This window comes from Panthera uncia, assembly GCF_023721935.1.
Source record: "Panthera uncia isolate 11264 chromosome E2 unlocalized genomic scaffold, Puncia_PCG_1.0 HiC_scaffold_20, whole genome shotgun sequence".
Lineage (NCBI taxonomy): Eukaryota > Metazoa > Chordata > Mammalia > Carnivora > Felidae > Panthera > Panthera uncia.
The window spans coordinates 16027459-16171637 of NW_026057589.1; the positions used below are offsets into that span (position 1 = coordinate 16027459).

The following is a 144179-nucleotide window of genomic DNA, read 5'->3' on the forward strand; positions in this document are numbered from 1 at the left end:
CTCGTGCGGACATGTAAAGAGAGCCCGATCAGCCACTAAGCGGTTCTGAAATCAAGCGGCGAAACCCAGGAGACCGGAGGATGACCGCGTTGGCTTTTCAGAGAGTGTGCAATATTGCTAGGCCGCGGTCGGGAATAGCAATGCGATTTCTCCCTACTTTTGTAGTGTTCTGCTCATCTGTTTGATCTGTTTGAGTTCTGTTATGCAAAAGTTGGCTGCGAACACAGAAATACCTAGAACTGCCAGTGCTGAAGTGGAGGGAGGTGGTCCCACCATGCCACAATTCAGAGGATTTCCATCCTACCGGCTGTCGTCCACGGGACGTACTTCTATTTGCCAGTGACAAGACACTAAAGGGATTGGACATGGTCAGGCTGGAAAAAAGAAGGTTCAGGATGTGAGAATGATGTTAGAGCGATCCAACAGAGTAGTAATACGGGGTGTGAGCCCCCTCAAGTGTATTGTTTTGTGCGCCATGACTCCCGGGAGCAAAGTCTACAGGGATTGAGTAATACGCTCAGAGCGCAATACCCCAGAGCGCAATATAAATGGGACCTTCAGAACCATTAGAGTTGCCCCCAAACAGAATGGGCAAACTGGAGGAGGCCATTCGTTCTCCATTTCCATCTCATCAGTCTTCATCCTGGAAGGACAGAGCGGGAGTTGGGTTGGGCTTTCTGCACTAGATTAGAGGGTGGAGGACCTAGAACATCTTTAGGTCTTGAAGACCGTGAATCTCGGCTTTCGATGCTCTTCATGTTCATACCTTCTTGCCCCCCTGTGTGTGATGGCCCAGTCGGAGAGCTTGTTGGGGAAATGCAAGAGGAGTCAGAGTCCTTAGCCATAATATTAGCAGGTGCAGGCAGGATACCCAACCCTTCATGAGATGGCATCCGTCACGCCTCACACCCGAGGGGCGGGCACCATCACCACACACGTGTGTGCAAAACGAACGTTCTGCAAGCTCACGTGAGCCGCACACTTCCCGAAGGCTAGTAAGTACAGTCAGGGGTATTTTGTAGTCAATCCGTGTCCAGAACCTGCTGTCTGCTCCTTGTATTCCTAGAAGTCTACTACGGTGCGCGGCACAAAATAAGCATGCACGGAGCATAACACGTTGATTTATGTGCTGAATGGAACAAAAGCTAAATGTAAAGCTTGTCAAACTGCAAAAATGGATACCATGAAAGGAACAGGATGTCGCCTTCCTGAAATGTATCAAAGAAGGAAGAGATGTCAAGAGATTTCCACCCATTCATTCATTCCCACACTTACGAACACCTTTCACGTGCCTGGTGCTGTGCAAAGGTGGGTGGGGGTCCCAGGAGTGTCCAGTAAGGATCTAGTGTTGGGCCTCGTGGTGTCACTGTAAGAGAGAGGACTTGATAAACAACACTGAGGGTGGAATTCATTTTATACTTGTTGCGTTTACAAAGAAAGTCAGTCAACTTTGAAAGTTTGCTGTTGATTTGAAACAGCAGGACAAAGTGCCGGGAAGTGAGCTGCTCTTTAAAAATATTTTTTTTAACATTTATTCATTCTTGAGAGTCAGAGTACAAGCAGGGGATAGGCAGAGACAGAGGGAGACACAGAATCCAAAGCAGGCTCCAGGCTCTGAGCTCTCAGCACAAAGCCCGACGTGGGGCTCGAACCCACGGACCGTGAGATCATGACCTGAGCCAAAGTTGGATGCTCAACTGACTGAGCCACCCCAGCGCCCCTAGTGAGGTGTTCTTTAGAGAGAGCAGGTTTGAGGACGGAGACGGAAAACATGTCAAGCAGATGGGACTGAACGTCCCTGTGGGAATTCCCATCGGGAGACCAGCCTCTGCCCTTCACTTCCCCACAGGCCTGAAGATTGAACGTCCTCTCATCCAGAGCCATTCACTGCCACCCTCCTGCTGGGATGGGCTCTGCAACACCCAGTTCAGACCCTCAGCCGAGGGGTTTGAAGCCACAGGAAGTCCCGAGGTCTGATCTCTGAGGGCAGGCAGAGGAGAGCAGTGCTTTGAGAATTTGGGTATTTCGTGCCCCGGGGCAAATGCTTTCCAGTGAAGTCGTTGATCGCATCAGAAGGTCAGGCTCCTATTCCTGTCAAGAGACCCGGTTAATGAGGGGCCTTCAATGAACAGGGCTATCCGGAAAAGGCACGCAAGCAGACCCCTGAGTCGTGGAAACTGTCATCTCAGGTGAGGGCACTTACTTTCTGCCAGTCTCTGATGCACCTTGGTTCCCAAATCTCTGCGGTTGGGGCACAGGCAATATAGCAGAGGCACAAAGACGGGAGGAGGGATGTAAGCTTATACTTCCTAAGCCGCCACTTGGTACTCAACCCCAGGCAGAGCCTTCTCCATATACTATTTAATACTCAGGTCAATGCTGTGAAGCGGGTAATACGATCCCAACATTAGAGCTGAGCTGTCTGTTCAGAGTACTCGGGCCACCGTCCCTCCAGTAATGAGTGGTAGGTCCAAGGATCAAACTCCGGGTCTCACGGAGGCCTACACCTTCGCTCTCCTCTCCTGTCCACCTGGACTTACCTTGACTTAACATTAAGGTGGCTACCCTCATAGGGTAGGGTGACCCAATCTGCCTAGGGCACCTCTGGCTTATGTTTGTTGGATGGAAAAAAATGAATAATAGCATCCCCCTTCACTCTCAGAAAGTATCCCAATTTAGACGATAAATTCTACGATCACTCCACCTAATCAGGTTTGGGTTGAAATAGATGCATTTATCAAAACCACAGCTCCAAACTGTGGGTACAAATTATAATTTGGCTGGAAATGTGCATCCGGCATCCTACTATGCAAATGTAATCATCCAGGAAATCTATTCAGATGCCCTACATGGAAGGCAGCCAGCCTGGAAGTGGTTCCGCCCCGCCATGATTTGGAGTCCCGCGAAGGAGACTTTGCCATCTGGTGGGCTGGACTGGCTCCCCGGCTACGATTCCGGTCGCATGGTTGCTGGAGGCCAAGTCTCAGGCAACGTGGGAGTCTGTGAACGAGGGGATGGCCTGTGGCTACCCGTGATTTACATCGGTTGGGAAGTGGTACTGACAGGAGACACAAGACTTGATATGATCCTCACGAGGGCTGGTTAGTAGGGTCACCATGTGCAGCTGGGCAAGTTGTACACTGCACGGAAACACTCAACCCCTGGGACAAAAGAGGGATGCTGTTCTGTATTTTTTTATTAGATGTGGCCGCAAGAGGAGGCAGAGGAGAGGCTCAGAAAAACAAAAAGTGTACTATACTCATAGGTCCTAAAAACGGGGCGCAAAGCATGCCGCAGAGGACCACATGGGAAAGACACCAGGGTGGTTAGGAGGAAGAAGACAGCAGCAGTGGATTCACTCAAGCCATGCCCTTTATTGGGGTCTCTGTGGAAATGCAAGGTGGGGCAGGGCGGGCAGCCTAGGATTGGCTAGTTAGAATAATTTCCGTGGGGTCTGGGCCGTAGGGATGGTCTCTATTTGCCTGGTATCTAGCCCTGGGGTGATCTACACAGAGGAATATTGCCTCCTGGGATATATGGACCAGACAGAGGGGGTCTGGCTCTGGATTGGTTAGTTTGCATATGGATGGCATGCTCCCAGCTGAGCCCTTTTTTATTTCCAAGATTGGCTAGCCCAGAGAAGGACCGGCTCCCCAGCCAGAAAGATTTTTTGAGATGCCAAGAACAACATGTAATTTACATCAGACTTGAAACATTTACAACGTGGATGCCCACACACCCCCCCCCCCTTGCCAGGGCTCCCGCAGTGCCTGCAGGAGGTAGGGGAGTGGGGACTGATGGCCATAAATCGAACCCTTCCAACCTAGCTACCTGCCCTGCAGCTGATAATCATAAATCCCAGGGGGCCTGAGAGGACGATGTATAGCCTAGAACTAGCAGGCTGAGGATCCTAACATAGGATGTCCAATCTTTAGTGTGGGAAGAGCAGAAAGGCCCTCCAATGGACTCTCTGCCTGGCACTATACTAACTAAATAGTCTGTGCTCACCAACACTTAGCACGGTAAGCCCATTCTCCATTTTATTGTTCATTTTTTGGTACTAACTTGTTTTTTAAGTTTTTATTCATTTATTTAGAGATAGCATGAGCCGGGGTGGGGCAGAGGGAGAGAGAATCCCAAGCAGGTTCTGCAGAGTCAGCACGGAGTCTGATGTGGGGCTCAAACTTGCAAAACCGTAAGATCGTGACCTGAGCCGAGATCAAGAGTCAGACGCTTAACCGACTGAGCCACCCCAGTGCCCCTCACTCGCCACTTCATAGATGAGACCACCGAGGCTCAGAGCTGAAGTCTCTGTCCAAACTCACACAGCCCATCGGTGCTACATCAGGGTTTCAAATTCAGGTTTGCCCGACTCAGAGGTGCTCAGGCCACTTGTCATCGGGGGAAATGCAAACCACGGCCACAGCGAGATAACACGTCCCACCTGCTAGGATGGCTGGTCTCAAAAAAAACCAAAAAATAAGCGTTGGCAAGAATGTGGTTGAAAAAGGAGCACTGGTGCACTGTTGGTAGACGTGCAAATTGGTACAACCATTATGGAAAAGACTATGGAGGCTCCTCAGAAAATTAAAAACAGAACTATCATATGACCCGGCAATTCCGTTTCTGGGTATCCACCTAAAGGAACCAAAATCACAATCTTAGGGAGATATATGCCGTCCTATGCTCATAGCAGTCTTAGTCAACACAGCTAAGACATGGAAACAACCTAAATGTCCGTCAGCAGATGGACGGATCAACAAAATGTGGTGTAGACATACAATAGACATCATTCAGCCTTAAGAAGCAGGGATTCCTGCCCTTTGTGACACCATGGCGGAACCTGGAAGGGATGATGCTACATGGAAATGAGCCAGACCCGGAAGAACAGATGCTACGTGATCCCACGTCTACCAGGGATCTAAAACATCCAAACTCACAGGAGCAGAGTGTGACACGGTGGTGGCCGGGGGCTGGAGGAGAGGAGATGTAGCAAAGGGGTCACGGTTTCCGTTACTCAAGACGACTGAGTCATAGAGATCTCGTGCACAGCCCAGCGCCTCTAGTTAACGATACCACGTTGAATACTTAAAGATTTGTGAAGAGGGTAGGCCTTAGGCTAAATGTGATCTCAGAAAAAGAGAAAAGAGGGAAGGAGGGCATTTTAGAGGTGAAGGTGAAGTTGGTGGCATTGGTTATTATGAGAGTTTCATGGGATGTATGCATTAAATTCATGAAGACGTATGTATTAAATACATACAGCTTTTTTCTTGTAATCACACCCCAAGGTTTTCTTTTAAGTCCCTATTCTCTTCTCCCTGGATGCTGAGCTGCCTCATGTAGGGCGCTCGGAGATGCTGTGCTCCAGCCCTTCCTGCCCATATGAGAAATTCGAGGTGGGAAGGGCCGAAATGGCAGGAGGGAGCTCAGGGGTCAGCAGTTCTGCTCCTGTGTGTCCAGGGCTCCCTTTGGAGCCAGCCTGTTTCGGGTCTTGTCCTGAATCTCCTACCATCTATGTCCCCCTAAGGCCCCACTTCTGTGTCTCCCTCAACCCCCGTCTTGGGGCTGTCCCTCCCTACTGCTCAAACGAAAGTACGCCCTGTCATTGGGCCCGTGAACACAGCATGAAGTGATACCAGACCGGCCTCCCTCTCGATCAGAGCAGAAGGCTGAGCTGCCACCAGCACATCATCCCAGTCATCATCCCAGTGGGACCACCTCCTAGGAGGAACTTTGGAAAAGCGAAAGTCCCCTGCCTGCCACCCTCAGTCCCTAAGCTGCCTGCTGTGCTTGGGGACGGACAGTCTGTAGGAGGCCCAGCTGTGCCGACCAAGGGTTTCAGGCCCAAGTGGGGAGCGGGGCTCATGCCTGGCAGCAAGAGTCATCCCTGCCAAATCCCTTCACGAACACATCCCTCTGTGCGCAGAGGTGGCCAGATTCTCAGAAGCTGGGAGGTGTGCATGGGTGGGCGGGGCAAGAACAGGGCAATGTCTGCAAGCCTCTGAGCTGCAAGGAACCAAATGGATCCAACTGTTATCAGGCTCTGGGGGCTCTTTGAGAAATACAGTGCAACTATGGCTTGCGAGCGTAATTCGTTTCAGAAACATACTTGTAATCCAAAACACTTGTATATCGAAGCGCATTTCAAGAACCATTGGCTCAGTTGTGATCACGTGATGTTTGGCATCATGTACTACTCGTATCGCGAGACATCGCTCGTTTATCGAGTTCAAATTTATTAGAAACGTTTGCTCATTTTGCGGCAACACTCGCAGAACAGGTTACTTGCAATCCAAGGTTTTTCTGTGTCTTTCCTCTGCCCGCATCTTGTGCCCTAACATTCTTTCTACTCCATGTATATGGTTGAAAAGAAAAACAAGAAAATATTTACTCTTGGCAGGCATGGAAATTTCCCCCCTTCACCGATGTAAAGTTGTAACTGCCAAATGGATGTGGGGTTGACCTTGTCCACATCCAACCAAGAAGATAAAGCAAAGAAGGGCTTGTATTCCTAGTCCCAGCCCTGGATTGCCCTCTGACCTCGTGGGTCTTCTCTGACCTATGCTCTTTGTTCTCTAAACTTCTGTTCACTGCTATTTCCTGCATTCAACACACGGTCACTGAGATCTAAACAGTGGGCTCAATGCTTTGGATACAGAGGGGAATAAGATGTGGTCTTCTCCTTAAGGAGTTGACATGTGGTGGGAGATATGATAAGAGATTCTTTTCTTTTTAATTTTTTTTAATGTTTTATGTATTTCTTAGTGACGGAGAGACAGAGTGTGAGTGGGGGAGGGACTGAGAGAGAGAGGGAGACACAGAAGCCGAAGCAGGCTCCAGGCTCCAAGCTGTCAGCACAGAGCCTGATGCGGGGCTCGACCCCACAAACCGTGAGATCACGACCTGAGCCAAAGCTGGACGCCTAACCGACTGAGCCACCCACGTGCCCCTAAGAAAGAGATGTTTTAAAAGGAGGAGAGACAGAGGTGAAGGAGGAAGAGAAAGGAGGAGGAGACAAGGGAGAGGAGGGGAGGGGAGAATCATAGCACAGTAAAAGATGGTTGGGTAGTGATGTGTATGAGTTTGGGGACAAAGCAGGAGACATTTACCCTTCTCAGGATCTCCGGGAGGGCTCCCCAGAAGAGGAGGACTATGGAGGGGGCGGAGCTTGTTTATTGAGCACCTGCTCTGGGTCATCCCTGGGGAATCACATCACTTATGTTGCTTCCTTTGCCCCACACTTGACCCCTTGAGGTGGACGTTATCATCCCCGACTTAAATAAGGGGAATCTGAAGCTCAGCCAGGTCAGGCGGCGGCTCCAGGACTGAACTGGGTGTGGGGTCCAGGAGTTGTAGCTTGCTCTGCAACCTCTGATGTGTCTCATTTCTATGAGATTGTCCCGATGGTCCAGAACAAAGAACTCCGGCTTAGTGACAAGAAGGCAGTCACTTCGGCAGCTAGTACTTAGCCTTTCTGAGCCTCAGTTTCCAATTCCCAGCAGGATAACCTTCTGTAAATTCGTGGCTCTCTCGGAGCCTCCATTTCTGAGCCCGGCTTCATGATGGGAATACGATGTTGGGAGGGTAGAACGAGGTATGTGAAGGGCCTGCAGTGCTAGACAAAGAGTGGCCGGTAAGAGATGTTCCCCTACCTTCTCTCCTTGTAGCCCTTCAGACTCACCCCCAGGTAATGAGGGTTCAACTCTTGTCGCTGGTATTGCTGTGTGACTTTGGACATTTCTAGGACTGCTCTGTGCCTCCGTTTTTTCATCTAGAGAGTGAGGAGGCCATGATGCAGACCAAATGAACTGTGTTTGTGAGCGGTTAGACTGCCTGGGCACACAGCAAACTCAGTGCAGGTGAGGCCGAATAAAGAAACCTACATTCTTCATCACTCCGCTCTACTGCGTCTCCACTGAATGCCTCTGACATGAGCTCAGTGCCAGGAGGAGCAGAGGAAAGGGTTTAAATATTCGCTCTTGTACTTGCCTGATGGGCAGAGCTGTGAAAGGCTTGGAAAACCTGGATGTTCAGCAGCAAAGCTGAGGCCTGGGGAGCAGGGAGGCTGGAGTTTTCCAAGCATCCAGAACTTCAGGCCCTGCTAATGGGGATGAGCGATTATTTTTTCTCTTCTGACACCTCTGACTCACAGAAGACTGTGTTAGTCATGCCTTGATCTATAGGATCCCACATACTAAACCCACGGGCTGTGATGTCAACCCCAACTCGGAACAGAGGGTTGTTATGATGCCATCCATCAATGACCCAGTTCGTAGAAGGGAAACTTTACAGAGCGCTAGACCTCAGCAAGGGCTGCGTATTAGAATTATGTATACTGTAAGTAATAGACTTTATACTATAAATATGTGTTAATACTAAGGCTCCACCTTGGTTTTAAATAAAATACCTCATATAAAGGAGGCGCCTGGGTGGCTCAGTCGGTTGAGCATCTGACTTCGGCTCAGGTCGTGATCTCATGGTTTCTGAGTTTGAGCCCCGCATTGGGCTCTCTGCTCTCAGGAAAGAGCCTGCTTTGAAGCTTCTGTCCCTTTCTCTCTCTGCCCCTCTGTCCCCCCACCGCCTGTCAAAAATAAATGAACTTAAAAAAAAAATCCCATATTAAGATATTCTGAGCATTATGGGGGCCTTAGCAGTAAATTATGTGCTTTTAAAGGATGATACATATTGGTGGTTCTCAATGTGAGCTGATTCAGAATCTTCTGGAAGGCTTGTTAAAACTCAGATGACCAGGCCCCACCCCCAGAGTTTCTGATTCTGTAGATCCCGGGTGGAACCTTCTAGCAAGACTCCAGGTGGTGTGGGTGCCGCTGGTTACGGCACCACGTGTCGAGAAGCACTGATCTATAAAATAAATAAAAGTGGGAAATAAAGGTATTATCTACCAAGTCTTCCCTGGAATGTGCCTACTGCTTTTTGGGAGTAAAGAGAAGTTTCTCCACTTCCAACCTGAGCAGTCAATTCCTCCCTTTCTCTCATCCTTCAGCCGTGTGCCACTGACACTTCTTTGCTATGGAAACTGTCCGCACATGTATGTCAACGGGAGTGCCATGCGTAGTTCCACAGGTGTGCAGTGACAAACAAGAAAAACCTGATTTTTAGAGCCTACTAGGTGAGAACGTAGAATGTTCTTTGCTGCCTTTGATGGCGGGTCACGTGGATCAGCCCCCACAGTTGGATTTGAATTTTCTCTCCTTATAACAATCAAGTCAACTGGATTGTTGAACAGGCAAATGACAGCACTGATCTGTAATCAGTGTTTCTAAACCTGTGTCTAAATCCCATGTGGGAATTCGTATTATCATAAGACAAGAATAAGGCTGGCCCGGGTATCCAGTGTCCTAGATTTTGTGATAACGTTCAGTTATCTTTCTTGGACTAAGTAAGTGCATCTATGCATTGATGAAGATGGAAAATAAAATGACGGTTCTTTGGAAGAAAACAATCTTGCTTCACCATTCACCCTAGGATTCTTCTTGGTACATTCACAAGCTCATTTTGCTAATTCTTTTCCATTCTTTGAGTATATAAGTGGCTGTGGTTTCCATGAGCTGTGTAAAAGGGAAAACAACTTTTGGAAGAGATAAACGTAACCCTATTTTTTTTTAAGTTTATTTATTTTAAGAGAGAGAGAGAGAGATTGGGAGAGAGAGAGAAGGCACACACATGTGAGCGGGGCAGAGGCAGAGAGAGAGAGGGAGAGAGAGAGAATCCCAAGTAGTCTCCATGCTATCAGCACAGAGCCTGACACGGGGTCCGATCCCATGAACGAAGAGATCAGGATCCAAGCCAAAGTCAAGAGTTAGATGCCCAACCGACTTGGCCACCTGGGCGCCCCAAATGTAAGGCTATTTTTCAAATGATCTCAGAAATGGTCAAGTTAGCAATAGAAAAATTTCACCCTTTCATCAGACTTAGGGTAATGAGTGAACTTGCATTCTCTTTGGGAGGTGTCCTCAAACAGACTTTCTTTAGCAGCTGAAGAATTGGTCTGTGTGTGCTAGAAATCTTAGGACTGGAGAGGACAGAGAGACCAAGTCTGGTTTCCGTTTTATCTATTCTCTCCCACATATTTCCCCTTTAGTTCATACCTCTCGTTTTCTGTACATTTGAAAAAACACAGTGCACCAGTGTGGTCTGATCCCAGTGGTTCAGTGTTTGAAATTGGTGTTCGCAGCCTACAGGTTTCAGGCTACTGATTGTACTTTTAATTGTAAACTTATTTTATTAATACGGTTGCCTTTATAGGAATGCAAGCTCCGAGATGACAGGGACTATATATAATTTGTTCTCCTTTCTCTTTCTAGCACCTCTCATAGTGTCTGATCCATTAGAGGCACTTATTAAATAGCCCCAAATTATTCACTGAATGAATAACTCAGTGAAAAAACAGAGGGGCCAAGATTCAAAGGATGAGTAGGCATCAGCCAGGAGAAAAGACAGGGAAAAGGATTCCAGGCAGTGGAAATTGCATGTGCAAAGGTCCTGTGGGTGATAAAGGAGTGGCGCTTAGGAAAGACTAAGCATTTTTCCAAATGGCCAAAGGTAGAGTTTGGGTGTATGATGAGAAACAAGTCTGAGGAGGAAGAGGTTATTCGTGTGATAGAGAAAGTTACCCATTCTTTGTGTCTTAGTTAGTTGAGTCTCTGATGCTGATTTCTGAATCCCAGTGCACTGACAGGATCATCTATCCTAAATTCCCATCGAAGGGGTAATCGGAATTTCAGCCAAGCTCAGTCCTAATTCCAAGGCACTGATAGCTAAAAAAGTGCCACTTAGTGAGTACTTAGTATGTACCAGGCAGTGTACTAAGCCCTTTACATAGATGCATTCATTCCTCTAATCATGTGTCTGCTGTGCCTGGCTTTTCTGGAATAGGATCTTACCTTGAACCAGCAGTCTCTTGCTAAGAGTCAGATTTCAGTGGCCCAAAACAGCTCCCTTTCAACTGCCGTCCCTGGATTTCTCATGGCTGTGCTCTGCCTGAAGGAACCTCAGCAGCCCTGGAATTAGGATTGAGCTGGCTGAAATCTGTTCACCCGTATGAACCCAAGACAAAGCTATCGAAAGAGTAGATCAATGCAGCCTTCCAGACTGATGCCAAAGATCCTTGGTTTTCTCTAGGATTTCAGTTCCAGGTCAGCAACTTGAGTGCTTAGCTGGACGGATAAGAAGACTAACAGAGTGGCTTTGGAGTCAGGGAGACCTGAGTGTGACCCCCAGCCTTATCACGTACAAGCCGTATTACCTTGGACAAGTTCCTTTCCCCGTCTGAACCCCCGTTTTCGGGCATAAAAGGGAAATAAAAGTATTTACTCTAAAAGCGGTTTGAGGATTTAACGAAGCACGTAAGCACAGTGCCTGGCATATGGGGAGACAAGGGGACTGTCAGCTGCTGTACTGGCTGTATCGCCAGCCACAGGGGAGAGAAGAGGCTTGCTGTGGAATTCTTACGCTCTAGAGAGAGAAAGGAAAAGAAATTAAAAACAAGTACATGCAGATCTCTATTTGCTGCTGTTGCTGGGAGAATGGATTGCCTTGTTCATCGTATGTTCTGGGTCTGCAGGTAAATTGCAAAATCCTTTTTATTGAAAATTCATTCTGCCTTCCACAAATGTTTATTGAGTCCGTGCTATTTGCTAGGCACGTGGGAGAAACGAGGATAAATTAGAGGCACTCACCTTGGGAGTTGGAGGAGGGAGAGTACAGATTCGCTATACACGTGAGGAAAAGCACACATTGTGCTTAAATACAGAGTGCTGAGTATTATTTACTTTAGATCATTGAGGATCTTGCAAGGGCCTCTCATTGCCTTAGTGAATTAATAGCTCAAGCGGGGGGGGGGTGCTACAAACAGGTGTCCACTGAATTTGGTTTTCCACCCATTGTTATTTACATAAGAATATGTTATCATATAATATCGTGTAGAATACTTGCATGTTTTGCTATTTACATTAATTATATATTATATGACTATATACTATTATTTTATTATCATACTAATATTTTACAAATGGAGTATTATATACTAAAATTACTATTTATATACATGTACATGTTTATATAATACTGATTATACATATACATATACTAATTATATATTCTAATTATACGTATTTATATTTCTGCATTTTATATTATGTAAAATACTCATAGATGCTATATAAATATATAAGTAACCCAGTTACTTATACCATCTCAGTTTGCTACCACAGGTTTCTTTTTATTTAAAGTGGAAACGGTGGGGGGCGCCTGGGTGGCGCAGTCGGTTAAGCGTCCGACTTCAGCCAGGTCACGATCTCGCGGTCCGTGAGTTCGAGCCCCGCGTCAGGCTCTGGGCTGATGGCTCAGAGCCTGGAACCTGTTTCCGATTCTGTGTCTCCCTCTCTCTCTGCCCCTCCCCCGTTCATGCTCTGTCTCTCTCTGTCCCAAAAATAAATAAAAAACGTTGAAAAAAAAATAAAGTGGAAACGGTGGGGCACCTGGGTGGCTGTTAGTTAAGCGTCCGACTTCGGCTCGGGTCATGATCTCGCGGTTTGTGAGTTCAAGCCGCACGTCAGGCTCTGTGCTGACAGCTCAGAGCCTGGAGCCTGCTTAGGATTCTGTGACTCCCTCTCTCTGTCTGCCCCTCCCCCACTTGTGCTCTGTCTCTCTCCCTCTCTCAGAAAATGAACAAACGTTCAAAAAATTTTTTAAAAATAAAATGGAAATGGTAAAGTTCTGCTTGGGTGAGATACTAGATACGTTAATCGAATCTGTGCTCTACTCCTACTCTGCAATGCTAAAGGACGTAGCAATCTGCAAACTGATGAGGGACTTCCCTGTCACATCACATTCCGGTTTCTCATGCATTCATTCATCAGGTGTTACCAAATCCGTTTTATGTGTCAGGCTCTGCCCTGGGCACTGGGGTACAGAGCCAGATATATGGCGCGGTCCCTGGCCTCATGGGGCTCACAGACAGATCAGTTAGCAGCCACAGAAAGCCGTGGTGGCCGCTGTCCCAGAGGAAGGAACCCCAGGTCTATGGTAGCAATAAAGGAGGGAAGAAGGGAAGGTGGAGGCAAGCGCCTGGGGGAGGTTTTCTAGAAGAGGAGTTGCCTAGGTGGTGGGGGGCCGGGGCGGGGGGGAGGGGCTGTGGTCTGAAGAAGAAAGTGGAAGGACAGACATGGATAGGGAGGGGACAGCCTGTGAGAAGCTAGTGTCGATGCTAAAATAGCATTACACGTTCATGAGAATGGGATTGTGAATTTGCTGCTTCTGCTGATGTAATAATAATAGCAAGAAAACATAACAGCATTGAAAGTAGTAGTGACAGCAAATACTGAGCATTCTAAGCCCTTGGATGCGTGATATCAAATCGTCCCACAAAAACCTTATATATAGCATTACACTCTCCATTTTAAGATGAAAGACCAGAAGAACTGACATGTTACTCAACGTTGCTCAACTGGTGGGTACAGGAGATCAAAGTCTGCTATCTTACCCTACTGGCCTTGGACTGGGTGCCTAACCTCTGTGAACCTCAGTCTCCTCCTCATGAAAATTAGGTTCGAGGTTCGTTCTGAGGACACCACGGAATGAGGGTCACACAGCACCGGGCTCGGCGAATGGCAATCGGGGGTGGATCGAGGGCCGTGTCTTGTTAGGGAGCAGAGACTGGGGAAGTGGAGGGAAGCCATGTTAGTGAGATAGACTGGGCCACCTGCCAGAGGGCCGGCCCGTGGGATAAACCGAAGGGTGTGCTTTTCTTTCTGAAAGCCAGTGATAGGCATTGGGAAGCTTTGCGACCAGTCACGAGATGCTCAGGTTGAGTTTGAGAAAAACTACTCTGTCCAGAGGGTGACGTGGACACAGCCAGGCCAGCCAGAAGGGTGGTGTCATAATCCAGGTGAGGGAACGCAACAACCCAGACTACGAAGTGATGGTCACAAGGGTGTGGAGTGGATGCAGTACACTAACTGGATGTGAGGCCGAGGGACCAAGAGGAGTCCGGCGACCCCCAGACTCCTGACTTCAGCCGAGGGACAGGCGAATGGTACAGTTTTCATCCACTGAGGCAGGAGGTACAGGAAGAGGAATGTTACGGGTTGAACCATGCCCCACCCCACTGATGTGGGGAAGTCCTGAGCGCCACTATCTCAGAATGTGTCCTTATTCGGCAGTAGGGTCCTTAGAGAGGTAATCAAGTTTAAATGATAGGACTGGCGTCCTTCTGAGAACGGGGGGAATCTGAACACAGGTTGGCGTAGAGGGAAGACCATGTGAAGAGGCCTTGGGAGAAGAGAGCCATTTATAAGCCAAGCAGAGAGAGTGGGATCAAACCCTTCACTCGTAGTCACTGGAAGGACGCAACCCTCCCGACGCCTTGATTTTGGACTTTCTGACCTCCACAAGTGGGAAGCAAATTTGTTGGCTGAGCCACCCAGTTTGTGGTATTATGTTACAATAGCAACCGGCAAATCAATGCAAGGAGTAAGTCATTTGCAGATGGCCAAGAATAATGTTTTGGATGAGTTGAATTCGATGTGTTTTTGGAGAGCCAGGTAGAGACAGACAGCCCAGTGGTCATTCAGTACACAAATCTGAGGCTCGGTGGGGGGGGGGGGCCCAGAGATAGAGATTAGGGTGCCCTGTTGGTTCCCGATACTTCCACATCCATCCACAGCACAGTGTGACCAGTACATAATAGGAATTTGGAAAAGTAGCTGTGTGAATAAAAGCCATGTTGGCCTAAGGACAGTGGGCAGGAGGGATCAACTAGTTCTGATGTTTCATCCCAGCACAAAAGAGGTTAACCCTCTAAACCCTGTCGAGTTTTAGAGGACTGCTGCACTGGTTGTTGATATTTCTGCTCACCAAGAAGGAGAGTCCCGTATTTGTTCTCTAAAATCAAATGAAAAAAAAAAAAAAAAACAAATTAACCAAATACCAAAGCTATTCTTAGAACACAGAATGATAGCCTGTCTGGAGTCTTAGGTTCATGCCCATGTCCTAAAATGTTGACCTCCAAATCAGTAACAGGTCTATTTTAGGCAGCAGCTTCAAAATCTGCTTAGCTTAAAATGTCAAAATAAGTAGACAGCAAGGCATTATAGAAAATGGCAAATAACTAGAAGTTAGGAGACCTTGCTTTGAATCTCAGATCTGCCTCTGAAAACTGAGTCACCTTAACCTTTCTGAGTCACCTTTCCCTCGTCTGTAAAACAATGATGGGGTGGGGATAATTGGATGATTTTCCAGCTCTGACATTCTATGATTCTCTCAGTGTTGCCTTTCATTGCGAATGCTGGGAAGAAAAAAAAAAAAAACATTTCCAGAAATAGGCCTGCCAACCTGATTTAGTCCACCAACATGAAGGCATGTAATGAAGTGTTAGGCAGAAGTTGCATTTCACAGGTGACTTTGGTAGAATAATTTCTGCCTCCTTAAGATGGCAGGTGGAAAACTGGAAACAGTACTTGGTTTTGGAAGGCACCTTAATTACCAGCAAACTGGGTTTTACTGGAAGATTTCTGACTTCCCATGATCGCAGGATTTTGTCCAATGACTTACATTTCTGACCCTGTTGAAACAGGACATGGAAAACCACCCGTGTCTAACTACATGTGTAATTTCTCTTAGATCCCTCAATATTTAAACCTCATGTATTGGGCTCTTCCTCATATGCCTGGACATCCCAGCCCCAAAGGAGTACAGATGATTCAGATTTACGGAGTGCCTCATTTTAAGTGTCATGTGTTATGCCAGGTGCTTGACCCGTGTGACATATTGCCTCATTTGACACACCGTGTAGCCGATCCCGTCACCGTATCTTCTCCGCGGTCAACATTGCTGACGGTTGTTGACTTAGGGCTTCCGTCCGGCTGTGGGAGCATGCTTGCCTCCACAAGCCAGAGGTGCCTGGGAGATACCGCTGTAGAAGCAACCTCCGACTGATACAGAGGGGAATTCGGGGGATCAAAATACTCCAGCCTCCTCACCATGTGGTTGGGATACCTCTGAGTGTATTCTACACTTGTGCACGGGGGTCCTCAGAGGGACCGAGTTCCAGTTACCCACTGGGTGCTGCCTTGAAAGCACACCCTTTATTGGCCGCCTTCGATTTGTGTCTTGATACCCTGGTATTTCCTGTGGTCATATTCCAGATGAGGTACTTGCTCTCAAATCTTTGCGTCGGGGTCGGCTTCGGGGGGGAATCCAAACCCAAACAGCTCCCGGGACCCGTATGGAGCAGGTACCATTACTGCTAAGGTTAGATGAGGAAACTGAGGCTCAGTGTGGTTAAAATGATAGTTGTTGAGTCTTGATACCGTGGCTTTGCTGGCTTACGTGGACTTTCCTCCACCACCCCTAGTTGTCGGCCAAGGGAGGCTCTGTCCCCCCCGGGGACATCTTGACATTGCTGGTGATCAAAACCGAAGGGAGCTATTGGCAGCTAGCAGGTGGAGGCGGGACATGCTGCGTAGGCACCTTACAAAGCCCAGCGGAGCCCGACAAAGACTCATCCAGCCTCAGAGAGGTCAATAGCGGCAAGGTTGGGAAGTCCTGCCCTACACCCAGCGAGACCGGTTGTCGGGCGGTGACCCTCCCGTGTGACCGGTGCCTTGTGTTTCGCTTCCAGGGTCAAGCTGTGGCTCAGCTGTGTTCCACTGTCCGCAATGTGACTGTCTTTGGAACAGCTTCCACTTTCAAGCACGAAGCAATCAAAGGCTCCATGACCCACCTCTTTGACAGAAATGCAGACTACGTGCAAGAAGTGAAAAGGTAAGGCGTGTCCTCTAGGGAGGGCCAGGTTGGTCCTTGCTTTTCTGCCTCTTAAAAAAGCCAGCGGCACTCATTTAGATGAGGGCCGGTGATAGTAACAGTGACAGTAATACTAGGAAACATACGCCGGGGGCTTGGTAACACCAGCTCTGTGCTGAACACTTCACACGTATGAGCTCGTTGGATTCTCCCAACCCTGTTGGTACCGCCACGTGGAGAGGGCGATACTGAGGAGCAGTGCGGTCGGGTGACCGGCCGGCGCGAAATTACGATAGCTGCTCTAACGCGACCTGAACGCAGAGAGGGTTATTTCTCATTCACTCACATACCAGACCAAGGACACGCGGACTCCAACCTGGGTGTGACCGAGGGCCGCCGAAGGGCCAACATGGTGACGTGATCAGATTGGAGTTTTGAGGAGTGCAGAGAATGAAGGGGGGTGGGGGGTGGGAGGCTGCAGGCAGGGAGATCATGTTGTTGATCTCCTACAGCGGGGAACATTGGTGTCTAACCTGACTCACGATCCAGGAGCCACCGGCTATGGCCTTGTGCACGTCAACACAGGGAATCAGGTAGAAAACCCAGCTGCCTTGAGATGATTTGTGGGTCACACCTCTGCTGCTGCCCTTCTCCACCCCCAGCTCCTGAGGGGTTTCAGAGGTGTCTCAGGGCCGTTTTTCTGGTCTTTTCTTTGCCCAACAGTAAGTTGTAAGATACAGAGAAATTCAGCCGTCCATCTAGCCTCATACTAAAGAACTTACTGCAACCTGAAGGACTAGAGGAAGACAGGTCTGGTGAGGGTGACAGACTGAGACCAGATTAGGTGAAATTTGGGGAGTTTTTTGGAAAGGAGAGCCTTCTGATGGTCTGGATTTTCAGATTTGTTTAAAAAAATTTTTTTTTTCATGTTTATTTTTGAGGGAGAGAGAGAGAGAGAGAGAGAGAGAGAGAGAGAGAGACAGAGTGTGAGCAGGGGAGGGGCAGAGAGACAGGGAGACAAAGAATCCGAAGCAGGCTCCAGGCTCCGAGCTGTCAGCACAGAGCCCAATGCAGGGCTCGAACTCACGAAACGTGAGATCATGACCTGAGCTGAAGTTTGCCACTTAACCCACTGTGCCACCCAGGAGCCCCTCCGATTTGTTTTTTTTTTTTAATTTTAAAGATTTGCACAGAGTTCAAGTCTGTCCAGATATCTCCAGTAGGACATGGAAAGAGAGCTCCAAAACTTGCTATTAGAAGTTCACCACCTGTTTCTCAGATATGTAGATACTGCAGGCATATTTTAAAAACTTCCGGCATAGACTTGCGCCTATTTCCATAACCCTCAGGTAGCTCTTCCTTTTTGTAACTTGCATCTCTGGAGTTGTGATCGGGAAAATGGACTGCCAGTGTCCCTCCAGCAGTCTTTGCCTTTATCCCCTTAAGTGATATTTTGGCAAACATCCTTTCCTCCATTCGTACCCTGACCTGCTTACTACCAAGTGTCTCTGATGGGCCAGGGGCTGTGCTAGGGCAGAAGATCCGGCAAAAAACCACCTTGAGCGTCACTATCTTTGTGGAGCTTTGAGTCTAGTTGGGGAAGAGGGATAAAAACACTATTTTAAAAATGGGTTGGTTTATGCTTTTGATACGTGCTCTGATGGAGACATACAGGCTGCTGGTGAACATATGCAGACAGGGAGATTAGACATAGCATCCGTCCAAGAGTGAGACTCGGGCTGAGCATTAAAGGATGAGAAACGGGCCAAAGGAACAGCATTTCTGACCAAGTTGAATAGCACGTGCTAAGGCTCAGGGTCAGGAAAGACTTGGTTAAATTCAAGAATCTGAAAGGAGACCAGAGCAGCTGGGGGTACTACAGTGTGGGAAGCAATGGGAAAACCGGGTCAGGAGGTAGCTACTCTTCTGAAAAAGTGACAGTCTGGGGCACCTGGGTGGCTCAGTAGGTTGAGCTCAGGTCACAACTTTGGCTCAGGTCACCATCTCCTGGTTTGTGGGTTCAAGCCCTGCATTGGGCTCTGTGCTGACAGCTCGGAGCCTGGAGCTTCAGATTCTGTGTCTCCCTCTCTCTCTGCCCCTCCTCTGCTCACGTGCTCACTCTCAGAAATAAATAAATACTAAAATATCAAAAAAAAAGGGACAGTCTGCCTTCCCCATTTTCCATGGAGAATTTTCCCATCCCCTTATCCCTTTACTGTCCTCCCTACCTTCCTAGCCCCCGAGTCAATGATTCCTGCTGAGTCAGAGGAGCAGAAAGGGACAGCATCTGAGACCCACGTTCCCACCACCTTCTTTCAAATGCGACTTCCGACAATTCCTTATGTTTTTAAGCAGAGACCCTGGGATTCAATTAAAAATCACTAGGAAGCCACAGAAAGGTTCATTCTCTCTCCCACCACCCCTGCCCTCAGGAAAAAATCCAAAGGAACAGGCACCTGCTGCCTGTTGCAGAACCAAGTAAATACTTTGGCTTCATGGTAGGTGTTCAACATATGCCAACAAGGTGAATTATAGCATTGTCTGTTACAGTGAGATTTCAGAACCAGCCTCCATTATCAACAGGAGGAAAACACTTCAGTGCATTATGCGACACCCACGCGCTTGAATATTATGCAGCCCCTAAAAAAAAAAAAAAGATAATTATGAAGATTCTGTCACAAAATGAAAAAATACCCACGGTAGCATATTGAGTGGGAAAAAAAAAAGCAGAATGCCAAATTCCAGCTACACTGTGATCACAGCTTTGTATAAATTCTTGGCGCATAAAGACAAAAAAAAAATGAAAGTGGTGGGAAAAAATCTAAACACTAATATGCAGCAGGAGTAGAATGCAGAGTGATTTCTCTTTACTTTTTGGACCACGGGTATTGTTTGTTACAGCGTTTGGTGGTGATTCACCAGGAAAAAATAATATTAACATAAAATTTCTTGAGATGCAAACTCTTTGTTTTAATTTTTTTTTTTTAATGTTTATTTGTTTTTGACAGAGAGAGGGAGACAGGGCATGAGGAGGGGAGGGGCAGAGAGACAGACACAGAATCCGAAGCAGGTTCCAGGCTCTGAGCTGTCAGCGCAGAGTCGGACGCAGGGCTCGAACCCATGAGCTGTGAGATCATGACCTGAGCCGAAGTCGGACGCCCAACCGACTGAGCCACCCGTGTGCCCCAAGATGCAAGCTCTTTTATAAGCCAATCAACTGCTAAGCTGCTTTGAACCCGTTCTCAGCCTTCCAGCAGGCATTGTAAAGGGAATGGGGGCAAAGTGTTTCTAACACAGACCCACCCTTTACGTCACTCACCCCTTCTCTGTCTGACTATGGTTGGACCAAACAGAAGAGTGAGAAGCTTTGGATTCTGTGCATCCAGCAGTAAGGACTTCAAAAATAGAGGAGAGAAAGACGAGAGAGATCACCGAGGTGGGCAGCCCCCAGCGGGGAGCATGATGGACGGGAAGCATCTAAGTAGGTAGAGGGAGGTGGGGAGCGAATCCCAGCAAGGTGTGCGGGCACGAGCAAGGCGGATAATTGCACCCGGCTTTGCTGGTCTCCTCCACTCTGCTGACCCATACGATTAGACCATCGTTCATGCACCTCGGGTGGTGCTGTGAGGGCAAAGTGCCTCGTTTTATGGGTAAAGAAACTGAGGCAGCGGAAATCGATGAGGTGTAATCACTCAGAGAGAACAGAGAATGTGATCGAGAAAGGATTCCTAGAGGTGGTATTGACAAGTAATTGTCAACATTTACTAAGAAGCCTCCTATGGTCCAGGGACGGTGCCTGGCACCCTGTGAAAAGCCTCTTGTGCACGGGGTACTGTGCTCAGCCCCCTGTGAGAAGCCTACTATGTGCCAGGAACTGCACGCTGCCTTCTGTGCGCCAGACCCTTATGTGTGCCACACACTTCTCTGGGAGAAGCCTGCCCTGCACCCTGTGCCGGGCACCCTGCAATGACCTCATCCTCCCATCATGAGCTTGGAAGTGGTTAAAGTGATGGCGCAGATGAGTTCTCAGAGAAAAAGGAATTCAGAAAGAGAAGCACTGAGCGGAGAGCCAAGGATCCAGCTGGAGATGAAAGTAACAATAAAGGGGGAATTAATTTCTTGGCAAAGTCAAGGGCTTCTCTCCCAGGAACGGCCCTGGTGGCCCTACCGCCGCTCAGGAGGGATTCTTCACTGGATCCACGTGGGCGGGAAGCAAAGAGGGGCATCGTGATAAAGGGCCGAAGGGTTGGGGACCCAGGAAGGACAGGCATGGGAGCCTTCGATCAGCCATTCCCAAATATCTTTCTGCTGAATTGGGCCCAGAGCATCTCTGAGCTGGGGCTCTTTCTGTTTGGGCTTTGAGTATGTGGAGATTTATGACAACAGGAGAAAGCCCTCCCCCCCCCGTCTGCTTCTGTGTAATTATGATTACACACACACAGGCAAGGCGGACACCCCCAGAGATTTTCAGCGGGGGTGGGGGGAGGTGCTAAGAAATGAGGATGGCCCCTGACCTTCTGAGGGGCTGCCTAGCTCTGCTTGTGAATTTCATGATCGTTCCATTAAAAGGAGCTGCTAAGGTGCCCTTCACTGTGAATATGAGCAAGGGAGGCCCTGATTCCAAATAGACCCGACTGAGTCCCATTCCGTCTAATCCCCTGGTTGGGCTTGTAATGATTGAATGGGGGTGGGGCACTTTATCCATTTTGAAACTCACCTGCAGGCTGCCCGGGGAGCAGCCCCCAGCTTTGTGCAGCCCCTGCTGGGAGCCCGTGTGCCCACTAGTGGCAATGACGGTCACCAGGGCTGACCACAGCTCATCTTAGGAAAGCCGGCTCTGCCTCTGGTGCCCTCACTTGGTTTCTAGATGTAATGGATGTAATGGGTCAAACCAGAGTCCCCTCCCCGCTGCCCCGCCCAAATACCATTCCCTGCAGTGGCCCCTTCAGTATGTTGCCTGACCCCGTGGAGCCTCAGTTTTCTCATCCATTACGTGGGGATGATGATGGCCCCTGGGTTACAGGGTTGGCGTGAAGCGTCCTCAGTGAGACGGGACTCAGGAAGCGCTCAGCACTGTGGCTGGCACCTCGAAAGTGCACTTGAACGTGGGACACCTTGTGCTAGCAGGGTCAAGGGTAGCCAGCCTCTGCTCTAGTGGTTTCTGGGCTGGCGGCTCCACCCACCCTAATGGTTGTTTGGGCTAATGGTTGGGGTTGTTGACGTTTTGCAGTCTTTTGTTTATACTCTCCCCACACTGAAAGAATTCTCTTTAAGTTGGCCCACTCTGAAAAAATAAAAAAAGCTACTGTGGACCCAGAAGCTACCCTGAGCATCATGTTCCATGTGCAGAAACTCACCCAGGCTTCACAGAGGAGCCTGGGGCGGGTGTTATCAGCTGCATTCCCTTCCACAGTTGGGGACGCTGAGAGGCTAAGGAATTCACCTGAGGTCACACGGCAAGTAAGAAGCAAACGAAGTGCTAAATACTGAGATGAAATTCAGATTCCTGAGCCCAGTGCCCTAGGGCCCTAAGGCCACCCTCACCCCCGCCCACCACCCCCATGTTAGTTATCAGCTGTGGCAGACACTCTTGTGTCCTTCTGGAAGGAGACAGTGTCCAGACAGGGCCTCCCGTTACCATGGGTGGTGTCCCAGAGCCTCCTCCTTGGGTCTATTCGATGCTCACTGCCCCAGGTCAGCCTATCACAGTGTCTTCTGCGGAATGCCTTTCCTTTGGCACCTGGCCGATTCCTCTCCCCCATTAGCACTCAACAGAAGGACCATCTTCTGTCTCCCCAAGCGGCTCTGCTGGAGCTATGGTGATTAGGTCTGGGCTGTCCGTTTAGTCTGTCTTCCCTGGTATGAACTCCTGGATGGCAGGGATGAACGTGAACCCTCATCTGTGTACCCCCAGCTCAGCACACCCAGTGTCCGGTGTGACCTAAGCACTCGGCAAGTGGTTGTCCAGTGGCTGGAAATGTAGGACCAATGTGTAGGACCCTGACCTGGGGCCTCTCCTAACATTTAGCATGACAAAAAAGGAGCTTAAAAATAGAAACCTCTTGGCCTCTCTGTTTGAAGTAACATAGTCTAACTCTGGGTATGTCTATATTTTTTTAAACTTTAAAAAAAATATTTTTGAGAGAGAGAGAGAGAGAGAGAGAGTGAGTGTGCAAGCAGGGGAGGGGCAGAGAGAGAGAGGGAGACACAGAATGGGAAGCAGGCTCCAGCCTCTGAGCTGTCAGCACAGAGACCAAAGCGGGGCTTGAACTCAAGAACCGCGAGATCATGACCTGAGCCGAAGTCAGACGCTTAACCGCCTGAGCCACCCACACGCCCCTCTGTCTTTATTTTTAAAGACAGCATTTAAACCAGAATCCTTCAGAGACTGCATGAAACTGACTGCTTCCCAGAGCTGCTTGCTAAAGCAGTGCTTCCGTAATTATACTGATTTGAACATTTATTAAATCTTAAGTTCAGAACGGTGAAAAGGCCGTGGCTCTGGAATCACACTGGACCGCGGTTTGAATTCCAGGTGCACTAGTTACGTAAGCTTGGGCAAGGCGCTGCATCCCAGAACCTCCATTTCTTCCTCACAAAAGTGCAGTTAAAATGCCTGTCTCATAGACATGTCATAAAGATTAATTCTGCAATGCCCGGGATACAGTAGAGCTCAGGAAATGTGAGTTCCCGTTGAAGGAAGCACACAGATAGCAATGCAGAGTGCCGTTCTTAAAATGGTTTCTTCGTTGCCTTGCGTTCATTCACTCCTTATCCACTCATACAATCCGTCAGTATTTGCTGAGAACTAACACTGTGTCTGGCAGGATGAGAAGGGCTGAGGATACGACAACAGGCGGCACAAACACGGTCCCCGTCTCATGGGGCTTATATTTTGGCGGAAGAGACAGACAAATAGAATAATCGCAGCCCGTGATAGATACTGAAGAGTGTCTTTGGTATAGACGCGAAAGCGCAAAGGGAGCCGAAAGAGAGGCCATCTGGGGCTGCCATTTCAGATGGTGTGGTTAGTTACAGCGTCTCTGGGGAAAGTCTCATGTGGGTTAAGATGTGAAGGATGAGAAGGAGCCAGCTCTAAGGAGAGCTGGGGAAAGGCTGTTCAGGCAGCGATTCCAGCATATGCAAAGGCCCTGAGGCAGGAAGGTTTCAGGAATAGCTACAAGGTCACAATGCCCTGAGCAGTGAGTGGCAGGTGAGGAGGAGGGAGTGGGCAGTAGGCTATAGGTCGCCCCTTGCTGGGGTCTGTTCTGCATTTCCGCAGACCCAGAGGAAAGAGCAACGGGCCTAGATGGGGCAGCTGTGCCTGGCAGTTTGGGGCAGAAAATGGGCGCTCACAGGTGGAACCCAGATGTAAGGAGCGTCAGGCAAGAAGCGAGCATTTGGGCCTGGGCAGGTCCGTCAGGGGTGCCCCAGAACGTGTGCACAGCCCAGCGTGTGAGGGCTGCTCCTGAGCACAGGCGGGTGTCTTGCAGTAAAGGAAGAAGGTCCCGGGGAAACGGAGTTCACGTAGATTAGGTGGCTCAGGAGGGCTGGCAGTAGAAGCAGTGAAGGGTCCTGCCTCCTCAGCAGCGAACACACTTGGCAGAAGAAGTGAGGAAGACAGGAGCATGGTCACCCAGCCCATGAAGCAAGGTGGAGACCTGATCGCCGGGGGTGAGGCGCCAGCCTGGAGCCCACCCAACCGTGTGTGTGCGTTCCAGCCCTCGCCTGCCTCTCGGGTCTCACCTCAGCACGCTCCCTCTCATCTTCTCTACTGCAGCCAAACTGGCTGTTTCCCAGGCTTCCTGCTCACAGGCCTCCTCTCACCACAGGACCTTCGCACATGCTGTCCCCCCCTGGGAACACTATTCCTGCCACTCTTTACCTAGATAACTCCTACGCTCTGCCTTTCCCCAGGGATGCCTTCTTGGGCGTACGTAATCGGGCACACTAGATTGACACAGTCTCGTAGCACCTTTGTGGCATTAGACCCCATTCAGTTTCAGTCTGATATTCATTTGTGAAATATGGGTTAACATCTGCCCCACAGAAGTTCTAAAAGGGGAGGAATCAGATCTGTTTGGTCTCACCACTGTATCTCCACTGCTTCGTGCAGCGTCAGGGCTAAATACTTAATGAACAAATTATTAATAAAAAACAATAATGCTAGCTTGACTCCTCAGTAGCTGGCCTAGACCAGTGGTTCTCAAAGGGTGGAGCCAGCATCATCAGCATCCACATCTCCGGGGAGCCATGGCATGGCTGGATGCAAATCCGGGTATCTGGCTGTGATGTCCATGCTTTCCCGCCTAACCCGGGCTGGCCGCTGGTAGGAGCCACTGGCCAGGTTAGAAATGCAAATCTTTGGGGCCCTGTAGAAATGCAAATCTTTGGGGCCCCGCTCCAAAACCCACTGAAGCAGAAGCTAGGAGGCGAGGGCGGAAGGAGGGCAAACTGCAATCCGTTTGAATGAGCCCTCGGGGAGATCCTGGTGCCCACTTCGGTTTTAGACCCCCTGGCCTCATTCCCTATAGTGGGGAATTTATAAGTGAACTTATAAGTGGGACTTGAACGGCCCTGTCTTTACAGATAACCGTTCTATTAGGCAAAAGCTAAAACTAATCTTTTTTGTTGAGTCATTGTGATGACTGGACTTTGGACTTGACCTGAGGGCTTTGAAGGTCATGACTCAGCTGTGCTGGGGCTTGGGGCGACTGACTTAGCGTCTGAACCGTAGATATACGCGTGCAGTTTCCTACTGAGGAAAACAGGACCCAGCTGTTGACTTGAGTGGCACTGCCTCAACTTTGTTCGGAGGTGAGGGTGGCAACACTCAGCTCTGTGCTAAGACAAGATAATCCTGCAAACTCACAAACCGAAGCAGAGCAGGGCCCAGCCACAAGCGGGTGCTCCGGGGACTTGACTCTCTTCCCTACCATCGCTGGAGCCTTCCTGTTGGCAGTTCTCTCCCGCATCGTATCTTCTAACAGTGGAAGCCCACCGATGTTTGTTAAATGCATAAGTGAGTGAATCAAGGAATGTATACATAAATGAATGGAAGAAGGGATCAAGAAATGCTTCGTCTGGGGCACCTGGGTGGCGCAGTCGGTTGAGCGTCCGACTTCAGCCAGGTCATGATCTCGCGGTCCGTGAGTTCGAGCCCCGCGTCAGGCTCTGGGCTGATGGCTCGGAGCCTGGAGCCTGTTTCCGATTCTGTGTCTCCCTCTCTCTCTGCCCCTCCCCCGTTCATGCTCTGTCTCTCTCTGTCCCAAAAATAAATAAAAAACGTTGAAAAAAAATTAAAAAAAAAAATGCTTCGTCTGCTTAATAGAATACAAATGTGGATCCTCTCTGTTGTGGAACCTTCTACCGCAGAGAGGAAAGGAAGATCCTCTGTATTTAGCCCTCTTCCTCAAAGATTCCATTTTTGATTGAGCCTAGAGATGGAACGAATAGAAGTTTGTGAGTTAACTAACGGGTCTTTAGAGCTCCACTGAGGAGGCAGGGAGAAGGGAAGAAAAGCTAATCCCTGCTAGACTGGAAACCTCATGACGACAGGAACCTGTTGCTTTTGCTCCCCACTCCGTCTCCAGAATCTCAGAAAGAGCCTGGCCCATCACCCAAGCTCCACAAACATCAATTGTTGAGCGACCGACTTACGGAGCGACCGTTACGTGACTGGCGATCGGCCAGGCATTTCATGGGTCGCCACAAAGAAACAGCTCGCTGCCCCTAACAAAGGAGAAGGCCGCATGGCATGGCTGGATGCAAATCCGGGTATCTGGCTGTGATGTCCATGCTTTCCCGCCTAACCCGGGCTGGCCCCTGGTAGCAGCCACCGGCCAGACTCTTAGCGGCCTCCAGGTTGTGAAATTCTTGTAGTTGCACCCGGGAAGGTAAACCCACCTCCCGGCCTTCTGTCCTATTTATGGCCGCTCCCAGAGCCCTTGCTGTTCCTGGTTTGGTCCCTAACATGAGCGTTACGGTATCTCTCTTACTTTGTCTTCACACCTTTTAGAATCTCTGCGGAAGGAGTGGACATTGTACTGGACTGCCTCTGCGGGGACAACACTGGAAAAGGTCTCAGCCTTCTCAAACCACTGGGAACCTATATTTTATACGGTAAGTGCCGAAGAGAAGCAGAGATACGGTCTGCAACAGGGGGCACTGCACCTGTGCTTACAAAGGCACTGACAAATGCCTTATGTTGATATGTTGGGGTAGCGAGACAGGGAGCTTAATTTTTAAATGTTTTCCATAGTCTCGCTATTGCCAGTCGTTATTTTCAATTATAAAAGCAAGCGTATATGCCTATTGGCCTGTTAACCCCATGAATACTTCTCATTCCGAAAGGGGTAAAGCAAGGCCAAGCTGGTGTAGCCATTGAGATGGGACTTGACCCACAGAAGGTGGCCCAGATGGGAAATAGTACTGGCTTCAGAGGAAGTCCAAAAAAAAAATGAAGGAATCAAGGACCCACAGTAGGACGGGAGGGGGCGGTGAGGATATGGGGGTTTTAAGGGAGATTCTCCACCATCGGAGATGAATTTGCAAAGCACAGCTTCTTCCTCTTCTCAACTCCTCCTGTGTGTCCTAATTCCCAAGAAGCCCTGGATGGCTGGAGCACATTCCCTGATAACGCTCTTGAGTTTGAGCGGGAATTTATGAAAGTTCTCTGGGAGATTTTCTCCAGCAAAATGAGACCCCAGACCTTCTTCCTCTCTTCTTTCTCTCTTCTGTCACACGATTGTTAACTAATGTCAACATGAGTCTCTACAAAGTCAAAAAACCATCTCTGAAGCCAGATATCACATTCTAACGCCCAGTGATCCTGGGGCTACCCAACGTTTGAGAGTTTTAGCACTTCTGTCCCCTGTCGGTCTGATAGCAAGTTGAGCCTTCGCTCTGTGGAACTCAGAAAAAGATGCTCATTTCCCTGCCAGTCGCTGAGAAGCTTCTTAAAGAGTTATTTGAGAGGTAGAAATATTCGAGCATCTTTTTATCATCATCATTATGACGGAAAGAGAGGAGATAAGCTTCCCACTGCTGGAGCGTTGCAGTATTTTCAATAGCGGTCACACATCTGAAAGTCTTTGGAGGTGGATGCGTAATTCTTTACCCGTTCCCACTATTGATAAAAGGAGTTTTGAGCATCAGTGCACGATGCGGGGATACCAGATATGATGAACATGTGAGCTGTACTCGCTTCGGGAGCACATATACTAACGCTGACTAACATGTGAGTCAAATGTTAGACGGACAGTTTATTCGTTCTCATTTATTTGCCCGTTCTGTTTTTGCCCCAGTTCCATGATGCCATTTGGAAGAACATAATTTGACCGTCTCACATAGCATCTAGTTGATCGCATCAGTTACTAGGTAACGAGAGCCGAGTACCGTCCTGCTTGGTGATAAAAACAGAAGCAGTGATTGAATAACTGGCCACTAGACTACACAGGCCAAATAATGAGGTTCAGAATATACACTGTTTTTTCAGTCACTAGTGGAAAAGGACTAAGAAGGACTTATTCCCAATCTTTGGGGACAAGGCAACAGAGTTGTTGAAAAGACACCAATGTGGCATCTGATCTGTTAAGAGCTCTCTCATCCACTCCCCACCCCCAGGAACCACACAAAGGGAGCTTTTCTCTCTGTAAGAACATCGTAGGAAATCCTCCTAATTCCCTCCCTCATCCTCCCGTCCAATACTGCGTGTTCCCATTAGCAAATCTCCCATTTCTCGCACCATTTGTCTCAAGCGGTTTTGACCTTCCTGCTCAGATTTCTTGGGAGCTGGTATGTCGGTCACATCATTTCCTTGGCTCGTGAACCTATTTCACCCTCATTAGCTCTTCTGTACCCCAGTTTTTCCATCCATCTAACTTCTAACTCAGCCCCACCTCTCCCTGCCACTTAAGTGCCCAGCCCAGATCAGAGCCCCTTAACTAGTGAAGGAATCGAATTCGGACCATGAATTAGGCTCACCTAAGACTTCATCTCCAGTCTTGAAGAATGGAACCAATAAGACATTTCAGGAACTCATCATTTCATTAGAGTGTGGGCCTAAGTCACATTTTTGCTACGTGCCCAATTTTCCAAAGTAACGACAGGGTCACCTTGAGAAATAGTACTTTCTCTTTGATCCCATGACGCTTGGCTCAAATTAAGTCAACCTGACACCACCCATCCTCTCCATTTCCCCCCTTGTTCCGAGGCCGAATTGAAGTTATTTTCAAGCTCTTGGCACTTCTGGACCAGACAGTTGCCATTCTTCCATGTGTGGCAAGAGATGCGGATTTTCATTAGCAATAGCTTGACTTGGGAATCCTTCATTTGCAGGTTCATCCAACATGGTGACTGGAGAGACCAAGAGCTTCTTTAGCTTTGCCAAATCGGTAAGTATCCACACACGTCAAATGTACTGTGGTAGGAAGTGTGGTGATTTGCGTGTTGTGAGCTCCTCCATGTAAAGACATTGACCTAATAACCTAAATCTGGTGTGTCCGTCCTCCGTGTCATTCTTTTTCAATAGAGACTGCATTCCCATCGTGCTCGTTACACATGGGCAAGACCGTGTGCATAGTCTGGCTGCTTTGTCTAAACGAAGCAGAGAGGTGCGAGCCTCAGAGAAACTCAAAAAAGCTTTATTTTGATTTCAACAGAGGTTGCGTGAGTTTTTGTGTTTCTTACCCCTGGTCAAAATTAAACTTGGCATTTCATGCATTTTCTTTGCTCCGTGGAGAAACCAACCTTGAGTGTGGCCACTTTCTGACTGGGTCTCTGAGGGGGTTCTTAAGATTTTCTCTGTATCTCCGTTCTACTGAGCTGGAGATACAAATGGGATCCCACAATTTTAGCAAGTCCCCGGGGTGATTTAGGACACAGGCAGATTTTTGTGTTCAGTAGCTTCAATAGCTTCAATAATCATGCTCTGCATGTAACGGTTACTTTGCAACTGAGAAGCCACATCCCCGGGCATTCCAAACTATCCAGATCTATATTCTCACCTAGAGCAAACACTTACTAGAATCAACTTATTTGGGCTTGAACTTCAATTTTTACCGCTGCCCCCTCAACAGGGAATTCTGCTTCCTGTGAGAGCTTGCTTTTGTCTCCTCTCCTCTCCTCTCCTCTCCTCTCCTCTCCTCCCCTCCCTGCTCCCCTCTCCTCTCCCCTCCTCTCTTCCTCCTTCCCTGTCCTCCTCCTCCTCCTCCTCCTTCTCCTCTTCCTCCTCCTCTACAGCAGCCAGGGTAGCACACTGATGGACTCACTCACTTTGCAAGCATCTTCTAAGCACCTACCCTGTGTGCAAGATACCAGAGTATTGCAGTGAATGAGATGGGTTCATTGCAGCCCCTTGGGCCTCCTACCTTCTAATGAGGGAGACAGACTGAAACAAGTAAAACAGAATTAAGAAGAGGATTATCATTATGGTCATAAGAACTCTGAAAGGGATTGAAAACAGGGTGCAGGATGGAGTGGAGGCATTTTGAATAGGGTGGCCAGGGAAAGCCGTAGAGAGGGGTTTAGAAATGATTCTAAGTGTGGCACCCTGGGGTATTCATGTGTCCCTTAAGTGGCCAACACTGGCTGCGAAAGGCTTCACCCCCGAACATTCCCTGGTTCTGGAATGATCAGTACTCCCTGTCCTGTGCGAGTAGAAGTAAAGAGGCTGTCTTTGCGTTTGAACTTCAGCATTCAGGTCAAGGGGCGTGGCAACTACAGAATCTGCAAGGGAGCAAGCACGGGGTGTGATGAGGGATGCTGTCTGAGCAGCAAGTCCTCTGAAGACAGGCTTCATGCCGCTCAGAGCTGTTTCGTGGCTGTAATTAATGTGATGCTGACAGCCTGCTGTGGGTAACCACGTTGACCCAAATTGCAAGCAACTGGAAGAATGTTTTCCCTGTCTCCCCCAAACGCACAGTCACAGCACACGGTGTTAATGCAATGACTGCCGTGGGCCCAGGTTCAGTGAAAGCTCTCGTAAAAACACCGCCAGGAGGGAGGTTGAGACTCTCCTGCCTGAAACGGGGGTGCCGATCACAAGAAAGCTAAATATGGGGGGTGCAGAACTACCTTTCAGGGGCCTGGCCCAGTATTGGTTGGTCAGTTGGAAGCAACATGAAGATAGGGCATGCCAAGGAGGGGAACGATGACTTTGTTCTAGAAGGTTCTAGAAAGGAATTTTCTTCTATACATTGGACAAAGGCTTAGAAGGTTCTAGAAAGGAATTTTCTTCTTTACATTGGAGAAAGGCTTAGAAATTAAAGGCATACTTGGAACCATACAAGAATTTCTCACTCAGAGATCCTAAGTATGTTCTACCTTAAAACCCTTGCAGAACTCAAACTCGCTCTTGGACAAACATGCCGTTTGCTTTTAGACCATAAAGATGGTTCACGACGGTTAACACCTAGAAAGCAACCTGACTCCAAATCCAGAACTCTCCGCTAAATCAAAAAGATCCCTTCCAACTTAACATAACAGAAATATTTTATATTTATAGAAATATTTTATATTTATATTTATAGGTCTATATACAGGCCTACTCCAGGTCAGACACTGTTGTAAGGACTTTGTATATGTTGACACGTTTACTCCTCACGATGACGCCATGAGGCGCAGTAGGGAAACTTAGCATAGAGAGGTTAAGTGGCTGGCCTCAAGTCGCACAGCTATTAAGTGGCAGAACTGGGATTCAAAGCCAGGCTCTAGAGCCCACTGAACTACAACTGTGCAGAAATTGCACAGTTAGCAGGCACTCGTTTCGCAAACATTTACTGAGACGTTGCAGATGCACCGTGAAACAAGTCATTAATCATTTCTCTGCTTTGTTTTTGCCGCAAGCAGCCCATGGCCAAATGAAGGTCTCTCCTAGAGCCGGCCTCTGGGCCCTCAGGGAGTGTACCTCAGTAAAGAATTTTGTGTGTGCATCTTATCCCTGTTTCCAACTTGTCTTTCTCACACGTATGTTCCTAACAATATGATTTTCCCGCTTAAAAAACATACCAAAATCTTTTGTGAGCTTTTGGGAGCTTTTGGGATCCAGGAAAGGCAGGATGTAAATAAACACACCAGTAATGTAAACATTAGGAATGTTCCTAAGGACCCATCACATGCCTCTTGGCCTGTGCATTAAACCATTAACCAGTTTGCCTTACAGCCTTCTAGAAACTAGAACTTGGAATTTCTAAATTCTAACCAGCACCAAAGAAGATGCAGTTAAACCAGAACAAAACCGTTGGATAACCATTTCTGCAGTCTGTTCGTGGGTTTTTTTTTTTCTTATTTTCATGTCTGGACTGGGGGATGAGAGGCTGGAAAAGAGAGAGTCACACTTGTCACTTGGGTGTCCCCCACCTAGGACCTTAGCGGTACTGGCATCTTGGGCTGGACTCCTCTTTATCATGAGGGGCTGTCTTGCTCACTGTAGGATGTCCAGCACCATCCCTGACTTCCACCCACTAGATGCCAGTAGATGCCTCTCCCTTCCAGTCACCACGACAAAAACATCCCCAGACATGACCAGATTGTCCCGTGGGGAGTAACACTTCCCTCAGATGAGAACCACTGGCTTAATCCCATCCCAGTGGCTTCACGGTTCCGTCACACTATTTCTTCTGCCTGGGTTATGCTCCCTTACTGTCTCTCTGCTGGATTCCTACTCAGCTCTCCAGGCGTGCCCTTATTGCCCCTAGAACGCCACTCCTGTGGCTGGATCATCATCCCACCAAGTCCCCACCACACTCGGCGGCCTTCGCTGCCACCCTGCCCCTTCCCCAACCCCGTCACTGCCACTACCGTTCATATACCAAACTCTCCCAGAAAGCTGAGAGGCAGTACCCGGCCCCTGTCCGTGGCTGAGGGAAATGAAGCACACAGAAGAACGGGGGTTCGAGTGGTGCAGCCAGGACCCAACTCCAGCGCGGACCGTCCTAACCCGGGGCCTTCACGTTCTGACGACACGAGGCCTGATGGTTGTTTTCAGAAAGTTGGCTTCTCGCCCCTGCCTAGACCCCCGTGCTCTGCTCCTAAGCGTCACCGTGCACTCCCAACACTGGCTGGAGAGCTGCTTTAAAAATGACCCCAACAAGGGCCACCATTTGGCCGCCTGGATCCCGCCACACTGGGGCCCCGTCCTCCGCCCACAAGGCTGTGACCACGACCGGCTCCGGTTCCCTGTAACCGACACCTTCTCTCCTTCCAGTGGTGGCAGGTCGAGAAGGTGAACCCCATCAAGCTCTATGAAGAGAACAAAGTCATCGCGGGATTTTCCCTTTTAAACCTGCTCTTCAAACAGGGCCGTGCGGGCCTCATTCGAGGAGTAGTGGACAAACTCACTGAGCTCTACAACCAGAAGAAGATCAAGCCCGTGGTCGACTCCCTTTGGGCCCTGGAGGAGGTAAGAGTGGTGGTTTTTGTCCCCCCCCCCCCCCCCCGCCCCGGCAATTAATCTGTTTTTAGTCCAGGGAGATTTGGGCAGCCGGGATAAAAATAATCTTTCATGCAAAGGTTATTCTCCAGGTTTGTTCGTTTCAAATGACGGTCCTAAAAGTCATTGTCCTACCGTATCACGCTTTAGATGTAAGAAACGCTTTGAATTCCATAGTGGTTCTCAACCCATGTGCCTCAGCCTACTATTTGTACCATGAATCCCTCTCAGGCCATCAAGTTTTAATGGGTGTGGACGATCCACCTGGGTTCTAAGAAGGTACGGATATGGCTGCAGCATCATTTACATTATCACCTTGTGGGCATAGGACATCCAGGTTGGGGCAGACCATGGCTCAGAGCTGAAATGCTTTGTGTGCTAAACCCCGATGCTTGGAGACCCTGGGGGACGAGATGCTGTTGGCTATCACACTGGGCATTGTAATTATTCATGAATCGTCAGATCTGGTATTGGACTGTTTTCATTAACCGATCTGCCAAAAGTTCTAGTGTGTGAAAGCGTTCCTTAATCATGAAAAAAAAAAAACAACAACCAAGAATCCCTAATGTAACCTTCACTGCAGCACGTAGAATGTGCTAGGTGGAGGATGGGTCTAGGAAATTCTCCAGGATCGGGGAAGTTTTGGACATTTGGGAAGCCAGGTGTGGTAGCTATCTGTGGGGAGAAAATAAAGAAGTAAAGCCTAGATTTCAAGGGGCATGTCACTGAGAAATCTTCCTAGGTCAGGCTGTTGGCTGTGGGAAGCCATGGAGCCCCTGAGAAAGATCTTAAAATATGTGGGAATGTGTTTTGTGTTTGTGTGGCTTTTGCATTTTGCATGGGTGAGTGCCTTACAGTACAAGAACTTTTTTGTACTTTTGGGAATCACAGACATCCTTGAAAAAAGCTAACCAACATAATGGTCTGTGGAACAGAGAGTAGGTATTGTCCTGGAAATAAAGCTGGTGCTATTTGCCTAATGAACTAGGTTGGCCAAAATCCAATGGCTTCCCTGAGCACAGAAAGTGCCTCCCAAAAAACTTTGTGAGGCTCCATGTGTAATCAAATAGGACTGGTTCTGGATGCTGTATATGCTTCTCTGATCTTGCAGAATCATGAATGGTCTTTAAAAAAACCCAACAACCGGGGCCCTTGGGTGGCTCAGTCAGTTAAGCATCCGACTTCAGCTCAGGTCATGATCTCGTGGTTTGTGGGTTCGAGCCCTGTGTCGGGCTCTGTGCTGACAGCTCAGGGCCTGGACCCTGGTTTGGATTCTGTGTCTCCCTCTCTCTCTGCTCCTCCCCCACTCATGCTCTGTCTCTCTCTCTCTCAAAAGTAAATGAACATTAAAAAAAATTAAAAAAAAAAAAACACCAATCACCAAAACCCTTGTGTCTTATGGTGAAAGAAATATATGCTTGTTGTAGGAAACTCCTAAATTAAGAACAAAAGTGTAAGGAGAAAATGAATGCCAAGTCCACACTCCAGAGACTGGCTAACACTATCACATTTGGGTTTGCTTCCTTCCAGTCTTTTTTCTTTTGCAGATGGTCACTGTGATTCAGCTGCTTCTTAAATCAGATAATCAGGCATTCCTTCTGCTGTGTCATTTCCAAGATGGTTAGCTTACTGTTATACTCTTCTTGAAAACTTTTTAATTTACCGAGTCAGACATCCGTACGGTATTGGCTGTGGTATCTCAGTGGTGTAGACGGGCTGGACTACACAGGTACCGGTTCTCAGTGGTCAGGGACAGAGAGAAAACTGGAGGTAGTCAAGGTCAGGGCTAAGAGATGATTCGTGAGACCGAGCCCCACATTGGGCTCCACGCTTACAGCACAGAGCCTGCTTGGGATTCTCTCTCTCTCTCTCTCTCTCTCTCTCTCTCTCTGCCCTCCTCCCATTCACCCTCTCTCCCACACTCTCTTTCTCTCAAAATAAAAAAATAAACAACAACAAAAAAGAAACTATCTTGTTCATCTGTTGACTTGTTGAGGCTCTGCCTCCCTTCCACAAGGAAGTAAACCCCAGATGAGGAAGGACCCCAACTGTGCCATTCAGGACCCCAGTGCCTGGCCTGGAGTCAATACTCAATAAACACACATTACGTGAGTGGATTGATGAGTCTGGCAATATACAGAAATATGACTAACTGGGTATTTTCTATGTTCAACAGTAAATATCTGTGGAATGAATAAATGAATGAGTGAACAAGACGTAACTAAAACAAGGTATTATTACTTTAAGACAACTTGGGCTCAATTGACATTTTGGCTGAATTATCCTTTGCTGGGGGTGGGGTTGTCCTGGGCATTGCAGGAAGTTTAGCAGCATCTCTGGTCAGACACCAGCTGTGGCAATAAAAAATACCTCTAGACACCATCAAATGTCCCCTGAATGGGATAGGGAACAGGGGCGAAACTGGAACTAGGTGAGAAACACTGCTTTAAAAGAAGTCATATTGGTTGAGATAGTTACGAGGAAAACAAAGGAATTATAGGTTCCTCTCGAAAGCTAGTCACCCACAAAGGGGAGACAGACAGCTGCTTCCTGTTTGCCAACAAAAACGTCCACAGCCACTCATCAGTCACACCCACCAACTTTCCGAGGGTTCTTTTTCGACGATATTTGCAGACATCTGTTTAGAGCTGCATTTGGGCAAAACCCAGCTATTTCTCAAGCCCATGCAGCTGTCCTGGGCCAGAGGAGAATAGAGCATGCTTATTACTTGCCAACCGCAGAAGGATGACCATAACGATGTTCCCCCTCCCCTTCGGTAAATGATTTCACAAAATTGCTTTTCAGGCTAGCTGTGTAACTTCATCGATGGAATGGAAAGCCCATAGGGATTAAAAGAAAATTTTCTTGGGCTCTCCGAGCGCTCAGACTAGAAGATTTAATAATTTCAGAAACGATTTAGGGTTTCTTTCTAGCCATCTATCTTTGACTTTATTATAGATTTAATACACGGAGCAGAGAGAGATGTTCCGGCATCAGATTTGCCTCCAGATCTTAAACGTGCAGCGGGACATTAAGTTGGGAAAAAAGCTCCTCTTTACAAACGGTTCAGAGGTGGGAAAAGGATGAAAGATATATATATGTATCTGTCAACCAAGAGTAGTGACATTATTGAGACCTACTGTGTGCTAGTACTCTTTCATGATGTCGAGTCTACAAAAGAGACAGACGTCTCGTTCCGCGACCCTTAAGTTCATGATTTAGTTTCTGAGACAACACTGAGGTGTTTAGTCGTGGGGTCCTGCTTTCAAGTGCAACCTGGATTCAAGAGCTAGAGAGAATAATGTTGTTAAGTGAGAACGAATGCTCAGAGGTGGTTCCGAGAATGAGGTGGGGCTTGGTTGAGGCTGGAGGGATGCGAATTCTTTCCCTGATGTTGGGGTTAAAAAAAAAAAACAAGGGATTACGAGCATGAGGGACAGTGACAAAATCTCAGAAGCAGGGGTGAGTATGGGGTCGGTGGGGTTGAGAGTCTGAGCTAAGCACGGCCGAGGTGGCCGACTAAGGAGGGGAGGAGATAAGGCTGGTTTGGTCAATGCAATCAAATCCCTGAGGCGGTCACTGCCAAGCAGAGAGGAGCAGTTGACGTTCTCGGTGAGGCGATTCCTCTTAGAGAGCGTGGCCCAAGGAACATGGTACCATCTGACCCTTTTAATTCCCAGAAGCCCTTCCTGGTCCCAGTATGACACTAATAACATACACCTGGACTATGTCGCTGTCGCCTCTGGTTAAAAATGTCTTCTCCTGAGGAGCCTGGGCGGCTCAGTTGGTTGAGCATCTGACTCTCGATTTCAGCTCAGGGCGTGATCCCAGGGTTGTGGGTTTGAGCGCTGAGTGTGGAGTCTGCTTGGGATTCCCTCCCTCCCTTCCTCTCCCTCTCTCTCCCTCTCCCTCTCTCTCTGTCTCTCTCCCCTCTACTCTCCCCCTCCCCTGCTCATGGGCTTGCTCTTTCTCTCTCTAAAATAAAAAAAAAAGTAACCAAATAAAATGTCTTTTCTCACCTGCCATCTAATAGCACAGGGAGAACTGTTATGAGCTGAATTATGCATCCACTCAAATTCATGTGTGGAAGCCCTAATCCTCAGTGCTTCAGATGGGATTGTATTTAGAAGCAGGGCCTTTATTTATTTTTTATTTTTTTTAATGTCTATTTATTTTTGAGAGAGAGAGAGAGACAAAGGGAGAGAGAGACATGGTGTGAGCAGGGGAAGGGCGGAGAGACAGAGAGGGAGACACAGAATCTGAAGCGGGCCCCAGGCCCTGAGCTGTCGGCACAGAGCCCGACGCGGGGTTCGAACTCACGAAATGTGAGATCATGACCTGAGCCGAAGTTGGACGCTTAACCAACGGAGCCACCCAGGTGCCCCAGAAATAGGGCCTTTAAAGAATCAGGTTAAAATGGGGCCTTGGGGTGGGCCCTAATCCAGTCTGACTGGTGTCTTCTAAGAGGAGGAGATTAGGACATACAGAGAGACACCAGGGATGTGCACACAGAGAAAGCATGTGAGGACACGGTGAGAAGATGGCCGTCTGCAGGCACAGGAGAGGGGCTCCGGAAAACAACAAACCCTGCCGACACCCTCATCGGGGACCCCCAGTCTCCACAACTGTGAGAAGAGAAATTTCTCTTGTTTAAGCCATCCGGCATATGATATTTTGTTATAGCCGCCCTAGCAAATGGATAGAGAGTAGCCTGGAGATCTTGGCAGTCTTAAAATCCTTTATTGAAGACATTGTTTGTAGCATTTTACAACGTGATCTACATAAACCTCTATATGTGCACTCTCCAGTATGGTACCACTGGCCACATGTGGCTATTGGAGTGTAAATTAATTAAGTCAAATTAGAGATTCAGTTCCTTAGGGGTACAAGGCACGTTTCATGTGGTCAATAGCCACATGTGGCTCGTGGCTACCATATTAAAAGACCGTGCCTGTCATTGCAGAAATCCTGCTAGAGCTGATCTAGGAGATGATGTCATCCTTCTGTTTGAAAAGAGGAGAAAATTTGCCTCCCTAGCAATCTGGCATGATTACCTTTTAGTAAATTATGTTAATTATGCCCTTCCATGTAGATCTCTCTTTGCCTTGACTGTAGTAAAGCTCGCGAGCCAAATGCAGTCACTTATTTATGTGCCCCTTAGTCCTCGTCATATCTCCCCTGCATTTTTCCCTTCACGTTAATAGTCGTGGTTTAATCATATGTGTGTTTTCCATCCTATGCCATCACAAAACCTATAAAGAGATAGGTCTGCCTACAAGAATCAATGGAAAAAATAATAATATGATGCTGAGCTTGTTGGGGACACTTATGTGCCCTGGAGCAAGAGACTGGCTTGATAAGGACAGATCAATGTTGCACACCAGCGACAGAGGATGGAATGACCCGGAGACAAGGCTGGGTGGGGAGTGTGACTGTCTGTGTAAAGAAACAGCAGGCTTCAAGTCCAACACCAGGCTGGTAAGTTAAGAGAAGACAAAGCCAGGCATCGGATACAGTTGTCCAAACCCAAGCTAAGGAGGCAGAGGTCCAAGGAGAAACCGTGGAAAGTCGTCCGTGATCACGGCAGATGGCAGCTGGCTGGCGAGGAGCATCTTTAAAGATTTAGACGCTCCTTCTGAGGCACACGGTTGGGGGCAGGGAGGGTATTTTGCAGACATCACCCGAAAGCAGGCAACGTGTGGTGTTTCACGGGCATACTGGTTTGGAGAATGGACTGGGGGGCAGCTGGTCTGGCCAGGAGGTCACTGTGGATTTTTAGGCGTGGGTCGGTAAGCCCCAGACAAAACTGGGGGCTGCAGAACAGAGGAGAATAAGCAAGTCGGCGTCACCGGAAAGGACGATAATTGGAAATAAAAGATAAACCAGAAGCAAGAGTCAGAGGCGACCAGGGGTCTTATATCCCGGGAGACCAGGAGTGGGGTGCTGGCAAATACCGTTTTACTCGGCCGCGGTAGGCGCTTCCATGAGGAAGTGGGATGAGCTGAGCTGTGAACTTGGCTTAAGGTGACGGCGGAACTGGGGGCTGGGGATGTTCCCCCGGCAGTTCCGACCCACAAGCGCACGGGGACGAGAGACGAGGTGAGCGCCTGTCCCTATTACTGCTGCTGCTGTTGCTGCCATTTCCAGAGGACTCACTGTGTGCCAGCCATTGTTCTAAATGCTTTGCGTGTATGAGATCATCTCAACTCCCCAACAACCCTAAGGCCCGGCTACTATCGCTGCCCCCCCTCCAGGTCACAAAAATGAGGCTTTCGGGAAGTCACGCCTGCCCAGTTCTCCCGCCCATACTGAATTTAACGAAAAGTTGAAGTCCAGGCAAGTCTGACGCTGAGAAGTTTTGGGGGGAAAAACAATGTCAACGAATAAACTCATTGCACAGAAGAATAAGCAAAATGATCACGTTAGCCAACACCCGGGCCAAGTAGTTTTCCAAGCGTTTTCCGTTCATTAACTCACTTAATCCCCACAATAACCTCGAGTGGTGGGTACTGTCCCTATCGCTGTGGCCCAAATAAGGAAGTGGACTTGGCGACGAAGGGAGGTGCCCCAGGCCACGTTGCTGGTGTGTGGCCACTTGGGTGTCGGGTCCGTGCCACGGATGTTAGCTTCTCTACTGCAGAGGGAAGAGGTCAAAGCCAGGGCCCTGGCGTGACCCAGCCTGCACAACAGCAGGGGAGAGACGAGGCGTCCGCAGACAGGACGCTGGTAAGGAGACCTCCACGGCCATCTGACAGGTCATTAGTATTGGCTGTGCCTCTGACTGACCAGGAAGCACATAGAGGAAAAGCCTTTGGATTGGGCCCGGGGTCATGGTTGACCTTTCAGAAAGCCCTCTCGGTAGGACGATGAGGGCAGAAGTCTGAATGCAGAGGGTCAGGAAGGGAATGCGTGGGTAAGACAGGCTGACGACCAGCACATGCCTCCCCCTGGGCACTGAGCAGGACGCACCCCCCCCCCCTCCGGGCACAGGCAGGAGGAGCCGCTGCAGAGTAGACTCATGGTTGCCTGGGGCTGGGGGACTGAGGGGGGAAAGGGGAAAGGGACCATTTGGAGGGATGAAAATGTTCTAAAATTCCTGGTGGTGGTTGCACGACTCTGTGACTATATGAAAGGCCATTGCGTTATATGCATCATAATGCACCATACGTGCAAATTGTGTCTCGATAAAGCTGTTACACTGGGGGGGGTGGAGAGAAGGCCCGTGTATTTTATGTATTTGCTTGTCTATTTTAAAGAGAGAGAGCACGAGCAGGGGAGGAGGTCAGAGGGATGGAGAGAGAGAATCCCAAGCAGGTTCCACACTCAGCACAGAGCCCAATATGGGGCTCGATCCCACAACCCTGGGATCGTGACCTGAGCTGATATCAAGAGTCGGACGCTCAACTGACGGAGCCACCCAGGCGTCCCAAGAAGGGCTGTGTAAAGTTGGGATCAGGAGACTTGGGAGATGGGAGGAGGGACAGCTTGGGGAGTCCAGATCCCCAGCCTCAGTCCTTAGTATGTCCTATCTGCATGGCCTTGCAAAACCATCCATTTAGCCTGGTCCCTTCCCCTAGTTTCCAGATGAGGAAATGGAGGCCCCAGAAGCCACTGCTACTGTTTGCTATGTCCCTAACTTTCATTTTCCCTTTGCTGTGTGTCCCCCTTTCTCTCAAGTAGAATCCTAGATTTTTCAGTTCAACGCAATCACCACCAGACCCCCTGCCCCACACGCGTGCGCACACACACATTCCCGATTTCCACGCCCATTCTCCCTCCCTCATCACGTGTGTTTTCTGAAGCTCCACATATCAGCACCATCATGCCCACAAGCCCTGCCGTGCACCTGCCCTCCACCCTGCTCTGAGCTTTCCAACAGATCAGGAAATCGAGACACAGCTCTGGCTAGCTTATCCATCTCTGGCGGGCTGAATAATAGCCCCTCAAGGTGTCCACATCCTAATCCCTGAAGTCCTCGAATGTGTTACCCTGTAGGGCCAAAGAGACCTTACAGATGTGATCAAGGAATTTGAGGGGAGGCGATTACCCTAGAGTATTTGGGTGGTGTTATAGTCACAAGAGTCCTTGTAAGAGGGAGCCAGGGGAGGCAGAGTCGGACGAGGTGATACGACAAAGGAAGGCGAGGGAAAGAGATGATGTGATATGATGCCACAAGCCAAGGAAAGCAGGCGTCTGCAGAAGATAGACAGGGCAAGGAAGCAGATTCCCCCGTCCCTCCAAAGCCTCCAGAAGGAACCAGTCCTGCAGACCTTGATTTTCACACAGGGACCCATCTCAGGCTTCAGACCTACAGCACTGTAAGAGAATAAATTTGTGTTTTGTGTTAGGCTACTAAGTTTGGGGTGATTTGCTACAGCAGCGATCGGGAATGAAGACACCATCTATTCTGCTGAAATACGGAGGCTGGGCTTCGAAAAGGCACCTGCAAATGGGAAGACATGGGTCTACCTCAAGGAGCAGCCAGGGCGGCAGGAGTGAACGGACAAACAGTTACATAAGCAGGATGTAAAACCCAAAGGAGGGAGTGGAGGGGTGACCTAGGCACATGATCCCGCCTGGGCACAGGCCCAGAAACTGGACAGAGAGGAGCTTGGCACATCGAAGCACAGGAAGAAGGTGCTTCTGGTGGAGCATGAGGGGATGGGGAGGCCAGGAGGGCCTTTCCAGGACCTTGCGGGGGCGGAGGAAATGGAGTAGGTAGAAATTCCCCCCACCACCCACCTGTGCCGTCCTGACTCTGGCCAACTGGACCATTGCGACTCTTCAAAAACCTGGGTCTCTTGCCCCCTTGCCTGTATTCGTGCCGTTCTCTGGTTTTTCCACCTGTCGTGCCCTTCCCTCATCCTTGTCCTGTGAAATTCCTGCTCCCCTTTCAAGATTCGGGGATGTCGTTGACTCTTCTGGGAAAGGATCCCCAACATCCCCCAGTCTTGCCATGACCCCCAGCCCTGAGTTAGGAACGCCTCCTTTGGGGTCCCCTGGGCTTGCCTACTTCATCTACGTGTTCGTGGACAGTTGCATACAAAAAATGGAGAAAATAATGGTACCTTCCATCAGTTTCCAGTTGCAGGAATCAAATGACCTGATGCCTGACAGGTAGTAAGTGCTCGCTGGCTATTACTCTTGTGATGCAATGCAAATGTATCCCCCACAGAGCTGAGATCTTTGGGGCCAGGGGCTCTCACGCAAGATACCGAGCAAGGAGAACACAGGATGTGTGGTGCAAAAGATTTCTGGGGCCTCGGGGCATGTGTTTCCATCAGCCTGGTGCAGCATCTACCATCCAGGTTCTAAGCAGACGATTTGGCCTCCACCAGAGACCACGACATGTTGCAGGATTAGGTTTATTCACAGCTCAGCGCCCCTTCTTAGAAGTCTGGGAGCTCGGCTCCAAATTCATTTCTGTTACGTAGAAAATGATCGATTTTGCCTTCACGCCTATCGTTTGGCTGAAAATACATCGCAAGACTGGATTTTCTCGTGAGCCAGGGACACAGTCAATGCAGGCTGCTCTTGGCCGTGTTTTTAAAAGGCCCAGACAAAATTCTGCTGCTTCCAAGGCTAGAAATGTCTGCTTGCTTCTGTTTGCTTTCCAAGTCGATGAAGCAGTCACTTTGTAGGTCTCGTTTGCAAGGTGACACCAGAAGACCCGTTTTCAAATGTTTTCCGAGGTATCTGTACCGATGTGTTCATCGCGGATTCTGATCTACTCCCTAGAAGCAGATGAGGGAGCTAACTGTGCCGCAGACCAAGATTGTTTGAGCACTAGAACATACACTTAAGCATTCACCGGAGAATGCATGAAGAAAGGATGTACTGGCAGACAGGCATGCTGTGGAGGTTGCCTCCAATTCCACCTGCTGGATGCATTCTCCTCCCTGGGCAGCCCTTAAAATGGGCCGCCATAACCGAGAACCACAACCTGAATGGCTTCAGAGATAGAAATGTATTGTCTCACGGTTCTGGAGGCCAGACGTCCCAGATCCAGGTAGCAGCGGGTTAGTTCCTTCCGAGGGCTGTGAGGAAGAATCTGTTCCAGCCCCTCCCTCAGTTTCTGGGGGTTCACTGCCATCTTTGGGGTCCCTTGGCTTATAGACACATCCCCCCCACACCGTGTCTGCCTTCGTGTTCACCTGGGGTTCTCTCTCTGTGTTTGGCCCCGAATCTCCCCTTCTTATGAAGACAGCAGTCATTGGAATAAGGCTCACCCCACTCCAGTGCGACCATATCTTAACTGATTTTATCTGCAAAGACCCTATTTCCAAATACGGTCGCATTCTGAGGTCCTGGAGGTTAGAATTCAGCATATGAATTTTCTGGGGGAGGATCTGGGGACACAGCTCAATACACAACAAATGGTGAGTCACAGGCACTCAAAATGGGAAAATGTTTTGTGAACTGGAAAGGGCTGACGAGACAAATTTTTGCTTAAGGGTTAAAGGAGCAGGCTCTGGAATTGGGCCAAAGCCTCTTTCCAACTGGTTACAGCTGTGAGTCCTTGGGAGAGGCATTTCTAGACTCTGCTTCTTCATCCGTGAAATGGGGATGATGGCAGTGTCTACTCTATAGGGTTGTGAAAATGTCCCAGACAGTGCAGGGCAAGGTTGTGGGGCACGTCCTGGTGCCCCCATAAAAGTCAGTTGTTACTATCTGGGGACGGATGGGGAGGGTGGGGCCCTGTCTTTCTGACTCTTGTCATTAATCCTCCCAGGGCTGGTTCCCTACCACCCCCACCCCCACCCTGCCACTGATTTGCCTCCACTGTGACGTAAACAGGCTTTAGTAGTGCCCTTGCCTTTTGCTTTTTTTTTTTTTTTTAATTTTTTTAAAAAGTTTATTTATTTTGAAAGAGAAAGAGCGACCGTGGCTGGTGGGGGGTGGGTGGGTCAGAGAGAAAGGATCCCAAGCAGGCTCTGCACTGTCAGCACAGAGCCCCAGATGGGGCTCAAACTCACGAACTGTGAGATCATGACCTGAGCCCAGGTCGGACGCTTAACCGACTGAGCCACCCAGGCGCCCCTTGCCTTTCGCTTTTACTCGCTTCCAGAGGCATCTGTGGGAGCTGCTTTATGCAACAGAAGCTCCGAGTGGCACAAATGATAAACACATGCTGGTGTTTGGACCCACAGATCCGCCGACCATCTAGACTCTGATTACTCAACTGTCGGCTTGTTTTGGTAGGTGCTGCCCAGGAAAGTACTGTGCTCTGGTTAGTCATTTAATCATCTGCGAGTGAGCAGCTGCCTGTGAGCCCTGGCCAAGGGACAGAGTAACGACGGCGGCTCGAGTCTGACGTTTACACTGAGCCAGACGCTGTCCCGGGCGTATTCTGCACGCACAGGCTCATTTGGACGCACAGCAATGCTGAGTGCTGTCAGGAACTCTTACTTCCTCACCGCACGGATGACACTGAGTGGGGTTAGTGGCTTGGATGAGGTCGCACCAACACAAGGGGTGAAGCCAAAACTCAGCTCTCAGGCTGACTCTCTCCTGCAGCCGGGCTCATGGCCATAGCCGTGGCCCCTTCAGGAGAGGGTGGTGGTGACTGTGCCCCAGACCCTTCACCCTGCTTGCCCCGTCTCTCTGATTGGAAGCCTCTTGGTTTGGGCGGAGATGACTGGTTTTCAAACCTTGGTTCTTCCGCCCCTACCTTCTCTGATTGCAAGCCTCAGTTTTCTGAATCTGTAAAATGGGGCTGATAACCCTGGCTCTTCCTGCCCATTTTAGTCTGTTGCGAGGCATGCATAAGCTGTGAACGGCATGCTGTCTAGAAATGCCTCAGGGTTGTACTCAATACCACTTTGGTTTCTTCCTTTCCACCTCTCTCCCTAAATGTGTGTCATTTTCGTGGCTTCCCTGACACATATTTGTGCGTTATTCTTCAGCAGATTTGCTCAACAAACCCCCAGTGGGTGAGGATGGGGTGATGACGCCGACAGCCACACGATGGTCACCTCAGCCCTCTGTAGGTGGCAGTAGTTATGTCCGAGGTTCAGATAAAAGGACTGAGGCCGGGAGAGTGGACGCCTCCTGCAAGGCACAGGACTCTAAGGGCAACACAGATTCCCTGGACTCTAGGGCTGGTCATTGAACTTGCTACTTGCCTTTCCTGCCTCGCCCCTGTGGCCTCAAATTATGAACGAGTTGGGCTAATTTCCCTGCATTCCTATTGCGTGGCACTTGGATGTACCCCAAATGATCACTTTTACCATCCAAACCGCTGAATGAAAGGCTGTGCCGGGAAGCGTAGACGGGACAGTTCAGAGAGGTTGCTGTTTGCACAGCATTTTACTGGCCTTTTTGGCATCAAGCCCTGCAGTAAACCCACAGTGATAGGCGGGGCAGGTGACATCACGCCCATCATATAGAATTTTAAAAGGGGGCGCCGGGTGCCTCAGTCAGTTCCGTGTCTGACTTCAGCTCAGGTCATGATCTCACGGTTTGTGAGTTCGAGCCCCATGTCGGGCTCTTTGCTGACAGCTCAGAGCCTGGAACCTGCTTCAGATTCAGTGTCTCCCTCTCTCTGCCCCTCCCCCTCTCGCACTCTGTCTCTCACACAAAAAAATAAACAGTAAACATTTTTTTAAAAAAGAGAGGGACTGGGCAATGTAATTTGTACAAGGTAGCAGAGGCAGGAATCCAAGCTAGATTTCTTATCCTGGAGCTCATGCATGTTTGTGAGTATGTGTGTGTTCATGTGCATATGTGTGTTTGTGTGTGTGCTTTGCGTATTGTATTCCCTTTTACCCCAGAATAATTTTTTCTTGCAATGAAAAGAATTATGTAAATCCCGTATAATCACAATGTACACTATTTAGAAAAGAGAAGAAGAGAGACCACCCACATTTGTACCACCCTCCACAGAACTACTGTTACTGCTTTAAGGTAGCCCATTCCTGGCTTTGTTCCTGCATATCTGCTGCCCATCCCCCACACAACTGTAGTTCTAAGTGCCCCAGGTGTGCTCACCAGCCTGTGTGAGCAAAGTAGGAGTGTGTTATGATCCTTAAGTAGGAAGGTAGGGTTACAACAAAATGGCGGCAGCGTTTGCCTTGGCCCATTGGGGGCTGGGCCTTCCACATACGACTTTCAGGGGCCGCACAAACATTCAGTCCGTAACACTTTCTAAGTTCCCCAGAGACACTTAAAGCGATCCTTATCTTCCTAACTAACACAAGAATTTCAGGCGAACACGTGTGCCTTCAGGCTACGTAGGGATTCCTTCCTTGACCCACTTTTTACTTAAGAAAATGCTTTTTTCAGGTTCCATGTAGTTTCGTCATCATTTTCTCATTCATTTGTGAGCCATTGGTTAGCCCCAAACTTGGGTTTACTGAGCAGCTACTACGTGCCAAGCCCAGAGCTAGGCGCTGGAGAGGCAGGAAAGCAGACGTGTAAACCATTAAAACAGTGTGTTGCTCACGCAAGCACGGGAGAGATCACAAGAAATACTGCTGGCAAATAGGAGGAATTCAACTCTACCTGAGTGGTCATGTGGTTACTAAAGGCTCGCCTGAGCGACCCCCTACCTGTCAGGGGACAGGGCTTTATTTGCCCGCCACTTCTGGGCACCTTGTGGAGACAATGGGCTGTTTCGGTGCTCCCAATCTTGAGATGATTTTCTTACAGCTAAAAGAGTTGTTGGCATGGCTTCTCTTTAAGGGAGAAGAGAATTTGAGGCCACATCAAGAAAGAAAAAGCAACAGTTGAGAGAAGGAGACGCCTAACGTTTATTCTCACTGCCCTCTTTTTGCCAAGATTCCAGCTTTATTCTCTGTGTTTTAAAATGTGATGGGGGGCAGAGGGGAGGGGGAGGGGCCTTGGTGGCTCAGTCGGTTAAGCGTCTGACACTTGATTTCGGCTCAGGTCATGATGTCACAGTTTGTGGGTTCAAGCCCCGCGTTGGGCTCTGTGCCGAGGATGGAGCCTGCTTGGGATTCTCTCTCTCTCTCTCTCTCTCTCTCTCTCTGTGCTCCTCTCCTACTCACACACTCTCTCTAAAATTAAATTAAATTTAAAAAATATTGACTGGGCGGTTTCTTCAGATCTTCCCCGGAAAGATACAAAATATGGCGTAGTCCCTGCTGCCCCACCCCCGCCTCACCCCCGGGATCACTTTGCTGTTCAGGTCAAGTTTCACATTGTTTCCACTTGGCTACCAGCTTCCAGCACCCTCTGTCGCCCCATTATGCACAAGTTGACTTTCTTCGCTCAGTTTTTCTCAGTTCGCAGTCTTCCCCGCATCCTTATTCTCTGTTTGTGTCGTTAGACGCATTTAGGTTTCTTGTGTTATGGGGTCTTCCCTCTGTGCTTTGCAAATATGACTCACACCCTGTAGCTTTCATCGCCTGTGTCCGGCTTCCCCTCCGGTGTTAGTGAGCTTGTCCCAGACTTGCCGTGTTGAGAAGCGTGCCTTTTTGAAAACGGTCATTAAAAAGAGTCCAGAGCAGCGGCTGCCACTTCTGTCACGGACATTCCAGGCATCTGTGTCGGATCTAGGAGGTTTGGGCTTCTATTCGCTGCCTGTTGTTGTTGGACTTTTCCCCTCACTATCCACCTCTGCGGTTTTCGGATGGCCTTGGCACACATCGGGAATTGCTGTCCCCTTCTTCCACCCGACAGGGAGTGTTGAATGAATAGTTCTTCTCAGATGTGCTAAACAGTAAACTTTTAAAAAGTGCTTTCTTGGGGCCCCTGGGTGGCTCAGTCGGTTAAGCATCCGACTTTGGCTCCGGTCATGATCTTGTGGTTCACGACTTCAAGCCCCACATCAGGCTCTGTGCTGACAGCTCAGAGCATGGAGCCTGCTTTGGATTCTGTCTCCCTCTGTCTCTGCCCCTCCCTCACTCGTGCTCTGTCTCTCTCTCTCTCTCAAAAGTAAACATTAAAAAAAAAAAAACCTTAAAAAAAGGTGCCTTATTTACTCTTCTAAAAGCTTATTGATATCTACCGTGTGCTAGGAAATGTTATGAGGAATACAACATCCTACTGTCTTAGTTGCTAGAGTCTGGAAGGAGAGAGGTCATCCCAGTACCATGTGGTTCTGTTGGGAGTATAGCATGACCAGGTCTGGGGAAACCAGGCAGGGCTTCAAAGAGGAGGTGCGCTTGATCTGGTTCTCTACCCCGGGCCACTTCCTACTTATCACAACAGCAGGGTCATGTGACAGGTGTCAGCAGACGCAGAGGATGCCTTAGGCTGGGACGGCCTCACAGCAGAGGCTGGGGTACAGGCTTGTGTGCAAACATTTATGTGAGAAGCGATCTCACCGAGGAAAAGTGAGGGAGAAGGAGGGCATTATTCAGGAACGGAACAAAGGCTGTTATCAAAGGCAGCTACTGCGCTGGTGAGTGGTTTCCAGTTGCGTTCTTTCCAGAGACCAAGGTGTTCCCATAAAGAGCCATTACCAGGAGGAGGGAGAGGAGGGTGAGGGTTGGCGGGCAGAGGAAGTATGCAGGCATGGAAAGTTTCAGAGTCCCAGTGATGGGAGTCCAAATTCGTCTCCTCCTGAGCAGATGACAACTGAATCACTCTGAGCCTTTGTCTCCCTGGCTGCCAAAGTCAGATTGGCTGTGAGCGGATTCCATGCATAAATACAGCTAGAGTTAGCTCGTTTCCTGGGCAGCCTCAGGAAATGCATCTCACAACGTCTTCTGAGGACACCAGAGGAGACGTGTTGTCATTGAACGTCCGTCCCCATTAGTGAAGGGGGTGTCACAGGCACCAACTTCCCGGTACTTCTGGGCTCTGCACACATGCCCCCCACTTTCACATCAGGGACGCTTTGGGGTGAGGCACACAGAGCCCGAGGCCCTGCATAAAATTGGTCTACACCTGTGTGGTCCTAGCAGCAGTAGCCAGAACGTGAAGGGGACCCAGAAGATAAAAAGTGCTGTGCAAGAGATGCCCGATACAATGAATATTGTGGGATGAGACACAGATTTGTAAAAAGTGGTGCCTATTGTGAGAGACAACACAGAAAGCCCCCAAATGCAGGTACACACAGTGGTAGGCCAGTAAAAGTTTCAACAAATGGCCTAGGAGAAGAAAGCCCTGATACATCTCATTTGCCAGTTTCTGTGGTGGAAATATTCCCATCATGACCAAGAGCAAGTCATTAATACAACATCACTGAATGCACAGCTGGGAAGAGGCACCCATACATAATCAGCCGTCGGAGCTAGCTTCCCTGGTACACACACCTGGCCCCAGGTTCCATGGGTTGGTTGACAATACAGTCGCTTGGAGGATGGATTCCACCAGGCACAGAGCTCACTCTTGCCTCCACCTACCTACATGCCTGCTTGACCACTTGCTGCCATAGAACTGGGGGAAAACACTCTCAGAACATTCCAGAATGTTTACTGTGAGACTGTATCTTAGAAACATCAATATCGAGGCTTCTGGCCTGCCTCAGGTCCATTTCTGCATAATTCTTTAGGCCTCTGTTTAGCTCTGCTTTCTTGGACACTTTCACCCCACCCCCCCCAACCTCCTCCAGCTCATGTCCCTCTAATGTGCTCCCCAGCACCCTGTACCTCCGACACTGAGATATATTGTCTTTCCATTGTCCATATTCCCCGCCAAACTGCAAGCTTCCTAAAGGCAGGGGCAGATATTGTGTTGAGTTTTAGATTCCCAGCACGTAACTTACTAGCTCAGTGCCTGACACCTCATAAATATTAGTTTTCCTTTTCCTCTCTTCCCCAGGAAGGAATACTGAGCTGTGCCATGTGCTGTGTTTAGCCCGGGGCTGAGCACGTTAGGTCTATGAAGGGCAAAAGCCCAACTGGGTTTCTGAGCATCAGTGATTAGAGAGAGGGCCCCCAATCCCCGTTTACTGCCTGTGTAGGGAGAATGGTAACAAAAGCATAGAGTAGCAATGACAAATTGGAAAAACAGCTCAGACAACAATAGAAAAGCCATCCTAAGGCTCTACATGATTAACTGTCTAGTGAAGGCCCAGATAATAGCAGCTGTCAGAGCTCAGAAGAAGCCAAGAACACTCAGGGAACACGCAGAAGGGTAGGTGGTCATCATCTGGTAGCAATGATCTTTCAGTGGCTTCAAATAAGAGAGAGAGAGGAGAGGGGTGCTGGGTGGCTCAGTCGGTTGAGCATCCGACTTGGGCTAGGGTTACGAACTCATGGCTTGGGAGTTCGAGCCCCACGTTGGGGTCTGTGCTGACAGCTCAGAGCCTGGAGCCAGCTTCCGATTCTGTGTCTCCCTCTCTCTCTTTCTCTGCCTCTCTCTCTTAAAAATAAATCAACGTAAAAAAATTTTTTAGGGGGGCACCTGGGTAGCTCAGTCGGTTGAGCGTCTGACTTCAGCTCAGGTCATGATCTGACAGCTTGTGAGTTCAAGCCCCACGTTGGGCTCTGTGCTGACAGCTCAGAGCCTGGAGCCTGCTTCAGATTCTGTCTCTGTCTCTGTCTTTCTCTCTCTCTGCCCATCCTCTGCTCATGCACTGTCTCTCTCTCTCTCTCTCTAATATAAATAAACATTAAAGAAAATTAAAAAAAAAAATTTTTTAGGGGCACTTGAGTGACTCAGTTGATTAAGCATCTGACTCTTGGTTTCAGCTCAGGTCATGATCTCGTGGTTTCGTGACTTCAAGCCACACATCAGGCTCTGTGCTGGCAGCACAAATTCTGCTTGGGACTTTCTCTCTTTCCCTCTCTGCCCCTCCCCTACTTGCGCTATGTCTACCTCTCTCAAAATAAACTAAAAAAAAAAAAAAAAAAGGATGATGCTAATAACAATACTATAATAATGATAAAAATACAAAACACACATCGAGTACTTGTTATGAACTGGACACGGTCTTAAACACTTAAAATGTGCCATATTTCATTTAATCGTCACAATAACCATAGGAAGTAGTAGTATTATTTAGCCCTATTCCATAAGAAAGAAAATGAGGCACAGAGGAGTTAAGTAACTTGCCCAGGGTCACGTTTTCTCACACACTCACAACCAATCCAGCTTTGACAGGTAGGCAGACAAAGGCTCAGAGAGATTCATAACTTGTCCACGATCGGCCATCTGCTTGGTGGAGGAGACAGGATTTTAACCCACGTCACGGGGATGCCGTATCTTTCCATGCCTGCCTACTGCCTCAGCCCATCAACCCCATCCTGCCAGCTCACCCTCCCCTCCCTGCCCTGGAGAGCCGCTCCTACGGGGACATCTCTGGCTCTTAGAAGAATACAATTGGAAGCCACTTATCAAGGATAGGTCAGCGGCCAAATTGCTAGAGAGGGCAGTCTTAGGAGACGCCCCTTCTGATCCCTTGGGAAACAAGAATGACCAATAAGGTGAAATTTAATTAGGGCTTGAATATTCTTTGCAAAGATATGAATTCTTCCCACACGGGAAACGAGGATGCTTGAAACTCCCCTCGATGACCCTGCACTCTGACAAGGGCCCCCTATCTGATGAACGGGCACACGTGACAGGCACGAGGAACATTTCCCTCCAAGGGGAGGGAGATGAAGAGTTGAGAAATAGCAGCTGCTCTTTTCTCCTGAAGGGAAATTTCAAAGACTTCCAGATAGAGCTAAAAAGGGACTTCTCAGGGTGTGTTTCCCAAGCATGAATACCAGTGGTGGGGAAATTCAGCCTACAGAGTCACTTGGCATGTGACATCTTACACACTCGGAGAGGTCCTGCATTAATGACACTTAGGCTACCACTGCCCAAAGGTGTTAGTACATCAGTATCATAGTCGTCGTTATTATGTCATTGTCATCGTCATCATCTTACATTATTTGGGCTCATACTACACGCCTGGCATTGTGCTAAGAGCGATCCATGCAAGGTTCCTGCTGAATCCAGACAAGTGTCTAAGACGCAATCTCGATCCCTGTTTGATAGAGAATGAAGCAACATCTCAGGGAAATTCAATGACTTCCCCGGGGTCACACCACTAATACTAGGCATCTGAACCCTAAAAGTCTGACTCCAGAGCCTTCCTTGTAACCGTTACATGTGAACACCGACGACCATCGAACAAGGCTGCACAACTGGTTTGTAGTAGTAACCAGCCAGGGTCTACGCCAGCCTGCACCATCCAGTAAGGCCAGCGTCCAAACCAGAATGCCAGTTTATTAACTGACCATGAGAAACATAACCCCAGCCTTAGACACACAGTATCTTTGGTTAGCCCTGTGCCCTGTTGAGGAGAGAATCGGGGAATCCAAATGCTAATTAGCCGAGGTCCTCGGTTATAATAAGGAAGTAACAAAGAGGTCAGGCGGCAACTTCTGTTCCTTGATCGGATTCCCTACCGTCCGCCCAGGGACCAGCCCTCTCATCCTCTGGCTCGGCGCCCTGAGCAGTTGGGCAACAACATTTACTGAGAAAATGTCTGAGAGCTGCCTTATTTTCTCAAGTTCTCCGGTCATCTGCCCTTTTGAAAACTAAAGCCACTCATTCACACGGCAAGGGTTCAGAGAGCTGTTACGAACCATGCTACACACTCTGAATTACAGACTAGATGCAGTGGTGTGTTGGAGCTAGCTCGTACCATCTCACAAGAGCCTGTTGTTAGATAGTCTGGAATTTTGTGAGGCGGTCACTCAACAAAACTTTTATGTTAAAAATCAAAGTATATAAACTTACAATTTAGAAAATGCTATTATAAGAAAAGGTAATAAGTACTTAAAACTCATCAGTTCTTAATTATTTTCCATTTGACTATCCATGCTCTTGAGGTTATTTACACTTACTTGATCTGTATCGGGAAAGTTCTAAATAATGGTTACATGGCTTCATGACTCTACATCTAGTGATACCATTTGGGTAGCTTGAAAGTCATCATGGGTATTTACAACATGGAAACCAGGGCTTGATTTTGTTGTTGTTGTTGTTGACAATGTATAAACTTAAGAAAGTAAGGGAGAAAATGTGAATACTGCAGGTTAAACTTGAAAATGTGTCACGTCTAGTCCCGAAGCTGAGAGAGGTGACAGTTTATTGAGTTAAGTCTCGATGAGAGTGAGAAATAGCCTAACAGCAGATCAGGTATCAATCATCTATCAGGGTCAATAACACCAAATCTATTGGGGAAAGAATAATCACATTGGGATGCAAATCAATTTGTCAAGTCATGATTGAATTGTGACCGTAGGTTGGCCACAGATAGAACAGTTCAGCAAAAATCAGCAAAAACATTCGATGAGAATGAGTTGACTCTATGGGCTTTCAAATAAAGAGTAGCGTGGATCTTACTATCACTTGTAAATTGTGGACTACACATCCTGTATGTCAGTTAAATTTATAGTAAATGCGTATACATCCATATACGCATATATGTTTTAAGAGAGTTGGTTGTTAAACATACCAGCATGCCACTGGTTGTGAACATGACCCTAATCCATAGGAACTTAAAGTCTATGTGGGAGGAAACAAATGGCATGGATGAAAGAAGAATTAGGGGGAAAGAAAACGTATGACAAAGGGGTACTCTGTTTACCGTGGGGAAATGTCACAGAAGGCCTGGGAAGTAGATGGGAGGGACCCATAGGGGAATCATCAGTGAAGACCTCACAGAGAAGATGGCTTTGAGTAGAACCCTAAAGGAAGCATAGAATAGGACGGTGCCGAGCTTGGGTAAAAACAGAGTAAACAAAGCTTAGAGGCAGGAGAACATAGGACTGGCATTCCAGCACTGGGCATGCTCCAACACCGGGCCTGTGGGGACACATGAATGAATGGAGAACTAATGGCAAGTACTGGTGGGAAAGATGAGATGGGGCCAGAGGCAGGGTCTTGGAACCCAGAAGCAGACTCTGAGACAGGGATCCAAGTGCGAGATACTTACTTAGGCTCTGGAACACCCTGGTGGGAGAGGTGGGAAAGCGAGATAGGAAATGAAGCAATCACTACAAGGTACATTAGGAAGCCAGCCAGCCCTGCGGGGGATGGAGGTTAATCCCATGGGGCAACTATGAGGCACCGTAAGACTCCCATCTCCACGTAATCCCACCTGAAGGATGAGGGAACCAAAATACTTAAGCATCAACTTCCAACAGTCATTGGCTGAAAGCTGCTCCAAGAATGGGAAACATTAATTTTTTAACATTCCTGGCCTGTTGTAGAGGCAGCATCAGCAAGAGAAAGCCTTTGGGCAAAGAAATGGGTGAATGGCACTCTGGGATCAGTGAAAATGGGAGTCGGCTACACCCATTAATTTTGGATTTGGTGAACTCAACACCAAAAGGAATTCCATCAAAGGGGATTCCAAAGTGAATCTGGGGATTCACTGGAGCACGTTCTTGAGCAAAGAAGTGTTCTTGGAAATGCTGCCTCCCCAGAACTTCCCCTATGATAAGATCCCAACAACATGGTATAGAAGAAGGTGCCAAGGGCTTGTGTTCAGAAGATCAGAATTCAAGTCCCACCTGTGCCTCCTAGTAGCTACATGACTATGAAACTCAGAAAGTCCTTGTCTCCTCCTTGGCTGTAAATGGGAATATTACTGGGTTCCCATAAGGTTGTTTTAAGGATGAAAAAAATACATAAATATGAGCGTGGTTTCTAAACTGGTGTTTTGTTATTTTCATTGCATGTAGAAATATCAAAGAAAGAAAGGTTTTTAAAAGAATCTATAGTTTCTTTTTTTAACCTCCTCCTAAGGGGATCCTTCTTATGACATATTGAATTCTGTCTCTTTTTTTGAAAGGCAGGCACATCTTCAAAGCGACCTCTGTCATTTCTCCACTTTGTTGTCAGCTTCCTGTGCAAGGAGTGCGCTCTGATTAGTGGTAATTGCTCTCATGGTGACATTAGTTATCCTCATGGTAACAGCCAGGAATTCTAACATACGTTGCTTTGAGAAAAAAAAAATCATCTCTGTGTATTACCTCAGTGAACTGAAGTTTATGATTCATCCACCAGTACTTGAAGGGTTTAGGTAAGAGATATTCTTGAGTAATTTGTCTCCTTGGCTTAATGGACCCTCTGAAATATAACCTAGATTCTCAGACTCACCTTGGAAGCCTCACTTCATTAACTGAGGACCAATTTGGATGAATGATGAAAGGAAAATAAAGGAAGAGATTAGAGGAAGTCTAGGCTCATCTTCCAAGTATGAAGAGGAGAGACGGGAGGTGAAATCAGAAGGGGAGACAAGTTGGAAGAGACAGAAAAGGGAAGGCTAAGGCATCTTGAGCTCTAAGATGTACCTATTATGTAGAAAGGCAGGCCTAGGCTTTGTAATTTCAGTGATATTACCTTTTATTAAAGTAGTTCCTGCAATCATGTCTCCTTTAATATTGGATAATACAAACTGCGAAAGGGACTCAGTCCCACTGCAAATTAGCAGAGATCATTAAATTCATCCTAATGTAGTCTCAAAGATTGCTGTTCAGCTTGAAATCATTGCATTTCAGAGGGTGCTTTTCAATCCAGCTCAGAGAACGAATCCCATTTTCTTCATGTTTTGCAATGTGTGTTGCTTCCATGGCTACCGATAGAAAATCAAGGCTCAGCCACACAGGTGTAGGGTGAAGTGATTTGGTTCTTTGTGTCTCACCCAAGCATCCCTCTGCTATACTGCCTTGATCTTTGGGTTCCAGCAAATTTCTTCTCCTCTCTCTCAGGAGAGATTACTACTGAAGTATGTTAAAGAGTAATGAGGAAAGTATATGATTTGTTTCGCCTTTGAGTGGGAGACACAGGTGGGAAGGATTCTGAATTCCCAGACTTCCCCATCTTCATACTTAGGGGAGCCCCAGGAATGGAAATCACTTGAAGTCAGACACTAAATTTCTGGATCTATAATTCTCTCCAGATGTAGGCAGCTCCTTCCCATCATCCTAGGAAATAGTAAATCATAGGACATCCGCCTAGGCAAGGAAATAAAGAGCAGAGACATAAATCTGAATCTCTCCTATCAAAAAGACACACTTTGTAGGATTTTCTGGTGCAGTAAGCATGTGAATGGGGGAGCTATGGGGATGCAAAGCAAAGACATTAAGGAATTTGCTAATTGGCTCAGGAAACTGGAAGGTTCTCTCCCTGACCCTACACCAGCTGGTCCAGCAAGCTGTTTATTCTGTGTTGTCTCAGAGGCCATGAAAAGATGACACAGTGAGTCCAGGAAGCTAGTTACTGATGGAGACATTTGGAAATGTTGTTCTCATCACGTCCCAATTAACGGTATTACCGTCCACGCCGGCGGCCATGGTAGAACTCTCTCTTCCGCAGACACTATTCAAACACGTATTTTGTCCATTCTTTCCTCTACATTCCTCTTGAGTCTAGTCTTTTCTCTGTATCCTACAGCCACTGCTATAACCCCACCCACCACCTTCTCTGTTAGTCTACTTTTCTGGCCACTTGCCTCCTGTCCCCTTGACCCCTGCTCTCCTCGTGACCAGCTAATGTCTGCTGGGAGTATAGGTGCGACCCACGGTGCACTTGGTGTCCCCGAGTGGTGGGAAGGATAGAAAAATCTCCTCTTCTGATTTTTTCTCAATCCAGCTCCACCCCTGAAAATATAAGCTTAGAATGGAAAGGAAACGTGTCAGCCCTCCAAAGCTGCTCATGAGTATGCATCCTACGGGACAGCGAACCAGGTCTCTTAAATTTTCACTCCATAAATAGTCTCTTAGGTATGAGCTCCCAGGTTTCCTGGCTTTCTGGCCTCCCCTTAGTCTCCTGAGTCATTCCTCTCCCCTGACACCTTATGGGGCCCTGGCTTCATCCTAGAGTAGCACACCTGGGCATTGCCCCAATTTCCATCCTGCTGTCTCGTCAAAGAGACATGTTGCCTTTTACATCCTGCGAAAGGGGCGTCTATAAGCCAAATACACGTGTCTCTTGGGGACACTGACACCGCATCCAGGATACAACTTCAGTATGTTACTTTTTTAATAAACTATTTCTTTCTACTCTGCCACCCAGAGGCAATCCCCCTCCAGAACACATGCCATGGATGAGGAGCGGTACGGAAGAGGGAAGGGCACAGGAAGAAACGATCCTGTCCTACCAAGAATTCTTTCACACTTGAGGCCTCTTGGTTTCCTCTGCCCTCCCTCTTACTGCATTCTACAGAATTGTTACTTTGCCTTTCTTCTCCATCCAGCTCTGAGCTCCTTGGGGGCAGGAGACTTCCTTCATTCATCTCAGGGTTCAGGATGTATAACACAAGACCTGGCCCGGGATAGGCTCTCAGTAAATGTTTGTTCAGTGGAATAAGCTCGGTCTTCCTCTCATGAGTTTAGCATGGCTATTAGTTAAAATTAAATCACTCGGGAAGCAGGCATTATCCATCATTCCTTCTTATCCGTCTTCTTATTTATTCACGACAGCGTTGGCTTGATAAACAACGCTCAGGCATCAATATCGCCTCTCACAGTAGAGACTGTGCCAATGGGGAAGGACAAGGGTTGAAACCAACCAGCCACTAATGCAAGGATACAAGTACCTTTAGAGTTTCTAAGTGTGTGTGTGTGTCTGCCTGTGTGTGTTTTGCCTACAACCTGGGTGCTGGGGAGGAAACAGAAAGCCCCTCATGCTTCCTGATTTGCAAATATGATTTGGCCCTTTGATGATGGGTGTTGTGCCTAGACCAGAATGCTGTTTTGATTGGAAAAGATGCTGGGCTGATTAGTTGAAATAAAACATTCTCCAATTAAGAGAAATAGAGTCTGGAATGTGAAATGCTCAGCAACAGCATTGCCAGGCAGCCTATTTAAAATTAATTAGAGGTGGAGATATGTGAAACGGAAGAACACCCCCCACCCTGCTCCGCAGGGCTGGGATAGGTGAGGAGGATGTAGGACCGTGCACGTGTTGTGGTCTGAGTTTGAGCGGTCTTCTCAGATCCCATTTCTTCAAATGTGCGAGCAAAAGTGAGTCTATATATGAAATAGAGACGAGAGACAAACAAAGGGCAGAAATTGGAAAATATCCCTTATTGTCTAAATCTCCTTGGCTTCTGGGTTCGCAGAGCAAGACTTCAGAAAGCAAGAAATACCCGGACCTATTAGGACCGGTTCACTATAGCTCATTCATCATATCCAGACACATCACATTTCCAGAAGGGAGGGCAGAGCCATCACTGTTGGAACCTCACCGAGATGGTGAAAGCTTATGCCTAGTCAGTTAAGACCTAGTTCAGGTCTTGGGAACGTTTACTTTTCATGCAGTTCTAACCGCTGCAAATCTTGTCTGCTTCTCATCTGGCCTGGCGTGGGGTGTTGAGTTTCGAGAGGTGGAGGAAATAGAGGCAGGTCCACTCACAAGGAGCAGACAGGAGTGTGAAAGCCAGTAGCCCAGCCATGGGGGAGGAAAAAGCAGAGTAGTCCTGCTGCCCAAAATTCTCCCCAAAACACAGCTGCCATTTGTAGCAGGTGCAAAATAACTCAGCCTGCTCACTTGCACTTGAAAAACCCCACTAAGTTATAGTTCAAGATGTTACCCAATGATCAGAAGACTGCATATGTAAATATATGTGTGTATATGTAATATGTCTCCGTGTATAAATATGTATTCTATAAATGTACAGGTGTGTATACACACACATAATATAATGAATCCATTAGAAGTTAACACAAACAGGGGCGCCTGGGTGGCTCAGTCGGTTAAGCATCCAACTTCAGCTCAGGTCACGATCTCGCGGTCCGTGAGTTCGAGCCCCGCGTCGGGCTCTGGGCTGATGGCTCAGAGCCTGGAGCCTGCTTCAGATTCTGCATCTCCCTCTCTCTCTGCCCCTCCCCCGTTCATGCTCTGTCTCTCTCTGTCCCAAAAATAAATAAACGTTAAAAAAAAAAAAAAAGAAGTTAACACAAACATCCATTCTTCTAGATTAGTTGCAGGGGCAAATCGATTTTATCTCCTACACCAATTTCAGTGGGTTGCCAGTGGCTACCAGGAAATCTGTGTTGGGAAGGATTCTGAGGCCAAATCTCATCTTAGAAGGAGGGGCTGTTACTGAAAGGTGATATGACTGTCGTGGGACCTGGGAAGCGAGTGCCGACAGCTTCTGACTTTTTCCTCTTTGAAGCGAGTAAGAGCTGAAGAGCGCTGCAAATCAAGACCCTATTTCTCTGACTCCTCATGTAACTACTTTTACCCAGGAAAATGTTGACATTTTCCTGTCATGCACTGAAAGATGCTACAATAGGAAGAAACTCATTGTGTATCTCAGGGGGGTGTTTGAAGAACTTTATCCATGTCAGAGATTCCCCTTGATGAGGACCCATGGGAGAAAACATCCAGTGGGAGACAGAACGGTGTTTCTCGTAAGAACCTGATTGGCTCCGATCTGCTGGAGACCACAAATCCTATGATGAATTGTTTCCCTCTGTGCATCGGCTGTGGGCGCCTGATGTGGGCTCTCCTGTAAACTTGAAGGGCCTTTTTGTAGATTTTTTTTAAGTTTATTTATTTATTTTGAGAGAGCATGCACGCACACGCAAGCAGGGGAGGGGCAGAGAGAGAGAATCCCGACGCGAGGCTCTATCCCACAAACCATGAGATCATGACCAGAGCCCAAATCAAGAGTTGCACGCTGAACTGACTGAGCCTCCCTTTTGTAGGTATTTTACCTGCTTATCTTACCCCTGACTTAATTTTATGTCTCTATGAACATGTTCCCTTTATCCAAATTTGATCTGATTTGAGACTTTCGGGCACGTGTATTTTTCTAAGTCACCTCAAATGCCACTTGAATAAATAACAATCGGGGAATCGTGTCCAGTTTAGGAAAACTTTCCTTCAGATTAGCACCTATTCAGACAAGTCATTACCATCTGGACAACTCAAGCATGTAGGACACCGTATCTCATAAATGAAGAATGACTGTGCACACGTACGCATCTGTGTGTGCCCGGATGTGTCTGTGTGTCTGCGCACACGCATGTGCATGAAATACAGGAGGCTCTTATCAGGTCTTGGAATTAGAAGGCACAGTGTTCAAGCTGAGCATCTCAGAGCCACAGAATTGCAGTAGTTACCAGGGCCCCTTCCATCACGGCAGCCGAGCCAGACATGTCTCCGCTGAACAAAGGGAGCCTAAGCCATTGTGAGAATGTGCTGCTTATTAACAGCTGCAAGAGAACATTCTTCTTCTGCCTTGGCCTCAGAACGGATGGAGATTAATTCCTTATGAGGAAAAGACAGACAGTTGCTGGTGGCTTGTCACAGCCGGGAAAGTGATGTGGAGAGAGGTGGTCTGGCATGTGACGGCAAAGATGGGAGCCTACAAGGGGGAGGAGCAGGAAAGACCGCAGCCTCTCAAATAAAGGCAGAGAGGGACAAGGGTGCTAACACCTATAAAGCTCCTAGTATATGCCAGGCACTGTGTTGGGCACTTGGAAGAAATTCTTACTAAACTTTCACACCCCCAAACCTTTCCCATTTCATGGATGAAGAAGCTTAAGGACGATCAGCACCCTTTTATCTTTACGTCATATAAGTTGTTTTAATAAATTTTAAAACTCCAGTTGGATCAAAAGAAAAAGAAAAAAAAAAAGCACCGGTAACAGCTTAAGCGCAGAGGATAAAGCTCCTTCCCGGTAGCCGGGTAGCTACCATTCGGGGGAGCCAGGATTTCAACCCAGCTTTGTGGCGCTTCCCAAACCAAGCGTTTTGTTCTGTGTCAGTGCCCCTGATGCAGTGTGGTCTGTGTGAACCACGGAGCTGGAACCCCAGGAAGCTCTGTCATGTAGATTTCGGGGCCCCAACCCAGCCAGACCTTCTCATTCAGAATCCTGATCGACCTCAACACATCCTAAATCTTGAGAACCACCGCACTAGGCTTGTCGGCCTCTCAAAGCCAGGCTATCTCGCCACAGCGCTGGGCTTGGGAAATGTCCCCAACTCGCAGTAGCCTCCCCCAGCAGCAGACCTCATAACCTGAAGACCTGCCCCTCCCCCGCCTCCCAATACACACTCCTCAGCCTCCAGAGCCCAGTTCTGGGGAAGGGGGCAGCCGTGAGGTTATGAGCCAGCAGTAAGCTGCGAGGGACCCGGTGGTGGCCAATGGCATCCCTTAAAAGGAGCAACCTCAGGAGCCCAGAATCAGGTCTTCAAATCCTGGTCCCTGGAAGGATTGATTTTAACAAAATCAAGCAGACCTCTTCACCAATAAGGCTTTTTCTGCTCTCGTTGGGCTTCTGTGGAATCCCTTTGGCATTTTTCAGAAGCCAGCTTCCTACCTGGTCACTGGACTTTCTCCTCTGGGCTTTGGTTTCCCGATCCTTAAAATGAGGGGGATGGGCAAGGATATCCCCCAAGGTCCCTTCCTGCTCAGGTTTTCTACCTAAGTTGGTGGATGCAGCTTCTGGAAACAAAGTGCCTTTAACAACAAAGTGGCTGCTGAGAAAACCACCCTAGGACAGCTATTCAGAGGTTAGTGGCCACAAGCTGGTGTGTATGAGACTCTTTATCAAGCTGGTCCTCTCTCCACAAGCCTTAACGTCTCCCTCATAGTTTGGAATGTGCCTTCTCACCTTCTCTCCCCCCCTGCGCCGCGCAGATGAGGACGAGGTTCGCGCAGCTCTGGACCTAGACTCGCCAGAGATCAGATCCCACTGTCTCTTTCCAGCTGTGGGACAATGAGCAGTAGACTCACCCTCTCTGAACCCTGTTTTCTGTATCGTGCATAATATAGATGTCTGCCGGGGACCTTCTTTCCTCTTAAAAAGCAGTATTGATTCAGGGGCGCCTGGGTGGCTCAGTCGGTTAAGCGTCCAACTTTGGATCAGGTCATGGGTTCGAGCCCCACGTCGGGCTCTGTGTGGACAGTTCAGAGCCTGAAATCTCCTTCAGATTCTGTGTCTCCCTCTCTCTCTCTCTTACCCTCCCCCGCTCACACTCTCTCTCTCAAAAATAAATAAACATTAAAAAAAAATAAAACAAAAAAGCAGCATTGATTCAGACACAGAGACAGTCCCACGGTCTATATCAGTGATCTGATGCTTTTCAATGTTTGCTCTTTTCTGGAGCTTACAGTCTGGTGGCCATGATCCTGGCAGGGTCTCTGTTTCACCTGGAACTGCCCTGGCATCAGTTCAGCACCATGATTGCATAATGCAACCCCCTCATCCTGCCCCCCCCACCCCCACAATGCATCCAGCACTTTGAGCTTTCGTAGAATCTGCTTGAGACTCACGGGCATATGAGGGTGGGGCTAGGGGGTCACACCAAGGTACATGGATCCTCGGCCTTCTTTAAACTGCCACTCACTCCCCCTTATTTCCATCTCTCCTGCACCCTGCTTCCTAAGATCTTCACATTCTTTCCTTCCACCTGGCAGAGTGATTTCTCCCTTTCCTCCCTCTTACACTTGCTGTCAGCAAATACTGAAGCCCCAGGGCAGGGAAATGCCAGCTCAGTCTGTCCCTTTTTGTTTTATTAAAGGATTTTCTGCCAAGTATATGGCCCTCTCCATAAGAGAAATTCTGGTTTATACAATTATTTCTACCTAATCATGGGCACATGGAAGGTTAATATACCCTCTCTCAAGGCATTTGGGAAGCTGGTCGCTCTTTACATAAAGCTCCTGGTAGAGTGTCCAGTTCATAGGCGGTCCCTAAAGTTGGGAGCCCACTTGTTCCCCACCACCAACCAATCCTGATGGCAGCATGGATGGACTAGGGTGGGGCAGAGAGGTGCTCGGTGCAAAATGTAAGCCAGAGCTCGTTCTCAGAGTTAACATACAACCTTGCGAGGGAACCCCTCCTTGAGTCTCCTCTTACCCTGGCCCTTCTTACAGCACTGTCTGCCCCTCAGAGTTATTTGAATCTGACAGGTGTGAATTTGACCCCGGCATTACCAAACATCTCTGTTGGAACCTAAGTTGCTCGAGCTTCGCCCTGGTGATAACATTGAGCTCACACCCCTTAAATGTAAGGAGTTGTTGAGAGGAATGAAGGGTGTCCATATACGAAAGGTGTTCGTTCAGTAAATGCCGCTTTCCTCATCCCCGAGCTAATGAAAGACAAAGGGACACTTTCGGCTTCCAGGTTGCCAGTTTTCTCTGCTTTGTTTAATAAAACAAACTCAGCAGGAGAGGAGACTAACCCAAAGCATTTTTCACGGTGTTCCTTCCTAGAATCAATTTTGCCTTTCCCCAGCACTGAGTGATGTACAGTCTAGAGGAGAGAGTGGAGGAAATTGAGAGGCTTATAGATCACGGATCTGGGGAGTCATTGCTGGATCACACGACGGTGCCCTTTGAGAACTCTTTAAAACAACATAAAAATCCGGAAGCATCATCTTTCTTTAAAACCCCCCTTCTTGCTTTGAAAGTCCTTGACCATGAAATTGACTAGACGCTTCATTTGGTCCCTTGATGATCAGTGGTTCATGTGCATTTGATCCTTTCCTGCCAACGATCCGTCATTAAAGAATAATGGGGAAAGAAGAGAACACTCAAAAATGTGGTAGTTGATTAAGTGCGTGGAAATGCGGCCAGATTTTTTTTTTTAAGTATCTCAGAATAAAAAATAAAGTTGGCTCACAGCCCTCCCCCGCTCCAGCCCCACGCCTGATGACTTTTCTGACTGTGCAGCTTCCTGACCTAAGGCTCTGGCTGAGCCTTCGTTTTCGGCTCAGAGATATCATTCCTTTGCAGTCTCCCTTTGTGGGGACACGTCTCCCTCTACCTGTGATCCGGAAAGAACTCTGGCTCCTCAGATCACCCCATCATGGCTTTCCCGGAAGTTATCCATCAACCAATGGTTCACTTAAGAACCGTTACACATGTACACGTTCTAGTCCGGCTAGGAATATACAATACGGTATCACATCAGCTACTTATTGAGAACGTAGTACCCACCACGCAGTTAGGAGGGCGTATAGTGAGTACCGCTGTTGTCCCTATTTTACAGATGGAGAAACTGAGGCTTGGCAAGGTTAAATAACTTGATGAAGGTCGAACAAATGCTGTCTCCCTATGGTCGCCCTAGATGCACCCATTGATTCACATCAGGCCATCTCCCCTGATTTGCAGTTCAGAAAATAAAATCGCCAGGGCCATCAGGTTTTCAAAATGCTTTTCAAATTCTCGTAATCAGAGTTGCTGATCAATGGTTCTAACTCCCTTTGTGTGTGTAAATCAAAAGTCATTGGACCTCTGGTTCAATCCTTTCCTTCTACTACGGGATGCCTCCTCTTTGCAGTATCAGAATAACAAAGCAATTCTTCTCTTTGGCGTCTACTTGGCTCAAGTGCAGCATTTTCACAGCAGGACATATTGCCAAGGCTGTTTTAATGTAGTTGAATCCCATCAAAGACCCCAGAGCCAGCCTCCCTTTGTGAGGACTTTGTGAGGACATCAAGACCTGGCTGTGAGCCATTTGCTACCCATAAGGTACCTGGGAAGCCATCACCTCTCTGGTCACCAGATTCCTTTCTGACAAGTGCTTGTGTGTAGTACTCTACATGAGAAAAATTATGTCATCACCTAGCTCAGTGCCCAGGACTTGTACAAACTGTTCACTAATTCTACTATTGTTAACGGCGATTATTTGGCTCTGACTGTTATGCCACCACGGGTGGGGCAGGACTCAGGGACGGAGGGAGGTGGTCTCTCAGCTTTTAAAAGTTCATCCTCAAGTTGAGACTTTTTAGAACACTACATTTCACGTGAGACCAGAGTCCCATCCCGGTGTCCCATAACTGGCGTCTCAGAAACCTCTCTCTTGGATGTTACGTCCAACCTTTTCCTGCTTAAAGCATTTGTACCCCATTCTTTCCACCATGGCGCCATTTAAAGAAATAGTTATGATCAAAGGAATAAGATTGGAAAGCAAGCCCCTCTGAAATGACTGTTTCATATTACTCACCAAAATCAGTTATAAAAACAATGGCACAAAATGTCTTACATTGATAGAGGAGTCAGACAAGTAAGAATTTTTTTTTAAAGAATATTTGAGGGGAGCCTGGCTGGCTCAGTCGGTTAAGTGTCCAACTGTTGATCTCGGCTCAGGTCATGATCTCATGGTTTTGGGAGTTCGAGCCCCACATCAGGCTGATGGTGTGGAGCCTGCCTGAGATTCTCTCTCTTACCTCTCTCTCTCTCTGCCCCTCCCCTACTCATGCTGTGCCTCTCTCTCTCGCTCAAAATAAATGAACATTAAAAAAATTTGCAAAGAATGTTTGAAGCTTTGTAGGTTGCTGCACCAGGAAGCTGTTCTGTTTATCCTACGTGGTACTGATGTACTTTGAATACTCTTTATTTGAGCTCTGAATTCTCTACCTGGATGAAATAGGACATCTCTGTCTCCAGAAACTCCTTCTCTCTCCTTCAACAATTAGCACTTGACTCAGTGTCCCCTGAACTGTGGGGCACTCTCTTCCAGTCAGGAATCACTAGTGAAGGAAAGACCAGCAGCGCTCTTCTACATTGGTGGGAACAGGAGTTATACAAGCTCTCCGCGCATGTTTTTAAGAACGTATATTTGTATTATTCCCTGAGGAGTTCCGAGACATGCTGAATTTCTTTAAGTGTTTCATACTTCGTAAATAAAGCCTTAGTGGCAATTCTCAGCTCTAGCAAATCACGGATATGTTCCAGAGAACCTTTAAAATATAAAAGTAAATTTCAAATGGAAGAAAACAGCCCCATTTTCCCAAGTAGCCAACATATCTCAGAGCACTGACATTTCCGGAATGGAGAGAGAGACAGGGAATCACATGGGAACTCTTTGGTAGAATGAAGACAGTCACAGAATGAGCAAAGCCACCCTCACCCTTACTAAGTGCTTCACACTCATGAGGTTACGTGAGGGAGGTACTGTAACCCCCATTTTACAGTTGGGGAAACACATAGAGGTTAAACCAATTGTCTGAGGAGACCCAGCTGGTAAACGATAGAACTGGGACTTGAAGCCAGCAGAATGATTCCAGAATGTCCCCCAGGCCACCATCCCATCCAATGCAGTACACTCTGCTCCCTGCATGCCTTTCCAGAAACAGCACCGTATTTCCAAATGAACCTCTAAACCCCCTTCGTGTCCCCCACTCCTTATCCATTTTGGAATGAGCCACCAATATAGCCCCTTCCCGAAACCACAGGTTTTGTCCTTCTTGGAATGAGCCACCAACACCCCCCAGCAACACCCCAGCTCACACTCCTTAGTGGAATGAATCACCAACATCTACCCTGGGCCCATATTCCTTACCAGTCTCGGAATGAACCACCAAATTCCACCCCAGCCCATATTCTGTGTTTCTTGGCCATGCATGGCCCCAGTGGCAGCTGCTGGGTTTTCTTCACTGTTACACACACACAGCTGTTCTGGGTGTAATGGCCGCCTCCCCCTACCCCATCCATTGGCTCTGTCTCTCACCACAGTGCAGAGGAACAGCAGAAGTTTAGTCTGACATTGTCCTTTGAATGACTGTCCTAGCAGGTGGGACGGGTTTCTGGGTTGGGGGGCGGGGAGCCTCATATAGATGACGCCTCAGGGAATCATACTCAGCAGCACACCCTTAATCCTGATTCAGTGTTCTAGACGGTCTTAGGGCTCTTGCCTCACTTACATCTCAGAATGAATTCCCTGACACCCAATAAAACTGTGCAAGGCATGGATCACCCTTTGGTGCTTGGACAATGTTAATCCCAGGGCCCTGAAAGCCTTGACTGCTAAGAAGACCCTTCATTATAGCTCCCAGGAGACATATATCTCCTCTTGGCCCATCCCGATATTGCAGAGTTGTCCAAGGGAGCATGCAGATGCATGTCCTCTCTCCTACCCAGTGCATTTTCCCTTCTCGAATGAGCAGGTGAAGAAGGGTGGGCTGATCTCCTGCCACTTCATGCTTTCTGGCTTGACCCTGACCCAACCTAAGACACAATATTCAGCCTCATTTATTGAGTGCTTATGATGTGCCAAGCTCTGTACTAAGTATTTTAAATTCTATTTCATTTAAATTTTTTTAAATGTTCTTTTATTTTTGAGAGAGATAGAGACAGAGACAGAGACAGAGACAGGGCAGGAGCAGGGGAAGGGCAGAGAGAGAGGGAGACACAGAATCCGAAGCAGGCTCCAGGCTCCGAGCTGTCAGCACAGAGCCTGACATGGGGCTCAAACTCGTGAGTCATGGGACCGTGACCTAAGCCAAAGTCGGACACTCAACTGACTGAACCACCCAGGTGCCCCTAAATTCTATCTCATTTAAAGCTTACAACTCTTGAGGTGGATAAAGTATTCCCTCCATTTTGCAGATGAGGCTTTAAAAAAAAAATCACCTGTTCACAAGCACACAGTCAATTGGTGGTAAAATTGCAATTCAAACCCAAGTCAATTCAATTCAATTCAATTCAATTCAATTCAATTGCAATTCAAACCCTCTACTCCAGAGGTCAACAGCTTAATCCTTTTATTAGACTGCTTCCCAGATCAGAATTACTGCCTCAGAAGAACATTCTTCTGTCGAAGGGGGCGAGTGGGCATTGAGCAGGGTGGCTTCATACAGAATGACATCAGCACACAAGGAATGACAGAACGCTGGAAGTGAAAGATTCAATAGCTTCTTCTGTCTACCTATCCATCTATCCATCTATCTAAGGAAACTGAAGGCCAGAGAGAGAAAAAACCTGGCCAAGATCACACATTTTACCTCTCGAAAACAAAAAGCAGCAGCCTATTTAGGATTCTTTTCTTCCCCCCCCCCCAAAATGTTTATTTATTTTTGAAATAAAGAGAGCATGAGCAGGGAAGGGGCAGAGAGGGGGGGACGGAGAATCCAAGGATCCGAAGCAGGCTCCACGCTGACAGCAGTGAGCCTGACACGGGGCTTGAACCCACGAACCGTGGGATCACACTCTGAGCCAAAGTCGGATGCCCAACCGACTGAGCCACCCAGGTGCCCCCATTTAGAACCCATTTTTACATCAGATTTTCCAACATGTGTTCCACAAAAGATTAAGGTCTAAGAGATGTTAAAAGGTAGATAAGGAAAAGGAGTGGGGGGCCTGAGGCCAGGTACTGTGTTTGCTCATGCACAAAATTTACTGGATATGTGCTTTTCATCATACTTTTTAGGAAGTGATCTTAAAGAAGGGAAAAAAATGCATCCCTGTAAGCGCAGAATGTTGTACAGTGGGATCCAAGTTGGAAACCATAAAATCAGGATATGTAGTAATTCCTTGCAAACCCTTGAGGAGATATGAAAATTACATAGCTAACAGAAACAGATGAGTCAGTGAATGCTCGCACATGGCAGGCTTATTAGTAATATATTTAAGTTCAAAATGTTAGGGAGAAAACCCAAATTCTACACCTAGGCAGTATGTGGACTTTAATTTTCTATTTTGATAAGAACACTTATGATCTAATGTGAAAAAAAAATGTGTCTTTACTGAGATATTTTTCGGCTGCCCATTTTTCCTCTAAAGGACCCCATCCAGTGTTATTTTGCCTTGGGTTTTCATTCATTCATCTACACCTGGGTATTTAGTTCAGGGTGATCTTTGGATTCATAATCTTTCGTTGCAAGGTGGGGAGAAGAAATGCATCATGTAAGATTGAACTGAAGAAAGTTTAAAAAGTGCTAGGTTAAGGCCACCTGGGTGGCTCGGTTAAGTGTCCAACTTTGGTTCAGGTCATGATCTCACGGTTCATGGGTTCGAGCCCCACGTCGGACTCTCTGTTGTCAGTGCAGCATCCGCTTTAGATCCTCTTCCCCCCACCTCTGTCCCTGACTCTCAAGCATAAGTAAAAAAAAAAAAAAAAACATTAAAAGAAAAAATAGAAGTGCTAGGTTAAAGAAAGTTCAGCAGGTTTCTTTCATGCAGGACTTCCTATTGACAGATTATACTGCACTGTCCTGCTTGACTGCGGAAGGGGAAGCCCTTTCCTTTGTAACTCACTTAAAATTTCCTGAGGCACAGTGTTCCATGGAACACAGTTTGGGAAACTACCTTCTCTACCAGCATATAGCTATGTCTCTGCCATCAGGTTGCCAAATCCTAGCGATGCAATAGTTCAGACTTGGGGGAAGAAGAAGACAGTGCTCCTTCGTTAGAATCCGCAGTAGAGACAGAGCATATCTGGGGAAAAGAATGCCACCTCCTGCCGATGAAGCAATCCATGAGGTATCACCCGACAGTATTTAAGCCAGCCACAGAACCCCAGGCTTCTCATTCTCTCTGCTCTGCCCACAAACCCACATTCTTGTTTGCCTCCATGAATTCACAGAAATCCGATGGGGAAAAATACAAGGGGTCTTTCTTAACCAGGATTGCTGAGAGAGCACACGAGAGAATGAATGTTGACTGAGGCGGTGGGAAGAGCCTCCCACACAAATCTCATTGGCTAAGACCAATCACACGGTCCTGGCTAACTCTAAGGATGCTGGGAAATGTAGTTCTCCTGAGTGTCCAGGAAGAAGAGAATCAGATATGGGTAGCACGTGTGGCTGTACCTCAAGCCCCTACGATCTTGGTCACTTCAGTGGCCGAGAAAAGGAAATGAATGTGACAGAATATTTCAAGTATCACATCTTATAGTTTCATTTCTCTGTCTCATTTGAGTCAATCTGCAATACACGTTAGCTCCTATTTTCAACTGGGGGAAAACTGTAGCTCAGAACAGTTGAGTAATTTACCCAAGGTTCTTCAGCTGATCTGTGACAAAGCCAGACCAAACCCATAGGGGTCTGACTCCTGAAACTCTATTTGCCTCACAGGGCTGTTGGGAGGACTGGTTAAATTACAAATGCATTCATTCAGATATTTATAAAACTCCTACGTGTACTGTTTGCTATTCAGGGTGTGGTAATGGTAGGCAGAAGGGTGGCCCCCAAACATGCCCGTGTCCTAACCCCTGGGAACTGTGAGTATGTTATTCTACAAGACAGAAAAAGATCTACGGATGTGACTAAGTTAAGGGTCTTGAGGTGGGGGAAGGTTCCTGGATTAGCCAGGTGGGCTCAACGTAATCACAGGATGCTTATAAAAAGGAGGAAGGTCAGAGTCAGGGAGGGATTTGAAGATACCGCTGGCTCCGGAGGAGAAGAAGGAAGGGACCGTGAGCCAAGGGACCCAGACAGAATCCAACTCCCTGAGAGCATCCAGAGGGAACTGCAGACACCCTGATTTTAGCCCAGTGAAAGTCATCTTGGACTTCCGACCTCCAGAACCACGAGATAATAAATTTGCGTGGTTTTAAGCCACTGAGGTTGTGGTAACGGGTTACAGCAGCCAGAGGGAACTAATACAGTGGTACGTGAAGCAGGGCTTTCAAAACTGTAAATTATGAAACAGTGGCCACCACAGAAAACTGGGAATTACAGCAGAGAAGGCAGAGGGAGACGGATGGGTTTAGGTTCAAGTCGAAAAAAGAAGAGTCCTTACTAACGTGGTATCGTAGAGTCTCGAAGACAAGCAGGAGGTGCCCATTTATGGCAGGTCCTGCATCAGGTGATGGAAATGTCAGGATAAGGAAGAGGGAGTGTCCGATCTTGGGAATGAACGCCGCATGCTGGGAAGCGATTTCATGGCAGTTCAACGGCCCCATCTCTCTACCTCCGAAAGGGACTCTGATCCAGTGTCCATTTTTGAGTGGAGAGAAAAATGCCTCTCGACCGTCCCTTCCCTTACGGTCCCACCTCGGCCCCACCAAATGCAGCTACTTCACTTGGCTGACTTTCGAGAGAAACCAGCACCAATGGTTCACAGGGTAGAAAGCATCCCTGAAAAAATAATAAAAGATTCATTTGAAGAGTGAAATTTTTTTTTTCCGATGGTAGGAGACGTCTCTTCACCTAATCTGATATCCTTCTAAAGTGATAATTGAGATCTTTATGGAGTGCAATTAAGCAATGTCATTACCGCTTATTACGGATAATGAAATAAATTGGCAGTGCAGGTAACAGAACGGATATTCTACAGAATTACAACTCTCCGGGAAATCGGAGGCGAGCAGCCTCTTGGGGGCACCAGAAATGTTTTCGGTATTTCCAGCGAGCGAGAACCTTGTGCCCCGTATCCCCTCCACTGTCCGTTCAGACGTTTATGAGAAAATCCTACCCTTACCCTAGATCTCAGAGAGAGAGAGAAGGAGACACGGGGAGACGGAGAAAGAGGGAGAGAGAATGAAGATCACAACAGGAAGTGATGAACGTGAGAAAGAGGTTCAGGCTCATTGGCTCGTGTCCGCAGCCCTTGCCGGAGACAGATCTGCTCTGTAATATCAGTCCTGGTGCTAAAGTGAAGCCGACCGGAGTCTGGCACAAACTACCCGGAGACCACGGGCAAGATGTCCAAGCCCTCTGAGCCTGAGTTCTTCTGTCCATCAGACGGAAGGAATAACACGTGTGTGTGTGGGGGGGGGACTGTCGCTCATGCTCACGTATCTAAAGTGCCCGGCACAGGGTAAACATGGTCGATATCTACTAAATATTCCATTGTCCAGAGCATCTTGCCTCTCTTCTCCCCACACCCCCTGAGTTTTCTCTTCCAGGAATCGGTGAGGGCAAAGCAGGTAGGGAGAAGGGGGGAGGCATGATTCGGTTGTAGGGAGCGCACAACCCCGCTGATTTTGCTTATCAGTTTGTTAGGCTGACAGGGGAAAGGCCGGGGGAGTGGGGTACGGTGAGAACCTAGTTATCTTTAGATGCTAACACTGAAGGTCGAAGGATTCTTGTACTTCGGAGCCGTGTTCCCCCCACCTAAACGTCTGGAACAACGGGTGTCCCGTTTTAGAGGGGAAGAAACTGAGGCTTCATGACTTGCCCCGGATCAGGAAGCCCAGTGAGAGGAGCCCCAGTCGTCTCAGGTCACCCCGCAGGCAGCGTTTCCTGCCACAGCGCACCGCCCCCGCCCCCCCATCTTCACGCGACAGCCAAGTTCTGAGACCAGGGGGAAGTTCTGGGGACACGCAAGCTGGGTCTCTGGCATCACGTGAAGGAGGAGACCAGCAGCCCCTGGAACGAGCAGCAATGCCCCTTCCACGCGAGGATTCGAAAGAGGCTCCTCAAGCCGGAAGTTTGGAGGGAGTTGACAGTGACCTGGGAAAGCGTTCCCAAGACTGGAGATGGGCCCACGGTCTTCCGGAGGAAGACCCGACGGCACGGACGGTTTAGGAACTGGGAAGATGTGCGCTTCTGCAGACAAAAGACATTGTTCTGAACACGTAAGACGCCAAGCCTACCGATGCTGGTGCCGGCACTAGAAAAGCCACAGACGCTTGAAACGGTTCTGGACTCACCCACGGTGGAGACCGCTGCTTGACTCCCGTCTGCCCGACGGCCCGGGCGTCCCGCGGCGGGTCCACTGAGCTTCGTGCCGGCACCTGGGCAGGGGCACGCTAGGAACGCGAGGGGCAGGCCCCTTGCTCCCGGGAGCCCGAGCCACTGGTGTTTGTTCCCTCTGACTGCAGAGACTGGGCTTCTTTAAGTGTGAACCACCTGGGGCCGATTCCTGAGCCTCAGCTCTGACCCAGTGCATCAGACGCTGTTGGAAGGGGGGCCCAGATCCTTCCACTTTACCAGAATCCCCTGGCGACCCTAATTCCCATCGCAAGTTGGGAACCGCTGCTCTGGGCTCCCGTCTTGGGTCTCCCTCCCTTGCCTGCCGGATCCAAATTCAACAGCTGTTTGTTGAAGCCCAGCTGTCTTTCAGGCTGTGGTTTAGGCACTTGAGCTACACCTGTGAACAGAACTAACAAAAATTTAAAAATGTAGACCTTCCATTCTACTGGGTGGGGGTGGGGGAGTGAGGGAAGAAAAGGATAAGCAATAAACATAATGAAGAAATACATTGCTTTTCACTCTATATTAGAAGGTAATAGAAGCTAAGGGGGGGCCTGGGTGGCTCAGTCGGTTAAGCCTCCCACTTCGGCTCAGGTCATGATCTCATGGTTCATGAGTTTGAGCCCCACATCGGGCTTTGTGCAGACAGCTCAGAACCTGGAGCCTGCTTCAGATCCGGTGTCTCCCTCTCGCTCCGCCTCTCCCCTGCTCATACTCTCTCTCTCAAAAAATAGATAAACATAAAAAAAAAAGCTAAGAAAAAAATAGAAGGATAAAGGGAACATGAGTGCAGGGATGGGAGAGGAGGGGTGAGCTGACTCGGACGCATCCCGGGATCCTTTCACCGCTCCTGGAACGAGGCTTTGGACCTCTGCACCCGCACCCATCATCTGCTCGGATGGGGACTTCCTACTTGGAACTGCTTCTTCCCCCCGAGGCGCTTTGCTGCCCCCTTATGGTCCCAATGGACCCCACCCACAGAGGGTCCTAGGGTAGCCCTTCCATTGCTGGCCGGACCTGGTCACCATCTCTCCACGCTAACTCCGGGAAAGTAACTGTCTACACGTTTCTGTGGGACTGAGCACTTACCAGTCCTCTGAAACGTTGGAAGGACTGGAGATTTATCTGAGCCACACTCAGTGGTGTGCTGGAGCTCCTGAGAGCCCACCGCATGGCATCTCTTTCCAACTATGCAGCAGTGACATTATATTGTAGCTTAAGATTGGCCATGGTGGGAGTAGTTGCACCAAGAAATCTGCAAGTGCTCCAAACCAAGGCGCTTGCTCTCTCTCTCTCGCTCTCTCTCTCTCTCTCTCTCACACACACACACACACCCAGGTACAGAACAAACATGTTGTTACCCATCTAACCTCACAAGGATGGCAAGTCACGCTTCTGTGACAGATACAGCCACACAGAAAACTTAATCCCAAAGCCCTGCCCTTTCCCTGAGATCAGGTAACCTGGGTGTGGTCTCTCTCTTGCTTCCTGGGTTAGTGAAGACTGAAGGGTTTGAGATTCTGGACCAAAAAGATACACAGCAGTGCTTGGAATGAAACAAACAACAGTGACGTGAGGGAACACAAAGGCGGAAAAATTCCCCGCACTCAATTTATTGCCTTCTATCTTGTTTTTGTTGTTGTTCCCTAATAGCCATTACACCCTCAGAAACTGACTTTCCAGGGCATTATAAATCCAAACATTAGCAGAGCCAGCGCTAAAATAGCTCATTAAAGAGTGTGTGTTGGAAAGAAGGATTGTCAGCGTACTTTATACACAATAATCAATTATGGCAAATTTCTCAGCACTGGTGTCTATCACTCTTCTTTAAGATGCAATCATGGAAATGAGATCATCACCCTTAAAGAAGTTATTCAGTGCATCTGAAGTTGTTCCCCGCAAACACTCCAAGGCAGGAGGAAGGGAAGGGACATCCCCAGAAGTCTAAGCCTAAAGAGTAAAGCTCTTTACAAGTTCAGAGCGGCAAAGAAGGCTTCAGTTGGAGGAATGCGAGTTGAGTGTGGTAACAACGGGATCTTGGCGGTGTGGGCTGCTCCCATTTGTAGCATCTGCCTGTATTCGTGGTGTAAAGATTCCCACCCTTGCCATTTTCAAGCAACCAGTGTGCTGTCGGCTGACTTGCTAAATTCCTGAATATTTAATCATCAGTGATAATGAGCAAGTCACACACACCGCTGACTTTGGTTTTGCAGCTAATACGAATCTTGCCCTCAGCTCAGTGACACGTCCCTGCTTAATTTTGTTTCCAATGGCTTCTGTCCGCCTTCCGATCTTCTAGTAACATCTAATACAGTGTTTCATCTACTTATGTGTGATGGCATGGGGTAGGGCTTTAACATGGAACAGCCTCGCATTGAATCATCCGGTGAGAAAAGTATTTCCTTTGCATTTCCCTCTTAATGCTCCATGCCAGGAGTAAAGTCCCCGTGGGGAGCTCACGTGCTTTGACACCTCTAGAACACCTGTTCCTCACCCTCTTTTCCAAAGTGGGAGGGGGCCCCAGGTTCAAGTCTTCAGGCAGGCAGTGGTATCAAACCAGAATGTAATAAAATCGTTGCATTTTATTTCACTTATTATGCTTGGCTTTTTCTGGTAAATAATACTGATTTTTTTCCCCATGTATGGCAACAGTACAGAGTTTTCTTTGAAACATGTTACTAAATATGCTAGTATCCAGGAGGTACCTGGATGAAGCAAAAGTCACTTGCCGCTGGGAATCTTCAGAAGATGAGACCCAGCCTCTGTGGGGTGTGTGCTTGTAGGGCTCTCTGGGGACAGAAATGCCCGGAGGCAGCTTGGTTACATTTGTAATTATTCTCTACCTTTGGGGTCTCCTGCTCCCATCTAAATCAAACATCATGTAAATGATTCATCTCAATCAAACAGACTTAGACACAAGTAGCAGTGTGCTGTCACACGCTGATTTATAGCAGGTGCCAATTTCCCTGGTGTAAATATTCCCACATGGCCCATTTCAAGCAAGCAACGTGACATCACTGAGCTCAGAACTGGGAAGAAATGTGCACAGTCAGCTTGCACTTGCGTGAGCCAGCAGGAGCTGGCTCCAGCACGCCATTGGCTCTAACCGCCACTTGTCGTAGGTTTTGGATTATCTTGGAAGGCACCACCCAGGGCACCTTCCCGTGGCATCTCACGCAAGCCCCCAAAGCTATAGTTGCTGCTGCTGATTTCCCATTTTGCAGAGAGGTAACTACTCTGGGGCAGAGAGGGTACGGGACGGGCCCAAGGTCATGCAGCTGGTAGGTGATGGGCGTGGGGATTGAACTAGGTCTGAGCACAAGCACCCTTCTCTACCACGGGGGCAGACGTCACCGCGCTCCGTGTCTCATCCACACGCATCAGATGTATCACCCCCCCCAGAGTAAGGAATGTAGCTCCCTTTCATCTGCCACTTGAGGCCTGAAACACTCTACGTGGCATTTGAAGCCCTGTCTGCCTTACCTCTCCAGATACACATCTTCTGACCCAAGCCCATCTGCATAGCACGCAAGGAAGAAAAATGAAACAAAAACCAATGAATCCGCCCAGTACTCTGAAAGATCCTTATTGAGCCCCCAGAAAGTCCCAAGCAACTCCCTGCTGTTAGAACTCACTTTCACCCAGGCCGTGACATTGAATATCCTGCTCCAAGAGGGTAAAGAGGAGGAAAGGACCCATTATTTGTTGAGCTCCTGCCGTATGCCTGGCTCTGTGCTTGTGGCTTTATGCCCTTCTACCTCCATGACCATCCCATGAGGTGGGCATTGTTACGCCATTTCACAGATGAGAAAACTGAGTTTCTAGGAGGTTGAGTGACCTGCTGAAGGTCACCCAGCTAGGGAGCGATGTGGCTGGGATTGGAGCTCCAAGGCCCACGGTCTCTCCTAAGCTAGCTCTGCCCCAGAGCCCGGCACACGCCCAGACACAATGAATTCACGCTTAATCTTTTTGCCAAGGGATAGGACAGAAGGGCCGTAGAGAAGGCCACTTGACCTCATAAAGGTATTTTCTGGATTTACTGAGCTGGGTCACTCCAGAAGGCGTAGACTGTACTAGAAGACTAGTAACTAAACCTCACACTCCCACACACAGTTAGGGACCATCTCCTTGGGATGCCAACAAGCTTGCTTCATCCCCCCGAAGTAGACCCCACTGCCCTGCACGGAGACGAAGGAGCAAGCACGTTTCCTGGGCTCTTTAAAATGATCCATGAGACCTACAGGCCACCTGCCCCTGGAGTCAGAGAGAACCTCCCCGCAAGGCTATTTCCAAAGAAAAACCGAAGTCAGGAAAATGAAGCGACTGGCAAAAGGTCAAGATTCCCGAGGTGGTGAAGCTGTAACTCCGCTGGTGGTCTTCTGAGAACTTGACCCAGACGTCTTTCCCTCCTTCCGGCTCCGGCCCCCGTGAAAGAGTGACCGCAACCTGCCTGTAAGTCCCTAAGTAAGCTGGCCTAGATGTTAAGCCTCCACGTGGACTGCCATCTTCCAAGAACAGTGGAATGAGCTGGGATTTTCAAGTCAGACAGACGTGGGTTTTAATCCAGACTTTGTCACTTACTAGCTGTGTGTCCTTAGGCAAGTCCCTTTACCTCTCGCTGCTGATTTCCTCCTTGGTGTTCCTTGTTCTTGATCCCTGTAGGGTTACCATGAGCCCAAGAGAAGATGTCATGGTCTTCATCGAAGGATGAGTAAATTATTGGAGTGGGTTATGTCTGAGCCTTTAGTTGAGTCCTACTTACATGCTAGAACCCACTCTCATCTCATCCAGTAATTAAGTAAAAATGACAATGGTGCACTTGGGCCAGACCTCGAAGGACAGCAGTGCCCTCCACAGGTTGGAGTGGTAATGGCAGTGGTGACAGTGAAATCGGAACAGCTCTCTCCCTCTCTCTCTCTCCCCTTCTCCAATCAGTGACCCGCCCGACTTCAGAGGATCAAGTTCAGGGAGGCCCCGGGGTCGCATATATGTAGACAGTGCACCACAATGGTTCAGGTCCACAGACCCGCCACTCGCTAGCTGTGTGGCCTCTGGCAGGAGCCATGATGTGTCTAGGAGCATGGGACACATGGCTGTCACATAGCAATGGCAGTTATTAGGCTGCCGTTAGGATCACCATCCCTATCCAGCTCCCACGAATGCGGGACCAGGGGAAAGGGGCGCTGTTTAAAGATGATGCAGGGGCTCCTGAGTGGCTCAGTCGGTTAAGCATCTGACGCTTGATTTCAGCTCAGGTCATGATCCCAGGGTTGTGGGATCGGGCCCCACATGGGGCTTCTCACTGTGCATGGAGCCTGCTTAAGATTCTCTCCCTCCCTCCCTCTCTGCCCCTCCCCCACTCATTCATGCTCTCCCTCCCTCTCTCTCTCTCTCTCTGTAAAACAAACACAACCATTAAAGATGATAGAACTTCAGAGTTGTCTCCACATGTACATGACTACCTGATGCTTGGCCACAGGCCTGTCTCCCCCTAACCCCCACCGGCTTCCAATTTCTAATGCCTACCTCTTGGGCAGTGGTTCTCAACTGGGCGGGGGTTGTTCCCCAGGGGATAGCTGGCAATATCCAGAAGGATATTTTCTTCTCACAACTGGGGGAATGTTGCTGGCATCTCGTGAGCCGAGGCCAGGGATGGCACTAACCATCCCGTAACACACAGGCTCACTCCCCACCCCCGAAGAATTATCCACCCCATGACGCTACCGGGGCCAAGGCTGTGAAACACACGCTAAGGAGTTAGTGATCTGGGTCACTCTGGATGATGTGTTTGTTCTCTTGGGATGCTGGAGGAGTCTCTGGGGTTCCCATGCTGAGAAGGAATGTCATGGCCTCCGTGGATTGTAGCCACATCTCATACTCTGCAGGCAGGGTTAAGGACCCTCTTTGGGGGATTGCATTGGCATTTCGTCTTCCCACAATGCCTCTCGCTTGACTTTCTCCCATGATGACTGCCTCCCATGTGATATTCAAAGACACCTCCCGGCAAGGCAGCCCCATGGAGCAGCACCTAGCTTCTGGAAGGGCAAAGCCAATCACTCAGAGCACGAAATACATTTAGGGTATGGACGAACACCCTGATACGAGGTGTACAACAGTTCTTTGATGATGATTCAAAGACACTTTGGCTTGGATGGTTGACTGTCTTGTTTGGGACGGATGGATGCACCTTGACCTCTCTCACTGTCTTGCTTAGAGTTTCCCAGCATCTATATGTCATTTACTCAGCCTTTCAGCACATCTTGTTAAGCATCTGCTGTGGGCGGGGTCCAATGTTAAGTGTTAGAAATGAAGTATCTGCCCGAGATTCTTTGCCAGGTAACAGGGCCTCTGTGCTGTAGGAGGGGGAAGGGAGCGGGCTCCAGGGTTGCTCAGACACTAGCTGGGGTTGAATCCTAGCCATGCTGCCCACCAGCTGTGTGATGTTGGGAAAATTACTCAACCTCTCTCAGCTTGTTTTCTCATCCTTAAAAACTGCAGCGGTACCCCCCACTTCTCAGACTTGTTAGAAACACTAAATATCTCAATGGCGATGATGGAATAGATCTTACAGACCCTGGTTCCCTTCTTTAAATGCTAGCTCTTGGGGCGCCTGGTGGCTCAGTCGGTTAGGCGTCTGACTTCGGCTCAGGTCATGATCTCACAGTTCATGAGTTCGAGCCCTGCGTCGCGCTTAGTGCTGACAGCTCAGAGCCTGGAGCCTGCTTCGGATTCTGTGTCTCCCTCTCTCTCTCTGCCCCTCCCCCATTCATGCTTGCTCGCTCTCTCTCAAAAATAAAGAAACATTAAAAAAAATTTTTTTAAACAAAATCCCAGCTGTTCCACTTTTTTAACTGTGAGAACTTGAGCATATTAACTTCTAGGATTCTTGATTTTCTCCTCTGTAAAGTAGAAATAAAGCACCAAAGTTGATGCGAAGATTAAAGGAGATGATGCCTATGAACCCATTAGCTGGTTACTGCTGGTGTGTTGTAAGCACTCAGAAAAACATAGCTTTTACCATCATTACTATCACTATTATATTGCCTAACATAATCAGAGCTCAAATAGCTATTTTTGTCCGCATTATTGTTCTGGATCTATTTCAGTTTTTTACACAGCTGTGGGTGGCTGGGAGGCAGGTGTCCCTGCCTCTCTTTTTGTGCCAAGACTCTGCAGACTGGTGAGCAGCGGGAAAGTAAAAGAATCCAGGCAGATGGGACCTTCACGGGGGCAGGTTTTGCATAATTCCACCTGCACACACGCAGAGATAAACTGAACGCTCTCCCAAGCCTTCTTCATCCATGGGATGATTTCTTTTAAAACCTGCATGGAATCCCAAGTAATGAAAAATGACGAGTCTAATTATAGATTCCGCATTATACACGGGACTGTCTGCCGTGTATTCATACAGATTGTCTGGGTTAGTCAAAGTCCGTTCAGAGTGCTCAAGGATACCATCCGGAAGCTAACAGATCTAGCCCGTCATAGCCACGGGGCCAAGCTGTCCTATCATCTGGTCTTGTAGCTCCCACAATGCCTAGAATTGCTTTGACGATAGAAGGGCCTGAAAATAAGTGTAATAAGTGGCCTGTGGTACCTGTATATATGAAGATTATCAGCTCATTCACTTGGAAACAGGGCTGATTCCAGATTGCAGAGCTTTTAAAAATGATTTTCTTCTAGGAGGAACAATAACACATACTCAGTGGAGACGTTTAAAAATATGCCCCTTTGAAGAAAGAAAAAAAGGGGAAAAAAAACCCATCTGTATTCCCGTCACCCAACAATAACCCTTGTATATACCGCTGACCCTTGAACAAAGTGGATTTGAACTGTGCGGGTCCACTTACACACGGATTTTTTACAATACAGTACCGTTAATGCATTTTCTCCTCCTTATGATTTTCTTAATAACATTTTCTTTTCTCTAGTTTACATTTTTGTAAGAATACAGTATATGAAACATGTAACATACGCAAAATGCGTTAATCGACTGTTTATGTTATTGGTAAGGCTTGCAGTCAGCGGTAGATTATGAGAAGCTAAGTTTGCGGGGAGCGCAAAGTTATGCGTCGATTTTCGACTCCGTGGGGAGTACCGGGGGGTGGGGAGTGGGGTTGGCACCCCAACCCCGGTGTTTTTCAAGCATCAATTGTACTCTGTTGCTTGTTTCTTCCAGTATTTTCATTTTGTGCATTCGGGGTTTGGTTTTACTATTCTCTGGTTTCGGGGGAGGTTGACATTTTTTGGAAATTATAATCACACTGCATAAAAAAACTTTGCAGGATACCTTTTTCCCCCCTCTCAGAGAACGTTTATTTATTTTTGAGACAGAGAGAGACAGAGCATGAATGGGGGAGGGTCAGAGAGAGGGAGACACAGAATCTGAAACAGGCTCCGGGCTCTGAGCTGTCAGCACAGGGGCCCGATGCGGGGCTCGAACTCACGGACCGCGAGATCGTGACCTGAGCCGAAGTCGGCGCTCAACCGACTGAGCCACCCAGGCGCCCCTCTCAGAGACTCTTTTTAAGCATATTAAGCCATCATGGCTGCATCATAGTCCAACAAATGAGTACATCAGTGTTCACTCAGCTGTTTCCCCTTTTATGGACATCTAGGTGCTCATTTTGATTGCTTCAGCCCCTATCAAACATTTTGAACATAAGGTTTTTTCCTGTTATTATTCCAGTTATATCCAGAGGCGGAATTACTAAGAGAAATTGCAAGGTTGTGCAAGGTGTTTTAAAGACGTTTTAAAGACTCTACAAACATTTCCTATACTGCTTGGTGTGGATACGACCTCAGGTTTTTATTAGTGCGGGTGAATTGCTATCCTCCTCCCCACCTTCCCCCGGACCCTTCGTCTGTTACGGGGACCTTCCCAGATCCACTGTCCCCCAGCAGTTGTTGTCCAAAAGCCACCCCTCGGGCATCAGTCCAGTTTGACCGCCCAGCGAACCCCAGTTTGGAGCAAGACTGGTCAGCCATTCTGTCCCCTACTCGTCAACCAGTTGGCTGAGGCAGTGGCCCCCGGGGCGGGAATGGGAGGCTGCTTCACAACACCTCCCATCTTCGTACTCTTCTCCCCTGTCTATTGAGTCTGGTTGCCGTCTCGTTGCCATGGCGACCCAGTCCCAAGGCTAATAGCTCTCTCTTGGTGCTTAGAGGAGAAAACTCAGCTGACAGACGAGCGAGGAAGATGCAGGAGAGAAGAGACTAGCCCCCCGAATGCCCCCGCGAACTTCGGCAAACGGGCACAGATAATTAGAAATGAGACTGTAGCGTCACACAGACTCTGACATAAGGAAGGTTCCGGGGCCAGCAAGGTCATCTGTTGCCAAAGCTAATTAAAATGGATGAAGAGAAATCAAATTACCTCAGATCTCATCTCTGCTTGATGGAGAATCTTTCAAAACATAGGTCAGTGTTTAGAGGCTCTTTCTACCCTTGGGGGAATGATACGGCTTCTAGAAATGACCTGACATGGTCTTAAAGGTGAAGTGGGATTTAATAGCTTATCTCCACATCCCACGGCCATCTTGTCAATTCCACCTGACCAGCATCACCTAGTTCACCCGTGTCTCTAATTCCCAGTTCTCTCCGAGCTCCTGTCCTCGTCCAGTGCCCCGCCTGCCGGGACACACCTCCCATGGCTTCCAAGTGAAGGCCTCTCCCACGCGCTGTCCCCACAAAAGAGCCCAACCGTCAAATCTCAGCACACAGCGTCCCCCTCACTAACACTCAGTTCCCTGAACGATCCACAACCCCCTTCCGGGACTCTGTTCTTGCCTCAAGTACACGCATCTTGTCTTCCCGGAAGACGCCTCCCTCTCCTTCGAAACCCAACACAAATGCCATTTTTCTCTAAATTGAGTCATTTCCTCTCCTGGCTCGAATGCCTCTTCATTCATACCTACAATATAGCTCTTCCCACGCTCTACTGGAATTGAGCGTTTCGGTGGCGCTTCCTCCTCGGCAGCCACGGGCTTGCCTAGGGCAGGGGCTCTGTGTACTCATCTTCCTGAATGCAGCCTGGCACGTGGTCAATCCTGGAGGTCATTACCTCCTCAGAGCTGGGCTAGCTGGTTCAAAGGATACATTCTTCCATCTGGGGAGGTGAAAGTAGCACCTTGAGCTTCTCTAGCTCCTAGTTTCCAAGGAAGCCAAAGCCCTCGGTCGTAACGGTGTCATCAAACGCGTACCGGGTTCCTAACGATGGTGTAGCGGTTGAGCACATGGAGGCTGCAGCCGTTGTTATAGTTGTCGTTTGGGGAGCAGAGCTCAGCATTCCTTTTTTATAAGCTTTTTGGCAAATTCCAAACATATTCAAAAGTGTCAGTAGAATATTGACCGTCCTCCCCCATCCACATGCCCATCAACCCAGCTTCCGCGACGATTAACGTTTGGTCAACTTCGTTGCCTTCTGTCGCTCCCTCCCCACCCCACTGTTCGTCCGGAGTATTTTAGGGCAATCCCAGACATAAGGGTCTCACCTGTCGCTATCTCATAAACAGTCTCTGCCAAAAATCCTAGCTCTTCTAGCTGCTATGTCTGTGACCTCAGGCAGGTTAATTAACCTCCCTGATCCTCATTGTCTGGGTATGTAAATGAGAATGATCACAGCACATCCATCATAGGGTTCTAAGGAGGACCAAATGGAATATTCCACGAAAAACACTTGGTACCTAGCATGTGCCTAGATCACGCGCTAAGTTGGTCAGCATTGGCCATCAAAAATCACTATTATTATCACTGTCATTACTGAGTTGACAGCACGGTCCCAGCAGCGGGGACATGAAGGACAAACAACAGTATCCGTCAGTAATCACGGCTCTGGCAGCAGAAGGAGGGCAGACTGGGGTGTGGAAAACCTGGAGCCTGAGACCAGATAGGAGGCTGGGAAAATCGTCGTCCAGGGTGGGCTGGGGGCTTGAGGTGGGGAGACAACACACACAGGGAGAAGAGAGCAGAGACCTCCCACTGACTGGCTGCAGCTTGTCCCCTGTATTTAAGACGCTGGGTTTTCTGTTTGTCTCTTTGTTTGTTTGTTTGTTTGTTTCGTTTCTTAAACTCCACACGTGAGTGAAATCATATGGTATTTGTCGTTCTCTGACTGATTTTACCTAGCATTATACCCTGTGTGTTCCTCCAAAATAATTAGCAGTAGAGTTACCATATGATCCAATAATTCTACTACTGGGCATTTCCTTAAAGAAAATAAAAAACACTAGTTCAAAAAGATATAGGTACCCCTAGACCCCTGTGTTTACAATAGCCAAGATACAGCAGCAACTCAAGGGTCCACCCATAGATAAATGAATAAAGAAGGTGTGGTGTGGAGCATTACTCAGCCGTAAAAAAGAATGACATCTTGCCATCTGCCACATGAATAGACCTAGGGGGCACACTCATTATCACTATTCACACTTACAATACGATGAACACATGCTCACTGTGGTCATTTTTCTAAACACAGAAAATCATATAGTCTCACTTATACGTGGAATCTAAACTAGGCGCGCCTACCAAAGCAGAGAACGGAGCAGTGGTTATCAGGGGCCGGTGGAGGGAGGACTGGGGAGGCGGTGGTCAAAGGGTACGAAGTTTCAGTTACACAAGAGAAATAAGTTCTGGAGGGCTGCTGTGCAGCATGGTGCCTACGGTTAACACGGTACGTATTTTATACTTAACATCCGCTAAGAGGGCACATCTTATGTGAAAGTGCTCTTACCATAAAACGTAATTAAAACATAATTATTACACTGAAGAGAACAGGAGGAAACTTTGGGAGGGGATGAGTAGGTTTATGGCTTTAATTTAGATGGTGACGCTTTCAAGAGTGCGCACTTTGCAGGTTGTAAACATTAATTATGTACAGCTTTTTACATGTCAAATATACCTCCATAAAGAGGTCCAAATAAGTAAATAAAAATTTAAAACACAGATGATGAAGAAAATGAAAACTAGCCATATCCCTACCACTCAGAATATAACCTACTATTATTTATATTAATATATATTTTACATAGATGTGATCACTCTGAATATTCAGCTACTCCTTCTCCGTTTCATGTCAGCAAGAAACAGAAGAGGTGACCTTACCGTGCCAGGCCTTACCCCTAATTTCGCTTCTTTTGAAAAGCTGTAGCTACCAGGAAACCTAAGGAAAAAATCAATTATTTTTCCTGCCTTTCCTGTATGGATTGTTTATCGCTGGTAATTAAATAATGGATGAAGGGATGTGTCTCCTTATAAATTATGGCAGCTAATAATACATCAAACCTTGATTTCAGACTTCTAACCTCCAGAGACAATCGCTGTTGTTGGGGCACCTGGGTGGCTCAATTTGTTAAGCACCCAACTCTTGATTTCGGTTTAACGTTTTATTTATTTTTGAGACAGGGAGAGACAGAGCATGAACAGGGGCGGGTCAGAGAGAGGGAGACACAGAATCTGAAACAGGCTCCGGGCTCTGAGCTGTCAGCCCAGAGCCCGACGCGGGGCTCGAACTCACGGACCGCGAGATCATGACCTGAGCCGAAGTCGGCAGCTTAACCGACTGAGCCACCCAGGCGCCCCTTGATTTCGGTTTAGATTGAGCCCAACGCCGGGCTCTGTGCTGAAAGCTCTGAGCCTGCTTCGGATTCTTTCTCTCCCTCTCCCACTGTCCCTGTCCTGTTCGCATGCACAAACATGCTTGGTCTGTCTCTCTCTCTCTCTCTCTCTCTCTCTCTCAAAATAAATAAACTTAGAAAAAAAAATTGCTGTTGTTTTAAGCCACCCACTTTGATGTGCTTTGTTTCAGCAGCTCTGGGAAATGAATACATTGCCCAAATATTACCATGTGTTCGTGTTTTTTTAATTTTTATTATTATTATTTTTTAAGTTTATTTATTTTGACAGAGAGAAAGAGAGAGAACTAGTGAGGGAGGGACAGGAAGAAGGGGGGACAGAGGATCTGAAGCAGGCTCTGTGCTGACAACAGAGAGCCAGACGTGGGGCTCAGACTCACAAACCATGAGATCATGACCAGAGCTGAAGTCAGATGCTTAACCAACAGAGCCACCCAGGCGCCCCCATAATTTTTTTTTAAGTGAAAAAAAAGGAATAGTTTAGCCATAGACTGGGTGTGATTTTTCAAGGTATTATTACCAGGGTCTCATCCATATTGCAAATAACTATTTACTTGGTGGTAGTTATAGTCAAATACAATTTCATTTCTGGACTCTGGTTTTCACTTTGCAGAGCACTGATTTGCATTTCTTTATTCAAAGATACGCATCTGTACTAGATGGGTCACACTAGATCTTAGTTTCCTTCCTCAAAATGAAATAAGTCTCCCACTGCATTTCCAGCATGCAACTCTGCTGCTGATTTTCCTGCTCAGGTTGCAGCAAGATCTGGCTCATTGTACCATAGGTTGTGGGTTGCTCAATCACCCGCTGATTCTGACTGATGCACGCACATCCCATGACCCCTCCGCCACAGAGATGATCCCCTCAGGCCATGAGCACATGAAACTCAGCTGCTAGGTCCTTTGAGGGGCCACACAGAGCCAGTGAATGGGTTGAATTAATAGTAAAACAGTATCCTGAAGGTCTCTTGACGCACTGAGCCGAAATCAAGTTGTTTGATGTCTACACAAGGGTACAGAGCCAAAGCGGAGAGCGGATTCCTTCCCCGATGCCCCAGAATGGGAGGGGCTGTGGCTGCGGCCCTCTGCTACTGTCTAACATGCAGTGATAGATAAGCCGAGTGTTAAACTAGGCTCTACCCAGATGTGACAAAGGGGGACAGGCTCACCCAGAGAGAGATCTTAGCCAAGCAGGGGGCTGGTCTTTCCTGTCCCTTGTCACAAGTCGGCAGGAGCACAGTGCCTGACTCACAGTGGGCGGTCAATATTTGTGAAACAAAGAACCAGTTAAGCTCAAGGGTCTAAAACTTCAGAGCCCCTGAATCACCTAAAATGGAGTGTCTCCATAGTCTCAACAAACAGGTATAGGCAAGGCCAACATACCACTTTAAAAGCTGCACTCTGTGATTTTGATGTAGGCAGCCTGCCGTCCACACTTTGAGAAAGCCTAACATAACCAATGAACGTTTTGCGGTCAGAGACCATCTCATGTTCTTCTGTTATTGGACACCTGCCGCGTACCGCATGCTCTTCCTAGTCCCGGGGATAGAGCAGAACACAACCTTCTGTGGGCCGGTCTCTGTCCAAGGTCAAGGTCATGTGGGTAAGGAGGGAGACAGTGCCTGCCCTTGAGCCCAGAGACCAGTGGGAGGGATGGAGAGGGGACAATGAGGAATATGCTTTCACAATATGATAGGTCTTGATAGGAGGTGATTTTGCCCTCCAAGGGACATCTAGACACATTTTTGTTTGTCAAAGGGGGAAGTGCCACTTGGGTTGAAAGAGGACAGGCCAGAGATGCTGCTAAAGGCCCCGTAATGCACAGGACAGCCCTTCACATCCAAGAATTACCTGGCGCAGAATGTCAATAGTTCTAGGTTGACAAAGGCTTCAAAGTAGAATGGGTGAAGTGTTACAACCAAGGGACAAGCAAGGTACATAACCAAGTACGGAGGCAATAGCCCACTACTGGTCCTACAATGTGGTGCCCAGGGCCCCGGAGCCTCCCTCCCTGTCTCCCACTCCATCCCACGTGTGCATGCCTAGCAAATATGCATGAAACCTGGAGTTACGCGGGGCTCAGTTTGAAGCCCGGCTCCTCCCCACTGGGCAAGCCGCTTAACTCTCCCGAAACCTTACTTTCCTCCCAGCTCTCCTCCATGAGCAACAGGGACTCCGGAAGAGAGGGGAGAATATTTTTATGTACCCGTGATTGACAGTCTGACAAACTCCCACTTACCTCACAGGGTTGATGCAATGAAGTGAGGTCATGCTTTGCCCAGTGACAGCACCTGCTAAGTGTCTGTCATGTCAGCTGCTGTGATGATAATGAGTGATGCCCCCCCTCCCCCCCACGGTGGTACCACCTCTGCCTTGTCCCTTACATTTACCTGATTTTTAGATACAGCTCCTTCCTTGAGACTCTTGCCTTCTCCCAGCACATTGTATAGACAGCGGTGACTCTCCTCGATATGGTGCCAGGTCCAGAGCCTCTAGCCATGCCCTGTCCTTCCTCTCTAAGTGGGGAGATCCTCAAGAAACTCCCCTTCAAAATTTTTTTGTTTATTCATTTTTGAGAGAGAGACACAGAGCGGGTGGGGGGCGGGCAGAGAGAGAGTGACAGAGAGAATCCCAAGCAGGCTCCGCGCTGTCAGCATGGAGCCTGACGCAGGGCTCGAACTCACAAACTGTAAGATCATGACCTGAGCCGAAACCAAGAGTCGGACGCTTAACCGACTGAGCCACCCAGGTGCCCCAAGAAACCGCCCTTCAGTCACAGTGAGAACCAGCTTTCAACATGAGCACTTGGTAAGCACCTCAAACACCAACACAACTCCTTTTTTATTTCCGCTCCTTACTTTAGGCCATTTTACTATCCAGACAACTTGTCCCAGACATATCTGTCTCTGGTGGCCGGTCTCCTTTGGCACCCTCGGCAGCTCGCCCTTGACGAAACCACAGCTATGTCAATGGCATAATCAACACATCTCAATTCCCTTAGGTTCTAAGGTTGCCCCCCACACACCTGCAAGTGGGCCCTTTCTCTCCAAGCCTAAAGAAACGTCACCTCTGCCTTCTAAATGGTAATTTTCTAAAGGTCAGCACGTCTGGCTGTCATTCTTTCAAAAACATGGCTGCCCATCAGAGAACTTCCAAGATTTTGAAGGGTCTCTTTGGCCTCCTTATAGTTCTAACCTTTTCCCACAAATTCATGTCTGGTAGCTCCAGCTGAAAGCCCTCAGCCACCATGGAACAGTGTAGTTATCAATCAGTGAGCAAATAAAACCATATTATCTGGAAGCAAGATAATTACATCCTTAATAAGGAACCAGAGTCCTCTGAGCAGAAATATGGAATCTCCCGGCTGGAGGATTTTGCTAAAAGATGCAAAGCAAGGGCCAGTCAGAATTATATGTTGCAAGTTCTACCACCATCATGTGGAATTTTCCCGAGCGGTGGCAGCTCAGGTTATTTTTTACCCTTGTCCAGCAGACCTGAGGAGCTTAAGGAACTCACAAGCATTTTAAATAACTCGTCATCACCCTCCGTGTTCTTGTGGCCATGAGCGACTCATTCTCTGAGGTGCGCAATATTTCCTCGGACTAGTTATATGTCCTTCTGTTGGCTGAGTGACAGCCTTCTACTTGACCTTCAAATCTCAAAGAGTCACTTCCTTGGTTTTCATCCTTTTCCCCTCCCCAGCTGCTTCCTTTTTTGTGCCCCATCACATTTCAAATGTCTCTCTTACAGACTGTACAACAGATACGTTTCTCATGGCATAGGAACCATCTCCTGCACTTTTTTCTCTTCCTCCCCAGAACCTCACTCTCATGTTGGAATAAGCATCCACTGAGTGTCCACTTCACTTCTATTCAACCATCCAAATCCAGCCCTGGGAAACATTGTTAAATAAAATAAAACAAACATTGGAGGCAATTCACTAGATTGTTTTTCATCTCTTGCTTTAGTTCAAAATACAATAGGTAAGAATATATAGTTGGGCTTGATTATGGACTGCAGGTTTCTGCAGAACATTCTAACTTTTGGTTCAATATTTAATTCACTTGAACCCCTCGTGACCATGGTCAAAAGAGTCAGTGTCATCCAAGTATCCATGAAGGAAAAAGGACCAGGCACTCCATCTAGATTCTACCGTCTTGCTTTTTGCCTTCCTGCCTCCTCCTACGCAGAATGTTCTTTACCTTTTTTAAGCCAGAGTTCCTACTAATGGCCCCTTGAAAAATCCTCTTGGAGCATCCCCATTGGCTGTTCAGTGGCCAAACAGATACTTCTAAAAGCTACTTAGTGTTCCCCTTCCTTTAAAAATAATGGCCATCCTTGAGGACCAGAACTAGGGTGGGGCAAGAGATGTGACAAGGGTTAAAAGTTAAGGAGGGGCTTCCTCTCAGGTGCTGACCCAGTGCCTGCCTGACCCTGAGAGTGGGTGCCTCCTTAAATTTTGCACCCTTGTCACCTCCCTTTCTCCACCGTAGTCCACAACCTGCATTATTGCAAAGACACCTGTGCAACTCGTCCAAAAAAACAGTTGGCTGTTTGAATCTTTTCTCTCTTTTCCCAAGTGGGCCAGTTTATGTTCCTTAACATTTTACTTTTTCAGTCACTCTTGCATCTAGGTCAAAATCTGAGGGCTCACTCACTTAGACTCCTAGAGTTATTTGACAAAACATAGAAATTCCAGATTCCAAGTCTATTTGCAATGTATTACTTTTCAATACCCCCTTTGTATTTTAAGCCATTCCAAAGATGGCTGTTGTAAATGTGAGTAATCTTCCATAGATGACATTGGTAGATATGCTTCTTAATTATAGTATTACTCATTTCTTCCTTTTCAAACCTTTTAATTTATCACCTAATAGGCACAGTGATCCATGGAATAACCCATCTTCATTTTTTCCCCTGTTTTGGGTGGCTAGGCTTATTGTTATTCATAGCACAGGCCAAATGCTTTGATTATTAAGTGGTGTCATTTGTACCCTAATGACTTTGTGCTTTCACACCATTCAAAAGGAAATTGAATATCATGAAACATTAAATGAGATCCCAACAAAGATTGAGCATTGTTAACTTTCATTACTCACATGTGAAAAAACTGACTACTCAGAAGGTGACTGGAGGTGGAAAGATATTCTAGATTTGTATGGTCACTGTGGGCCCCTGCATCCTTGGAAACTCTTTGCAATATAGTACCAAAGGCCCCAACCAACTTGACCAGCACGTTGCCTCACATTCACTCTTGCTCTTTGTCCTTGCGCCCACTGGCCCCCTTTTCAGTCTCTCCATTCACATTCTGCCCCCTCTCCTGCGAAAGGCCCCTCTTCCTTCTTAGCTCCTTCGTACTCATCCTTTAAACCCCAGCTCGACTGCCACTTGTTCAAGGAAGCCCTCTCTAATCTTCCCAAACAGATCAAACCCCCTATCCACATTCTCATAACACCATCTTAGAATTAGTAAGTGTCAATCTTGCATTCGTTCGAATCATTCTTTGATGGTCTGCATCTCCCATTAGACCATAAGCTTCATGACGGCATGGATCTTGTAGGTGTTTACTCACCGTTGTCTTCCCAGGCTTTCAGAAACCCCACCTCTCCTGGTTCCATTGCAGACAGAAGTAAGAATAACTGTAAGTACTGCTCCTTTGCAAACATGTTCTGAACCCATTACATTTTCCCCGTAGGCCATGCTTGAATGCCATCTTGAATGCCAGTAGACTTTGTTGGAGCAGGAACCAACAATGGCCCAGGGTCAACTCTGATGGGTGGCGATCCGTGGGGGCTAAATAAACAAATTAAGAACACAGTTTTTTAGTTGTGAGATTCTTTTCATTATGTTTAGCCTATTTAATAAGCAAAACCGTGGGTACCTCAGGACAGAGAGATCCTACTGATTTCATCCATTACTTAAAAAAAAAATTTTTTTTAACATTTATTTATTTATTTTTGAGAAGAGACAGAGCATGAGTGGGGGAGGGAGGAGAGAGAAAAAGGGAGACACAAAATCGGAAACAGGCTCTGGGCTCTGAGCTGTCAGCACAGAGCCTGACACGGGGCTCGAACTCACGGACCGTGAGATCATGACCTGAGCCGAAGTCGGACGCTTAACCGACTGAACCACCTAGGCGCCCCACCATCCATTACTTTATACACAGCTCCTGAACAGGGCTTTGGCGCTGTTGAAGGAGTGACTGACTGCATCAATGAATGGAGAGAAGAGAGCTATTAGCATTTAACATATGAAGAAAGTGAGGAGCAGAGATGAAGCACCTCGCTGGAATGACAGCAAAGCAGAGCGTAGGACTCAGTGATGATCTCACTGCCACCTGCCGCCATCCACTTGGGATGGTACCAACGTGGCCTCCCAGGGACAGGAAAGAAGTATCAGAAAAGCTCAGGTAGCCTCTGTGCTCAGGATCTCGGCAGCTTGAGGTGTTTTAATCATATGACTCAAATTTCCTCCCACTGTCTGGAGGGGAGATCAGCTCTGGCTGAGATAGCCTGAGTATGCCCAGAATCCCGAGCCCGGGAAATTCCAGCTGCCAAGACCAGATCTGGCCAGCCGCACAGCTGGTGGTGGCTTCTCAGACTGGGTGTGAGAGGCCACGGCCCTGATTACAAACAGACTCCACTGGCACACCCGGGCAGCACCGAGCAGGCCCCCAACAGGCAGCTGCCTGGGCCGAGGGCTCTGAGATGAGCGTCAGGTGAGACAGAAACCTCTCGTGTGGCTCAGCCGCATGACCTCTCACTCTCTCCACATACCACTTGCCTATTCATCCATCCGTTCATCCTGGAGGCTATCATATGCCCGATACACCCGTGCACTGGGGTCCCTGAGGTTGGTGCCACTGTCCCACCATCTAGAGCTGCACTCCCCAATATGGTAGACATGAGCCATGTGCAGCCACTGGGCACATGAAGCATGGCTCATCTGAATTGAAACACGCTGTAAGAACAATATACACCCCAGATTCCAGAAACGTAGAGTACGAAAGGAGGAAGGAGCATAAAATATCTCATGAAGACCTTATTATGTGGAGCATATACTGAAGTGATAATATTTTGGATAGATTTGGTCAAAGAAAATATATTCTTTTTTTTTTTTTAATTTTTTTAACGTTTATTTATTTTTGGGACAGAGAGAGACAGAGCATGAACAGGGGAGGGGCAGAGAGAGAGGGAGACACAGAATCAGAAGCAGGCTCCAGGCTCTGAGCCATCAGCTCAGAGCCCGACGCGGGGCTCGAACTCACGGACCGTGAGATCGTGACCTGAGCTGAAGTCGGAGGCTTAACTGACTGAGCCACCCAGGCGCCCCGAAAATATATTCTTAAAATTGATTTTACCAGTTTCTTTTTACATTTGTTAATGTGAGTAACTAGAGAAATTTTAGTGTATTTGTAGCCCGCTGCGTATCTCCACTGCACGGCGCTGGCCTAACGTACTGGAGAGAAGAAGGGCCAAGTGCCAAGCTGGGGGTAAGGGTGATGTTATAGCTGGCCTGAGGTGCCCAGGGAGCCCAAAGAAGACTTGGCCCCAAATGCAAGAGTGGGGGCGGGGGAGTAGCAGCTTCCTAGAAGGGTCCACATCGAGAGCAAGAGCCCCAGAACAAATCCAAGTTAGCTCCAGGACCAGGACACTCCAGGAAGGAACCCTGTGTATACAGAGGCACAAAGCTGAGAAGCCCAGTAACCTCCAGATAAGCGTCCAGTGGCAGGAGTGAGGGAGGTGTAAGACGAAGCAGTGACACAGGAAAGGACAACAGACGTCCGTTCCTGAGAAGTCAGTCCAGTGTTGTCCAGCAGGATGACTATGTGAGCCACAAGCCACGTTTTCAGTTTTGCAGTAGCCACATCCAGAGAAGTAAAAAGGGGAGGAAGTTAACTTTAGTAGTCTGTTTTATTGAAGCCAGAGTATTTATCATGTTAACGTTTCACCACGTGATTGATGTCAACAATTCGTAGAGAGAGTGTATCTGCGCTCGTTGGCTTTGAAGGTGGCCGCGGGGCTTACACGCAGAGCACATCGAAGTCTGTGCTGGCCCCAGTTTTCAGGTGCTCAGTGCCACATGTGACTTGTGGCTTCTGCATTACGCAGTGCGGGGCTACTAGGATTTTCCCATCGTCAAGTGCGCTGGGAAAAGGTCTGGAGCAGAAGTGTCCCTTAGGAAAAAACCAAAGAACAAAAATGGTAGCCACAAGAGAGACAAGGAGCTCTCTGGAAGTCGTCACCACCATCTTTTGGTCACTGTCACCTACCGAGGTGCCTCAATTTACGAACTGGTATTTGGGGAGCAAAGTCTCTTTTTGCAGACTTTACCTCGTGATGGAGTTATGTGAGGGCGGTTTCGGGGTGCAGACAGCAGAGCCCTGTCCTGGATTTTGTCCAGAGTCCTGTAAAGGGGTAACTGCTCTCTCAGTTCCCAAGTGGTTCGAACTCCTTTCAGTTGGGGACCGGGGACAGATTCCTTAGATTTTTCACCTTTAGGTTTCTCATCTGTGAACCTGTGGTGTGCAGATAAAAGGAAGCAACGTGTGTAAAGTGCCTCGCCTGATAAAAAATTGATCAGAAAATGGCCATTTCTTTCCTTCTACGCTGTCATCAAAAGGGCTCTTTCACATCTCCAAGAGCAGCCTAAGAGGATGTTAAACTCAAACAGCATGACTGGGGATCAGACTAGTTCAGTTATGTCTCAGAAACATTCCCAACCCTTTCTCTATCCCCTTCAAAAGGAACTTCAAGGAGTCAGTTCATTTCAGAAGGAAATTGTCCAAAAAAATATGCAGATTAGAGCCAGCCCTTCGGGGGGCTTTTTTCTAGTATCACAATAAGCTTTAACTGGAAAGAAAACAGCTTTTCAGTGTCCCTGGGCTCTATCTTACTGGAGAAATGGCACAAAAATTCTTCCGAATCTCCAAGGAGTTTCCAGGTGCTTAATGGCTTGTCAGGGTAATAAACAACTGAATTCTGGGAAATCATTATGTGAGATGTTACCTACCACCTTCCTCTGCCTTTGAGAATCAAATGAAACAACATAGTCTGGGTGGAACGGGGGCGGGGCGCAGGGGGAGGAAGCATCAGTTTTGAAGTCTGACAAACCTGAGTTTGAACCACAGTTCTGTCACTGATAGCCACATAGTCTTTGGACAGATTGCTTTGATCGTTGAGCATCAAGGTACTTAGCTGTAAAATGGGTATGACATATATCTTACAAGAACTATGTATGAAAGGAAAGAATGTTAGTTATCTATTGCTGCATAACAAAATGTCCCCAGAACTTATTGGCTTAAAACAATATTTGTGATCTCACTTTACGTGGGTGAGGAACCTGGGCAGGGTTTAGCTAGGTCCTTGGGCTCAGGGTCTCCCAAGGTGTCAGCCAGGGCTGCGTTCTCATTTCTAGGCTTAACTCCAGAAGGATCTGCTTCTGAGCTCTCTCATTGGTTGTTGACAGGAGCTAGTTTCCCGTGGGCTTTTGGACCGAGGGTATCAGTTCGTCAGCGGTTGTCGGTGGGAGGTCTGCCTCAGTTCCCTGCCGTGTGAGCCTCTCCCTAGGGCAGCTTACAACAGGGCAGCTTGTGTCACCAGAGCAAGAAGGCACGAAGAGTCAGAGGAAGAGACGACAAGACAGAAATCAGTCTTTTATAACCTAATCTTGGAGGTGACATCCCATCACTATTGCTGTTTTCCAACAGTCAGAAGCAAGTCAGCAGGTTTGGCCCACATTCGAGGGAGAAAGGGTGTGTGTCAGGGGGAAAGGAAGGTTGGGAACCATTCTGGAGGTTGTCTGCCACGGTATTTAAACATTCTCGGTATATAGTCGTGATGACCAGACATGACAGCATTTTGAAAAGCAGTGTTCACCACAGAAATAAAAGAAATCTACTGGCATGTGTATCAGGGTCAGGAAATTTAATCATATGACACTACCAGTCTATAAAAGGGCTGATTCTAACCGATACTAGGTTTTCCAAAGACTACGTTTAAATATGCATTTAACTTACATTACATACTGCTTTGATAACATATTGCCAAATAACAATGTTTGGAGTTAAAAGGCACTCATTTCTCCTAATGTTTTATCATGTGTCTGAACCCCTTTCTGATTATTTTAGGATGTCCACGCTTTTATGGGGATGTAAATAAAAATATTCGTCTCGATTTTCTCATTTAGCACCATTACAAAGGCATTTGACCCTGCTGTACTTTCCTTGTAATTAGCAGCTTAATAGCAACATAGTATTTCCATTCTGTAGATAAATCTAAGAGTCTCGGTTTACTTAACCATTCCTTTACTCTGTGATACAGAAGTGGCTGCAAGTGTTTTACCGTTAAAAGCAATGCTGTGATTGAGTATCTTTTGTGTGGTAAGTTTTTTCCCCTACAATTTGAATTATGTCTTTAGGCTAAGTCCCAGAAAAGCAATTAGAGTATACACATTTTAATGGTTCAAGTTTTTATCCAAATGGGAAGACAGGTTTCCTCAAAGACAGACATCTCAGCTTACTTTAAACTAAAAACAAAAACAAAAACTAACAAACAAACAAACTATGCCATGTAGCCTATAAGGACATTTCATGAATACTTGTGGACTTGAATGAGTGAACAAAAATATTTAAAAATCTGAGACTTCAGGAAAAAAATATTTAGGCCAGATCTCTTGTAATTTTTTTTTTTAAATCAAGAGATGTTGTCTTTCCATTTAGATTTCACTAAGAAATGTGGAGGGCCTATTCATGCCAAGCACTGGGCATGGTTGCCCTTTGCTTATCTCATTTAATCCTCACCAGCGCCCCCTACAGCCCATTTTCCGCACAGTCAGAGAGTGAAATGCTCAAAGCATAAATCAGATCAGGGCCACGCTTGCTTTTTAAGTAAGCCCGTATCATTTGAAAGGAAAACTAGGTCCTCTTCTCCGGGCAGAATACTAGTTCTGGAGAAAACTCTACTTACGTAGAAACAAAATTTCCACGCAATAACCAGGAGTAACCTAAGGGAATTTTCCTGAATATAGTTTAGCTTGGGCAATGGATCATTTTAGTTAAACTACGAATCAGAGTTATAGAACACTTTGGTAAGCAGGGCACAAGTGACTCTGAGAAAAATAATTTTACCGGTCAGAATTTACTCTGACTGATGTCTTTCTTGGAACCTCACGGTACCCTCCTCCCCACCAACTCCCCCCCCCCCACCTTTTAAAGAAAATTTCGTCGTCTTATTACAAGGACTATCACTTTCATTTCTTAGACCCAGAGGACCAAGTTGCTTGCACAAGCTCAGAGTTCCTGAGCGACACAATCAGAATTTATTTCCACCCAGGGTCCCAAAGCATCTCTGGCTTGGCTGCTAACCTTGAACCACAGCGCCCCCACGTGGGCGGCGGCTGGTTTGGCTTTTCCACCTGGGCAACTTCTCACCCAATCAGCGCTTCCGTTTTTCTCCTGGCTCAGGTGAAGGAGGCCATGCAGCGGATCCACGACCGAGGAAACATCGGCAAGTTAATTCTGGATGTAGAGAAGACCCCGACTCCACTGGTGAGTCAAACGCAGAGGGATCCGTTCAGTTCAGCACGGCAGGGTCTATCAGACGCAGGCACAGGTGGGGGAGAGGGAAATACAGGCGGCTCTCTGGCTCGCGGAGGAGACCTGTGTAATCAAACAACCATGCAAATGGGCGATTAGTCATACCGCTGGGATGCGTGTTGAGAAGGAAAGGAAATGCTTCAGTGCGAGCATTTCAAGAGCAATTTAAGGACAGTCAGGAAAGATAGGGATAACCTGCCTATCACAGGTGCTGCCTCCTGGTTGCCACAGGTGAGAGGAATTCCTGGTAAAATCTAATAGAGTCACGCACATTCTCAACAGAAGGATGCCACCTGCCTCCGAGATGCCTCCTGAGGGTACCCTTACGCCCAGGGATCCCTCCAGGAGTGAAGCGTGTCAAAGTCACTCCCCAACCTGCTTGCTGGGGCCACCGGTGGTGGGAGGGGGCGATGTAGTGTGCCGACGACACACAGAGCACCATCAGACTGCGTGGATTCAGAGCCTGGCTCTCCTCTCCTGTGTGTGACCCTGGGCGATTATCCCGCCTGTCTATCTTCAGTAGCCCTGTCTGCAAACGAAGGTCTCACAAGTCAATTAGAGTGATACACATAAGGCATTGTCCCATGCATACTAAGTTCTGGGAAAGGATTAACAGCGAAAATACCTGGGGTTTTTTGTTTCTTAGCTTTCTCACCCGTTGCGTCTTGAACCTGCATCGGGCATTTATAAAAGAAAAAAGAACTAAAATCTTTGCATGTTTTAGTGTGTATTTTTTTTTTTTTTAAGTGTACCTTGGCTTTTGTAACCATAATGTAGTTCGGGAAGGATGGTCATTTCACTCAATGAAGGGTGATTTCATGAGAGGGCATTTCACAAAGTGCAAATGACCAATAAGTATAGGGACATCGTATGTTAAGTGCTTATGAAGTTCTAGGGGTGTGACAGCAAGTATCTGAAGGCAGATGAGGGGTTGAGGCTAGGGAGGAGGCGAGGGCTGGGCTCTCGGGTCTTCTGTGCACTTCTGTTGTTCTTAAGACACATGACCAGGTCTGTTTTACCCCATCAGTTGAGGGGATCTAGAGCCATCCTGGACAGTTTGTTTTAAGCAAGATAGTTGACATCAGCTTCCTGCCTGTGACTGTTACACAGGAGGTCCCGCTGGGCCCTTGGGTAAAACAGGAAGGTCTGTTTGACCACAGGGGATTCTCACCAGTTGGGCTGAAAAGCCCAACTTTGAGGATGAGACCTCAGGACCTGCCATGGTGCTGGTTCCTGAATCCCAGGAGGGCTTCTACCTTAGGACCGAAAGAAACAAAGAGATGTGGTGAGTGGCCGACTCAGATCTGTGGTGTTTGGAAGGCCTCTGTGGGGAGAAGGCCACGGCCTGCCTGGATGGAGACGAGACCTGAAGGAGGAGGAGCGTGTAGTCAGGCTAAACAGAGGGCATCGTGAGAGCCAAGACGGGTCCGGCGCAATCTTTTCTACGGCAAGCGCCTAACGAAAGGAAATGGCACGGGGTCAAGGCCCCTCGGGAACGCATCATTTCCCACTGGGCAGCTGTTGGGGGTGGGGGCAGTGAGGGGCCTACAGAGGGGCCTTCTTCTATTAGAAGGGCCACTTTCAGAGCTCAGGCCAAGCCGAGGGCCCTGAATCTGCCTCGCTGAGTACAGTGCACGGTACTCCCCCTCCTCCAGGAACTATTGGGGCTACGAGGGGCTCGGGCAGCGCTCTGGAAGTGCCTTTGCAGGAGTGCCTACGAAGTGCCTGCCAAGAGTGAAGGCTCTCCTGCCTTCAGGAGACTTCAGGGCCTCATTCAGGGCCTTCCCTCAATGAGGCTGAGCCAGGGCGGAGCTGAGCTCACCTGAGGACGGGTCCCAGGGTCACAGCAGAGACCGGGCTGCTTCCTCCAGACCCCACGGCGTCGGGGCGCAGCTCTGGCCCCGGCCTGACCGGCGCCCCTGAGAACAGTGGCAGCCTTCTCTGAAGCCTGCCGACCTCTGCCGCCCTGCCACTGCCCCGGGCACATCACCTCTGGGTGTCCCTGCGCGCTGCGGGAAAACAGAGCCTGCCCACCTTGCACAGGGGGCAGTAGTTACTGTTTCTGCTGCTTCTTTTTGAGAAGATGGAAAGGGGTAATGTGCCTGAGTCCCCTGGCACACTGGTGAATTTGGGGTACATACTAAGAAGGCAGAGCTCTCGTGATTATTTTTGTTGATGTTTATTTGTTTTTGAGAGAGAGAGAGAGACAGAGCCCGACACGGGGCTCGAACTCACGAACAGCGAGATCATGACCGTAGATGAAGCTGGATGCTTAACTGACGGAGCCACCCAGGCGCCCCCAGAGCTCTCACGATTATTCACTCGCTATTCTCAGAGTTTCTACTCTACGCTCCTGCGTGCCAGGCACTGTGCTAGTTGCAAAGGATAACACAGGAAGACAAGAGGAGACCTGGTCATCTTCCACGGTGTCTGCGCTTCCCGTGGCGGGGCAGGTGGACGGCAGTCAAGAGGCCATCCGTCCAGATGGGACACTGCTGATCTGTGCTACAAAGAAGAGCTGGTCATGGAGGGGGGACCGTTCCAGTTAGGGTAGTCTGGGAAGGCTTCCTTGAGGAAGCGGGCTGAGCGCTGAAAGCAAAGTAGGCACCAGTTAGGGGAGGGAGTGGCGGGCTGGCATTGCAGGAAGAAGACACTGCCTGCGGCCAAGAGGGCAATCCAGCTCCAGGACAGGCAACGCGGGGAGGCCCGAGGACCATGGGCCCAATTCCTGTTTGAAAGAATGAGTGGTGGGCATAGGCAAAGACTCGGGTTTAGGAGATCTGGGCTTCAGGGCAAATGACGTCGACTGGGGCTTAGGAGTGGAAATCTGAGGCCCAGTTCGCTAAGGGGGCTGCTGATGGACAGGACTAGGATGTCTTGAGCATCCGTCATGCACTCGGCCCGTTGCTGGACGCTTCAAATACATCATGTTACTTTGTTTCACTTGGTCCTCATGATAGCCTTGTAAGGCAGGTGGGTTTATTCCCGTTGTAACCATCCACAAAAGGGAGGCTCAGAGAGGGATAAAAACCACACCAGGGACTGGTGATGATGGCTAGCTAGCTAGAACCAAAGTCCACATTTGTGGACACGGCATTCTGTGTAGACAATAAAGGACACGAATGCACATTTGTTAGTATGGTTGTTCTGGCTTCTTAGGGAGTGACAGCACCAGGATTTCAACCCCGGCCAGTCCGTGCAGTGGACGCTCTCAGTGCCTAAGGGCATCCCCCAGCACCTGGCCCCTCTGACTGAGAGCCTCCAGCCCCAGAAGCATGTGTGGCCAGCACGTACAGAACTGGCCAGAGAGGCCAGGGAGATACCCACCTTGGCCATTCCTTGGCTTCCTCCCCCCGCCGCATATGCGGGACACCTGTGAGGGGCATACCCCTCACTGTCTCCCAGTGGTCCCCAAGAGGACTGAGCCCCAGTTGCCCACATCAGGAGCCTACTTATTAACACATTCCATACCAGTTCCCTTGCCTTTTCTGTCTCGTCTCCTTCCTCCCTACCAGCGCTTCCTTGGAATCATCTCCCAAATTCCCAATCCTTGCACTCAGATCCTTACGTCAGGGGCCCCACCCTAAAACAGCTGGCACCACACTGCCCTCCTGGGGAAGGAAACAACCCTAACTCTTAGCCCTCGAAGGAGGCCTTCCCAAGGGGCTTCCTCAGATGCTCCAGGAAGGGAGGAGACATCGCAGACCTTCTAAAACGCCCTGTGTTGAATTGCAGATGGCCAACGACAGCACAGAGACCAGCGAGGCGGGGGAAGAGGAGGAGGACCACGAGGGCGACAGCGAGAACAAGGAGCGGATGCCCTTCATCCAGTAACCCAGGACCCTGGCAGGAGAACACGGAGGATGATTTGGAACAAGAGGAGCCGGTGGAGAAAGTCCTTCTGTGCCCCAGTGAACAAATGCTGTAGCCCACTGTGTGTTGTGTTTGTCTGCAGTCAGCTGAGCTAAAAAGCTGTTGATCGCTGTTGTTTTTGAAATTAAGTGCCAATCCCATCCCACGCAGTATTAAGTCCCTCCCCCACCTGTGTATTACTCTCTCCCCTCTCCCCTCCTTCACAACCATCCATCTTTGGGTCCTTCTTGACAGTTCTTAGAACAGCCTTGCAAATTAATACAAGCCCTCAGGCCCAGTGCCTACAAGACCAGACGTGGGCAAAGACAAGTTTCGACTGAAGGGTGTTATCTTAAGAGCAGTGTCCAGATCCTGGGAAGCTTCAGGCCAGTGACACTTTTTGCCTCCAGCCACCCATGATTCTGACAAGAGCGCTTGCCAATGTGGCTGGCAGAAAGAGGGTAGGCCGGGAGGTGTTTTTATGAGCCCATACATTTAGGATGTCTCCAAACAGTCTTTTCCCTCTCCCCGTTCAAGAGGCAACTTCCTTACATGCAGTGAGTTGTTTAATGATCCAGAGGTTGAACCACTCTCCTCTCAGCCTCTGATGCTTGATCCCTTCACTGGTTCTTAACCATCAACACAGGAAAACAGACGTGGAGTTTTCAGGATAGAGGATGGGTCAACAGCATGAGTTTGAGGACCAGCCACAGAGACTTCTCCTCTGAAACCATGTCTCATGAGCAAAATCCTCCCCTCCCCCACCATGTACATTTTATTTCAATTGTAAGAAAACTCACCACGTGTGGGACTGTTTCAGAGGTCATTACCGAGATCTGCCTACATTTGCACACCTGCCACGGGCATTACCGATTTTGCTATTTCCATTTCCTGGTAGTGAGCAGCTACCTTTACCAAGGATTCCCCCGGGGAAGACCTCCCTTGTAGACCATATTTGGGGAAAAAGAAAATCAGTGAGTGTCTCTTTTCTTGCCAAAGCATGTTCCGACATGTAACAAACTCTAGCGATACAGACGGTTGACGTTCAGTATCTGATCCCAAAAGTGCAGTTCCTCTCCTCTGAAATATAAAATTACGGTGCAGACTCTTTGTAGGGCCCCTGCTTTTTGGTAATCGGGGACCAAACTACTTGATTGCACACCCTTGTCCGATTTTCCAGCTCCTAAACTCCTAGGAAACCCCACACCCAGCCCCACCATACTTGACATGCCTTGAGGCGAACCTTTCCCTTGACGGATGAGGAAGAGTCTCAGTGTCTCCACAAGGGGGCTCCTCATTCACTGCTCCTACTCCTTCTGGCTCAAAGGGTGACTCCTTCATTCACAAACCAAGCTGGAGACACATGGAGCCCACAAGATTAGCAACCCCCCCCCAAGTCACTTTGCTTTCTGGAAGACCTTGGAGGGCTCCCACCTTGCCCCACCTCTCCACCAGTGAGCCTTAGGGTCGACCCAACTCTTTCCCCAAATGATGGGAATGAATGCATTCCAGCAACTACCTTTTCATTTCCAAAGTCCTTTTGTAACAAATGTCACCTCATTAATCACATTCTTTTTTTTTCCTACCCCAAGCTTGTGATGATGACTTATTTATGCCAAATATTTATCTGAAGGGAGTTTCTCCTCGTTGTGAATGTACTTGTAAAATATGAAGGCAAAAAAGGGTGCCGCCATCTGATGAGCAGGGAGGTGACGGTATCTCAGAAGACGCTGACATCTTCTGTTCATACCCCAAGACTCACCGGTGTTTCATTTCTGGGCCATGTAGAAAGATCATGTGGAGGTTTATCTCCCCACCCCCAAAACTTTCGCAAAATGCTGTATTATTGGTCATGTTTCTCCCATAACCAAGCTGACAATGAGGTTTTAAGGAGAACCACCCAAGTGACATTCCTGGTGAGCTGGACAGAAATGGCATTTTTTAGGGCTGGGGTAACAAAGAGCCACCGGCCACATCAGGGCTGTCCTCTGCGAGGGGGGCGAGAACTCTCTTCGCAGAATCCCACCATCGGCCTTTGTTCTGTCCAGAGGAGAGGCATTTAAAAAAAAAAAAAATCATGCTTCCCCAAATCTGTTTTTCAACTAGCAAGATTAATACAGTCAAATTATGGCCGTTGGTTAAAGAAGAAACCCTTTTGCCTCCTCGGAATACAGAGTGAGAAGGGAAAACTAGAGTCTCACTATCAAGGTCAGGTTGTGCCCTGAAGAACAGGATAAATACCAAAATTAACCCTTTAATGCACCCTCGTTTTTTAAGCACCTTCTTCCTGTCACGTGATTGGTTTTCTGAAGGAAATGTAAAGAAAGTCTCAGTTTGCCTTAAAGGAACTGTGAAGGCTTCTCTGTCATCTAAACTTGGTTGGAGTGAACTGAAACATTGTCTAATGTATTTGTGGCTTTAGAGCTTTTGTTACATTGTGCCTACAAAGCAAATTATGTTTACATAAAATATATAAATAAAGTATTCAGCATAGCATAACCTAGCCTGGCGTCAGTGACCCCACATCCATGGCTATTGGGAAAACATCGCCACTATTAAAATGTAAGGAGTGGGTGACTAAAAAAGAAAAAAAAAATATGTGACAGAAGAATCTTCAAATGAGAAACTAAAGACTGTAGAGAGAAAACAGGAGTCAAAATAAGACGAGCTAAAGGCTTTTTTTTAAAGAAAAAACATTCAAGTTCCCTCAAGCAAGAAAGTAAAACCACTAAAGAAAAGAACTGTCCAAGACATCGTATAATAATAATGGCAATAATTATAATGGCATTTATAAGGCACCTACTATATGCTGTTAAGAAAGCTGTATAGATAAAAATCATAATTAAATAACATATATAATAACCCCCAAGGGCCCGGAGAGGTAGGGTTTATCATTACACCCATTCCATAGGTGACAAAAGTGAAGATTAAGATTTTGCATTTGCCCAAGATCACACAGCTAGTAAGTTGTGGGGCCAGGATTTCAATCCAAGCTAGAATCCATGCTTTTAACCACCCTATCATGCTTCTGGCTTAAATAAGGGTGAGATAAGATGCATTTCAAATTACCAGCCTTTGTTCCCCAGAAACTCTTCAGGTATTCTGTTTCCTCTGATTTCAAGAACATGCTTGTAAATTTGTTTTGCTTTGCAGCAAATACTATGCATATCAAGAAGCATTTTTTTTTTTTCTGGTCCTCCAATGAAATATTCAGTGAATTAGTGATTTTTTTTTAGAAAAAGTAATGTTTTTACTCATTTTTTGAGAGAGACAGAGAGACAAAGTGCAAGCAGGGGAGGGGCAGGGAGAGAGGGAGACACAGAATCCAAAACAGGCTCCAGGCACTGAGCTGTCAGCACAGAGCCTGATGTGGGGCTCGAACTCACGAACCATGAGATCGTGACCTGAGCTGAAGTCGGATGCTCAACCGACTGAACCACCCCTCAAGTACTGATTTTAAAACTCACACATCTCAACCACTTTCATTTTCATGATCCAATATCCTCAAGGTTACCAAAGAGATACACAAATTAAATCCCCAAGGCTAAGATTTCATGAAAGAGGAATTCATGATTAGGGAGGCTTTAGTATGTTTAAGGTGTTCTCAGCAGGAAGCCAAAAAAACAGAGCTAAGCTCCATGTCAATAAAATGCCACATACCTAAACCTGAATTTACAAAGTAGAAAGTTACTTGCCTTGTCAGTAAAATTCTCTCAAAGTGCCTCCACGAAGAATTTTCTCATATATTCCTACTTAATGTTCATGTACTCCGTATAAATCTCGTGGTCTCACTTAGCCAGTGTTGGTGCACTGTCACATTTAAACACAGTTCCAGCAACAAAAACTGGAATCTAAACTAAAACCCACATCTTCACTTACAACTCTGAGAATGGGGAAGAGGTCAAGCGGCCGGAAACAAAATTCCTTTCAGCGTCGTGAATGAGGTTTGGGTGGTAATGGAGGTAAACCTTTCAAAAGCCGTTTGGGGGCGTGGGGAAATGTGTGTAGAAGCAAAGAGGTAAGGACTTTTGAGGGCATATTGAGGAGTAGAGAGAAGAGTGTAGCTGAAATACACACATGGGGATGGAGTGGAGCAGGAGAATGGCATGATGGGAAGTTGGTACCGGGTTTGGAGGTCTTGGATGCCGCTCGATAATCTTGGATTTCTGTGGAAAGGAACGAAGATGTGTGGTGGTGTGGCATGAAAGTTGGGGCACGGAGGTGATTACCAAGAGTAAAGGCGGGGTTCAGCGGGAAGAGGGATATGAGATGGGTCAAAGTGTGGGTCTCAGTTAGACATCAAGCACCTCGACTGCCGCTGCCCTGGTTCGGGTCCTCCAGAATCAGACACTGAAACAACGATCCCAAGAAGGACAGCTTTGGCGAGGAGAGGGGAGGGGAATATAAAACAGGAAAGGGAAGAAGCCAGTTCAGGGTATGTTGATAAGCAGGTTACCGCTGTGGGAGAGGTGAACAGGTCCCCCAGTTGTCCCATTTGAAAAGTGAGCAAGTTGTCCCATTTCTCCATCAGTTTCCACGCATCATTGTAGAGGGCTATTTCCACCCGCGTGTTGATTCCCCGACGCTCTTGACCTTGCCCTTGTGTGAACCACCCATGTGGCTGTGGCCAGACAATGCTGTCAGATGGACAGCCACAGGAAGCCATTAGGATACATGGAAGCAGCGAGGGGATATGGACCAGGGAAGTTCCCACAGCTCCTGCTGGTACTGTTCCAGGGAATTTGCTCTTTCTTCTGAAGTCAGAGGGGGAAGTTTTTGAGGTTTTCCATCAACCATATTCCAGGCTTACTAACTACTCCCCCATTCTGGCTGTCCCATTAGCTCACAGCATCCCTTCTGTTTTGTTTTGTGTTTTGTTAATTGGTCTTTTGACTTGAAGAATATGGCTTCTACTGAGAGGAGACAGCCAAAATGCTCCCCTTTCCGCAACCTCCACTGTGATGAGTTAGTTCATTGGGGTCTTTCTGCCAAATTTCAGGTCCCATCACTGGGACCAGAAGACCTGGGACTCCATGTTAAATGAAGACACACGTTTGTTCAACAGGTTTTTAGTGAACGCTTACTGGGTGCACGAGCCTGTTCTGGTCCTAGTAATAGAAAGAAAATAAGACACAAACCTTTCCTCAAGAAATTCAGTCTGAAACTGTGCTATCTAGGAAAAATATGAAGATGAGCCCCATACAAGGTTACATTTTCTAACAGTCACAGTACAAACGTAAAAAAAAAAAAATTTAATTTTAATATTTCATGTGACCCCAAATACAGAATGTTGTCATTTCGACATACCGTCAGCATAAAGACTATTAACGAGATTTTTTATGTTCCACTTTTCATACTAAGGCTTCAAAGTCTGGTGTGTATTTTAATGCAGAACATCTCAGTGTGGACTGGACACACTGCAAAGGTTCAGGAGCACCTGTGTCTAGCAACTTCCATTTTAGACAGGCGGGTCTAGAGAATGAGCAGAAATGGACACCGGTATATGCCACACAGCTTCAGAGAGGCCACGTTAGGGGCCAAGTGGGAGCACAAAGTAGAGAAGGGTCAACTCTGTGACAGAGAGGACATCAAGGAAAGGGTACCCCCGGGAAGTGATGCTTGGGTGAAGTCTTTAAGATGAATGGGTGTTCAGGAGAATAATGCACGCAACACACACAGCGTAGTGCCTGGCACAGAATAAGCACGATCAACCTTGGCTTCTTTTCCCTACTCCCATTTGCTAACGCAGGGAAGAATGGGATGTTTGGGAAAGACTCAATAGCTTCCTTTGTTTCGTTTTGTTTTGTTTTTTAACACTAGAGAATATGTAGATCTCAATACTTCACTTCTAGATGTATTTGTGGGGAAAGAAATTCAGTCACGGGTTGAATGTGGGTGTCACTCCAAATTTCATGCGGTAACTCTCCCTCTGTCCCGTGTGATGGTATTGGGAGGTGGGATTTCAGGAGGTAATCAGGATTAGGTAGGGTCACAAGGGTGGAGCCCTCATGAATGAGGTTACTGCCCCAATGAGAGTCCCAAGAGAGTTGCTCTCTCTTTCTCTCTCCATTGTGTGTGGATATAAAGATACTGGCAGTCTGCAACCAGAAAAAGGCTCTCCCAGGACCTTGAACACGCTAGCACACTGATTCCGACTTCAGACTTCCAGCCTCCAGACTGTACAAAACACATTTCTGTTGTTTAGAAGCCTCCCAGTCCAAGATACTTGGTTATAGCAGCCTGGATTGTCGAAGACGTAAGTGTTTTTGCATTCTCTGCCTTGAGCAGAATGAGCAGAGCTCCTATAACCAGCCAAGCAAAGATGCTGGTAAAGACGTCCCCTGAGTTATTCAAATTGGTACCTAAACAGCAACTGACTCAGGAACAACCGAAGCCTCAACACATCACAAGCATATGCACCCGCATGTCAGTGATTAAGAGCATAAGCCTTGGAGTCTTGCAAATCAGGGATCAAATCTGGGCAAATGGCTTGGCATTTGAGCTTCCCCCTACTCAAATGGGGATAATCATATTGTCTATGGCCCAGAATTGTTACGAAGATCAAATTTAACCATGTATGTGTAACCAGATTGAAACCACGACCCACAAGTTCCAGTCTGGAAGCCAGATGGTAAATGCTTTCAAACAAGGTTTTTTGTTCATTCAACAGACATTAATCAGATACCCAGCATGTTCCCAACACACTATTTTTAGTGTCTTAGGAAAAATAAGAAATACATAGCCTCTGTCATCCAAGAGCTTACAATTTAATGATGCGATAACAAACAAATTATATCTCTTATGCAAATGGCAGTTGATTCGTAAAGCCTGCCTTGGCACTGAGAGATTATGTGGGCAGTGGTAAAGAGTGCTTTTTTTTTTTTAATTTGAGAGAGAGAGAGTGTGCTTGTGTGCAAGCAGGGGAGGGGGCAGAGAGAGAGAGAGAGAGAGAGAGAGAGAGAATCTTAAGCAGGCTCCATACTCAGCATGGAGTGCAATGTTGGACTTAATCTCATGACCCTGGGATCATGATCTGACCTGAAATCAAGAGTTGGATGCTCGACCAACAGAGTCACCCAGGCGCCCCAAAAGTGCCATTATTGATGAATAATGTCCATCAGGAGCAGGTAAGGAGAGCTTTCCAGAACAAGTAACTAACTACCTTCGGGCACATCCGTGGGGAAGCACAGGGTAGGTTCACAGAATGGTCCATTTCGCTATTGCATGCACCGGGAGAGAGACAAAAGATTAACAAGACTGGATTATGGAAATCCACAAATGTCCCTTCAAGGGTTCTGCATTTTGTACTAAAAGCACAGGGCTTAATCAAGGGATTGTTGGAGAATGTTCTCATGTAAGAGAGGACCATGGAATATCTTGCCCAAATAAACTTCACCATTATACTTGGTCCAGTTCTGGAGGCAGAACAGGTTGGGACGGGGGCATATTGATACAGTAGTTCTCTGGTTTGTCCCCCAAGGGCGATCCATAGTCTGTTTGATCATGAATTAAGGTAGCTACTAATCTGGCATGAGTGGGAAAGCAAGAACACATCTTTCTTCCAGGAGTGGGAAGACCAAGAGGGGCTGGGGATGCAGGCTTTTCCTGAGGACTGCGGGACACTCGTCCATGGGAGGTCCCCAGACAGGAAATCACCACCCATCAGAGCCCAGAGTCAGAACTAATGTAGGACCCACATGGCAGGCTCACAAACACGCGCATAAAAAATGGGAATCATTTTCATAAAACCGTCCCAGCTTAGCGTTCAGAGATCTCCATAGAGTGAAATCAAATCAAGGCAAACCACCAAAACAAAACTAACATTTACCGAGGATTTGCTGTTTGCCAGGCATTTTACACACACCCTCATTGAATCAAAACGGTTCCTTGGAAAGGAGGCATCAGTCCTGCTTTCAGATAGGGACCATACATTCCAGAGAGGTTAGGTGGCCTGCCCGTGTTTAATCGGCTGGGAAAGATGGGAGGCCAGCAGGTGCACCTTCACGTCCTCCAGGCAAGGCGATCGTTCCCCCCACCCCGACTCCCGACAAGGAAGAGGCCCTTCCCCTCCACTAACTCGGCTGGGATTCAAGGTGCTCTCAGGAAGGCTCTGATTCATCCAGCTTGGGTCACATGTCCATCCTAAACCAATCACGGAAATGGCCGAGGGATGGCCATCCTGATTGGCCAGCCCGGATCATGTGCCCACCCCCAAGCCTGCTCATGGTGGGAGTGGCAACCTGATCGACAGCTCTACCAGAAGCAAGTCAAGCGACGGAGGGATAGATCCCCACAGGGAGGGAAGCCGGGCGGTTAAAACGGTGTCCACCACGGCTACGGAATATGAAATACCGGGGCACCAGATACTGTTTTAGGTCCCCGTGGCAGTCACCACTGATGCCCCAGGACATATCGTCTTGGTGCACCAGAGTTCACCTGCAGCTGTGGACGGTTCCTGGCGTGCTGACAGCATCTCACTTCAAGCACTTGGACTAGTCTGTCTTCCTCTGGGCCTGCAGGTGAACTCCAGGGCCATAGGGCACAAGTGCACTAAGGTAACCCACAATTACTATGGTGGGGAGGGGCTAACACCCGCCGGGGGGTGGGCACTTCCACCATGGAGGAGGGGAGCCAGTGGATAAATGCCCAGATTCCCCTTTGGTGTCATCATTTCTGGGGCATGTTCCCCACAGAATCTCTAAGGTCCCTGGTGGGGTCAAACCTAAATTGCCCACAGTGGTAACTTACTCATTAGCACACCCTTATAGGGCATTGCTAAGAATACTGCTGTGTTTCCTTCCTGATCTCATTCTCCTCACTCCCCAACTCCTGCTTCTTGACAACACCTTCTATTTTTTAAAAATGATTATTTATTTATTTTAAAAGAGAGAGAACGAGCACCAAGAGGGAAGGGGAAGAGAGAAGGAGAGAGAGAATCCCAAGCAGGCACCACGCTGTCAGCACAGAGCCTGATGTGGGGCTTGATCTCATGAACTGTGAGATGACAATCCGAGCCCAAATCAAGAGTCTGATGCTTAACCGACTGAGCCACCCAGGTGCCCCAACATGACCTAAATAAATGACCTGTCCTTTATCTTGGGGGCTTATCTTGGGGACAAATCCTTATCTTGGGGGCTACTGTGGGGAAAATAGCATTTTTGACGTATTAACTTGCCAAGTACTTACAACAACCTTATAAAGTAAGTGATACGATTCCCCTTTTACTGATGACCAAGTTAAGCCCAAAAGTTAAGTAAAATGCCCAACATTACACATAGCAACTGAGTTTCCAGAATTTGGGCCCAGCAATCAAGCAAAGCATTCTCTAATGCCCAAGTCACTGAAAACGCACAATACCACTTAACATGTTGGAAAAAATTATCCAGAAGCCAAGCCAGTGTCAGTTAAAATGACTTCTGAAGCCAGCCCTTCTCAGTTTTTCAAAAACCTGCCCAGGGAGCAAGAAGAAATTATTGCTGTTTTTTCTGACTCTGGAGAATTCTATCCAAGGCCAGCAGGAGGAGGCCCAGCAGCCTGATAAATTAAAAAGCTGTGCTGAGAAGCAGGGAATCAGTCCAATGCACATATCGCAATACATGTGATCTCTTCATCCTTTGCAAAAACAAGCATAAATCCCTATTTACTGAGCCCAAGCTAATGCTCAGTGGACTGCCGACATTGAGAGATGGTCTGACAAGTGTCTTTGTTTGGGGGCAGAAGTCTGGATGTCCCAATGACCCTTTGAGATTAATCAACTAGCAAGATAGGAAGTCAGCCCACCATCAAATTGAACCCAGTATTTAACTAGATGAATTAAGAGGATATCAAAAGCTCCCATTCTCAATCAGGAGCAATCTGTCCTTATCTCTCTCTCTCTAATCTATCTAGTTATCTATCTATCTACCTATCTATCTATCTCTACTAAGGTAAATATTATCAAGGAGACTCAATTCCAGTCTACAGATATTTATTAAGCTTTTGCTATGTGCATGGACCTGTTTTATGTACTGTATAGGATTCAGAGGTAAATACAGCCTGGCCACTGCTGGCATAAAGCCCACTGTTGAGAAGACACAGTGAGACAGGGACCCAATCAACCAGAGAAGGCTAGCAGCATAAAAGGGAGAGATGCATAGGGCTCCAGGGTGCAAAATTGGGAGAGGTGGCATTTGTGCAGTGGATAAGACAGTCTCCGTGGAGGGGAAGTGGATGGACACTCAAAGTCTTTTCCTGCCAAGAATTGACTGCACCCTACTCACAGCTCAGTGGTCAGAAAGCAGGGGCTCTAAAGGTATATGTACTAGGTTTGACTCCTGACTCATCTGGTTACCAGCTGTATGACCCTAAACAAATTCTGTGTTTAATCTCTTGCTTCGTTGTCTCCTCTGTAAAGGGGGAATGACAACATTAAAATGTTATCGGGTTAGGGTGTATATTAAATGAGTCAATAGATGTTAAATGTATAAGTGAGTGCCTGGTACATAATAAGCACTTGTAATTGTGACGCGTTTTGTCAATTGCCCCTGATTTTTCCCGCGGGGAATGACGCCACCTTGTATGTTGTTTCAGGGGTCTGGTAAATCAAGGTGCCCTTCCCTCCTCTAGCCAAATGGAACTCATGACCCAGGGAAAGCCAAATGGATGTTCTAGTAATTTGAAGTTTAGGAAGAGATGCAAACACAGGAAAGCGAATGGAGCGCATCACCCTGGTGGCGGGACCCTAAAGAGCCTCCCATGACTCCCTACTACCCAGATCCCCAAAGCCGCCATGTTTCTATTTTCCCCAAGCCTAGATCTTGAGACTTGTCTTGCATTCTGTAGGCGATCCCATATATATAGTTTAAGCAAGCCAGACCTGATTTTTATTACAATCCACTAAAGAACCTTACCCAATTAAAAGAGGGTCTTTGAACTGGGCCTCGAATAACTTGGTAAGATTGTGACAGGGATAGTTCATCTTCCTGGCCACATTCTCGATTTCCCAAAGGAAAGTCAGGACATAAAGCCTGGCGAAGGATTGTTATGGCACATCAAGTAAAAGAGGGAGCGTAAGAGACAAAGTGTGCCTGCCAGAATACAAGCACTTTGGAAACACGGCAAGTTCTTAATTGGGACACAATGGTCAAATATTTGAAATACAAAAAAACAGAGCCAACCTATGCATAATACGAGAGCAGTATTTCTCAAATGTTGCATACCAACATTTTTGTGAATTGTGTCATACCTGGACCCAAAGCATCATTAATATTTTTCTTAATATTTTATATATATCCATATATTACATATAATTGTATCATTAATATGATATAATTAAGTATATCAATATTGTTCTTTAAATAGACTCACTTTTTTTTTTTAACATTTATTTATTTTTCAGACAGAGAGAGACAGAACATGAACAGGGGAGGGGCAGAGAGACAGGGAGACACAGAATCCAAAACGGGCTCCAGGCTCTGAGCTGTCAGCACAGAGCCCGATGCGGGGCTTCAACTCACAGACCGTGAGATCGTGACCTGAGCCAAAGTCGGATGCTTAACCGACTGAGCCACCCAGGCGCCCCTAAATAGACTCACTTTTAAGCATATAAATTTTTAAAAATTCTATTGCTACTATAAACGGAAAATCTGTATTACTTGCCATGAAAAGAAAGTAATCGTAAACATTAATATAACGAAGGCAGGTTAGGGACCCCCCAAGGCCCAAATATGGGGTAGTTTGCACATCAACATAAATAATGATAGTAATGGATTATAAACCATGAATAACGTTGAAAAATCTATGTGTCCACCAATAAAAAATTACTACAGTTGAATGCTAATTAATACAAAAGAAGTGTTATAAAATCAACTAATTGGTGAAAGTTTGATAAAATCAGGTTATTCATCTAGTCTCAAAATACCTGCCCACAAATTACATATTAATTACAAAGTAAAAAATGATAACTTTACAGTTGAGAAATCTGACAGGCAATGCCTTAACCAAGTGATCAAAGGTAATATCATCAATACGGACAAACCGACATCATTTGCTTCCCGAGAAGGGCACAATATCACTTCTGTCATATTCCTGCCAGAATATGCATCACTGGATTTATTCATGAGGGAATGCCAGACAAATCCAAACTGAAGAACATCTTAAAAAGCAAATAACAAACAGAAACAAAAATGGGAGTGTACTCTTTAAAAATGGCTAGATTGGGGGCGCCCGGGTGGCTCAGTCAGTGAAGCCTCTGACTTCGGCCTAGGCCATGATCTCGCAGTTTGTGAGTTCGAGCCCCGTGTCGAGCTCTGTGCCGACAGCTCAGAGCCTGGAGCCGGCTTCAGATTCTGTCTGTCTGTCTGTCTGTCTGTCTCTGCCCCTGCTGCACTCACGCTCTGTCTCTCTCTCTCTCTCTCTCTGCCCCTCCTGCACTCACCCTCTGTCTCTCTCTCTCTCTCTCTCTCTCTCTGCCCCTCCTGCACTCACACTCTGTCTCTCTCTCTCTCTCTCTCAAAAACAAACAAACAAACAAACAAACAAACAAACATTAAAAATATTCTCTCTCAGGGCGCCTGGGTGGCTCAGTCGGTCAAGCATCTGACTTCTGCCCAGGTCATGATCTGGCCCTTTGTGGGGTTGAGCCCCACAGCGGGCTCTGTGCTGACGGCTCAGGGCCTGGAGCCTGCTTCCGATTCTGTGTCTCCCTCTCTCTGTGCCCCTCCCCGGCTCATGCTCTGTTTCTCTCTCTCTCAAAAATGAATAAACATTTAAAAGAATTAAAATATATATAAAAAAATTCTCTCTCTCTCCCTCTGCCACTCTCCCCTGCTCACTCATGCTCTCTCTCTAAAAAATAGTAAAAAAAAATTTTTTTTTTGAGTTACCACAAGAATACTAAAAAAACTAATATAATAAAACATTATTAGAGTCTAGGTAACAACTATTGCCTGTGGGAGTCTCTGGGCTTGAGGTCAGTTTTTTATTGATAAAAAAGAGATCAGCCAGTTTTGGAAAGATTTTAAAAGACATCCATGCCAACCTCAAATGAAAACTGTCTCCTTGCCACCATAATCAAGATTGAAAGGGCACTGCTCTTAATGTATGTGGCCCAACGGTGTGAACATCCAGCTTGAGGGAAAAATGCTCTCAAGGCTGGAAGAGACGGAGGCGGGCGGCCAGGACAGCCTGACTTTCTTGTGAAGACACGAAGACATGCCAGTGTATATAATTGAATACCCTGGTTTCGTCTCCAAGAAATGCACTTTGCGCACCACAGTTCTGAAACGGATCTCACTTCTGGGTGGTGACGATGTTTTCTACAGCCAGCCGTTTCTATTTAAATGCTGGCTAAAGCTGGCTTCAACAATGAATCATCGACAGAAGTTTTGTTTCCTCCACACTAGGAAACTCAGATGGAGAGAGAAACCATCTGTCAGCCACTTCTGTAGCTTATCACTCGCTGCCGAGCATCTGCAGTCCCCAAATTGAAACGCCATCCCCAAACGGTCCCCCAAAGTGATCCCAGTACTCTGAAAGGGCTCCATTTCATTGGTACCAAAGAGTGCCGGGATGGAAACCACGGCCCTGCCCACCGAGTATTTTGCTCTGGTGCTGGGAACACCCTTAGGGATTCCCAGCACCGTCCCCACTAATATTTATGGATCGCTCACCAAGGCAAGCCCCCGAAAAGCACTCTTCATGGATTATTTCACTTACTCCTCTCGCTATATGCACTCATTTTGCAGATGAAGAAACCGAGGCAAGGAGATGTGAAATAACTCACTCTGATTCCACAGCCAGCTGCGTGGTGCCAGGATTCACATCCGAGCCTACCGCCAGAGTCCATGGGCTAGACCCTCATCAGCCACTAAGCTGTGCTGCCTCTCGGGAAATAAAAGGGGCACCTTGCTGGTGGGCGGCCGGCTGAAATACAGGATGCCCACTTAACACTGAATTTCAGGCACGAATAACTTTTTAGCATAAGTATGTCCCAAATATGGCATACGATAGACTTATACTAAAATATTACTTGTCGTTGACCTGGAATACAAGTGCAACTGGGCACCCAGGTTGTATTTTTATTTGCTGAGGGTGGAAACCATAAATATGGCTGAGACCAAACCCACCACCTCTGGCTTAGAAGGCGTGTGGCTTAACTATCGGGCCACAGGGCTCAACGACACCAGTGGGACCTAGATCTTCTGGGGTCTTCCAGAAAAATCCACATGACCAATCATTTCCGAACTTTTTAGGGGTGGGAGGGTGGTAGCGTATGAATTCCAGAAAGATACCGAAGAATCCCACAGGCAATTGTCATTTGGAACTAAGGAGCACCTGTGGGCTGAACCTGCGGTACTGGGTCTGGTGTATAAGGCAGGGAAGACCAATCTGCATTAAAAAATCACTATAAATTTAGGGGCTCAAAACAATACACATTTATTATTTCATCGTTCTCATGGAACAGGATTCTGGACATGACTTTGCGTAGGCCTCACAGGGGTGTAATCAAGGTCATCAGCAGGCTGTCCTCTCTCTGGATCCCAGGGTCCTTTACCACACTTACATGTTCATACGCCCTCTCACATGACAGCGTATTTCTTCAAGACCAGGAGAACAGTATTTCTAGCTCGATGGAAGGCCTGGACCCTCTTTTATAGACTCACCTGATTCAGCCAGGCCCACACAGGGTCATCTTCCTATTAGCTCAAAATCAACTGCTCAAGGACCCCAATCACATCCGCAAAATCCCTTCACCTTTGTCGTTTGCTGCATTAATTGAAAGGGAATCACAAGATCTGCCCACATTCAAGGACAGGAGATTATACGAAGGTGTGGCTACTAGGGGGGAGGGCATCACAGGGGGAGGGTTCAGAGGAATCATTGCTTAGAACTGTACCTGTCTCGCTCTCCAGCTACCGGTTCCTTTTCTGCAAAACTCGAATAAGAGCACCCATCTTGCACCATTGTTGAGAGAATTAAATGGGAAATCCTAGAGAATGAGCAAATCACAGTTGGTTCTTCCTTAAGACAAAGAGCAAATGCCTAAGAAGGTTCTCTTGGGCAAGCAATGAAAACAGTTGGATGGCCCCATTAATGTAGCGACCAAGAGTGTGGCTGCAAAGACAAGCTACTTCAATTTCAGAAATCCTGGCCCTGTCACAACTTCACTACCTGTGGGCCCTCAGGCCAGTCCTGTGATCACCTCATGTAATTGTAATCATATTCCTTCTTTATTTTAAACAAATCTTTAAAAAATGTTTATTTATTTTTGAGACACAGGGAGACAGAGCAGAAGTGGGGGAGGGGCAGAGAGGGGGGAGACACAGAATCTGAAACAGGCTCCAGGCTCTGAGCTGTCAGCACAGAGCCCGACGCGGGGCTCGAACTCACGAACTGTGAGATCACGACCTGAGCAGAAGTCGGATGTTTAACCGACTAAGCCACCCAGGTGCCCCGTAATCACATTCCTTATACATAGAAGGAGGATACTAATGGCTGCTGGCCACTGAGTTGCCAGGAGAATTAAATGAGATTATGTACATAAAGCACTTAGTTCAGCACTTGGCTGAAGGAAGGGCTCAAACACCATCAACTCATGGGCATAGCAAGGCAACCTCAGCCTTAGTAAAGGAAGGAAATCTCGAAAGAGCACAAGGGCAAATATATATGTCACAAACTTTAAGCCTCATTATACAGCAGAAAATCTTGTCCCAAGAAGATGTCCTTGAACTTGGACTCTGGAGCATTTTTCAGGAACATCCGCTAACGTGATAACCTGCATCATAGATTTCTGTTACACATCTTTGAAAGTCTCTCTTTAGGGGTAGGCATCATATTTGCTTCTATGAAGCTTGTCAGGGGGGAAAAAAACCTGCTTTATTTTTATACCTAAATAGTGGAGGGGTCAAGATTGAAAGCAGTGATATACCAACTACTAACATCGTAGGTCTTTCTGATCTACAACATTACAGAGGATTTCTGTTTCCTGTGTTATTTGCTTTTATAATCCATAGATTTGTACAATGACCATGCATCATCGTGCATATCATCCAGAAAAAAAGAAACCATAAAACAACCTGTGTGTGTGTGTGTGTGTGTGTGTGTGTGTGTGTGTGTGTGTTGTCGGTGTGTGAGCATGTGTGTGAAGCTGGAGGTGACTGGAGCATCTCTGGACCCATGAGAGGGCCCATGGGAGCCCCAGAAAGGTTCCTGAGATAGCCCAACGGAGTGGTTCTCACACTTGGGATGTACGTGGGAATCACGTGCAGCTGGTTGCCGGCCAGACTAAAGCACTTCCGGGGAATCCGATTCGCAGTCTGGTGATTCCCAGGAATCGGCATTTCTATACACACCAGCCCCAGGTGATTCTGGTGCATTTTGAAAAACCCCACTTAGGCGCCCGGCCCCTCCTGCAATGGGCATGAGCTCTGAGGCTTAGTCCGGGATCGCTTCAATCCTGAGGCCCTTTCCACACCTGGCTCTGAAGGGCAGGGGTGAATGTGCAGTTCTTGGGGGGGTGGGGGGGGGGAGGGGAGGTAAGGAAGTGGGGAGAAACTTGCCACTCGTGTTGTTGAGACTGTCCAAAGAATATAAGAAATGTTAAATTTAAAAAATATACAGATCTAGAGTGGCCTGAAAGTCTTTTTTTTCTATCCATCCTATCTGTATATTTTTTTTTTTCAACGTTTTTTATTTATTTTTGGGACAGAGAGAGACAGAGCATGAATGGGGGAGGGGCAGAGAGAGAGGGAGACACAGAATCGGAAACAGGCTCCAGGCTCCGAGCCATCAGCCCAGAGCCTGACGCGGGGCTGGAACTCACGGACCGCGAGATCGTGACCTGGCTGAAGTCGGACGCTTAACCGACTGCGCCACCCAGGTGCCCCCTATCTGTATATTTTTATGACAACGGAGATAAATTCATTTGTGAGGCCTCTTGTGAAATTCGTAGTCTCAGTGTGAGGCTTTTTGTGAAAGAGGCCCCCTTGCTTCCTGCAACTCCCCCCGCCATACTCTCATGACAAACCTTACCCTAGAAAGACATTCGAGGCCAAGGAAGGGGGCGGTCAACCACCCCTGCCCCTGGAGGGCAGCCAGGCAGCAGAGCTTGGACTTAGCATGATGCTCCTGCCACCTGGTGGTCAGTCAAAGACATGCCGCTAGTTTCCCTTTGCCTCCCCTCCTTTTTCTCAGTCACTGAAGTATCCAGCAGACCTTTGTCAAGCACCTGTGTGCTGTCACGTACTTTGCCGGGCTCAGCAGGTAAATAAGCCTCTTATTTTCTGGGAGGAACCCTAGCAATCATTTCGTTAAGTCCAGTCATTACCAATGGTGAAACGGAGCTCCGGAGGCAGGGCGAGGAGGTGACTTACTCAAGGTCCTGTGCAGATACCTCGGAAAACTCACCCCCATCTTCCCTCCGTGCAACAGGGAGTGTAAATTGGAATCACCCGTGGGGCTTTTTTGGACACTCTGCCTGTCCCCTTCCGGAAGGGCCCTTGAATTTCATATTCAGAAAGCCTCAGGTGGGCTCCCTCACTGTAAATGTATTTATTAAAACTCCCCAAATATTTATTTCTTATGTATTCTCTCAAACACACACACACGTGCACACACACACACACACACACACACACACACACCACCCTAAGCGGGAAACCACAGTTTTAGATCATGAGGCTCTTACCCAGTTTTCGACATGATAATGATCTCTATCTATACGGCATTTTATTTTATTATTTTTTTTTAGCAAGAGAGACCACATGAACGGGGAAAAGGGGCAGAAGGAGAGAAAGAAAAACCTTAAGCAGGCTCCACACTCAGTGCATAGCCGAAAGTGGGGCTGGATCCCATGACCCTGGGATCATGACCTGAGCCAAAACGAAGAATCAGACGCTCAACCAACTGAGCCACCCAGGTGCCCTTCTATATGGCATTTCAGAGTTGACAAACTCCCTCCACATCCATTATTGTGTTTGACCTTCACGCAACAGTGTGCAAGCATAACTTCCATCTTGCCGATGAGGAAATTCGACTTCACAAAGGCTACTTTTGCAGGGTCACGTAACTAATCAGTGACAAGGCAGTGTCTCAAATTCAGGTTCTCGCTGATTTAAAATCCCATGGTTTTCTACTGTTTCGAGGTGCCCCGGATGGTTGGTCAGACAAGAGTACGCATGACGGCAAGATTGGGGTACTGATCCTAGTCTGGGCCAGTCATTAAAGGATAACATGTTCCAAATTTTTATTTCATGAATATTTTGGGAACGTACAATGTGCAAAGCATAGGGAAGAAGCAGCTTCAGAGATGGCCAAGATGTGGCCCCCGCCGTCATGGGCCTTGGGTGTTCTCTGGAATCACCATACATCACACACATCTCTCTCCACTTAGACCAGGTCCCCCCACACTCCCCATCACACACAGAAACCTGCCCGCAGTGGTATGCTGGCAAATCAGCTCTCCAGAACTTTTTTAAGCTATAACTTATAGCTGCTGACTTCTGTAAATAATTCCAACATGGTCAACTCCATGCTATCGAGAGTGTGACAGTGACCTTGCAAAATTCTCAAGTACTTACAGATTGGTTCTGCTGTGCTGATAGCAGCTGATTCCTGCCCACACTGCAGCCACACATGTCAAATAATACTGTTATCAGACTAGCCCTGTATTAATTTCCAATTACTGCTATAAAAAACGACCACAAATTTAGCAGCTTAAAACAACACAAATCTATTATTGTATAGTTCTGGAGGTCAGAAGTTCGTAAAAGAGTGTTACCGGCCAAAATCAAGGTGTCAGCAGGGCTGCGTTCCTTCTGGAAGCTCTAGAGAAGAATCTGTTCCTTGTCTTTCTCAGCTTCTAGAGGCCGCCCACATTCCATGGCCTCCTGGCCATAGCATCACTGAGGCCCCTGCGTCTATTATCACATCTCCTTCCCTCCACCTCTGATCCTTCTGCCTCTCTCTTTATAATGACCCTGTGATTACACTGGCCTCCCAGATAACCCAAGACAATCTCCCCATCTCAAGACCCTTAACACATTTGGAAAGGCCTTTCTACCGTGTAACTTCATATATTCCCAGGTTCCAGGGATCAGGGCATCTTTGGGAGGCCATTATTCTGTCTCCCGTGAATGCTTTGATGAAGGAACACACAAGATCCGGGGAAGATTAACCAGCATTCACTTAGCAAGTTGTGTGTGTGTCAAGAGCCAGAGAAGCAAAGATGCTCAGAAAAGTCAGAGTGCTTCCTCTCAGGACGGTTCCTTTGGGAAGGTCCAGGTAAGCCGCCAACTGGTACAGAAACATTCCCCAGTGGTGTGATCTCGATGCTGGTCTCCAAGTACATCAGCAATATTTACCTAGGTCTGCAGCTATGCTCAGAACATTGTCACATCTGAACCATCCAAGATAGGCCTATAATGCACAGGTACTATGTTCATTTCGGAGATCAGAAAACTGGGGCTCAAAAAGGTCAAGTGTCTGAGGTCAGACGGTTTGTAAACAGTGGAGCCAAACCAGTGTCAACCCCCACACTTCACCCCAAAGTCCTACCCCATTCCATGACTCGGGGCCCCGAGAAAGAGCCCCAGGACAGGATCCTACCACCTGCAGATTCGTCCCATCTACAAAATGGAGTTGTGTCGGCTAGGATTCTTTCTGCTGCCGAAACCTCAAACTAGCTTAAGGGGAAAAACAAAGCAAACTGGGGAAGAGGCAGCATTTCATTGGCTTATATAATTTACAAACTCCGAATTTATAAGAAAGTAAGCTCCAAGCAGGAAGGAGCCGTATCTCTTTTGCACTCCGGTATGCCCTGGTGTGGTGCCCAGCGCCTGCTACGTAAGGTAGTACTGCGGCAGATGTACTCATTGGTGACCCCCAATGAATCACGCCTTTGCATAATTCCATCCCCTTGAGCGGGGGCAGAACTTGTGACTTGTTTCTAACCTATGGGATATGGCAAACATGATGACGTCGTTCCCTACGTCAGGTTACATTGTATGAGACTCCATCTTAGCAAACTGGAGCAAAACAGTCTCCTTTGCGGGCTTTGAGGAAGTAATGACCATGGCGTGAGGGTGCCTGTGAGGGGCCACAGAGCTAAGAGCTGGGGGTGGCCTTGAGGAGCCAAAAGCGGCCCCTGGCCAACGGCACTGAAATGGGACCTCAGTCACACAGCTCCAAGGAAGCAAATTCTGCCAACAACCTGAGATGCTTCCCCAAGCAAGCTTGCAGATGAGAACATAACCCAGCTGATGCCTTGATAGAGTCCCCTGAGCAGAGGACCAGCTGAGCCCTGACTCCCGACCCATGAAGACTGAGAGAATAAGCTTAGGTTTGTAATAAACAAGGCTCTTAAGATTGTGGTAATGTGTTACATAAAATTTAGACAATTCTATGCAATAAGAAATTAGACAGTATTCAATAAATATTTGCTGAAAATCAGAGAGCGAAGAGAGGGAAAGGGAGGAAAATGGGAGAGATAAACAGTAAAGAGCAGGTCGGTTCTGAAAGACATTTGACTTTAGCACAAATAACAGAACCTCATAAGATGTCGATAGACTGGTTCTCTCTCTCTCTCTCTCTCTCTCTCTCTCTCTCTCTCTCTCTCTCGTGTGTGTGTGTGTGTGTGTGTGTGTGTGTGTGTGTGTGTTAGGTGTCTGTGTGGATGCATAGATGGCATGTGAATATTTTTCGGCCAGTGACTATCTCTTTAGCAATCTCAACAGGGGGAAATCAAGTCTCGCTGATAGCTCCGGTGATTAAGCCCTAGAGAGAACTCTGGCCTGGAGATAAGATGTTCTGGTTGGTCATATCTGGTTTACTGGTCCACCTCCAGAACACTGAAATGGGAGCTGTTCATCTCCATCCAAAGCACAATTCGTTTCTTTTTTTTTTTTTTAATTTTTTTTTAACGTTTATTTTTGAGACAGAGAGAGACAGAGCATGAATGGGGGAGGGTCAGAGACAGAGGGAGACACAGAATCCGAAACAGGCTCCAGGCTCTGAGCCATCAGCACAGAGCCTGACGCGGGGCTCGAACCCACGAACCGCGAGATCATGACCTGAGCTGAAGTCGGACGCTTAACTGACTGAGCCACCCAGGCGCCCCACAATTCGTTTCTTACAGCTGAGATTTTATAACTAGGAGGATAAAAACACGGAGGCAGAAGGGGAAAAAAATCAGTTTGTGTCCATCATCGGAGATAATAAATTATATCTCACAGGTAGTTGTGAGCATTAATTGAGAATACATGTAATGGTTCTCAAAAGTGTAGGTCAGAAAACATTAGAATTTAAGCTCTACGCAGGCAGAGATTTTGTCTGTGTGGTTTACTGTTATATCTTTGCACCTAGAACACTTCCTGGTACATAGCAGGACCTGACCGATATTCATAAATGGACAAATCTGAAAGAGAGATGTAGACAGGGACAATACTCCTGTCAAACTAAGCAGTGGCCTCCATCCAGTCCAGCAAACCAGGTCTGACACATGTCCCCTTCTCTATCTATTCTCTTTGACTTGATGAGCCTTGGAGAAATGACACTATTATTCCAGAGGAAGCAGTTAAGGAGTGTGACTCCTAAGTTATGAACATGAGCCACAATTATATCACTAAACTCAGGCCCTGTTTCTAGGAGAGTCCAATTAATATTTAATCAAGGCTTGTCAGTTATATAAAGTAAAGGAGAAATCCAATTTCCCTGTTATGGGGCTTCTCATTAACAGTGGAATATTCCATTTGCTATACACCCAGCATCTTGCTTTATTAAATAGTTATGCCCAACAAGTCAACTGAACATTCCTGGGACAGATTTACAAATAAAATTCAGTGGGAAACTGAAAAGTTTACTTCTCACAATGATTCCTATTGATCAGAAATAGGGGGAAAGGGGGTGGCTCAGTCAGTTAAGTGTCTGGCTCTTGATTTTGGCTCAGGTTATAACCTCACAGTTCCTGAGTTTGAGCCCCACATTGGGCTCTGTGCTGACAGCGCAGAGCCTGCTTGGGACTCTCTCTATCTCTCTCTCCTCCCTCTCTTTCTGCCCACCCCAGCTCTCTCTCTCTCAAAAGGAAGAAAGAAAGAAAGAAAGAAAAGAAAGAAAGAAAGAAAGAAAGAAAGAAAAGAAAGAAAGAAAGAAAGAAAGAAAGAAAGAAAGAAAGAAAGAAAGAGAAAAAGAAAAATAAAGAAAAAGAAATAGGGGGACAGAACAAGCAAGGCAGAGCAGGGCAGGAGAATGAACTTCCGAGAGTCCCCTGTGCATCCTTAGGCCTGAATCATGAGATGTGTGGTCTAGCAAGAGATACAGGCATTGATAAATAACAAACTACCCAAATTACAGTGATTGGTGTTCCAAAGAGATAGAACCCAACCTTGTACACTGCCAGGAGTTTAAATAAAAACTAAGACACAGCCACAGAAGTCCTTTGGCGATTGAGGGGGAAGGTCTGGAAGTCAGATTTTGTCATGGAGTTTGTGGCAAACCCTACTGGTTGTCTACCCAAGAGCCATCTTTCCAAACTTTTCTTTGCTGACAGACCCAGTTTTGGTCAAGAATCTGGTGGTGTGCCCTTCATGTCAGAGAAAGTGGGTCTGCCATTCTAAGGATAACCTTATGGCCCAATTCAGGCCAATGAAACATTAAGGGGGGATCTTCTAGGGGACACCTGAGAGTGAGTTTCCTCATGTGATAAAAGGAAGGCATGTGAGGGCTATCTTTCCACAAAGCCCCCATCTCTGTTTTCAAAGTGTGCTGGGAAGATGTGATGCTTGCAGCGACTCTAGCCAACTTATAACTGAGAAGGCCGAGGGAATTGCAAAGACGCTGGACCCATACCTAATGGTGAGCCACTGAGCCCATCCTGGAACCATCTACCTCTCGATTTCTTATTATGTGAGAAAAAATATAGCCCAATTTGTTCCCAGTGCTGCTACATACAGCAGAATACCCCCTAACTGATTCAGATGTATAGCATGACTGCCAGGATTTTAGAAAGGTTTTTTACATCTGTTGTGGGTAACCACCCCAAACCTTAGGGGCCTTAAATAAACCTATTGCACCTCCTCAGAATTCTGTGGGTGTAATGCTCTGTAACTAATTACCACAAAATTTAGCAACTCAAAATGACAACATTTATTATCTCCTATAGTTTCTGTGGGTCAGGAATCTCGGAGTGGGTTAGCTGAGTGGGTCGGCTCAGGGTGGACCTCTTCGTAGGACTGACGGAATATCTTCACGACATGGCGGCTGGCTTCTTCCAAAGCAAGAAAGCAGACAGAGAAGTAGAAGTAGAAGCTGTGATATGTTTTATGACCTAATCTTGGAAGTCCATTTCCAGAACATCTTGTTAGTGACCCCGGTCAGTCCTGCTCATTATAAGAGGGGAATACACAGGATGTGAACACCAACAAGTGAGGACCATCCGCTGAGAGCCATCTTGAAGACGGGCCACCATCCACCCTCTAATTCTGTCATCAGACAGGGTTCAACCAGAGAAGCAAAGCCATTATGAGATATACACATGTGCAGACACATACACGTATTAAAAGGGTTACTGCAGGGATCTGACCTCAATCAATAGTGAAAACTAGTTGAGCAGTCTCTGTAAGGCTGTGGTCTTCAGGTCTGAGGTCCTTGGGTCGGCAATGGGGAAGAGAAGACGGAAATGAAGTGAAAGAGGAGGAAAATAAGCTAGAACCCATGAGCACACACCAGAACCCTGATCAATCTCTCACGGCCTCCTGCTTTGATGCTGTGGGTATTTTTCAGGGGAATCTGGTGCCTCACCATAAGCCAAAGAATACAGGGAAGGGAATTCTGGGAAACGGTTGAGCCGGGCTGAGTCGACATCTTGCAAAGCTACAGTGGTGGTTTTCTTTTTAAGGAATAGTGACGAGGACAGGGCTCAAGAGGCTTCTGGGGCACTGGGGACTTTCTGCTGGCTTTATCTAGGTATTAGTAGCATGGCCAGATTTAAATTTTATGAAGAATCAGAGAGCGGTCTACTTGCAGTTTGGGCACATTTCTGTGCATGTTATCCTTCAATAAAATGTTTACCTTTAAATACGATGTATATCTTATGGAGAAGGCCTAGAAAACCAAAGAGGAAAAAAAACACCATAATCTCAGCACCCAAAGTAACTATTGGTAGTATTTTGACTTATCCCTAGTCTATACAGACCCCCACATTCACGCATACCCATATACCTGTTACTTCCTGCCCCGTAAGTTCTGGTTTATAACTGCTTTTTTCCCCCCTTTAGAAATATACTATGGGCATTTTCCATGTCGCTCAGTATCCTTTTACAGCAGAATTTTAATGATGGCTTAGAAGTCCGATAGATTAATCCCCTTTGAGTAATCCTTTTTCAATTTTTGGTCAGAGAAATAGTTCTTTTACTTACTCCTAAACTGTCAAGAGACCCAAGCCAGGACTGTTTGTTCCTTTATTTCCAACAAGGCCTACTCAAGGCAAGTAGTGGGTTTTTCAACTGCAATCCCAGATATCTGGTATATATTTTGGAGGGTGGCCTAGACTCCTTGGGCAGAAATAAATTATAGAAGGAAGCAGGCGTGGTGAATGTGGGTCTTTCAGAGACATCAGCCTGTCTCCTGGACTTGCTGTCTCCACACCCAAATAAACAGGCTCTGGGAATATTTCCTGTCTGGTTTCTACTGGAAGGAACTCTTCAGCAAAAACCAGCATCCAATGCAAATTGGATGGCCCCTCTCTGCTCATCGGGGGGAAAGCAAGAAGCTGAAAAAGTCTCCTGAGATGAAAAGCAGACACTCATAAAACACTGACTCCCTCCCTGTTTACCAGACATTCAAAATGGATGTGCTAGTGGTTTCCTGAAAGCAAAGAAAAGCTGGTTCATATTCTAAAGCCTTAAAGGCCTTTGTCTTTGAGAAAAAGAGCAGTGTTTTCTAGACACCAACACAGCACTCCAGTAAGCCGCCATCTTGCTTCCTAACCTGAGGGACCTCTCCACATCTCTAAGAAAAGATATAATATTGAAATTTGTTTCTTACATACTTTTTTTCCTGGTGGGAAAATGGGCGCATCTGTTTGAAATAGTTATGTATGATGGTGGCTTTCATTTGAGGCCTTATTAAATGATATTATGGTCAGTAAAGTACAGAAATATCTTAATCCTGCCCTGGTCCACCGAAACCTCCTCCTTCATGAAGGACAATGGCCAGGGGACGTGAGGACTGACATGGCCAGTACAGAGCTTTTCCCAGACTCCACTAGAGAGCACCCCACAGTGTACTGGGCTAGAACACAGAAACTTGCCCCAAATTTAGGAGCTTGTGTATCTGTCTTAGCCCAGACCCACCACCTTACCACCATCCATGAGTTGTATATAATACACAGAAGTAAAGAGATAAAAAGAAATGCTCATGGGAAGAAGCAAAGAGAAAGACACAGACGTTCCCATGTGGAAACCTTTTAAGAATTAGTGACTCTGCCTGTTAGGCCACGTGGTCCACGCTGCGTCCCGAAACTGACCCTTCTCTTATCCCCCCCACCCCCATCACTGTTCCCTCCCTCTGGGAAGGAGACAAGCTAAGGTCTCCACTTTTCCCATTGAATATAATTAGCAAGATGTATCCAGAATCTTAAAATATCCATCCCCTTTTGGCTCAGTAATATCAAATATCACTAATGCTTTTTATAGGCTAAATGTTGTTCTAAGTAAGCACTTTGTAAGTATTAATCTAAGCCCCACAGCAAGCTTCTATTTTAAATACTACTATTTCCCCCTAGTTTATTGATGGGGAAACCAAAGTATGGGGGAGTTGAGAATACTGCCCATGATCCAAGAGCTGGTGGCAGGGCCTATATTTGCTACCAAGCAACCTAGATTCCATTCTATGTTGTTAAGCATTAGAATATGCTGCCTGTCAGCAAATCCATTTATAGAACAGGGGGTCCTAAAAAAATAATCTAGAGTACAGAAAAAAAAACTGATACACAAAGATGTAGATCTCAACATTGTGTATAATAAAGGAAAAATTGGAAATTAGTTAAACAACTGGAGCCAGTTTGGTAAAGGAAGGTACATGAAATATTATTAATCCATTGAAACAATGTGTGATAACTTATTGGCCAAGTAACAGGTGCAAACCTGTGACTATTGCAGACCCACGCAAATCTTCTACAGAATACAGACAGCAGGTTCCTCCAAGTCGTCAGCCTGCCTCCCACCACCCACGGTATTAAGGAGGAGTCAGGAGGCCAGGTTCCCAGCACAGGTTCTTGGACAGCTCACCAAATGGACACCCAACCCCCTGCCCCCCGCCAGATGAAAACTTCAACCCAGGGCTCGAACTACTCACCATTCCCATCTATTTAATGAGCCGCTAGCATTTGCCGTTGGATAGGCATTGCTGTCAGCATCTCCCGTGTATTCACTAACTTGGCCTCTACCTAGGAATTGGGTACTGCTGTTACACTTTCTCTTCCTCGGACGTGGGAGACACCATAGCTGGGGCACACAGCTGAGAGGTCGTAAAGCCAGGACTCAAACCAAGGTGGTCTCTTAACCAAGCCTTCTGCCTTAACCACCACCCCACACCCCAGCCATTTCCACACAGAGCCTGCGGTGGGAACATCTTCTGTCCACCAGCCCATGGGCAGAGATGTGTGTGGCCCCGTGGCCAGCACATTCCTGCATTGAAAGTGAGGCATATGCAAGACTGTGGGTCTGCAAAGACGATGGGGTAGAAGCAGAGCCTGGGGCAGGAGACTGTGGAGGGACAAGATGTGCCCCTGCTTTGCACACACACCCCCTCTACTCTCCTGCCCCTCAAATGCAAGCAGAGACATACATATATGTAGGGGCAGGGAGTATATGGGAAATCTCCGCGACTTCCCGTGAATTTTGCTGTGAACCTAAAAAAAAGCCTACTGAAAAATTAACTTTTCAATCTCTACTTATTATTTTACTCACTGCAATCTGGTTTCCATGTCTTATGCATTGCAGAAATTGCCTGCAGTCATTTTTCTAACTCCCAAGACCAGTGTTTATTTCAGGCTTTTTCCTGTTTTACTTCTTTGGCGTATCTGCCAGTTCTGTCTCCTCTCTCCTCCCCAAGAACCTTCAAAATGTGTGAAAAATCAATGAAGGGAAATACACTTTTTCTCTAGCTTTCCCAACCCCTGAGTCCCTTTCCTGTCTCTCCCTACCCATTAAGTATCTGAGACCCCATGGATTTGTCTCTGATGCTCTTTTCCCCGTATGAGTATCCTGGCTTCAGACCCATCATTAGGTTCCCACTGTTGACGTATCATTGATTCCCTATGAGTAAATTATTGATTCTCTCAAACAACTCTTTTTTTTTAACCTCATTCAAGTGTCCAACGACTATTTCCTATCATCAGCTAGACAAACACAGCTGAGTGTCCCATGAAAACCTTAAGACCATGTTGTCCAATACCAAACTTGTTTTGATCCCTCCACCCTCCACATCTTCTATGTCTCTTCATTCATCTCAGATCCAAAGGAAATATAAGCAATGCCTTATCCATACAATTCATCTATTTGATTGCTATTCCTATTCTTTATGAGGAACAGATTTCCTTGGTCTGCGGACCAATTTTCTTGGCCTACCCATCAGGTTGTAGCAGTGCAGGGTCTCAGCCTTGGGAAGCACTTTCTGGAGAGATGACCAAAAGGCAATCCCCTTTTATGCTATCTAAACCAGATGGCATAGCTTGACTGTTTACTTGAGACAGCTCAAGAGGGAACACAAGATGGCGTTAGTTCTATCACTAAATTTCCACTAGGAAAACGGTCATGGACTCAAAAGTTGGAAAACTAGTTAATCCCCAGAAAGGCAGATTTTCCCAATGGGTCACTCTGAAACCTGCAGTCATCTTGCTCCAAGAACACACAGAGTCTGTAAGCCTCTGAATTCTGATGCAGAACAAAGACCTCACTGTTGTTACCTGAAGGCTGAAAACCATTTCCACTGTGTCCAACGTCGGGAGGCCTACAGAGAGGAATTATGAAGGTTTTCCACCAAGGGCTGCCCTTGCTCTCGGTGGAAGGGAGGCGAATACTGACTTATTTATATTTTTGGACCACGTTGGCAGCAGGGCCAGGCAAAACTCACAATAAATTTGAAACATTGGTACACGTAGGAAAAAGAGACCAATGGAATATTTGCTTCCTTAAGAAAATGCACTGTTCACTACAGTCAGTGCTTGGAAGGTTGGCCGGGGGGGGGATAGGCAGCTGGGTGGCTGCAGAGGGATGACTTCAGAGCAAAGTCAGGAAGGGCTAGGATGTTATTGTAATGATGACGGTGATAACGATAATTAACTTACCAATACAAAGTGCACATATGAAATATCCCTTCTGTATCAGCCACTGTATTGATTGTTTCCAGGGAGCCTTTTTTATCTTCCCAATAATGGTGGCAGATGGTCATTATGACCCCCAATTGATAGGAATGGGGCGCTCAGAGAGACGAATGAGCTCGCCCCCATCACATAGCCGGTAAACGAGCGAGCCCCGATTCAACCCCAGACCCACATGATGTCATTTGTACACTTGGCGGTACCATGGGCTGCTGTGGGAAGCGAGGACTTCGGTGAGGTATCAGCCCGTTCAAGGCCAAGGATGCGGTAGCTTCAGCCACTGAGAGGCCCCACAAGAAGGCAGAGTGGAATGGGGCCAGAAGAACACTTGGTCTGAAAGAGGGGATGGAGCTAGTTCAAGATGAGATCACACACTAGAAACCAGCTCAGAGAAGTAGCTGCCACAGGCCTGGAGCGGAACACAAGAAACTCAGGCAGGGGTTGTTGTAACTAAGTTTGGAAGAACCCAAAGAAATCAGAGCAAAGGTAGAAAGTCTAAACGGAGCTGATAGGGCACAGCAATGTCAGGGCGCCTTCATGGACTAAACTGGGGGCTGTGATCTCTTCTTGCTGGTCACGAGAGAGCTAGGGGTAGGGTCTTCTGGGTAAAGCAAAACTTTCTAGTAGCAGAATTGGCTGCCTTCGTGGGGAGTGAATTCTCCATCATGAGAAGCGGTCAAAGCAGAGATGTGTCTCTCCCAAACTTGGGATGCCATTGTTCTAAGCCCACCACCCTGACTTTACCAGAAAATGTCACACTGACCTGTAGGTAAGCCCACAGAGCCCCAAATCCCTTCACCACTGGGCGGGGTGGGCCCACCCCTCAGCTGAGGAGACCAGCTGTTGAAGATTCCAAGAAAAGCCACTTAACTCCCTAAGTCTAGGTCCACCTTCTATAAAAGAGGGATAACAATGCCTTCCTTATAGGCTTTATATGAAAAATCCTAGCACAGTAGTTGGGATGAGATTAATTGAATCTAAATCACCACTCTCCTTACTCTAAATCCTTTTGGTTGAACCACTTCATGGAATAGACGTTTATTAAATGTCTACTACACATTATTCATTGCATTAGACACTAAAATTATGCCATCTGATATGGGAGTGGTTAGCCGCATATGGCTATTGAGTGGTTCTATTGGACAGTGGGTCCAACTATTGGTCTAGAAAATCAGGAGAGAATAAGGCAAGATCTGTGTCCCAGGTAAAAAATGTGAGGGAGACTAAACAGTGCAAGATGTTTAGAAGTTCTATGATAAAGTATGATCAGTGTGGGTGCAAAGAGGACCAAACCTGTAAGGTTGAGGTCAGGGCCAGGGTGAGTCTGAGGACCTTATAGAGATATGATGCCTCATGCATCTATATCACGGTCATTAGGGAAGCCTAAGTTCCCTTGATTGATGACGTATTATGACAAGATGTGGCTTGCATGTTTTATACACATGTTCTAATTTTCTCAACATTCTGTTAAGACAGATGAGGAAGCTACAGTTAGGAGAAATGACAAAGTCTGACCATTGTCACACAACTAAAAAGTAACAGATCTAAAATCTTAACCCCAGACTCTCGGAGTCCTTGCTCCTTACCTATATCCAATGTTATCCCATCTTAGCAAGGTCTTTGAACTCTCTCCCTAACCCCCATCCACCGCCTTCTCTTCAAATTCCCTGACACTTTTGCCAGTCACAGCTGCAAGTAATAGGCCTAAATATAAATGACACAATTTGTACACAATCCATAACCAATCTTTCCTTCAAGCATTTCAACCTCCACCCTGCTGTAATGAGTTCTGCCCTATCACTCCCCCTAAATTCTGCCCTTGACCCCTGAACACAGCCTTCAAAGATTTCAGCCGTGAGTATTAACGGACAAACAACGATGAGGACAGATAAACTTGTTTGTTAGACACTCTGGAAAACAGCGGCTTAGCGCAACTTTAAAATAGCAGCCGGTGGAATAAACACATCAGTTACACAGGGTGGTCAGGAGACATGTTGTAAACAGCAATTTATTAAGGAAATTTAAACTCTGGTGACAGTTTTTAAATCCTCACCAAAACACTTTCTGACTAAAGACAATATTTTTATAGTTCCTATTCCCTGGCTATAAATGTGCACTTCTTAAATAGCCCTTTCAGAAGGCCTGGTCCAGCCCAGGGGACGAGCTGATGACATCATCATGCCCCACAAAAAAGGGATTGTTCAGCCTCCAAGAACACTGAGCGAGGAGGTCTGCCCTCCCCAAGAACAAGGTGGGGACAAGGCCACCTGCCCCCAATACCCTTGATGTGTGTGTGTAGTCCGTGATGTGATTTTCTCCCAGATCATTGCCATCTTCTCCCCTCTTATTTCTGTTGAGGTTTTGGGGGGTGGAGGCTCACCCAAAGGGGAAGGCCATGTCTGATGTCAATCAGCATTTGGGATAAGGACAAAAACCCCTACATTAAGAGTATTCTCAGATCCAACCCCCATCTTCTCCCAGCCAAACCTGCAGCCATTTAGTTTCCATTGGTTTTTCCCTAAAGGAGGATGAAGTGGACTTAGAATCTCAGTGGGAGGAAGAGAAGTTAAAAGGAAGCTCCCATCCCTGTCTGGCCTCAGTGCCAGGCACCTGAAAGCCAATCCGAGCTTCCCCAGTGCTGAGCGGGCTGATTTCCTAGCATGACTCCAAATGTTCTTATGCCAAATGAGTCTGTCCCTTCACTCTTCCAAGACTTGAGTTGCTGTTTCCTTGGTCAAGTGCCTGGTTGCTGGAGCCTCAGAGCAGAGGTGGCAAGGGAGGGAAGCAGAAGCAAACCATCCCACCACACATTAGTAAATAGTTATTGAGCAAACACAGTGTGCAAAGCATGTGGAGTTGAGCTAATCCAGCAGAGCTCCTGCCCTCTGGGAGCTTACAGCCTAGCCAGAGAGACAGACATCCAACCCGGCAGTCAATTAAGTAAATACATTTTTAAATGAGTACCAAAGTATGAGAAGGGCTGTAAAGGAAGAAGGATACCTTCATGGAGAAAACAGAGTAGGACTCCCTAGACTATGCAGAGAGGATAGAGAAGATATGTCTGAGAAGGTGATCTTCAAGTTCAGATCTGGAGGACAAGAAGGCGCCAGTCAGACTCACTTGGACTCACACCAACAGTTCAAGGTTGGGAAGGGACTGGGTACAGTGACAGAGAAAAAGCACGTGGAAAAGCAGAGTGGGGATGGAAAGAGAGAACGGGATATGGCTCAAAGTTGGCAAAAGACCTCCACAAATGGACAGTCACGAGGACAAACCAGGTGGGTCCCACCAGGCAGGAGGTCTTCAGAAACCAAGGTAAGAAGCCTGGGTTTCATCATAAGGACAATGGTAAGATTTGGAGGGTTTTAGGTCAGAGAGTGACAATCCCTTTGGTGATATGTGGAGCGTTCGCTTGAGTTGGAAGGGAACAGGGTGGCTGAGCTGTGTTCAGGACAAGAGGTCTTGGTGACTTCCGATGGGACGAAGGTAAGAAAGAGGAAGCATGCACGTGCGGGCAGAGACCACAGCACTTGCTGTTGACAAGGTCATGAGGAAGGGCACTGCAGGCAAAGGAGGGGTGGGGTGGGGGCAAAAAGACGCCTAGAGTTTCAGAAGTGGCCCCCGGAATGGGCTGGAGACATTAACTGTACCAGGGAGCCTCGGGAGGAATGAGACTTTTTTTAAATTCATGGGAGGTTAATGGGGGAAGAATCTAGAATTTCATTTAAAAATTTTTTTAACATTTATTTATTTTTGAGAGACAGAGATAGAGCACAAGCAGGGGAGGGGCAGAGAGAGAGGGAGACACAGAATCCGAAGCAGGCTCCAGGCTCTGAGCTGTCAGCACAGAGCCCGACGTGAGGCTCGAACCCACGAACCGTGAGATCAGGACCTGAGCTGAAGTCGGACACTCAACCGACTGAGCCACCCAAGTGCCCCCAGAATTTCATTTTAACCATCACGAATTTGAAATGTCTCCGAGACATCGTCATGTGGGCAATTGCAACAGTGAATCTGAAGGAGGAGACCCAAACTGAGAGGTAAATGTGGGAGAATCCCAGACAGAGAATTTAAAGCCACAAGAAGGATTAAGATCATTTAAGGGAGAGAGTAGAGGAAGTTAGAGCGGCCAAGGGAGAGTCCTGAGGAGTACTCGGCAGTGTAGGCAGGGAAGAAGTCAATCCTTAAACATTTTTAAAAATTTATTTATTTATTTATTTATTTATTTATTTATTTATTTACTGAGAGAGAGCAGGGAAGAGGCAGAGAGAGTGAGAGAGAGAATTCCAAGCAGCTCTGTGCTGTCAGCGTGGAGCCCAATACAGGGCTCGAACCCACAAACCATGAGATCATGACCTGAGCCAAAATCAAGAGGCAGATGCTTCACCGACTGAGCCACCCAGGCGCCCCTGAAATATTTCATTACAACAAAAAGCTTGGACTTCGGCGAAACTCTTCTCTGTGCTACTGTAATGGTGGATACGTGACATTACATGTTTATTTACCAAGATCCAAGGAGCCGCACAACACGGACTGAACCCTAATGTAAACTGTAGGCTTTAGCTGACAGCAATAGATCAATATTCATTCATCAATTACAACAAATATCCCACACAAGCACAGGACTTTTTTTTTTGGTTTGTTTTTTGTTTTGTTTTTTGCAAGATGTTAATAATAGGAGAAACTGGGGAGGGGGGCAGGGCAAAAGCTCTCTATACTTTCTGCCCCACTTTTCTCTAACTGCTCTAAAAAATAAAGTGTATTAATTTAAATTTAATTAATTTCTCTAACTTCTCTAAACTGCTCTAAAAAATAAAGTGTATTAATTTAAAAGGACAAAAGCATAGGCTTTAGAGTCTGGCTCCAAGAAAACAAATTCAAAAAAATGCCAGAGGTTTTCCTGGAAAAGAAGAGCCCAAAACAATACAGATTCATTTTGAAGGAAAAAGATAGCCTTTTGTTACAAGTCTAGTTCGAACACAGCACAGATCAAAGATCCAAGAGAAATCGTTAGCTTTCCCCCACCATTCTGTAGCTTGAAATCTCTTCTCAGAGTAAAGGATTTGAGAAGCTGGCCAGAAGTATTTTCGATCAATCATAAGATCAGTTATAAGACATTGATCCTTTTCCCTATTCAAATCAAAGCATCTTTTTTCTCAGGCCAGGTCAGAGGAGAGACCTCCCAGGGTCAATCAAAATGAGATTTTATTTACTTTTTTTATTTGTACCCCCAAACTAGATTTTAAATTCTACTCTGACTCCACTGGCATCTGAGTGATGAAGAAATCCACTTAACTGTCCTGAGGCTCAGCTTCGATGATCTATAAATAGAATACTTATCCCATAGCCTTGCTCTGAAGACAAAAGAGATCTGGTATTCCATAAATTGTACGTACTGTTATAATTAATGGTAAGGATATTACAGATATTATTACTGTTATTATCATTAAGCACTGGGCACTGTGCTAAGTGTTTATAGCCGCTATTCACTTAATCTTTCCAATAGCCCTGTAAAGTAGGCATTCCTAAGTGTGAGAACGGGCCCAGGCAGGTTCAGTGAGTTGCCAGAGGTCACACAGCTGATAAAGAGGTGAAATGAGAATGGGAAATTTGCTCAGCTTCTTTCCACAATGCCCTCAAATGTCTACCCACCCATAGACTGCCCAAATCAGTATGAGGAGCCTGCATTATAAGTAAAACCTTCATTCTTTATTTCACACTTACCAAATTATGTCAGACTTTTCTCTATCAAGCAATTTTACTTTGGTGTCAATACGTGGGAAGGGTACAAAGAGGCTGTGACACGAAGGCAATGAAGACAGATTAGACTGGTTTTCCCAAGATCCAGAAGGAATCAATCACCCCTTGATTTTTCCTGTATTGTCTGAAAAAAGAGAGAGCGAGCAAGACAGGAAGGAAGGAAGAAAGAAAATAAATAAATAATGGAAGTCTGGAAGTCCCTTGCTTTTCATACAAAAGCCTATCTGGTCCCGGGTACTTGTCCTAAAAAGCCCATTGTTAAGGTAAGAATAATCATACCGAGTCTTCCAGTTTATTCTTCTGTTAATTTCTATCTTCCCTTCGGAAGTATTTTTTAAGCATTTGGGGTAATTTCAAGGAAAAAAGTGTTGGCCGATGGGGGTCTGCAAAATAGCTGTAATTGGATATTCTACATTAATTCTTACGGAAATAAGTCACTGTCTTAATTTTCTTTTCATTCTGAGGTGTGTTTCCCCCAAATACAATTCTTGGTTAATCCACAAAATCCTAATAGAAAGCCTTCTCCTTTATCACGGACTCTCCACTCTAGCCATCGCTGTGAGTGAGTCATTCCCAAGTCCCACTTGGAGCTGTATAGACACTTGAGCATGTGTAGACTCTGATGTCGCGCACGTGCACATACACACACACACACACACACACGCAGTAGCTTTCCTAGTTTTTTGTGCGTGCCTTTTTTTTTTTGCCCTGAAAACCGAATTGAGTTTCCTAGAACATTAAGTGAACTTCGGAGGTCCAAAGCAAGGGCTTAAAAACTGAGGTCCTCACAGAGAGACTCCAAACTTCCTGGACTTTAAAAAAAGAAAAGAAGAAAGCAGGTAAAACCCTTAAGCTCTTAGTTAACTCTCATACACTCTGAAAAGGCAAGTCAAGTAGAAAATGTAACCGGAATATTTAAAAAAAAAAAAAAAAGTCTAACCCGAGACGCAAGAACAAGGGGCCACCTTATGCTGTGGCCAGCCGAGGAATTGAAACATTTCGTCAGCAGGACGCCAGCCAACCTTCACACGCACTTTTATAAAGCTGGCCCATGCCCTCCAGAGCAAGATGAGGCTGCCCAGTCCACTCGTCTCTTAGCTACTCCAGAGGAACTGGCAGAGTGGTCATCAGACTTACTCAAGAGCCATGGCAAAGAACGGGCTTGTAATTTACATCCTGGTTATCACCTTACTCCTGGACCAGACCACCAGCCACACATCCAAATTCAAAGCCAGGAAGCACAGCAAACGCCGAGTGAAAGGTAATGGGGCTTTTCACTCCAGCAAAATTCTAGGATTGCTCAGTGTGGGGAGGGACTGGGCAGTGTTCATTTCCCAGCTCTGCCGGGAAAACTGTCTCCGGTGATCGTGCCATGCCATCATGTGGATATGGCATTTCAGAAAACAGAGTGACCTTTTAATTCTCTGGGACAGTTTGATACTTCAAAGAATCAGCAGTAGGCCTTTTGTTTTTAACAGAAAAAGTTTCTGTATTGTACATCCTTTGTCAAGTGAGCTCAGCCACACAGAATGTTCTTTAGAGTCAACATAGATACGTGGATATCTGGTATTATGAATGAGGAATCGAGTAGAATAGACTGATTAATAGAGTATACCGTCTCATTCTTAGATATTGTATAACTGTTCAAATGTATTTGTAAGAGAGCTATATACTCTTATTAAATGTGTAGGTAAGGACACAGTTATTGTGATATGGCTTCTGTTTCGTCATTGGTTATCACGTACGTATGTCTTCATACCCCTGACAACATAAGGACAGTCTATGCTACACATTTAAGCCTTTTCACATCAGAGAGAAATTGAACCTCTTTTTAAATTTAAAAATATTTCTTCATGCGAAGTCATATCATGTTCGAAAACACTGTAATGCAGAACTGAGTCTCCTAGCAATCCCCAAATCTAGGTGGCTCGAATTGAGTGAAGAGGTAAGAAAGAAAAAAACAGGGGCACCTGGGTGGCTCGGTTGGTAAAGCGTCCAACTTTGGTTCAGGTCACGATCTCACAGTTTGTGAGTTCGAACCCTGCATCAGGCTGTCTGCCGTCAGCAAAGAGCCCATTTTGGATCCTCTGTACCCCTCTCTCTCTGCCCCACCCTTGCTCTCTCTCTCTCTCAAAATTAAAAAAAAAAAATCCCGCAAAGAACAAAGGCAACAGTAATTTATTTGCAATATGCTGAACCATAGCAAGAGGAAAAAAGTATCAAGAGAGAAGCAGAGTGATGTTTTAGCTCATCCCCTGAGTTATTTTCATTTTCCTCTCAGGATATTTCAGGGTGAATATAATGACACTATTTCCTTCTCAAGTTCACTGCCTTAGTAACAAAACATACCAAGGGTACCCATGGAGTTCAAGCCTGGATTTGGCACACAGCATGGCCAGTGGGTTGGGTAAAAAGGAGGCTTGTCTTGTGTCCTGCTCTGAATATATTACAAAGTGCCCTTTTCAGGGGGCATTTATTTCTAAGATTTAGATCTGATGCAAGGTTTCTTCAGGGGGAATCTCTTTTCCTTATAAAATACTCAAGTTTCCTGTTCCCTCTATTGGATGGAAGGTTAAAATACTTCTCACGAATGATAAAGCATTTGGTGAAGATGAGAACAGGGAGAGCAAAGACACTGTGTGATGGGGCACTTTCATTGCTAGAGTCTCTTCACCACTGGGAGGCAATGGCAAAGGAGTGACCATGGGGGGAGGGGTGGGGGATGGGGTGTGAACACGCGGACCTGTGTGTGTGTGTGTGTGTGTGTGTGTGTGTGTGTGTGCCCGCGCGTGCTGTGGGGGCGTTTCTGAAGCCATTCAGCTCAGGTGGCGCCGAGCTCCCCCAACCCACCCCCACCCACTCGCAAGAGCTCACTCATGCTTCTTTCTGTGTGCCTTTTTACTGACTGGGGACACCTCGTAAACATCAGCCTCCCCAAGGAATTTTTGCTGTTAGGTCAGAAAGCAGATTCTAAACCAGTAAGTGAAGCAATAAGCGTGAACTTACCGAACACTTCTCTTTCCACTAACACGTACAATTTTAAAATATTTTAAGTACCTGGGAATGATACCAAACTTTAGAAATGCAAAAGGGAAAGCCATTTGTTTCTCTCCCAACCCTCTCCACAGAATTACCCACTGTTACCTGTCGGGAAATAATATTACCAGAGTTTCTCTAATGCACAATGAAAACTTGATATTTTTAAACAAATAAGCATTGGGTATTAATTTCTTTCATCTATTGGATCCTGGCTATCCACATAAGGCATACGTCCGTCCCTTTTACAGCCGCATAATCTTCCATTGCAAGGCTGGATCGTGATTCATGTACTCTGTTCTCTCTTGGTGAACTTCTGTCTGGTTTTCAATCCATCTTTTTTGATCCAATGCCTAGGTGAATGGCTTTGAACACATATGTGGACCCCATGCTAAGGTAGGACGTTAGGAATACACTTCTAGGAAACGCAGGTTTAGCACACTTTCCAATCGTCTCCCAAAATAATGGCATCAACCCAGGCCGCCTTGGTCTTCAGAGTATGAGAGTGACCATCCCACACACCTGGACAGCTTAACATCGCATCATCGGCTGAAGCTTTGCTAACCTAACCCCAAAACAGAACACGTCTCTTAATTTGCATTTCTTTGATGGTTAATAAGGTTGACAAATATTCCTTTTCTGGTTGTTAATGAGATTGAGGAAGAACTCCTATGTTTGTTTCCTGGTTGCTTCCCAGGAATTATTTTTGCATTTCTGTACTGAAACTACTTTTGGAGAAAAACATCAAGAAAATGAAAGGAAGCTTTTTTCTTTTTTTTCTTTTTTAACTCAAAAGGGTTATTGAGTGATTTAACTCCAAAAACAAAATTTCCGTGGTATTTAAGTCATAGGTCTTAATAAATTATGTGTCATAGAAATGAATAAAATATATTTTTTACAGTGAAATAACTGTTCCCTGCATTCAGTGTATACAAAACACATCCACGTTTGTCACAAAGGATAGAAAGCAAAGCCAAGCAACCTGGATAATGATTGCCATAATGGACTCTCAGGAGCATATTATTCATGTGTCTTCATGTTAATTACAGTTTACAGCTTCCCTGTGGAGGGCACTTAGTTATACAGAATGGAGCAGGAAGCTGAGAGGGAAGGGCTGTGACATTTGTATGGTTGACAACTTCAAACTTGGAAGCAAGTCTCCCGCGCTCTTTGCAAACCTGGCCTCCAACAAACAGTCGATGGGCTTGCATTCTGAATGCACCCTTATATTTACTCTGGATTGAATGGCCTCCTTGAGCAAATTCAGGGGTTACTGTATTTCTGAGCTGAGCTACTGGATGCTTTGAGGACTGATGTGCACTATCAAGTGAAAAGGAGGTGGGGTCTACTCCCGGGTACCCCAGAAAGCATTTTCCTAACCCAAATGTGGGACCACCTGGCTGGCAGATTGCAAGTTTAAGAGGAGGATGAATCAGCGTGCGTAGATTTGGGACCATCCTGAAAAATCCAGGACAGAACACAGATTCCCCATATGGCATCTACATAAGGAGGCAGCTGGGGACAGTTCATACCAAGCTTCAAGCGTCTCCTCTAAGGCCATGAGCCAGGGCCCAGGAATTACTGTGCAAGAGCAGATCAGAGTGATGTGAAGAGAACATACTTGGAGGGAGAGAGATTCAAATCCCAGCTGCGCCGTAGCGGCTGGCTGACGTATGGCAGATTAATTCGGCTTTCTGTGCCTCTATTTCTTCTGTGAGCGGAGGATAGTGATAGTGTCTGTTTCATGGGAATATTGAAAGAATTAAGCTCCTGGTGCACAGTATATGCTGGCTCTCAATATTGTTTTTTTTTTATTATTTCTTACAATTTATTATAATTCCTGCCTTTGAAGAGCTCAAACTGTCAATATCTAAGGCAGTCCCTATCAGTCCTAGGATCTTGTTTATTCATTCTATTAAGCATCAGGAGCACCATGGACAGGAAGACGTATGAAAGTGCAAGTAAAAAATAATTATGGATTTAAGTCCTCTCAAGAAAAGTAAAAGGTTCAAAGAAAGAGATTAGCCTGATAGATGCTAATACAGAGAAAATAACGAGAAGAGGTGTCTAGAAAAAATATTTCAGCTCAATAAGGAAATGGACAAGAGTTGGGGCAACTGTGTTCCAGTTGGGAGGAACCCAAAGGAAAGCGTCCGGAGATGACATACGTTGCTCTAAGATGCTCTGAAAGTCAACAGGTTGGATGCCTGATGGAGGGCGAGTCCCACAGGATGGGGCTGGCAAGGCATAGCAGCCCTGTCTCACAGGAGGACCTTCTGGTTTTATTAGCACAACCAAGCTCTATGCGTCTTCCTGGCCGACTTCCTTTCATGCGTTAATTTTCATGTACACTGGGGTCAGTTTCATCAAGACCACCCCCACCTTACATTCTGGATCCCAAAGTTTTATTTTATTTTACTTTTATCTTACTCTAATCACATACTTTTCATTCCTCCTACCCCACCCCCACCCCCTCGAAAATATCCCCCAGAAAAGGATGGAGACCTGAAGACTCAAGTTGAAAAGCTCTGGAGAGAAGTCAATGCCCTGAAGGAAATGCAAGCCTTACAGACAGGTAAGACCCGACCCATCCCCATCGATGCTTTGTCTCAAAAGAGACAAGAAAAGAAATTGTGATTTGCCAGCAATTCAAGCCATACCTAGAGTACACGTCAAGTCCTAGGTGAAACCTTTTTATTTTTATTTAATGTTTACTTATTTTGAGAGAGAGAGAGAGAGAGAGAGAGAGAGAGAGGGAGAGGGAGAGGGAGAGGGAGAGGGAGAATATGAGCAGGGGAGGGGCAGAAGGAGAGAGAGAGAATCCAAAGCAGGTTCAGTGCTGTCAGTGCAGAGCCCAACATTGGGCTGGATCTCACAAACTGTGAGCTGAAATCAAGAGTCAGACGCTTTACCTACTGAGCCACCCAGGCACCCCTAGGTGACATCGTTTTGAAAGAGTCATTGACAAGCCAGAGGTGTGTCCAGGAGAGAGGATTCAAAAGCAGGGGAGACAACTGTTTTTGGGAAATCAGCTTGGTTTTCCACTCCCTTCTCCTATATATGGCTGGTATAGAAATAAAAACAGGCGTGTCAATAATGCATTTTAAAAGTGTGTTCATAATTCTTCTCTGATAGGCAATGAAACAGAATTGAAGCAAGTATTAATGGGCGAAAATAATTAGCATTCATCAGATGTTTATTACGTGCCCATTGGGAGATCTGCTGAGGTTCAACTAAATACAGGATCACAGGACTCACTTGGGCCACGCTGTGCATCAGATGCAAATGGAAGGACATTGGTTAGAACCACAGCTTTGCCAAAAGAGGGCAGCATTCGACACTCCTCTTTGCAAGGGGCTAGGGCTCCCAAGCAGTGGATGCAGCTGTACAAGCTGTTGTCCCAGAGCTACACTTCTTGGCTCCCAGGCTAAAGGAAAAGGGAGCCACACTGGGTGGGTTCAAGAACAGCCCTTGCTCACAAGACTCACACCCCCGGGATCCAAATACCTCACATAACAACTCCAGAAGAACAATTTCAAGGGTTCTGCAAGAGACCTGTCCGGTTACAAGAGTTAGCACTTTCAGGGAAAACTACAGTTATGGCTTCCTATCAAGGATTTATAACTCCCAGGCCAGCTGAATGTTACCAGTTCAAGGTTATTTTCACCATAAGCAATGTTACTTGATACTACTACTGACATATTCCTTTTATCAGGCTTCCAGGAACAGAATTCAAAAGTTAAAGGAACGTCAAATGCCCATGCAGGAAGCAAAAGGGTTTTATTAATGCTTTACCCACAATTGGGCACTGTAAATACTTCATAAACATTAACACATTAATCCTCCAACAATTTATGAGATAGGTGCCGTTATGATTATCGTCATTTTATATGTGAGGAAACTGAGGCACAGATAAATTAAGTATTTTCTCCAACAGTTACACACCTAGTAACTGTCAGAGTGAGGTTCTCCAATGCTTTTTTTTTAATGCTGTTTTTCACATTTACTTATTTTTGAGAGACAGAGTGTGGGCAGGGGAGGGGCAGAGAGAGAGGGAGACACAGAATCAGAAGCAGGCTCCAGGCTCCGAGCTGTCAGCACAGAGCTCAAGGCGGGGTTCTGTGGGATCATGATCTGAGCCGAAGTCGGACGCTTCACCGACTGAGCCACCCAGGCACCCCTCTAATGCTTTGCCCTAAAACTATCTTTATGTTTGGTTTATCCTGGATAACCTAAACAATATTACCAGGGCTGAGTTATCTACGTAACAAAACCACTGTCTCTCCATATGTCAGCTCAGACTTTTGTCTGTTTTGTTTTTTAAATCATTATGAAATACCAGTCCCAAAAGTTCCAAGGAAATTCAGCACACAATGGAGCTATACAAACTAGCAAGTAGGTATGTATCAAAGCAGCATGAGACTAAAAACCATGTTTTGAGGGTGGGGTGGGACAGAGGTGGGTTTATGTAATTGTGATCATCTATACTACGTAAGTTACATTTTTACATACTAAGTTGTTACAATAACAACTTCTATAAGCCTCAATATGTAAAGACAAGAGCAATACAATCTCATTTCATGGGACTGCTGTGATTATGACACAAGTTCATTATTATAAAGTGCTTGGCATAGGGTCTGACACATACAAAATCTCCAATAAATGTTAACTCAGCATTATCATCACATATCATTCATTCCACAGATATTAATGGCCGTTTTCCAAGTCCAGCCCTAGATGTCTAACATTCAAAAAGCCTCTTAATATATCCAATTTCACATCTTTACAGTCTGTCTCCGAGGCACAAAGTTTCACAAGAAATGCTACCTTGCTTCGGAAGGCCTGAAGCACTTCCATGAAGCTAACGAAGACTGTATCTCCAAGGGAGGAACCCTGGTGATCCCCAGAAACTCTGACGAGATCAACACCCTCCGAGACTATGGTAAAAGAAGCCTGCCAGGTGTCAATGACTTTTGGCTGGGCATCAATGACATGGTCACCGAGGGCAAGTTTGTTGATGTCAACGGAGTCACCATCTCCTTCCTCAACTGGGACCGTGCACAGCCTAATGGCGGTAAGCGCGAAAACTGTGCTCTGTTCTCCCAGTCAGCTGAGGGCAGATGGAGTGACGAGGTCTGTCGTAGCACCAAGAGGTACATATGCGAGTTTATCATCCCTTAATACACCCTTTGCAAGCTCGGTCACGATTTATAGGCTGATGGTTCACAAGAGGAAGTCAGAATTGTCACATGGGCATCTGTGCCCGTAGGAATACAAGAGATATCCAATTTCGCTATCACGTTTCATTGTGATGTTGCCCTCTGTGGGCTACAGATCAGAAAATAATGATCCACCTACGTGCACACTGTTAATGTGGCTTCCGCAAAACGGGCTCTCAAATCCTCCCCAATTTCCTAGGCCCTCTCCCTCATCCAGAAACCAGGTTTGTGTTAAAAATACAATATCCAGAAAAATGAGCTTAGGCTAGAAGATTTTCTCTTGGAAGTTTAGCAGACGTTTTATTGATGAGAACTCTCTAAATCAGAGATTCAGGGTGCGGAATAATCTAGAAACCTCTCCGCCTGATGCCCCATCTGTTCCATCCCAGTCACAGCCCCTTGCTGGCCCGTTAACCTTTCGGAGTGGCTGCATCCCCTGGTGGGACTTGTACTGTGTCTGCCACTTCAGAATACAGATTTCTCAGAAGTGTTCTGAGTTAACTTTCTTTTCTTCAAGACCCTCTTCCTCCACCATATATACACGCTGACTCCGAAAATGCTCAGTCATGATCTGAAAAGGAGCATATTTGGTCAACTTCTAGCCCCAGCCTTATGTTACGAGTTCTGACTTGAATGAGTAACCCAAAGGCAGACTGTATGAGGAAATAAAATAGGAAAAAGAAAATATGTCTACTTTTCCCTTGCTTTCGTATCGTTATCCTCCTGGATGAAATGGAGAGCTGATATTAAATATGTCAGCTTCCTTTTTTTATATACTTTATATACTTACATATATTTCAACAAGCATATATTTAAGTTTATTAGGGGCAATCTATCTTTGGAGGTTGAACATTGGATTTCAATAGTACTATTTTGGAATGATATATCTATGCAATATTTTATTCTGTCAAATGCTATTTCCATTAACTAGTTTAACCAGATTGTGTAAAATAACCTCATTGCCTAATAAGAAATTACAAAGCTTAGGCTTCTGGGAAATGGGCTTCTTAGAATCCAACAATTCTAAGTATATTATGTTCTTCAAGTAAGTGTCATTTTTTCCCTTAAAATATTTTTCCCTTAAAATATTCCCTTAAATATGTCTTATGAGCAATATCCTTCTCTGCAAACATCAATTACATGTGCTTGGAATTAAGTTTTAGTTTCTTTTACTGCATAATAATAAAGCCTGAGTTCTGATCGATGTGAATGTATTTGGATGTTGATTATAGTTATTCAAACTATGTTGGTTTATATCAAACTTGGCACAATTTGGGGAGAGGAAATACCCCGCA

The 144179-nt window shown here is 47.1% G+C and overlaps 2 protein-coding genes across 2 annotated transcripts; both read left to right on the forward strand.

Annotated features, from left to right (window-relative positions):
• Window positions 1–16246: 16246 nt before the first annotated feature.
• LOC125916254 (synaptic vesicle membrane protein VAT-1 homolog-like) lies at window positions 16247–102991 on the forward strand. The gene is made up of 8 exons (XM_049622386.1): window positions 16247–16255; window positions 16376–16555; window positions 16643–16785; window positions 26783–26886; window positions 29104–29159; window positions 32972–33166; window positions 96532–96615; window positions 100399–102991. Exons 1-8 carry the CDS (start codon window positions 16247–16249, stop codon window positions 100495–100497), a joined length of 870 nt encoding a protein of 289 aa, XP_049478343.1. The 3' UTR covers window positions 100498–102991.
• A 32697-nt stretch (window positions 102992–135688) lies between these two features.
• Window positions 135689–144066, forward strand: CLEC3A (C-type lectin domain family 3 member A). The gene is made up of 3 exons (XM_049622486.1): window positions 135689–135890; window positions 140157–140240; window positions 142455–144066. Exons 1-3 carry the CDS (start codon window positions 135776–135778, stop codon window positions 142844–142846), a joined length of 591 nt encoding a protein of 196 aa, XP_049478443.1. The 5' UTR covers window positions 135689–135775; the 3' UTR covers window positions 142847–144066.
• Window positions 144067–144179: the final 113 nt, after the last annotated feature.

Bases quoted from the DNA above. Each gene is read 5' to 3' on its own strand.
- LOC125916254 (XM_049622386.1), top strand. The intron at 26,887-29,103 runs GTAAGTGCCGAA...CTTCATTTGCAG, and splicing joins GGGAACCTATATTTTATACG to GTTCATCCAACATGGTGACT. The intron at 96,616-100,398 runs GTGAGTCAAACG...GTTGAATTGCAG, and splicing joins AGAAGACCCCGACTCCACTG to ATGGCCAACGACAGCACAGA.
- CLEC3A (XM_049622486.1), top strand. From the start codon at position 135,776: ATGGCAAAGAACGGGCTTGTAATTTACATCCTGGTTATCACCTTACTC. The intron at 135,891-140,156 runs GTAATGGGGCTT...AATATCCCCCAG, and splicing joins CAGCAAACGCCGAGTGAAAG to AAAAGGATGGAGACCTGAAG. The intron at 140,241-142,454 runs GTAAGACCCGAC...ACATCTTTACAG, and splicing joins AATGCAAGCCTTACAGACAG to TCTGTCTCCGAGGCACAAAG.